Source organism: Myxine glutinosa, chromosome 14 (assembly GCF_964187855.1).
Source record: "Myxine glutinosa chromosome 14, kmMyxGlut1.1, whole genome shotgun sequence".
Lineage (NCBI taxonomy): Eukaryota > Metazoa > Chordata > Myxini > Myxiniformes > Myxinidae > Myxine > Myxine glutinosa.
This window is the reverse complement of record NC_136274.1, coordinates 11978401-12105985: the sequence shown is the minus strand read 5'-3', so window position 1 is coordinate 12105985 and position 127585 is coordinate 11978401. Positions and strand designations below refer to the sequence as shown.

Sequence of the window (127585 nt, the reverse complement as noted above, 5' to 3'; positions counted from 1 at the left end):
CCGTTACGATCAGCATCCCCCGGCGCAGTCCGTACACAATTGATGGCTCCCTGCGCAGTCCGTCAAAGGGCTTGGCGCTTGCGCTTATATCACGCGCTTGGAAAATCAAGCCGCCTTCATAGGGCTACGCCCATTAATGAGCTCACCTCAGCCCTGGTTGGTCAGCAAGGGCTCACTGGCTCCACCCTCGACGGCTAGTGGGCGAGGCCACACCTCCGAGCCGACCGTATGTTCAATGGAGTTTGGAGCGAGCGCTAAGGCAGCGACGACGGCAATAAGATTATGTGACAGCATTAGGAAGGACAAGCCCCGCCTGTAGGTGCTACTGGCACTTTGGAGAGAGAGAGAGAGATTGGGGGTAATTGAAGGGGCCTAGGTTATTTGATTAATACAACGCAGAGTCAAACTATTGGGAACAGATCCTTAACTAGAACACATACTAATGAGATAACTAAAGAAGAAGCCTATGGTGTCCTACGTGTTGCAATATGACCTAACTAGGGTGCGACCTTTGACCTTTACACCAAAAATGGGAGTATTTACAGGGGATTATTTATAAGGGATTATTACAGATATTTACAAAGTGGAGGGTTCTAAAAACCGCAACAATATAATAACAACAAAGGCGGATGTGACGAATCCGTAAGAATACAGAGAAACCGTCCCATAAAAAAGGGGTGATTTATGCTACCCTTAAAATATATATATATATTTTTTTTTTTTTTTTTTTTTTTTTTAAGGGTATGATCATTAATATATATATATTTTAAGGGTAGCATAAATTGCCCCCTTTTTATGGGACAGTTTCTCTGTATTCTTACGGATTCGTCACATCCGCCTTTGTTGTTATTATGTTGTTGATTTATGCTACCCTTGATACAGATAAACCATCACATATAAAGTGAGGGCCGCTTTGCGCTTCCCTTGATTTTTATTTTTATGGATATCGCCCCAGACAAGACATACGCCACTCTAGGTAAGGGACTAAGAGAAAGTTAGAAAAATATCAGGATAAACAAAAATAATAATAAATAAATAAATAAATTAAAAAATAACAAAAAAACATCCAAGACATCGAAAGTAGCAGAGGTCGGGTAAGATGCGATTAAACCTCAAAGATGTAGGAAGTATGAATTGACATTCCTCTTAAAGCAGAGTAAATCATAGGATAATGGGAAGCATGTTGCAGGTAGTGAATTCCAGAGCAAAACAGCATGAGGGATAAAACTATCTGCATGGCCTTTCATTCTGCACTTTGGATCAGCTATAGTGTATGGGTGAGCGGAGATGGCAAACCGAGTCTTGCGTCCAAACAATCGTATGGGAGGAACCAAGTTAGAAAGTCCAACAGAACATTTGCCATGAAAATATCTGTAGAACAAACCAAGAGTGGCAATCGACCTATGGTGAGAGAGTGGTTGAAGAGTTGAACCCATCTCCACACCAACCAGGTTGACTATGCATTTATGGAGCCTATCAAGTAAAGATAAGTGGCAGGCTGGTGCTCCAGCCCAAATGTGACAACAGTACTCCATGAGGGGACGTATAGTTGACTTATACAGGTACAAAATGGCATCAGGAGGTAAATACGTCGGCGCTCGATAAAGACAACCAACTCGCTTGGAAGCACTCCTCGCAATACCATAAATGTACCTATCCCAACGGAGATGAGGAATGTCCAGACCAAGAAGCCGAAGCTCTGATGATTCTGTTAAGGTTGAATGAAGCCATTTTCCATGATGAAGGAAACACTGAAGCAGACAAGCACATGTTGAATAGCTTGGCAAGAATCGGTGACAGTTCGGGACAACACATCTTCAATACAATCACAAGGATTCCATCAGGAACAGTCGCTTTTGAGGCATCTCGGGTACAAATAATTCTGGCAACCTTCTTAGGAGTGATAAATGGAACAAGAATACCAGAGTCTGTACGAGATGGAAAATCAGGAAGAGGGTGTCCCTGATCATTAAGTGTTGAATTAGAAACAAAGCGATTTGAAACGAGGTTAGCCTTATCCAGAGGTGAAGTAGCAACCTCTCGTCCATGAAAAAGAGGAGGTATAGAAGATTATTGCGTTTGAGTACGCTGTTGGCAATCCGCAAAAGTCCCGAGAGCCAAGCCCCTGATTCGCAATGTTATCGGCTGCAGAAGCAGCATATTGTTGCTTGGCATCCTCAAGAACTCATTTACAGTGGTTACTTGCTTTGCGGAAGAGACATTTGGACTCCAGAGTCCTTGATACAGAGAAACCGTTCCATATAAAGGGAGGGGCGCATTTGCACTTCCCTTGATACAGAGAAACCGTTCCATATAAAGGGAGGGGCACTTTGCACTTCCCTTGATACAGATAAACCGTCCCATATAAAGGAAGGGGCGCTTTGCACTTCCCTTGATACAGAGAAACCGTTCCATATAAAGGGAGGGGCGCATTTGCACTTCCCTTGATACAGAGAAACCGTTCCATATAAAGGGAGGGGCACTTTGCACTTCCCTTGATACAGATAAACCGTCCCATATAAAGGAAGGGGCGCTTTGCACTTCCCTTGACACAGAGAAACCGTCCCATATAAAGGGAGAGGCACTTTTCCCCTCCCTTGATACAGAGAAACCGTCCCATATAAAGGGAGCGGCACTTTGCGCTTCCCTTGATACAGATAAACCGTCCCATATAAAGGGAGGGGAGCTTTGCACTTCCCTTGATACAGAGAAACCGTCCCATATAAAGGGAGAGGCACTTTGCGCCTCCCTTGATACAGAGAAACCGTCCTATATAAAGGGAGAGGCACTTTGCCCCTCCCTTGATACAGAGAAACTGTCGCATATAAAGGGAGGGGCACTTTGCACTTCTCTTGATACAGATAAACCGTCCCATATAAAGGGAGGGGCGCTTTGCACATCCCTTGATACAGAGAACCCGTCCCATATAAAGGGAGAGGCACTTTGCGCCTCCCTTGATACAGAGAAACCGTCCCATACAAAGGGAGAGGCACTTTGCACCTCCCTTGATACAGAGAAACCATCGCATATAAAGGGAGGGGCGCTTTGCGCTTCCCTTGATGCAGAGAAACCGTCGCATATAAAGGGAGGGGTGCTTTGCGCTTCCCTTGATACAGAGAAACTGTCCCATATAAAGGGAGGGGTGCTTTGCGCTTCCCTTGATACAGAGAATCCATCCCATATAAAGGAAGGGGTACTTTGCGCTTCCCTTGATACAGAGAAACCGTCCCATATAAAGGGAGGGGTGCTTTGCGCTTCCCTTGATACAGAGAAACTGTCCCATATAAAGGGAGGGTAGCTTTGCGCTTACCTTGATACAGAGAAACTGTCCCATATAAAGGAAGGGGCACTTTGCGCTTCCCTTGATACAGAGAAACTGTCCCATATAAATGGAGGGGAGCTTTGCACTTCCCTTGATACAAATAGACTGTCCAATATAAAGAGAGGGGAGCTTTGCGCTTACCTTGATACAGAGAAACTGTCCCATATAACGGGAGGGGTGCTTTGTGCTTCCCTTGATACAGAGAAACTGTCCCATATAAAGGGAGGGGCGCTTTGCACTTCCCTTGATACAGAGAAACCGTCCCATATAAAGGGAGAGGCACGTTGCCCCTCCCTTGATACAGAGAAACCGTCCCATATAAAGGGAGAGACACTTTGCGCCTCCCTTGATACAGAGAAACCGTCCCATATAAAGGGAGGGGCACTTTGCGCTTCTCTTGATACAGATAAACCATCCCATATAAAGGGAGGGGCGCTTTGCACTTCCCTTGATACAGAGAAACCGTCCCATATAAAGGGAGAGACACTTTGCCCCTCCCTTGATACAGAGAAACCGTCCCATATAAAGGGAGAGGCACATGGCGCCTCCCTTGATACAGAGAAACTGTCCCATATAAAGGGAGGGGTGCTTTGCGCTTCCCTTGATACAGAGAAACCGTCCCATTTAAAGGGAGGGGCGCTTTGCACTTCCCTTGATACAGAGAAACCGTCGCATATAAAGGGAGGGGTGCTTTGCGCTTCCCTTGATACAGAGAAACCGTCGCATATAAATGGAGGGGTGATTTGCGCTTCCCTTTATACAGAGAAACCATCCCATATAAAGGGAGGGGCGCTTTGCGCTTACCTTGATACAGAGAAACCGTCCCATATAAAGGGAGGGGCACTTTGCGCTTCCCTTGACACAGAGAAACCGTCCCATATAAAGGGAGGGGTGCTTTGTGCTTCCCTTGATACAGAGAAACTGTCCCATATAAAGGGAGGGGAGCTTTGCGCTTACCTTGATACAGAGAAACTGTCCCATATAAAGGAAGGGGCACTTTGCGCTTCCCTTGATACAGAGAAACTGTCCCATATAAAGGGAGGGGAGCTTTGCGCTTCCCTTGATACAGAGAAACTGTCCCATATAAAGAGAGGGGAGCTTTGCGCTTACCTTGATACAGAGAAACTGTCCCATATAAAGAGAGGGGATCTTTGCGCTTACCTTGATACAGAGAAACTGTCCCATATAAAGGGAGGGGTGCTTTGCGCTTCCCTTGATACAGAGAAACTGTCCCATATAAAGGGAGGGGCGCTTTGCGCTTCCCTTGATGCAGAGAAACCATCCCATATAAAGGAAGGGGCACTTTGCGCTTCCCTTGATACAGAGAAACCATCCGATTTAAAGGGAGGGGTGCTTTGCGCTTCCCTTGATACAGAGAAAGCATCCCATATAAAGGGAGGGGCGCTTTGCACTTCCCTTGATACAGAGAAACCGTCCCATATAAAGGGAGGGGCGCTTTGCGCTTCCCTTGATACAGAGAAACCGTCCGATATAAAGGGAGGGGAGCTTTGCGCTTCCCTTGCTGTCACCACCCGTGCCAGACAGATGGTTGTAAATTTGTTTGGCCTTTTCGCAGATGCGAATGAGGAGTCCACTCAAAGGCACATTCTTCTGCGTGTTGTCCTCAAACCAAATACTAAGAGCCTTCTCCATTCTTTCTATGTGGACATCCTGTACATGGGTGACACCCTTCGTACTCAATACAGCGCTCGCTGAAACACTCACAAATCGCCTACTCGTTCTTCCGTATGTAGCAAACGGTGGATTCGTTGACGCCATAATGCCTGCCCACAGATGCCGCATTATCTCCTCTCGGAAATTGGTCCAGCAGCTCCAATTTCGGGCTCAGGCTCATCACTTTCTTCTGCTTCTATGTGGTCGATGCATCTCCGGCACTGGTCTTGCGCTTGGGAGCCATGATCGAAGGATGAGCAGAGCAAGAGTCAAAAACACAGGTCAAAGTAACGGGATGAGAAGAATTGATCGAGACCCAGGACACAGTCTGTATATGTATGAATGTGGGCATTGTGGCTAGCTGCGGGAGGGGTAAATACTCTGCCCATTGTTTGTGGGGGATGTTATCGGATGATGCCGTATTGAGCCTATCTGCTAATTTCAATAATAGATTTAATGAAGCTTTTGCAATCTATAACTCATAGGGTGGAGTTGTTTACGCAGCTGGTGGGTCATCCCAGGAAGCTCTCGATTATAGTGCGGCTAAAATATGTGGCCGCGAAAGCAATGAAAACCCGAAGCACACGGCAGCGAATGTAGAAGCAGGTCATGTTCGCAGCTCTTAGAATGTTTTTTTTTGCGTACGTCTAGCTGCTTTGTGCATGGCTGGTGAACATGGGTTTTATAAATGTGTCAAGCTAGCGTCAGGTGAAGAAAAAAATTTTTTTGTACCCCAGAAAAACCGCAAAATTTGCAGTACATGGCCACATATCCAGGCAGGCCTCCCAAAGCCTTGTTGATCCAACGTTTAAATTCCTCCGATGCAGACTTGATGCCAAATTGCATCCTCAGCCAATGGTGGTGTCCAAATGGCAAGTCGAACGTCATTGCATAAGAACTTGTGTGGTCGGGTTTGACATGCCACAAGCCATTATTGCTACTGAAATCAAATCAAACGAGGCAAATGTACTGAAAACCTTGGCATTGGTCAGATCTGGGAAGATCTCTTCAATTATTGGCATGGGGTAGTGACTATGTCTAATGGCTGCGTTGAGGTCCTTCGGGTCTATGCACAATCTCAATTTACCCATCCTTGGCTTTACAAAACAGTCACCATGCTGTTGACCCATGGTGTTGGCGAAGTAACTGGGGTGATAATGTTGAGATGCTGGGGTCTGTCAAGTTCCTCTCTCAGTGTGACAGGAACTCTACGTTGTGGGTGTACATCTGGTCATATGAGCGGGTCAATCTCTATGCGATAGTCATCTTCAAGCAGCCCTGTGCCTTCAAAGACATCTCCATAATGCTGCATGACATCTTCGAGTGATCGTGGTGCTTGTAGATGCTGCCCAGGTTGACAATTTGGAGAATTGACAATCTGGTGGATATTCTCTGGTTGACTAGCAATCAGCTGCTCAGCTTCCCAGTAGTGGCATACACCCATGATAACATACTCAACATATTGAATGAATCATCGTTTTAAGGCCATTTTCCCCACTGGAGCGGGGGTTAGCCTTGCGGGCCTCATGACAATCATGGTTCCCTGTTTGAGGCAATGTTTTTATGGCCGGATGCCCTTCCTGACGCCAACCCTTAGTCGCCTCTTACGATGCGCAGGGATACGGTGTACCTATTCTAAACCGGGGTACACATATTACAGTCTGCTATTCTTTGGGTTAGTTAGATTCAGTCGACAGCGACCCAACGACTTTGTCTTGGTCTTGTTGTAGAATTACAGAATAGGATCAATTGCCTCACCCTCATAACGTAATCCCCACAGGTGCTTGATTGGTAAAGTGTTGCACATTGTTGGACGACTGCATGCAATGGTGATGTAGGCACGACTTCAATAGCTCTAAACGTTCGTTCGACAATTCTGCAGCACAACATAGCGCAAGCACTTAGCCAAGTCAAGATCTGCCTCTCGGAGTAAACATTCACGCTGCGTAGAATCATTCATGCCACAGATGATGTGATCACAAATTTACGATTCCTGGAGCATTCCAAAATTGCAGGTGGATGCTCGGATTCGCAGTTCTGTCACATATTTGTGAATGTTCTCACCACTCTCTTGAATACCTGGTGAAGAAACGATAGTGGTCAACCATCTCATTGGTACCTGGGTGGCAATGGGCATCAAAAGCTTGCATGAGCTCAGCTGCAGCCGTGTAGAATTGCATCTCCCTACCTTATGTGCCGAACAAGTAGAGAATCGACTTCAACTTCCTCTCTTCTAACTGATCGTTTATTGGAAGGCCCAAGCATAATTCCAACCCCTCCTTCCAGCGTCTTCATGTCTGCAGCAAGTTGGCTGCATGGAAATCAAGTATGCCCGGCGACTGTATGTTCGTAATCATCGACATTGCTGCTGCTGCACTTGTAGCTAATCCATTATTGGTGTCGCCTCCGTAGATCTAGTCTAGTTGCTGTGTATGGTGGTCCCTCAGAATCTTCTGAAAATGACTTTATAGACTTAGAGAGTTCAGAATCAAAACAAGGTCCCAATTAAGGAACAGTCTGAGGAACTCAGGGCAGATCCATGGAGCTGGATGGAACAACCAGCTCATATCCGTGCGCAATCCCCGGCAGCCGGAACTCCATTTCTTACTCTTAATCGTAGGCCTTCTTGTGGGACAGTGGTAACCACGATCGGGAGCGACAACTCTTACCACTAACTTGTGACGTACGATTCGCTCACTTCTGACACCATTGTTCCAATCAGATGTCAACAACAAGGATCGGTTGATCGTTCAGGCTTTGTTGATACACGTTCCAGGGGCGGATCGAGGAATTTCAAGACGACGGGGGGGGGGGCATTAAAACACACGTGTGTTTTGTCTGAAAGAAATGAATTTAATGTAAACATTATCAAAATGTAACAAATTTAATGCGTTTTCAGAGCCAATAAACTCAAACATACACACAAACATCAACACATTAAAACACACATGCACACACACGGGATAAACACACACACACACACACACACACATATATACACACACACACACACACACACACACACACACATATCCACACACACACACACACACACACACACACACACACACATATCCACACACACATATATATACACACACACACACACACACACACACACACACACACACACACACACACACACACACACACACACACACACACATATAAACACACACACACACACACATATAAACACACACACACACACACACACACACACACACAGGCTCTCGGTCAATGCACACATACTGTAAATTAACCTTTTCAGCTTTCTTTTCATCAGTTAACCACATTCAGCAACAGATCCAGGTACAATCAGAATACATGAAACGTAGTCCAGCTGTCAAAATTGCAATATGTGATTTTTTTTTTTTAGCATTTATCTCGACCATTTTGAAGAACGATACAAATTAGAGGTCTTGTGAGGGTTGAGACCCCAATATGAATAGCAACTTCCTGCTTTTTATCTTTACAATCATTAAAACTTTCATTGCATTATGTGGAATTTTTTGAGAACTTTTGTGTTCCCCTGAAGAAAAAAAAATGGCAACACCAAATACAGGGTAAGTGGATATGCTACATGGGCAAGCTATTTCTTAAGATGCATGCACGAATACACAATAAGAGATGCATGCACGAATACACAATAAAAGATGCATGCACGAATACACAATAAAAGATGCATGCACGAATACACAATAAAAGATGCATGCACGAATACACAATAATGCCAAACAGAGACTTCTTCTTTTTGTCCAGCCCTGTTGAATTTACAACATAACCATTCATAAGCATTCTCTAGAAATGATTCCTAATACTAGCTGTCATGTATGCAGTGCAAATGTTCACCGTTGTATCCCTACACCGGGACCGGGTTGTATCCCTAGTCCCTACGCCAGACCTCGGATGGCGCTGCTGTGAATCGGGCCTTGAACGGCAGAGTGAATAAACGCGTACGACAATTGATCGTAGTTTGTCGAGATACTTTACATGGCGACGAGGATAAACATCTAGACCATGACTTCTTTCTCGTCGCCATGTAAAGTATCTCGACAAACTACGATCAATTGTCGTACGCGTTTATTCACTCTGCCGTTCAAGGCCCGATTCACAGCAGCGCCGTCGCCGTCCGAGCTCTGGCGTAGGGATACAACCCGGTCCCGGTGTAGGGATACAACGGTGAACATTTGCACTGCATACATGACAGCTAGCTATTATCAAACTGTTGGCATATTGTGAACTGAACGTTCTTTTTCTAAATAGAAATATAGAAAATACAGTACAATGTACCGTCAAGCAAAGTATCCAATGTTTCCAAACAAAAAAATTAACGGTTTTCACTATGATACAATGACAGCTATTGACTACTTGTTGCGGGAATTACTTGTAGTCTCTATAAGGTGAAAGTTAAATAATTCACTTTACTTTCTGAACGGGACTGAACAGTAACTTGACCTACCTCGCAAAGCTTTGAAGACGAAGCCGGCTTCCAGCCCACACGGCTCACTTTATTCTCCCATATTTTACGTCTATTGGGATCTGAAGGGAATCTGTACATCTTGAAACCCTTGTCATGTCTATTTGTGCATACAAATGCACAACAACCCGGCATTTTCAGTGAACTAAGGCTTCCGTAGGTAGTCGAATCGATTGTACTTGCATAACACGCGCGAACGCGAGAAGTTAAGCGAACGCGAATTTGGCTCCAAAAGGCAAAATGGCTCCCTGAGTCACGTGACCGTATTTTTCCGGATCGTCATGTCGTCATGTTAGGCATTACTCTCTGTATAAAGCACGGAGGTATATAATAAACCTGGAGAGCCAATGATGGCTGTCAGCTGAAGCTAGCGGAAGTTGCTTGGCGGCCATATTGGGAAGCCGATTGTGTCTGCGTCCGTGTTTGATCTCACAATCAGCTGATCTCACAATTTCTGATTCATTTTGGATGCTTACCGACTGTAAGGAGTCTTATTTGTGAACGCGCTGTTTCAAAATGCCACAGTGTGTTGCATTTGACTGCACAAATACCTCAGGGAAGGCCTCCACATGCACATTTCACAAGTAAGTGACAAACCGCGATCGCGGGTGTTCTGCTTTTTCAGTTTTTGGCGTGGTCACGGTGGTGGGGGTAGGTAATTAAGTTTCAATGAAGTTTGAACACTGTGTTTGAATTTGATGATGTTAGACCACGCGCAGGGTGTGCAATACGACACAGATCTCAAATATAACTGTATTGTGTATTCACTAGGGCTATGTGAGTATGTCAGACTGATGTCTGATTGACTCATTCATTGATTCAGATTGAAGTATCGACATTGACTCGTCAGCTCGTGATCATTGTCAAGTGATTTAATTTGTGATGAGCTTCACTTAATTGTCCAGTCTACTACTGTCAGGGTTTCCATGCCCTCCTGTGTCACTCGTGAGCAGAAAGAGCAAATGGGGGTTACTTGTGGAAGGTACGAAAGTCCGACACATGGCAAACATTAGCAGATGAAGTTGTATTTAACTATACATATGAAACTCAAAATATTATTTTGATATGGAGTCGTTTTGACTCGGATGTTTTGACTGCCCTCTGAGGTTTTGACCCGCAACCACATTTTGTGACCACAACGTATTTTGTTTCAAGGTTTCCAAAGGATAAGGACTTGTGCTCCCGATGGACATCTGCCCTGAGAAGGGAGTCCTTCTACCCCACCCCAGGCACCACAGTTCTGTGCAGTGATCACTTCAATGAGAGTGACTTCGACAGGACTGGTCAAACCGTCCGACTGAAGCCGAAGTACTCGAAGTACTCGATGCATGTCACATGCTTAAACTTGCAAGAAACTGTCTTGGATCCATGAAAATGATGGAGGATGGCAACAAAAAAGTCATCGCGTGGAAATACATCCAGGCACTCTTTGATCTGCAGAAGAGGGAAGGCTTGCGTCTGGGAAATAAGCTCTCCCGGAAACACATCGAGTGGAAGAGCAATGTCATGAAGATGGACACAGCACTCAGACATTGAGCACTAGTGTGGCAGATGCAATTCGGTTTTGCAGGGACACTTTGCAACTATCAGAATTTCAGGGCAGTGGGGCTACCTGCCAATACATTGAAACATTGGACAAACTGTTTGACATTCTAAATTCTCGCAATCCATTGGCACGAAACTACAAGGCACCACTCATGACATCACGAGAAGGACTTTTCCTGCCATTCCTGGATACTGCCTACAGTTACTTGTCCAACATCAAAAACATGAATGGTCAAGTTATGACCAATACGCGTTTGAAAACCCCCTTCATTGGTTTCATGATCTGCATAGAGAGTGTCACAATTTTGTATTTCACATATGTCAAACCTGCCTCATCTCCCCTGCGATACCTGCTCACGTACAAAATGAGCCAAGACCACATTGAACTTTTCTTTGGAGCGGTCCGCATTGCATGTGGAAGTGGGAATAACCCAACGGCCCGGCAGTTTGTTGCCGCATATAAGCGCCTCTTGATGCGACATGACATCAAGTCGGCAAGTGGGTTGCCCTTTGTCTGATATGGCGAGTTCACCAACACTTCATGTAAATATTTAAACTGTAAAAGATGTGTTGCATGAGATGTCTATATCTCCGCTCCATTATTCATGTAACAATTACCATGTCCTGCTGAACGTTCCATTGCAACATGTAAGTCTTGTATGTTATGAATAGCAAAAACTTCCGAAACCCAAGAATTGTGTGGGTTAACTACATGACAGCGTTTCATGTCATTTATGTGACTGACTCACTGTTGATGTGTTGCTGACCCATGTCAGTGTAGAATAAACTCTGGTTATCATTATATCTGCGTGGTTTCTAACATCTCGGTAATAGAAACATACACATCTTAGTTACAATATAATGACTGAATTAAGTAACATCATATAACATGACAACAAATCAGATCTTTATATTGAGGAACATTATAGAACAAGCCAAAGAATGGCAAACGACGATGTACCTCAATTTTATAGATTTCTAGAAAGCTTTCGACTCCTTGCCCAGAGAAAGTCTGGGTCATAATGAAGAAATACAGCATACCTGGAAAATTAGTGAACCTTGTAAAAGCCCTTTACCAAGCAAGACTTTCAATGTGCGGTCGTCGACCAAGGTGAAACAACAGAATGGTTCAAGGTGAAGACAGGAGTTAAACAGGGGTGTAACATGTCAGGATTCTTATTCCTACTAGTGGGTGATTGGGTCATGAGAAGGACGATAAAGAACACCGAGCGGTCATTTTGGGCACTTTTTTTTCAAACAAGCTCTAAACCATTGGATTCCCCAGGAAAAATGCGTCTAGAATCAACTTCAAACTTAATGAACACCATTTCCTTAAAGAACGGGATTCTGAGCCCGAATATCAGTTCAAATATTAGTATTCTATATTAATTAAATAGTCGGCGGTCCTAAAATTCGCTCCAGCTGCATCATCAGTGCGCCACGCCTTTGCTTTGACAGGCTTTGTTTACAAAACAATCGGCTTCCCAATATGGCCGCCAGACTATTTCCGGTGGCTTCACGGCGGCTAATGCTGCGAGGTGGCCAATTGGCTCTCCATATTATATACCTCCGTGGTATAAAGGGACTCTACTTGCACCCCCCCCCCCCCCCCTGGATCCGCCCCTGTGTTCTGCCAGCACCCATTCACAAGCATAGACTTTCCCGTCAGTGCGGATCCGCGCATGCGCACCCGCCGAGCGTACTTCACAGCATACGAGTACAGACGTACAGTACAACATACGAGAACTGTAACACCAAGTTCCACGATGTTAGGCGATATATTTTCGACAACGAAAAGAGAGAATTTTATTTAAACGATGATGTAGAATGCTGTTTGTTCGTGGCGGTGCAGCAGCATATTATGCAAGGTGGTGTAAAACCTGGTTCCTTCAGAAACAGTACAAGTACTTTATTATTAATCGATCTGCTTTGATTTCACAAATTTCCCCAACGGGTGATAATATCTAATATAAATCATTAGCTAAGGGAAATTATTTTACATTAAAAGCTGGCAGAAAGCGGCTTTAAGTTTAACCAGGAAGTGTATGTTGCTGCGTTCGGTAGGTGGTGTGATTGCCTCTGCGCAGGCCAAGTACAGATTTGCTTTCACTTCAAATGGGTTATTTTTAATCGGCTTATCATTATTTTTGAAGCAAAACAATCGCATACCTTAAGGTATTTATCTGGTCCTCGATGCCAATGTTCCGTGTGTTATTCGTCGTTGATTTTGCGCACCGTTGGCGTTGCTTTGACCTTGTGTTTATAAATGGCTACATTTTTACCGAGGACAGAAGATGGACTAAGAATGTAACTGTAAGGAGTGAGGTGATGATACTGAACTTTCATATTGGCTTTGCAGTACTGATGCAGAAGCAAATCGTGACGTCACACTTGGCTCCACACTATATATATGTATATATATATATATATATATTATATATATATATATATATATATATATATATATATTTGATCGCCAGGGACGTTTTTTCTTCATTTTAGACATTGTCATTGTATTTAAAGTCTTGTGGCGGACACGAAAGCTCACTGCACTGGCGTGATGACATCATTCCGCGCGCCAAGTGGGCGGCGGCCACGCCCGAAGGGTAGGCGTGGCCGCGGGATATACACCGGGCGCGCAGCCCGGAACGCTCCAGTGTTACAGTGGAGCTCTTGAATAAAGACTCTTACAACTTACCGCGTTGTCCGCTTCCTACTTACTTACAAGCAGCGCGCGTAACACCGCGCTTCATTGGTGACTCCGACGTTCTGGTCAGCCGTCACTGACCACCCGAACCCACCACAGCCATGGCAACCAACGCGGTAGCGATAAAGCTCCCCGAGTTCTGGGAAGCTCAGGCGGAGATCTGGTTCCTGCAGGCCGAAGCCCAGTTCAGGCTTTGAGGCATCACGGCGGACAAGACATGCTACTGCCACGTGGTCGCCTCCCTCGGGGCCGGCACGGCCGCCCGCGTCGTGTCGATCCTGAGGAACCCACCGGCCGACGACAAGTACGAGGCGATCAAGCGTCTTCTCGCCACGTTCGGCCTCACAGTGGATGCACAGGCCGATCGCCTCTTGGACCTCCCCAAGCTCGGTGAAACGCGACCGTCGGTCCGAATGGACCATATGCTGTCACTCATGGGCGACGAAACCCCGAACGCTCTATTCCGGGTGTTATTTCGACGCCAGCTGCCGGCAGGAGTACGCCTCGCGTTGGCCGGTTCTGCGACAACGGAACCCCGAGCGCTCACGGCCGAGGCCGACAAGTTCTACGCGGCTTTGGACACGCAGGCGAGTTTCGGTGTGGCCGTAGCGGCTCCCGAGCCCGAAACTGCTGCGGGTGCCCACCCCGACTACGCGACGCACCGCGTAGCCGCTGAACCTCCTGCGGGTGCCCACCCCTACTCCGAGGGGCGCCTCGTGGCGGCCGCCACGCCCCGCCCACCACCACCGCGGGAACCGCGGCCTCAGGCTTCGCCGCAAACCTGGTGCCATTTCTACGCGAGGTTCGGCCACGAGGCCCGGCAATGTCACCCGCCGTGCTCATTCGGCAGGTCGGGAAACGCCCGGGCCGGCCCTCGGTAGTGGCACTGAGCGCCGGCCGGTTAAACAGCCTCCTGTACATAACGGACACCTTATCCGGGCGCCGTTACTTGTGCGACACGGGAGCGCAGGTGAGTGTCGTTCCCGCCGGTACGTCCGACAAGCAGACCTAGGGCCGGGGTCCCGCTCTGCTTGCTGCCAACGGTACGCCCATTCACACATACGGAAAACGCTGCCTTTCTCTGCGGTTCGGAGGGCAGGTTTTCCGATGGTCGTTCGTGACTGCCGACATGCCTATGGCACGGACTTCCTTTGTGCCAATGGCCTCTTGGTGGACGTAAAGCACAGAAGGCTTGTCCAGGCCGAGACGTTCAGCTCGCTCGCTTGTGCGCTGCCCGCCTCGAGCAGCTCACGGAGCGGCTCATCGAGCGGCGCACGGAGCGGCTCATCGAGCGGCGCACGGAGCGGCTCGCTGAGCGGTTCGGTTCCGGCCAGGTTCATCTGCACGCTTCCGGCAGCGGACAAATTCACCCGCCTCCTCGCCCGTTTCCCGGCCCTCACGAGGCCCACCTTCTCGGCGGGGACCGTCAAGCACGTGGTGGAACATCACATCCCCACCGCCGGGCCACCGGTCTACGCCCGGGTACGCCGCCTCGAGCCGACGAAGCTCGCGGTTGCTAAAGCCGAGTTTGCTACGCTGGAGCGGCTCGGCATCGTGCGGCGCTCCGAGAGTGCTTGGGCGTCGCCGCTCCACATCGTGCCCAAGCCCGGCGGGGGATGGCGACCGTGCGGGGACTACCGCCGTCTCAATGACGCCACCACCCCCGACCGCTACCCCCGTCCCCCATATTCAGGACTTTTCCGCCCTCTTGGCGAATATGTCCTTCTCGAAGGTGGACCTCATACGCGGTTACCACCAGGTCCCCGTCAGGCCGGAGGACATCCCGAAGAGGCTGTCATCACGCCGTTCGGTCTTTTCGAATTTCTTCGGATGCCCTTCGGTTTGAAGAATGCGGCTCAGGCGTTCCAGCGCCTCATGGACAGCGTCTTGCGCGACTTCGATTTCGTCTACGTCTATCTGGATGATATCCTCGTTGCAAGCGCGTCCCGCGAAGAGCACCTCCACCATCTCCGCACGCTCTTCGAACGCCTGGGCCAGCACGGCCTGATCGTGAACCCCGCCAATTGCCGGTTCGGTGTCACTGAAATCGACTTTTTGGGGCACCGCGTCACCAGGCCCGGGGCCGTCCCCCTACCGGCCAAGGTGGAGGCGGTGAAGGGGTTTCCGCGCCCCCGCACGATCAGGGGGCTCCAGGAGTTCCTGGGCATGGTAAACTTTTACCATCAGTTCCTGCCCCGCATCGCCCGGCTCCTGCGCCCCCTGCACGAGGCCTTCCGAGGGAAGCCGGGCAAAGGTGACGTTACCTGGACCGAGCAGATGGACGCGGCGTTCGTGGGCGCGAAGCTCGCCTTGGCTAACGCCACCATGCTTGCGCACACCGGCGCCCGATGCACCGATCGCCCTCACCACCGACGCCTCGGACTATGCGGTGGGCGCGGTGCACGAGCAATGGGTGCGTGGAGCTTGGCAACCGCTGGCGTTCTTCAGCCGGCAGCTTCGCCCGCCCGAACGCCGGTACAGTACCTTTGACCGCGAGTTGCTCGGGCTCCACCTGGCGGTCAGGCACTTCCGCCATCTGCTCGAGGGCCGTGCGTTCACGGCCTTCGTCGACCACAAGCCACTGGTGTTCGCGATGGGCAAGGTCGCCGAGCCGTGGTTGGCCCGGCAGCAGTGTCACCTCTCGGCCGTGTCCGAATACACGACGGACATCCGGCACGTCGTGGGGAAGGACAACCCGGTGGCGGATTGCCTTTCCCGGTCCGTTGCCCACGCGGTCCACCTCGGCATCGACTCTGCCCGGATGGCGGCGGACCAGGCTGCCGACCCCGACGTCCAGGCCTTGCGGACTGCCGTTACGGGCCTCCGCGTCACCAATGTGCCGTTCAACGGCGCGGGCACGGCCCTCTGGTGCGACGTCTCCCTCGGACGGCCTCGCCCCATCGTGCACGTGGGCAGCGCCAGATTTTCGACGCCTTCCACGGCCTGTCCCACCCGGGCACGAGGGCCTCCCAGAGGTTGATCGCCGACAAGTTTGCCTGGCATGGCCTCCGGAAGGCCGTCCGCGTCTGGGCCAGGACGTGCCTCGCGTGCCAGCGCGCGAAGGTGCACCGACACACCCAGGCCCCATTGGCCCCGTTTGCGGTGCCGGAACGTCGGTTTGACCACGTGGACCTGGTGGGACCTCTGCCCCCCTCGCGGGGTTTCACCCACGTCCTGACCATGATGGACCGCACCACCCGGTGGTTGGAGGCCGTGCCTTTGGCGTCAACGACGGCGGCGGACGTCGCGCAGGCGTTCATCGCCACCTGGGTCGCCCGGTTCGGTGCCCCCACGGACATCTCGTCCGACCGCGGCCCCCAGTTCACCTCGGAGCTCTGGGGGGCGGTCGTGTGGGGCTCGCGGTTCAGCTGCACCGCACCACGGCCTTCCACCCCCAGGCTAACGGCCTGGGCGAGCGGTTCCACCGCTCGTTGAAGGCCGCGCTCCCGGCGACCCTCTGCAACGGCGGCTGGGTCGACAGGCTCCCGTGGGTGCTGCTGGGCCTCCGGACGGCGCCCAAGGATGACCTGCGCGCAATCGCGGCGGAGTTGGTCTTCGGGCAACTGCTGCGGGTGCCGGGCGAGTTCCTCCCCGACTCCACGGCACCATGGTCAGCGGCGCAGGAGCGCTCCGCGCTGCAGGAGACCGCCCAGATGTTCGCCCCGGTGCCCACGGCGCACCACGGGCACCCACCTACGCACGTCGCCCCGGAGCTTCGCACCGCGGAGTACGTCTTCGTCAGGCACGACGCCCACCGGACACCACTGCGGCCCCCGTACGACGGGCCTTTTCGCGTGCTGGAGACCAGGGTGAAACATTTCACCTTGGACATCGGCGGCACTCCTGACCGTGTCTCCATAGACCGCCTCAAGCCGGCCCACCTCGACGTGGACCACCCACCGCCGGTGGCTCGGCCCCCGCGTCAGGGCCGCCCCCCGGTGGGCGGACCCCCGGCACTGCCCGGCCCCGCCGGCACGCCGCCCCCCGAGCCTGCACCCATCCCGGGTGCAGCCGGAGGCATCCCAGCTGGCATCCCTGCACCCCGGACGCCGCCAGTCGCCAGAGGGCGCTTCGGCCGGGTCATCCGTTTGCCCCGCAAACTGGCCCTCCAGGTGCACGGGAATTCTGGGGGGGCGCGTGTGGCAGACACGAAAGCTCACTGGCGTGATGACATCATTCCGTGCGCCAAGTGGGCGGTGGCCACGCCCGAGGGGTAGGCGTGGCCGCGGGATATACACCGGGCGCGCAGCCCGGAACGCTCCAGTGTTGCAGTGGAGCTCTTGAATAAAGACTTACAACTTACCGCGTTGTCCGCTTCCTACTTGCTTACAAGCAGCGCGCGTAACACCGCGCTTCAGTCTTACTGATTTGTGTTGACCCAGACCAGGAGGAATGCCAGACTAATGAGTGGCACTAAATAAAGCACACAAGTTGATTGGCCATGTGAGTAGAGGATTTGCTGTCATTGTCAGCATCATGTACAAATGTCGTTTGTGGATGCTTGTTGTTGATCATAGTTGAAATATAACCACAACATCCTCGGGGTGGTCGCGCCATGATCCCACAATGCGGTTGTTTGCTGAGTAGTTTGAGCTGTGAAGGACATTCAATCGTTTAAAATCTCAACACTGTGCTGTCAATTCGTATTTATTTATTTATTTTATACATAGTCAAGGCTCATGGAAGAGCTGTGATATGGAATGGATCGGGACGCAACATAGCAAAAGGAACAGGAGAAGGGGGAAATGACAACAGCAGGGCGGAGGGATAAAATAGACGGAGACGTTCAAAAAAGGGACACGGGTAACGATGAGGGCTCGGGGATAACACAAGGGGCGTCGACCAGATGGAGACAGAAGCAAACGTAGAACGGCACATGGTAAAGGGCAAACCCTCGCCAGGCTGAACAGTTTATGTTTTGTATCCCACTGATAGGCCGGATCTGGATTCGGACCTGAACCAAAATCTATTCGGCTTGTTTTTGTCACCTAACCAACTCTTCCACCAAGGTTAATCATAAGTCATCCATAACTTTTTGAGATATCCTGCTGTAATATCGTTTAAGCACTTTCAATCGATGGTGAAGAATCACTTTAAAATGAAATAATTATCATATCCGGATCTAGATTCGGATCTTCACCAAAATCGAATCGATTTGTCCTTGTCAAACACCCATTCTGTCCACCAAGTTTTGTTTGAATCCGTCCAAAACTTTTTTCAGATATTGTGCTATATATCGCTTTTAGCCCGATCACACAATGGTGATGAATCCCTTAAGTAATTCTAGTATCCAGATCCGGATTTGAATCCTCATCAAAATTGAATCGATTCTTCTTTGGCACATACCAAACCTGTCCACCGAGTTTCGTCCAAATACGTCGTCAACTTTTTGAGATATCCTGTTCACAAACAGACAGGTGAAAACATAACTTCGGCCCACCTTCGGTGGTTGGTTCAACATGAGGGTGGAGGTGGTTTAACGGGTGTATTGAATGATCGTGGTTTTGGTTGGAGGGGGGGGGGGGGTGATCTGAGATGGTGGTGAACAGCTGTCTTAAAGACTTCGAGGGAAGAATGAGATTGAAGTGCAGACGTTGGTTCCACAGGTGGTGAAAAAAGGGGAACAAATGAGTGGATGTGGTCAGTGGTTCTGGATTTTGGGAGTTTTACTCGAAGGGGGTTGATAGTGGACCATGGGATTCCTGCAAAAACCTGGGGGGGACAAAACACTGAGAGAGCAGAGAGTGCAAGACCAGAAAGGAGGCGGAGGAATACAGAGACCACCGAACTGTCAGTGATGGCGAAGTGATAGTCCCATAGACTCGGCTTCAACAACAACAACATCAACATGCATTTTAAGGCCATTTTCCCTGCTGGAGCGGGGGTTAGCCTTGCGGTCCCCATGACAATCTTCTCCATTTTGTCCTATCTTCTGCATCTCCCCCTTGTTTAACCCCCTTGTCCGCATTTCTTCTTCCACCATCTTTAGCCAAGTCTTTCTCGGTCTTCCCCGTCCTCTACTTCCTTCTACATTCATTTCCATCACTCTTCTCAACCAGTCACTTTCATCCTTCCTCGACACATGACCAAACCATCTCAACCTGTTCCTCTTCACAGCATCAATCACAGGCTCTATTCCCATCATCTTTCGCAATTCATCATTTGTCTTCCTTTCTCTCAATGATACTCCACACATCCATCCACCGAACCATTCGCATTTCCACCCTTACCAGCCTTCGTTGCTACTTTACGTTCATTACCCATGTCTCGCTCCCATAAATCATAACACTTCTCACATATGCAGCATACAACTTTCACTTCAGCTTAAACAACAAACCCTCCTCATCAGCACGCCACTCAGTTCCCGAAACTTCTTCCATGCACATCTCACTCCAGCAACCGTTGCTGAATCTGATCCACCTTCTACATTCAGCATGTCTCTGAGGTAGCAAAATGTTTTCACACCTTCCAGCTTCACGCCATCTCCAAGATCCAAATCAACATTTCCTCCATCATCAAATCCCTTGTGTTGGCTTAGCGGTTAGGGTGCCGGCTTCGGATCCCAGGATCCTAGGTTTGAATCTCGGTCGATCGCTGAATTAACGCCAGGCGGGTTGACTCAGCCTGTCATCCTTCCGAGGTCGGTAAATTGAGTACCAGCTTGCTGGGATCAATGATCCCGGTGTGTACCCCGGCTTAGAATAGGTACACCGTATCCCTGCGCATCGTAAGAGGCGACCAAGGGTTGGCGTCAGGAAGGGCATCCGGCCATAAAAACATTGCCTCAAACAGGGAACCATGATTGTCATGGGGCCCGCAAGGCTAACCCCTGCTATAGCGGGGAAAATGGCCTTAAAACGATCATTCATATTCATTCTCCATCTGCAGCTCCCTCTGTGCACACCTTACATTTGAATGTAGCTGCCACACTGGTTAATGACCCTCTCAGACCATTGCATTTTTGATGAACCCACTCAGCGCACTTTGTACATTGAAAGGAGTTCACTGCGACACCCTTCCTGCACACAGCACATGGCCACTTCCCAGTTCTTTCCACCTCACCACATGCTTTACCACTTGCCATCACCTTTGTCTTTCCGATATTCACCTTCAGACTTTTTGTCTCCATACATTCCTTCCACTTGTTCATCTTTTCCTTCAGTCCATCCATACTTTCCGCAATCAACACCAGATCATCTGCATACAACAACTCCCACGGTAAATCCTCCTTCACGTTCTGAGCCAGCACTTCCATCACAGCTACAAATAGTAGTGGACTTAGTACTGACCCCTGATGCACTCCCACCTTCACCTCAAACTCAGCACTGTTCCCGTCCTTCGTCCTTACAGCTGTGCGCGCTCTTTTGCACATTGCCATCACTACTCTGATCAATCATTCCTCCACTCCTAACTTCCTCAATGCCCATGTCAATATTTCACGTGGAACCCTATCGAATGCTTTCTCCAGATCAAAAAAACCCAAGAAACAACTTCTTCCTCCTTTCCATGTACTTCTCCTGCAACTGCCTCACAATAAAGAGCGCGTCTGTCGTTCCTCTTACTGGCGAAAATCCAAACTGCATTTCGTCGATCTTCACCTTCTTCCTTATCCTCCTCTCCAACACCCTTTCCAATACCTTCATTCCATGCTCCAATAGTTTTATCGCTCGGTATGAGTCACACTCCAGAGGGTCACCTTTCCCCTTGTATAGAGGCACGAGGGTACTCAGTTCCCAATCGACTGGAATGCGACCTTCTTTCACCACCAGATTGCAGATCTCTGTCATTCTCTTCACACCCCAATTTCCCGCTGCCTTCAACATATCTCCCACAACTCCTGTCGGCCCTCCCGCTTTTCTACTCTTCATTGCTTTTATCGCTTCCTCAACTTCCTTCTCAGTTATCTTCTCTGCCGGTCCAAAAACTGGGTTACTGTCTATGTTGCCATCCCACTCATTCTCTATTCAACAGCATTTCCATATATCTTTTCCATCTTCCTTTAATTCCATCTGGGTCCACAACGATTTGTCCCACTTCATCCTTCAAGCAACTCACCCCCATCACATCACACCTCTTTCGCTATCTGCTTTGCAATCCTGAATACCACTCTCTGACCCTCTTCCAAAGCCAAGCGTTCGCCGAACATTTTCCTACATGCCTCCTGCGCCTTTGCTACCTCTTTCATTGCAGCCTTCTTGGCTGCCTTATAACTTTCATGCTCTGCTTTTTCTGCTCCCGTACCCTTCGCCTTCTGCCACTCCTTGAACTTCTTCCTCTTCTCGTCAATCCTCTTTCCAACTTCATCATCCCACCACCATGTTTCCGAGTTCCTCGGTGGTCCTTCTGTCCATCCACATACCTCACCAACGGCTCCCAACAGACTATCTTTCATTCACATCCAACCACTTTCAAGCTCAACCACATCATCCTCTACCCGACTCAGCCTCTCTTTTAATGCCTCCCTTACCTTCACCTCTTTCAACCTCCACACCTTCATTCTCGGTTGGTACTTCACCCGCCGAGCTCTCCTCGCACCTTTCACCCTTATGTCGCAGACAACCAAGTGGTGCTGTGAAACAGCCTCCTCCCTCGGGATCACCTTTTTGTCCCGGAGGTACCCCCAATATCGCCGTCGCGCCATCACGTAGTCAACGGTTGTCGTCGACCCACCTGACGTGTATGTAACAAGCTTATTATCCTCTTTCTGGAACTGAGTATTACAAATCAACAAATCAGCTCCATCAGCAAACTCCAAAATCCTTTCACCTTCTCCATTTCTCACACCATATCCGTAACCCCCATGAACTCCCTAAAAACCGTCCATACTCCTTCCCATATGTCCATTTACATCTCCTCCTACCACAACAACTTCCTCATCTTTCACGTTTTCCATCAGCTTCTCTATCGCACAGCAGAACTTGTCCTTCTCTTCATCGCTCCGACCAACCTGCGGAGCATATCCCGAGATGACGTTCACCAAGAGCTTTCCAATGATCATTTTCACCATCAACCTGTCACTCACTCCAGTCACACTCACCACACTGTCTACAAACTCCTCAGAAAACAGGACACCAACACCATTCACACCCTCCGGGCACCTTTGCCACACAAACTTGTATTTCTGTCCCTGCCTACCCTTCACCATTCTCACACCACTTCCCTTCCATCTCGTGTCTTGCACACAACATATGTCCACTCTTCTTCTGATTAATACTAGCACCACTTTTCCTGATCTCCCTGTCATTGTCCCTGCATTTCATGTCCCAATACCTCAGAAACCGATCTCCACTTCGGGCTGTGCCCTGCCCATATCTAGTTGTAATTGTCATGGTTCTCTTTCTTCTTTTTTTGAGGCAATGTTTTTATGGCCGGATGCCCTTCCTGACGCCAACCCTCTTAGTCGCCTCTTACGACACACAGGGATACGGTGTACCTATTCTAAACCAGTGTACACAGCGGGAAACGTTTAAAACATGGAAATTCTGGAGGTGGGGTGGGGGCGGGGGGGCGGCGTCAGCACCACGGCTGCGGGGGCCCGGTCAGCACCACACCATGGCGGTCCGGTCAGTACCACACCACGTCAAAGTATCCATCGAAGGCTCTGTTCCCATCATCTTTCGCAATTCATCATTTGTCTTCCTCTCTCCATGATACTCCACACATCCACTGAACCATTCGCATTTTCACCCTTTCCAGCCTTTGTTGCTGCTCCACATTCATTACCCATGTCTCGCTCCCATAAATCATAACACTTCTCACACATGCAGCATTCACCTTTCCCTTCAGCTTCAATGACACTCCCCTCCTCGTCAGCATGCCACTCAGTTCCCGAAACTTCTTCCATGCACATCTCACTCCAGCAACCGTTGCCGAGTCTGATCCACCTTCTCCATTCAGCATGTCTCCTAGGTAGCAAAATGTTTTCACACCTTCCAGCTTCACTCCGTCTCCAAGATCCAACTCAACATGTCCTCCATCTGCAGGTCCCTCTGTGCACACCTTACACTTGAATGTAGCTGCCACACTGGTTAATGACGCTCTCAAACCACAACATTTTTGATGAACCCACTCAGCGCACATTGTACATAGAATGGAGTTCACACCAACACCCTTCCTGCACACGCCCCACTTCCCAGTTCTTTCCACCTCACCACATGCTTTACCACTTGCCATCACCTTCGTTTTTCCGATATTCCCCTTCAGACCTTTTGTCTCCATACATTCCTTCCACTTGTTAATCTTCTCCGTCAGTCCATCCATACTTTCTGCAATCAACACCAGATAATCTGCATACAACAACTCCCACGGTAAACCCTCCTTTACGTTCCGAACCAGCACCTCCATCACAGCAACAAATAGTAGTGGACTTAATACCGACTCCTGATGCACTCCCACCTTCACTTCAAACTCACCACTGTTCCCGATCTTCGTCCTTCCAGCTGTGCGCGCTCTTTCGTACATTGCCATCACTGCTCTGATCGACCATTCCTCCACTCCTAACTTCCTCGATGCCCATGACACTACTTCGCGTGGAACCCTTTCAAATGCTTTCTCCAGATCAATAAACCCAAGAAACAACTTCTCTCCTCTTCTCCATGTTCTTCTCCTACAACTGCCTTACAATAAAAAGAGCGACTCGTTCCTCTTCCTGGCATGAATCCAAACTGCATTTCGTCGATCCTCACTTTCTTCTTTATCCTCCTCTCCAACACCCTTTCCAATACCTTCATTTCATGCTCCAATAACTTTATCGCTTGATACGAGCCACAGTCCAGAGTGTCACCTTTCCCCTTGTATAGAGGGACGAGGGTACTCGGTTTCCAATCCACTGGAATGCGGCCTTTCACCACCAGATTGCAGATCTCTGTCATTCTCTTCACACTCTAACTTCCTGCTGCCTTCAACATATCTCCCACAACTCACGTCGGCCCTCCCGCTTTTCTACTCTTCATTGCTTTGATCGCTTCCTCAACTTCCTTCTCAGTTAGTTATCTTCTCTGCCGGTCCTAAAACTGGGTTACTTTCTATGTTGCCATCCCATTAATTATCTGCATTCAACAGCATTTCCATATATCTCTTCCATCTTCCTTTTAATTCCATCTGGGTCCACAACGATTTGTCCCCACTTCATCCTTCAAGCAACTCACCCCCATCACATCACACCTCTTTCGCTATCTGCTTTGCAATCCTGAATACCACTCTCTGACCCTCTTCCAAAGCCAAGCGTTCGCCGAACATTTTCCTACATGCCTCCTGCGCCTTTGCTACCTCTTTCTTTGCAGCCTTCTTTTCAGCTTCATCACGAGATATTTCATCGATTTTTAAAATGAGATCCAGCTGACTTTGTGTTAGACCACATACTTCAGTACACGCTTGAGTAGTTACGTGAATCTGTGAAACGACTGGGTTTGGATTTTCTTTTCCAACACACATTTACCCAAAGGATAACATTTGAAGGATGGAGCAATGATTCATGATTGGACAGTCACGTCGAACCTTTCATGAAACTTGTCTTGCTTATCTCGTCTCGGCTCGTCTGCTTTAACTGCTGCTACAGCTCTTCTAGGCTCCCCTGGACCATTTGTTGGTAAACGTGGGTGTCCCTTTGGTAGTTATGAAAGAACCCCTTATGTGCAGATGTACGTGTATGGCAATTTTTGTGGAGATAATTGGTGTGGCCTAAAATCCGTTCAGACAGGTTATATCCAGTCAAACACTTGGCCATCATCACCTCGTAACATTGATTTTTAGAATTTCTTCGCGAATGAACTAATTTTTCCTCTTAACAAGTTCATTCCATCTCAAGTTCAATTTTTCTGTCGATCATCTTGACCCCAGTGCGTTGGTGCACGTGCCTGTCATTGTAAGAAAACAACTTGCATTCTCCTCCTGGAAGGAAAATCCTACTCGTGGCAGCTTGTAGCTCTGAACCATTGTGCCCCATGAAGGGCCCGATATCAGTTTCACCTGCGATCCAAATTCTCAATCTTTTCATCATCCTCCACAACATGGTGCGAGCTGGTCAGGTCTGTCTTGTGAGTGAGTAAGTCACATACAGGGTGAGTCACAAGTCCCAGGACATGGTTTTAGCTGATTTGCTCCCATCTACCACCAGGGTGAGCCATAAGCCCTAAAAGTAATAACATGTTATGTCTGTGCAGGAAGGGCATCCGGCCATAAAAAAAACATTGCCTCAAACAGGGAACCATGATTGTCATGGGGCCCGCAAGGCTAACCCCCGCTCTAGCGGGGAAAAATGGCCTTACAACGATCATTCATTCATTTTTTTATGTCTGTGGGGTCGGCAGTGATATGTAGAGTCAGGCAGATTTGTATAGGTAGGTGCTCCAGATGTCGGGTAAGAACCATCATGTAATGTCTGTTTAGCTGAACGTCGGATAAGTGTATATCTGTCCTTGTTACGAGGGGGCGGGGCATGTTAACCAGCTTAGGGCATAAGGATAAATTATCCATTGTACGTCTTACCCTATGTGATTTACATCCTTTGTCCTTAATGGCACCGCAATAGACACTCGCGCAGGAAGTTCCCATCAAACCACACATAACAATAAAACCAACCGGAAGCCTGGCGTTGGGCACTGGGGCTGACAATCCCGCCTGGCAGGCACACATCGCTCAGGCAGGCCGTGAAGACACGCCCAGAAGGACAGTGATTGGGCAGGAGTTGACCAACAGGAAGGCCGGTGTAAGAAGGGACTCGCTGATTGGCCTGGGCGGAGCAAGAAGGCACTCGTCGATTGGTGAAAGAAGGGCGAGCAATAAGCAGCACCCTGACTGGTGGAGGGCTGGACGAGGTGGTGGTGGCCTGCGGGCATTGGTGGAGAAGCGCTGATGACGTCATGACCCAACGTTAAAAGAACTCTCGGACTGACATTTTCTCTCTTGCCCTCCTTTCTTGCCCTCTGATCCTTGCCTTTGCTTTTGCCTTTCTCTCTCTTGCTCCATTGTCGCTCTTGTCCCTTGTTCTTCTCCCTCGCCCGCGTGTGCTTGGACCACTGTGTCGAAGACACCACCGGGAGACGTGCAGAGGCCACGGAAAGAGCCCGGTTCTCAGAGCAGACGACGCATTGATGGGCGCAGCTTGCCGCTGCAGCGTGACGAGGCCAGGGTGAGCGAGATAACCGGCGAGGCCGAGCAGGGAGCGAGTGTGCGAACTGCGGCCTTCTTCCCGCCAAGAAAACCACCGGGTCTGGACTGTGCACACACAGTTGTGCACACACAGTTGTGTGCACTGTTGTGTGTGTCCTGTTGTGTGTCTGGACTGTGCACACACAGTCTGGACTGTGCACACACAGTCCAGGTGCACACTGGACTGTGCACCTTGACGATTCCTGACGTGACCCCACGAGCTGATCAGAGATAAGTGCACAATTAAACCACACGTTTTTATTTTATTTTCATATTTCCCTTCGTCTGTGTTTATAAGTCTGGTGAGGTAGCTCTCCATAGAGGGAATTTTGTTTTACTGTCGCATTTTTCTTGTTACCGGCATTCCGTAAAATAAACCTGTTTATTTTTGTACATTTTCAATCCGGTTTGTTTGAGTTTATTTTCTGCAGGTTTGGAGACTGCGGTGGGACCACAGGTAAGCTCTTCAGCTTCCTCTTCTTCTTTCATTCTCCCACGCATATATAGTAAAATCTGCATTTGATCATCACCTTCAGAGTTAAAAGCTCGCTATTGGCCATCCGTGACTCTCCTGGTGTTAACTGGGAGGGAATCACATGACAATATTACAGTACTACAACAATTACAATACCTCCTTAGACATCGAGTGTATCTGTATGACGTCCGTTGTTGTCACAGCACAAGATAATTTTTCGCCACGTGCGGTGTGAAAACCGACGCAAAGTACTGTTACGTTTGTGGGGTTAGGGGGGATGAAATACCTTAGTCGAGATAGAATCGTGTAGGTTTAGAATGCTCCGTTTGCGGCAAAGCCATCTCAATGTACATAAGTAGGCCGTCTGTCCAGGTAAGAGTGTTTGCATGTCGCCGTAAGGAGGGTGGTTTTGTGCTACTGAATTATAGGGGCTGTAAGGTTAAATTCCCTTGTTCGTGATTGCCTCCCTGTGATTTTTTTTTAACCTAATGTTCTTATAAAACTCAGCCGGCCAGGCAAATGACTCCATTCGCTCACTACGCCGCCAGGTCGACAAACCCGGCACATATGCCGACCGGCACGTAAATCCCACCTCACGACCGCCGACGTCATCCGAACATTCCTGAACAGCGACTGGACTCCGCCCCCCGACGACTCGTAATGGGGAGGCCACGCCCGACCTTCGTGATTGAGTAGCGCTCGGTGATTGGACTGATTGTGACGTCATCGTGGAAGATTCGAGAGCTGAAGGAAAAGAGAAGCAGTCGCGCCATCTTTCTCTTCTGGTCGTGGCTTTGATAGTGGACCTGGCGATGACAACAGTTCACTACCTGATGGTGCGTAGGCGACATAGGGGGCACCTCCGGGACACAAAGGTGATCCCGGGAAAGAAGGCTGTTTCACAGCATTAATTGGTTGTCTGTGACATAAGGGTGAAAGGTGCGAGGAGAGCTCGGCAGGTGAAGTACCAACCGAGAATGAAGGTGTGGAGGTTGAAAGAGGTGACAGTGAGGGAGGCATTAAAAGAGAGGCTGAGTATGGTAGAGGATGATGTGGTTGAGCTTGAAAGTGGTTGGATGTCAATGAAAGATAGTCTGTTGGGAGCCGTTGGTGAGGTATGTGGATGGACAAATGGACCACCGAGGCACTCTGAAACATGGTGGTGGGAGGATGAAGTTGGAAAGAGGATTGACGAAAAGAAGAAGAAGTTCAAGGAGTGGCAGAAAGCAAAGGGCACGGGGGCAGAAAAAGCAGATCGTGAAAGTTTTATAAGGCAGCCAAGAAGGCTGCATAGAAAGAGGCAGCGAAGGCGCAGGAGGCATGTCGGAAAATGTTCGGAGAACGCTTGGATTCGGAAGAGGGTCAGAGAGCGGTATTCAGGATTGCAAAGCAAATAGCAAAAGAGAGGTGTGATGTGATGGGGGTGAGTTGCTTGAAGGATGAAGTTGGACAAATCGTTGTGTACCCAGATGGAATTAAAGGAAGATGGAAGAGATATATGGAAATGCTGTTGAATGAATGGGACAGCCAGCATAGAGAGTAACCCAGTTTTAAGACCGGCAGAGAAGATAACTGAGAAGGAAGTTGAGGAAGCAATAAAAGCAATGACGAGTAGAAAAGCGGGAGGGCCGACGGGAGTTGTGGGAGATATGTTGAAGGCAGCGGGAAGTTGGGGTGTGAAGAGAATGACAGAGATCTGTAATTTGGTGGTGAAAGAAGGTGGCATTCCAGTGGATTGGAAACTGAGTACCCTCGTCACTTCAAGGGGAAAGGTGACCCTCTGGACTGTGGCTTGTATCGAGCGATAAGGTTATTGGAGCATGGAATGAAGGTATTGGAAAGGGTGTTGGAGAGGAGGATAAGGAAGAAAGTGAAGATCGACGAAATGCAGTTTGGATTTATGCCAGGAAGAGGAACGACAGACACCCTTTTCATTGTGAGGCAGTTGCAGGAGAAGTACATGGAGAAGAGGAAGAAGTTGTTTGTTGGATTTGTGGATCTGGAGAAAGCATTTGATGGAGTTTGACGCGAAGTAGTGACCTTTGGCATTGAGGAAGTTAGGAGTGGAGGAATGGTTGATCAGAGTAGTGATGGCAATGTACGAAAGAGCGTTAACAGCTGTAAGGACGAAGGACGGGAACAGTGGTGAGTTTGAGGTGAAGGTGGGAGTGCATCAGGGGTCGGTACCAAGTCCACTACTTTTTGTAGCTGTGATGGAGGTGCTGGCTCAGAATGTAAAGAAGGGTTTACCGTGTGAGTTGTTGTATGCAGATGATCTGGTGTTGATTGCGGAAAGTATGGATGGACTGAAGGAGAAGATGAACAAGTGGAAGGAATGTATGGAGACAAAAGGTCTGAAGGTTAATATCGATAAAAACGAAGGTGATGGCAAGTGGTAAAGCATGTGGTGAAGTAGAAAACTGGGAAGTGGCCGTGTGCTGTGTGCAGGAAGGGTGTAGGAGCAAACTCCATTCAATGTACAATGTGCGCTGAGTGGTTTCATCAAAAACGTAGTGGTCTGAGAGAATCATGAAGCAGTGTGGCAGCTACATTCAAGTGTAAGGTGTGCACAGAGGAGCTGCAGATGGAGGAAATGTTGAGTTGGATCTTGGAGACGGCGTGAAGCTGGAAGGTGTGAAAACAGTTTGTTACCTAGGATACATGCTGTATGGAGAAGGTGGATCAGACTCCGCAATGGTTGCTGGAACTGAGTGGCGCGCTGACGAGGAGGGGAGTGTCGTTGAAGCTGAAGGGAAAGGTGTATGCTGCATGTGTGAGAAGTGTTATGATTTATGGGAGTGAGACATGGGTGATGAATATAGAGCAGCAACGATGGCTGGAAAGGGTGGAAATGCGAATGGTTTGGTGGATGTGTGGAGTGTCATTGAGAGAGAGGAAGACAAATGATGAATTGCAAAAGATGATGGGAATAGAGCCTGTGATGGATGCTGTGAAGAGAAACAGGTTGAGATGACTTGGTCATGTGTTGAGGAAGGATGAAAGTGACTGGTTGAGAAGAGTGATGGAAATGAATGTAGAAGGAAGTAGGGGACGGGAAGACCGAGAAAGACTTGGCTAAAGGTGGTGGAAGAAGAAATGCGGGCAAGGTTGTTAACAAGGGGAGATGCAGAAAATAGGGCAAAATGGAGAAGATTGTCATGGGGCCCGCAAGGCTAACCCCTGCTCTGGCAGGGAAAATGGCCTTAAAATGCCTGGTGGTTGTTGTTGTTGTTGTTGCTGTATCTGAGAATGGATGTTTTAATGTTTTGAATTCCCAAATCACGTATTTTTGGTCATCCATGCACTTGCTGTCGAGTACACTTCGTCTGAATTTCCTTTTTTCCCCAAAGATGAAGATTTGATTTTGACGGTGCTGGATTTCCAAAACGCTCCTGAAAGTCTTCTTGCACCTGTTTCATTGTCTTGTTTGTGTTTCTCTTCTCGTGGTACCACACCACTGCTACCAGCCTCTCTTCCACTGTAAATTGACTGGTGTCTGACATCTTTGTTTAATGTATTATTTGCACTATCAACGGTACCCGCCCTACGGGCGGGGCTTCAATTGGGAAGTGGAAATGAAAAGGCAAAATATCAGAAATTGAAGGCAGAATTTTTTTATTTTAAACGATTCATATAAACATCCGTCAAATCATATCACACGTAAATCATCAAAATCAAAACGGTATCTTTAGAATTTCAATAAAAGCCAGATCACTTTTCATATCACTGTGAATTGTGATTGTGTTTCATTGTGATTTGTGCGGCGATGGGAGGTGTGTACAAAGGGCAGGGACTTGATCAACGTGAGCTGATGACTGGCGCTTACTGGGAATTCCTCGTTCGTGGGACACTGTCTCAAGCCACAGTCCCCATCACGGATGGGGCTCAGCGGTTTACCCGAGCATGACAGCGAAGGGCAAGGTACACGCTGGCCCGTCCAGTGTAGCGCGCGTGCGGCCCCGGACATCGAAGGGCATTAAACGTTCATTAAACATTAAACGTTCATTAAAGGATTACGAAACGAAAAACATTACGAAATTACGTTCACACCGTCACGTCAAACACTACCGTGAACACATACATCGTCACAATGAGAACATCGTCACAATGAACGTTATGCGAACGCGAATGTTATGCGGGAGTCCAAACCTGAGAATACTGGAGACCAAAGCTGAAATTGGGAAAACGAAATAGCCTATTTTACTCCTGGAGATCCCAGGATTACCCACCCAAAATATCTTTGCGATCGGTGAAGCAGTTTTTACGGTATCTTCGAACAGACAGATGGACATTTGGTGAATTATACAGACTTGGCATTTAATATGGAATTTTTTTTTTGTGGGGGTGAACTTACTTTTCAAGATGTCTTAGAACCAAAAGTTCATTGGAATTATGTTGAAATTATTCTAGATTTTGTTAATGTGACCTTTAAAAGAAACAAAAACCACATTTGACATTTCGAAGCAAATAAATTGATCCTTGAAAGTGATGTAAACTGATATCGAACTCAATTCACGGACAGTACTGTGTTAAACTTCTGTACGTTTTCCAGAAGTATCTCTTTATTTTGCACATTAGCCAAAAAAAATTTCAACAAAAACAAAAGCAAAATTATGCCTGGGATTACAGACAGTAAAATTACAGTTCAGTACTTCCTGTAATCCCCACGAGCATTCAGGAGAGCACGTACACGTCGAGGCATGCTGTTCACGAGATTTGCCAAGGTTTGGACAGGAATCGCTTGCCATGCAGTGACAATAGTCTGCTGAAATTCACGCACAGAGGTCGGCTGCTGGTCCAAGTTGTCCATTTGACGCGTTAATTCTGTCCACAAGTTCTCTATCGGATTCATATCCAGGGACATGGCAGGCCACCTCATATGCACTACACCACGGTCAGCAAGAAAGTGTTGGATCATGCGAGCATGATGAGGCCGTGCATTGTCATCTTGGAAGACAAAGTTTCCTCGAAAGGCTGCACGAGCAAATGGAAGCAATGTTTCTTCCAGAATGACCCTGTACTTGAACTGGTTCAGGTTTCCATTCAGAACAACCAGGTCAGTTTTGCCCACTGCATGAAAAGCAGCCCAAACGGTCACCCCACCACCTCCAGCTTGGACTCTTGGCACTATACAATCTTCGTTGTGGGCTTCATGCAGTTGTCTGCGCACTCAGACGCGGCCATCTTGACAATAGACCAGAAATCTAGACTCGTCACCGAAGGTCACGTGATTCCAGTGTCCTGGCTGCCATTGACGGTGCTCTCTGGCCCACTGCAATCTGTGCTGGCTGTGTTGTCTGGTCAGGCGTGGCTTTCTCAGGGGACGCCTGGCACGATAGCCTGCTTGAACCAGTCGTTGGTTGACCAGCCTTCTGGATACAGGGACATTTGTCAGTTGCTGCCACTCAGCCCTAAGCCGATTAGCTGACTTGGTACGGCCATTGCAGACTAACAGGTGCAGCTGGCGATCATCTCTCCTTGTCGTTCTGCGTGGACGTCCTGGCCTCGGTATTGGAGTAGGGACACCCCTCTGAGCATTTCGTTTCAGGATCTTTGACACCTGACCTTGAGTGATGCCATGCTGCCGAGCAATAGCACGCTGTTTCATGCCAGAATTTCGTAAAGCCACCACTCCATGACAAACAGCATTGTTGAGTTGACGGACCATCTCCAGAGGAAGCGGCAATAACTTTTGTAGATGTGCAGCAGTTGTTTTCCACTAATACAGAACGCAACAACCCTTGTATACCCGATTGTGAAGCCAATCGTCAAATGCACCTGTCCTTACATTTTGTCATGCCACCTGTGATATAATCCTGTTATTGACTTCTTGCTGCGAAAGACAATCGGTGACATGGTTCTTTCAACAAAGACATCACCAAAGGGTAAAATAAACTCACCAGATTGATATACTGAGTTCAGAAATAAACCCAAGTCAAGAAAAAAAAAAAAAATTCCATATTAAATGCCAAGTCTGTCGTAAGATTATCTGAAAAAAAAAATCAGTATAAATACTTGGTATAAACAAATCTTGTATAAGCAGCTCCTGCTAATTGATCTATCCAATCTACTTCTCTGGACAGACACAAGAGAGATGTAGTCCTTCGCACTCCTTGGCCTCACGATCTTGTATAACCTTTTGTGGGAGGATCATCATACCATGGGAGTAGCTAGCATCAAAGGTCAGTCACTGTCTGGGTATTCTGAGCCCCATTGAACCCGTCGTTTACTAGGCTTTCATAAAAGCCTTTCACGTGGAGCTCGATCAGATATGGTTTCCCACTCTGGGCTGGTGCTCTTGCTTCCCACCCTGCTCCTCTTAAAGTGATCGAAAATGAGGTTTTCCGTAACGATGAAATCTCAAGACGGCAGGTGCATTTCCAGTGTCTGTCATTCTCCCACTGGAGGTTGGTGTGCTCTCTCTTTTATACAAGGTTACATGTGGCCTTGCTCCAACTACCCTCTCATAACTCTGCCTTCCTCAAGTCACCCTGGGTCACACATGTTCCTCCAGAAAACCTCACCTGCTCACCCTCCCAAAGTCGAAGCTGGTTGAACATCATTCATTCATCCCTTCATTCTCCCAATTGTGGAATTGTGTTTCTGCATCCATAGTTTCATCCTCACTTTAGTCTCCAATGCACGTCCGTGACACACACTGATTATTTTCCCCATTCTATTATTCTACTGGTTTACTTATTTTTTGTGTTATTCCTCCATTTGCTCCTGCTTGTACCTTCATTTTGGCTATTTGTAAACTTTCTGGCCTTTGCTGTTTCACTCCTCCTTGGACGTAGATCCTTGAATTTAAAAAGAACGCAACTTCTCGCTCAGAAGCAGGAAGCAGGATTTATTTGTACGTGGGGTCCGAATGTCTTTTTATTCCATCGAGCACAGAGTTATCCTTCCATTTGCTGATTGTAGAGGGCATTGCTAGTCTGTGGAACAATGCCAATCTTCCTGGAAAGACTGTTTTATTGAATGTGGTTGTTCTTATCCACAACCACGGTTGTTCTTGGAGTGTTTTTTCCAGTTGTTATTACGAATGAAGATAGACGTGGTCTCCCTCTTTCTCCTCCTTTATTGGTGTTAATTGTGGAGATGTGTTTGGTTTATGCTTCGAGATACAAAGCCAGAGCACGTGACTATGCGTTGTTGCCTTAGGGTTTTATCTTGCGTGGTTTGTGCTTCTAACATTTGGTTGTTTTTTTTTATGCAGGTCCAATCAAAAACTAGTTTTTGCTTCGAAGTTTTGCATTTTGGTTGATTACAGATGTCTGGTTCGTTTGATTCTCTGTTCATATTGAGGCCAGTAGGCCCTGTTTTCAGAGTTTGTTATCAAAACGTTCTCAAATTTTTTACAGTTTGCTTGTTTTGATTAAACATCTGGGCCCATCTCACGAGGCTGAAATTCCCAGGTTCAGAGTGGCCTTCCGAAATTAATTTTTCAGTTTTTTTCTCCATGTGTGTTTGTTTACCTGGCCACACTTTGCAGTGGGTTGAACCGAAGCCAACACTCGGAGGTTTGACCACACGATGGCGCTGCTGCTGGGACATTTGCACTTTGTACCACTCCTGTCATCTCGATCCACAAGGCCTCTGGTTCCTGTGGTGTGCTCGGGGATCCGGCACACTGCCAGCGCAACGCAAGTTAGTGGGGGGATTGTACATGTGTTGATTTAATGGCTGATGCCACAAATGAGTGTCACAAATTGCTTTCCTGTTTGTTTGACTTTGTGGAAAGAGGGGAAGTGGTTTCGAGATGTGATCAATTTGATTGGTTACAAAATAGATTGCTGTGATCCGAACTTGAAATTGATGCTTGAGATGAATTGGTGTACTTGCAGGCCCTGCTTTTTGTCCCCTGTCGCACCGCGGAGCGAAATGGGGACTATGGTTTTCCCCTCCGTCCGTGCGTGCGTGCGTAAGCGAAGGACCGAATTCTAATTTCGTGTGTGGGTGCAACTAGGCATAAGGAAGAACGCTATTGAAAATTGGGTCGCCACGTCAAAATCCAAGATGGCCGCCTTGCGTCTTCCACTTTGTCAACTCGCATCACTTCACCGCCGGGGGACCTAGGCGTAACGCTTGTCCATTTTAATTTGAGATTTAAATGGTGAATCCACATTCCATTCTCACATCGGAGAAGGAAGAGGTGGGAATGTGGGTTCACAATCTTTGGATTTATTTTTCTACATTTTTGCAGATAAATCTCTCCACCAATTAATTGATAATAATTATACCTTTTGCTTGCGTTCCCTCCCTCCCCCCATTTTTTTCTTTATTTTTTTTACACCAACAGGGTGAAGGGACAGGATATTAGGACACTTGGAGGAAAGGGAGGGGAACCAGGACATATGGGGTGAACAAATTGGATACAAGCTCAAGTACAGCAAGAGGAAAAAGGAAAACCAGGGATGAAACAGCATTGAAACTACCCCTCCCCCCCCCCCTCCCCCCCGAGAAAGATAGAGAGGTGGGAGGGACACAAAGGAATGAGTGGACTTGGAGCGGATTAATGAGGGTAGAAAAGACCATGACTATACAAGTATAGGGGATGTTCTGAGGTGGTAGTGTTGAACAGCAATCTTGAAACTCTGGAGGGAAGAATGGGATTTTAGAGACAACGGAAATTGGTTCCACAGGGGAGGGAAAAAAGGAAACAAATGAGTGGAGGTGAGCAGTGAGCCTGGAATTCGGGAGTTTCACCAGAATTGTTTCTAGCAGTAGCAGATTGCATGTGCCCTCCAGAAATGTGGACGGGGGTTCGTTCTGGTTTGTTTCCTCGGGATCAAGAAGCGTGAGGTGGGAGGCGACAGCCAAAAGAGAGGATCAGTACTCCGTCAAGCTGCGGATGAAGACCTTGTATGTGGATAAAAGTTCCAATTTGCTTGGAAAGATTTTGCACGATGTAGGATGGCCAGTCAGCGGCTAGCTTTGGTGGCTAACTTAGAGATGTGGCTTGCCCAAGAGAGATCAGAGCTGATAGTTAAGGGAGGATTCATCAGATAGTTATTTTATGGAGACAAACGAGTGTGAGATTTGTCATGATTTTGAAAGACATATTCCAAGTGTTGGACCAGCTTGTGATTCTAACAAGGTCTGCAGAAAAGGAAAAGACAGGTGCCTGCCAATCTGAAGGATGCGATGTGTCACAGCAGTGGATGGAGTCATTCACAAAGCAGTAAGCAAGATTTTCCAGAGAATAGGAAATATTGTTAATGCAAATGAGGAATAGGACTAGGCCCAAAAACACTGCTTTGGGTCACGCAATCCATGACGGGGTGGGGGACATGACAGGATTTCATCGAGTGACGTATGCTGACTACAAGAGTGTAGGAAGTCAGTAAGCCATGCGCGGAGTTGGCTTTGGATGCTGTCGACAGAGTTTGAGAGCATGGCAGGATGCCAGACTGTGTCAAATTCTAGACGGCCCTGATCCCATCTGAGATTGAGGGCCTCCATCCATTGTTGGGAGAGCAGAAGCAGAATGTCCAAGGTGGACTGACCTGGTCTGAATCTGAAATGATGGTCTGAGATCAGGCCGACAGAGAAAAGGAAGGATTTGATGTCAACTGTGATGATGGATTCCATGACTTTGTTTATAATTGGAAGCTAATAGGCCTGTAGTTAGGGGGGTCTGGTTTTTTTTGCACCATATTTGTGTTGCAGTGAAATATAATAAAGCAGGAGTGTCTATCTGTCTGTCTGCCTGTCCCCGAACTATACACACAGTTTTGCGGCTAGCTCCAACAAACTTTCTGTGGAACCTTCTGGGGTCACAGCAGGTGTCCTAAGGTGGGTGGTAGGTTTCATGAATTGCTAAATACAATTATGATTTTGAGTTTCCATACATATGAAGCTGCTCTCTCTCTCTCTCTCTCTCTCTCTCTCTCTCTCTCTCTCTCTCTCTCTCTCTCTCTCTTCTCTCTTTCTCTCTTTCTCTCTTTCTCTCTTTCTCTCTTTCTCTCTTTCTCTCCACTTTTTGAAAAAGCAGGTGGATATTGTATTTGTGTTTCCGTCAGTCCGTCCATCACGCTGTCTCCTGAACGGTTAAGGCAGACATTCACCAAACTTGGTAGTTATGATCGCCACATGCAACAAAGATGCAAGAGCAGTGTCATTTTGGCCCCGCCCATGCAGAAGGGGGTCATAAGGTCAAATACCTAGAAATGCAATTATGGGGATATTTTTTAACGTTTTTGAATGAAACTTTGTACATGCAATCAACATTGGTTTGTACATGCAATCAACACTGGAGGATGCCTGAAATGTGTAACGATTTTTGAGTTTGTCCCTGGTTCATGCCCTCGGGACTTAGGCTGATGATGGTCAAAAATGGGAATATTTTTTTTAACTCAGAATTTCATATTGGGTCATACCTGGTGGAACGTTTTGCCATCTTTCAACTTTGCGTTAGATGGGAAGCGTGGGGATTTGCGATGGCGAAGCCATCCACTTCACTCTAGTTTTTCTTGTGGTCGGTCATTCTGTCTGCTTCGTTAAAATAATCATTTCATTTTTGTCTTTCCTTTCTTAACCTCTTTGCATTTCTGCTTAACCGTTTCTTTGGCTGAAGTTTGCGGTGTGTTTCACATTTATCATAATTTGCCTCTTTATTTATTTATTTATTTATTTATTTATAAGCCATCTATCTATAATTCCATTAATCTCTGTGTGTATGTGTGTATGTGTGTATGTTTGTCTGTGACCGCTGTTTCTCGACAACTACCGGTCCGATATACTTGAAACTTGCCAGGTATATTGCTGGGGACCCGAGGATGTGCCTTTTCAAGGTTTGAAATTAATCGGACAAGTAGTTACCGAGCTATGGCGATTTCTTTACCAAACACCGCAAGCCGTTCGCTTTGGACCAAACCATTTCATGTAAATAGAGGGGGGGGTTCTGTGGTCGTTGCGAATGGACCAAACCATTCATGTAAATAGAGGGGGGGGTTCTGTGGTCGTTACTGCCACGTGGTTTCAAAGTTTTTTTTTGTTGTTGTTGTTTGCACGCATGTTTTTTTGCACCCACGTACGGGCACGCCCTAGGATGTTTACACACACACACCCCTACACAAATTTTTTTTTTTTTTTTTTTTTTGGCAAGGAACGGGCACCCACGTACGGGCACGTCCTAGCTTATATATAGTACGGGCATGCCCTAGTTATGACAAAGCCATGAAGGCACAAACTGTGTTACGCATTGCTGGTGTTTATGCGAACTCGTGAAAAGCACGTGATCATTGCACACCGTGCCCCTTTTGGTTTGTGGTTCGTGGTAAATACCCAGCCCCAGCCAAAGTATTTCGGACTGTCAGATATGTTTTTTGGGCAATGACATTCCTTTATCTGTCAAATCATTTGTCATGGAACAATACTGAATGTAGTTTATTTTTAAAAAATTTGGCTCGCCGCTTAGTCTACGCTCTACAGTGTCTGAGGAGGGAAAATGAACATGTTCGGAGTTGTAAAGATGTTATATTTGCAAAGAGTTGGTTGTTATAATGCACCATAAGCATTTGCTCTTGTAATGTGTTGTGCATTTTAGGTGCAAAACCCTTGTACAAGGTGCCGTTGGTTTTGTTTTTTGTTGCAGCAACAGCAGCAAAGTAAAAGCAAGTACGGACCGATGAAAGACGACGATAGAATTTTTACCAATCTCTATGGGCGGCACGACTGGAGGTACCCTTTCCTTTGCCCATAAATGTGCACGTCTCCATTTTGTTTGCATTTCCCGCCATTTTCGTTATCTTGACTTAGTGAGGGTGTTTTTGTCATTGTGTTGTTTGTTTACTACCATATCTTTTCGGAAAGATTGTTGAAGTTGGTTAACATTGTCACTTTTAAACTTACTGCAGCGTTTTTAATAAAGTATGTGAGTCTGTTTGTGTTTTTGTACACATTGACGTATGTAGGCACTGCAGTACACACTTTTTTATCGCCACACTATTCAAAAAAAGGAAACAGAGATATTTATAATCCTGTCTGTCTATCTGTCCGTCACACTATCTTCTCCAAAACAGTTGTGCAGAAATTCACCAAACTTGGTAGCTGTGATCACGACCCTTGCTGGGGAGGGGTCAAAAAGGTCAAATACCAAAAAAATGCAATTATGGGCTCATATTCAAACTTTTACTTCATGGAACTTTGTACATGCAATCAACATTGGGGGAAGCATGACATACGTAACGATTTTTTGGGATTTGACCCACGGTTTGACTCTTGCACCAGCGGGTGGGGACTTAGGGTTACAGAGGTCAAAACGGGGAAAAAATTAACTCGAAATTTGATATTGTGTCAGTCCTGGTGGAATTTTGCTTTTGGTGGGAAGCGTGGGGATTTGTGATGGAGTGCCAACAACTTAGCTCTAGTTTTGTGTTGCCAAACATCAGTATATCTCATTCGAAAAATGTATTTTTGACCTCGTCTTCTCCCTCAGGCCCATATACAATTGTGGCCACAAATATTGGCACCCTTGCAGTTTTTTCAAATAATTCACCATTTCTTCCAGAAAATTGTTGAAATAAAAAAATATTTTGGTATCCACATATGTATTTCTTTGGTTTGCAGTGGAACAAAACAAAAAAGCTGAAAGAATTACTAAATCTTACCCGATTCCACACATAAATCCTAAAATGGCCTGGACAATATTATTGGCACCTTTTACAAGTTGTTAGAAATCATTAGATTTCAAGCAGGTGATTCTCCTTTACTTTGGAATTAAACTCACCTTTGGTGAGTTGCAGGTGCCTGCAATATAAAAATCACTCATTCAACCAGTTTGAACAGAGAAAAGGAGTCATTCTGCTGTTTAGTGTCACTGTGTGTACTGCAATGCTCACCTTTACTCTTTCATTCCTCTTTTCTCCCACGTTTGGACCAAACTCCCACACACTCTCCAATCCCACTCCTCCTTCCAGGTCGAAAAAGCAGCTGTTCACCACCCTCTCTTATCTTCCCGCATCCACCTTGATCTTTTATACCCCCGTTAATACACCCCAAATCCACCTTTTTCAAATTCTGACTTCTTTCCTGAAAGTCCTAGTAGTGTCGATTTGTTTTGTACCGTGTACCACCCCCCCGCCCCCTCTGAACCCCCGGCCCTTCCACAGATCTACCGATGTCCCTGTTCTCTACTGTTGCTTGTGTGCTTCCCTCTCTCCCCCCCCCTCTTGTCTCCCACTCCATTTATTATGTTTTATGTGTGTCTGTTTATGTTTTTGTGTTTTAAGTGTTAGCTCTTACACGAGCCTCGACCTTGTATACGAAATGAGCATGGAGAAAAGAAAGAAAACCAGAGAATTGTCTGAGGAGATCAGACACAAGATTGCAGCCAAGCATGGACAATCTCTTGGCTACAAGTCCATCTCCAGAGACCTTGATGTTCCTGTGTCCACCGTACATAATGTTATCAAGAAGTTTAAGACCCATGGCACTGTGGCCAACCTCCCTGGATGTGGTCGCAAGAGAAAACTTGATCGAAGATTGCAGCGAAGGATTGTTCGAATGGTGGAGAAAGCACTTCGATCAACTGCCAAACAGATTCAAGCTGACCTTCAGACACAATGTACGACAGTTTCAGTTTCAACTCGCACCATCCGTCGCCAACTCAATGAAAGGGGGTTCTATCGGAAGAGACCCAGGAGGACCCCACTGCTGACAAAGCCAACTGGAGTTTGCCAAAACACACTTGAACAAGCCAAAATCCTTCTGGGAGAATGTCCTGTGGACAGATGAGACCAAATTCGAGCTTTTTTGTAAAGCACATCATCTCTATGTTTAGAGAAAACAAAATGAAGCCTTCAAAGTAAAGAACACCTTCCCTACAGTCAAACATGGAGGAGGTTCAGTGATGTTTTGGTGTTGCTGTGCTGCCTCTGGCACTGGGTGCGTTGAATGTGTGCATGGCATCATGAAATCAGGAGATTACCAAGGCATTTTGGAGCGCAATGTTCAACCTAGTGTCAGAAAGCTGGGTCTCCATTGAAGGTCATCGGTCTTGCAGCAGGACAATGACCCCAAACACACTTCTAAAAAGCACCCAGGAATGGTTCAAGATAAAACTCTGGACTGTTCTGAAGTGGCCAGCAATGAGTCCAGATCTAAATCCCATTGAACACCTGTGGGGAGATCTGAAAACAGCAGTTGGGAGAAGGCACTCTTCAAATCTGGGAGAACTGGAGCAATTTGCACAAAAAGAGTAGGCCAATCTGCCAGTAGAGAGGTGTAGGAAGCTCATTCATGGCTATAGGAAGTGCTTGACTGCAGTTATTTTGTCCAAAAGCTGTTCTACCAAATATTATGTCTTGGCCTAGGGTGTCAATAATTGTCAAGGCCATTTCTTTTTATTTCCTGATTTAAAAGGATATATTAAGTTCTGAATCAAAAACAAGGGTTCTGTAATATTAACAGTGAAATAAAGAATTGTGGAGACCAAATACTTTTGTCAATTTCATCTTCTATTGAGAGAAAATTGAGTTATTTGAAAAAAGTGCAAGGATGCCAATATTTTTGGCCATGACTATTACTTCTTTCTCTTTCTCTTTCTCTTTCGCTTTCGCTTTCTCTCTCTCTTTTGTGTCAAGCTAATAGACTAAAGATTTATATCCGCTTATGTGCTTTCTGTGCTCTTGTATCGATTTATATTGGTTAATCTAATGTTAAAATCCATAATTTGTGATTAAACGCCAAATGTTGACCTCAGTTTATGTTTTTTTGCAACTTGTTGGGCAAACCACACACCCCCGTTCAGAAATTGTTTTCGAGCATCGCTTCTTGCGTTGCATACATTCGAAAGTAATAAAAAATAAAACGTAGCACACATTGCCCAAGTGGCTTCCTGACAGCTCCAAACCAAGTTGTTGTTTTTAGGCCATTTTGGGGTTTATGACATCACTGGTTGTGTTTGCGATAAAGCTTAGTCGTCTGGGTCTGACACGTTAATGTATCACAAACACATCAGCCCTACAAACTCACCACTTCCTGTCTGATATATAGATGTGGCTTTCCACCAAACTGGCAGTTGCAATCCAGCTTCTCCAATGTTAAATGTGCACGACTCGTTGTGCAAAGACTCAAACTTGTTTGCCATCCAAAACCATTCAAATGCTTTGCCTTCCATTTGTGACCATTGCTGAGTGACATCACCGAGTGTCTTGAATCCCATCAAAGGATATTGATGTCTCGTGTTTTTTCTTCTCAAGCTACATTGATATCACACATTGTCCTTCATTTCATATTCCTGGAAATGTACACGGATTGCTCTTTTTACCTCTGCCACCTAAGGGGAGATGGAGGTTGTGTTTTCAACTCTGTTTGTCTGTTTGTCTGTGAACAAGATATCTTGAAAAGTTGTGGATTGGATTCAGACGAAAATTGGAGGACAGGTTGGATGTGTGACAAGAACTAATCGGTTTGAATTTGGTGAAGATCCGAATACAGATCCGGACACGATAATTTTTAATTGATTCTTCACCAAAACCGTTCAAGATTTAGTTTTCATATTACACATCTATTCCTCATAGCCACAAGGTGGGTGACCGAGAGTATCAGCTTCTTGTTTGTAACTAGTGTCTCACATCAACAAACAGTATATAAAGTCCAATGATGATGAGCAATTTGTTCGACACCACAAAATTGCTTGTAAATCATGTTTTGAAAACCCAAACTACATGATGTGGATACTTTTGCTCATTTTATAAAATAGTCATGGCCAAAAATATTGGCACCCTTACACTTTTTTCAAATAATGCACCATTTCTTCCAGAAAATTGTTGACATAAAAAATCCTTTGAGATTGTCAGGGAATTTGTAGTGGGGGACTCACAGGACTCCAATGACCGGACACAGGTTACAAAAGGTCTAGTTTATTAACTGTATTCACTTCATCCAATTACCAAAATGATACCGCATAATATAATGGATCAGGTTAACTCTTTTCGCTGGTCCTTCTCGTTCATCCGACACTCCCGTTCGGTCAGCGCTTCACGTAGCAAGTCCTGTCGACTCCACGTTTGCTCTAGTTTATATGGACGAACTGGACTTAATCCTCTGTCCGCTGAAACGTTAATCCTTCTTCCGCTGATGCCCCGAGGTCATGTATTGCACCAAGTCCTGGCATCAACTCGCTCCCCTCCTGCTGTGATTTCCATTTACACAGTAGGAGGGTGCTCCAGCCTGGGGCTGTGACCAGGTGGACAAGAGATTACCATGTTCGGGCACATTCCTGACACTCATTTACGAACTCGGCTTTCACAGAGGTTGCAGGTAAAATGTATCTGCTTCGTTACCAGTCTTAATCAATAAGTTACCAGTGCCAATCAATAAGTTACACTGAATTACACTTCCACAATTCCCTCATCTTTTTGTTTTTGTTTATATTAACCATTAATCTAAACATCAATATAAGTAAACAATCAATCACTACAAGTAAACATCATTACAAGTATAAGTAAATAATCAATCACTGCAAGTAAACATCATTACAAGTATAAGTAAATAATCAATCACTGCAAGTAAACATCATTACAAGTATAAGTAAATAATCATAACTTTGGTAATCAAATTCCCTTAGGCATACACCGTCATCCTGCAAGAATCACAAAACATTTCGTTGGTCATTGACTCCTTCCATATTGTTCAATCTATTGCATTTGCATCACAAATATATTTTCAAAACAACACTTCACCATCACCAAGATACAACAATTTCACTTCATTTTCAAGTTTTGTAAAGCATCTGCACCATCTGGCAAAAACGTTTGCCTCCACACAAATGTTGACTTTGTTTGAAAGGAAGGGCTGATCACTTGTGTTTGAATCCAGGTATGAAACATTTTCTCCTAATGTCTTCATAGCTCCTGCACTACTTCGTATAGGATTTCGCTGTTGTGGTAACATTGCGGAGTCATAGACTGACCCTGCTCTCCTTGTAGCATTCTTGCCACTTTTTGCTGTAAACCATAGTAATTCCTGAACAAGGCCTTCACCCAGTTGTAGTCGACTTGCCTCCTCCCTCATTGTGAGTGGGCAGCAAGTATTGGTGTGACGTTGATTGGCCAGCAAGATGTGGAACAGGGATGCCGGATGCATCCACAATGATGTTGGGACCATGGTGTTCAGGTCATTCATGGTCCTTACCAGGAGCAACCAGCAGAATCGTGCACAGCTGTTGTGACAAGGGCACAGCCGTTTTTTTTGCAGCTCCATGCTGGTTCCCCGGACGTTGGTGAAGTAATAACATATGTCCCCGCATTTCACAGAGGTTGCAGGTAAAATGTCGTTGTCCTGCAACTTCTGATGTGGTGAATGTTCGAAGCCTTCGAACAAGAGTAAGTGATCGCCTTTCTTTCATATGTTGCAGTGTGATCCAGGCAAATGGTCACATAAATTTCCTTGGTGAAGGTAAGCATTCATCTCCAAGTTACACGGGAGAATGTCTTCATCATTCTTTGAGAAAGAGGGTGTATGCCACGATTAACTTCATTTTTTAGCCACAAATTTTCTTTCTCGAACTTCTTCCCAATTCCGTTAGCACTCCCTTCAAAATGTGATCTCGTCTTATCCTTATGCTCAGTCACATCTGAATCTGCTTTCCACACACACTGAATCAGATAGGGTACATCTTACCATGAAATCAGCATAATCATGTATATCTTCCGACAGTTTCACATTCAACAATTTGTTGTTTTTCCTTAACACAAAAAGTTATATTCATTTATATGCGTCACACAAATAATATTCAATCAGGTATGTATTTTATTACTAAACTAAGAATAGCATTGTATATGATTACAATCACAAACGGGAATACCTAATTCCCAACAACAATTTTCCCAAACCAACAAATTAAGCATAATGTATTATTACCATAATTCCTCTCCACTTTTTCTTTTCCCTCTTTTTTTCCTAACAGTGTGTCACTCGTGGTGATATGAGTTCATTGATATTGTAATTGACAACTCATAACATTGTCGTTATGCCATTATCTTAATTCTACTGTTTATGTCGCCATAAAAGTCTTCCTTTTCTGGTTCCACATTTCTTTCCTCATTTGTCACTTCATGCGTTATCATCGTGTTGTTGGTTACCTTATTCAAACACACCGTCACTAAGGCTTTCAAGCAAGCCACCACTAAAACAATTGCCAATATAACTACTAAACCAACAAACAAGTCTGCTACTCCTTGTATATATTCATACCTATGACATAGTTATATGTCGATGACATTTAACATTATATACCAAACTAACAAGCTTCCTAAAAGGTAAATAAAGAAAATCCCTTAATATGTAACATAATCAGATTATTTGTCTTACCCTGATCCCCCTATCTCCCGGGGTTGAACTCAATCCCCTGATCATGAGTGTAGTTGTGATACATTTTTCACTCATGCTGTATTAATATCAGCAGGTAATTGTATGTCATGTAGGCAAATAAATGTCACTATTCCAAGTAGGAATATCACATGTTGAAAATGTAATGTTTATCAATGCAAGGGGTGTTAAAATGTAATTCAAATGACTGTAAATCACGACTATCATTTATCTACCACTGAATGTTCTGCTGGGCTGCTAGGTGCAGCCTCATTTTCTGTGGGATCGTCCACCTTAGCCCCATGTGCTTGTTTGCAATGAGGGGCATGAATCCAACTTTCTATTTTGGGTCCATCTTTTTTTCTATTCTTATCAATCTCCTATGGTTTATCATTTCGTTCCAAGATACCGCAACCAAAGGTTTTAACCAAAGCTCTACCAAACTATTTCCAATTTGAACAAAAAATGCCAGTGAAACAATGATTCGAAGAATTAACTTCAAGGGGTCAATAAATTTATTCTATAGCCAGATCTAATTTTCCCATCCAATAGTTTGCCTTGCCACATGTCATATTATAACACCTTAATAAACCTTCGAAAAAATGTTTCCCATCTCAACAAATTTCCTTTTTTACAAATAGCCATGTGTAACTTACGTATTTAACTACAATTTCCTCTCAATTTGTTTGGCCTAACTGGCCGCAAAAGTGGCTGCCAGCATGCAGTACCGTTTTTTATCTACCAAGGAAGTGTTCCACACAAGACCTCTACCAAAATGTTGTTTGTAAAAACAAATCTGGGATTTCTGATTACATGGATGCACACTCTCAGGACATTTTCAGGCTGCTGTTAACAATCCACTACGATGACTTAATTCCTTTACCCACAATCAAATAATTAGTACAAATTGAGGATATTATCCCTATCACATTCTTTTATAGATTCATTATGTTGGATCTAATTTTTCCCAATAATTTTCCACTGCTGTAAGGCGGAACAATAGCTCTCATAAGTCTTAGTAATATCGTACTTAATTTGCCCAGCAGAGAATAATTTATTTACTATCCTTTCTCATCTGTTAACCAGTGACTTTGTTTAAACTCCAGAACTGAAAACCCACAATAGTTCAAACCAGCAAAATTTTCTTTACTCTTTTCCCATATCATCTATGCCTAAAACACATCCATACATACAGCACAATTTATATGCTGATAAAATTCAAGTTTATATATATAAAATCCATGAGCAGAGTATTCTGGGAAGTCAGTGTAAGACCTCTCCCAAATTTGGATGATTTTGTACTTCCTCATTTCCTTTTATGAAGCTCATATCCATAAATAGATGTTATTCTCATATACATTCTATCAAAAATGGAATCCCAAAATTACTCACAATTTTACTATTAATTAATGGCTGCTCATAACCCAGCACATCAAATTTTTATATTCCATTTCCCTTGACAAAAGAGATAATGTTCATAATCAAATTATATTTCTATTTTATTTTACGGATTCTCTGGATATTCAATCCCATCCACATATCCCAATCCCATCCACATATAACTATCCATTTCCAGACAGGCACACTGTCGGTGTCAACAATCTTGTAAGATTGATACACAAAAACACACACACACATGCATTATGCATATTTGTTTGCGTTGGAACCATTATTTACAGATCAGATGGGTGTCAATTTTATTTCAATTTCATAAAATTTGTCAATCAAATTCAAAATGCTTATAGACAAATAAACCAAAAGTCCATTCTTAGAAAACCCTTATGATGTCAAATTGAAATTACCCTTTCTGCCTTCACAATAATCTATCCAAATTTTGACTACACACCCATTTGCATGTCAGTCGACCATTGACCTATCAATCGTGCGGAACAATAGTCCGAAATTCCCACCTGATCATCATGTGACTCTTGTTACTTGGTTTGCCAAAAATTGCAACGCAATTGTTCCAAACTTTGTAAATTTAAAATTGCTGTGCCCAAAATAGAAGATCCAATTTTGGCATTTGATCAATTAATTATTAATTTGTTAACAAGCAAAAAGAAAAAATGAATCATTCTTGCTCTGAAAACTTTTCAGACACAAGAATCATCGACAGTTATTCATGTTTGTCCAGTAATCGAATCTGTTGAGGCCAATCATCATTTGGGATTTGCAGCAATGAAGGCCTAATCATTGTCTGAGGTACCGGTAAGCACTGGTACCCTTGATCTTGGTTTGCCCCATGACCTTGTCTTCCTGTTGACATACGGACATCTTCTTCTCCAATGTCCCATCTTTCCACACTCGAAACACCGGTTTCTGTCGTTGTCTGATCTGTGCACCTGTGCACTTGTATTGCTGGGCTGCATCTCTACATCCCTGAGTTGCCACTGCAATCTCTCGTTATCTCCTGAAACACGAAAAAATTCTCTGTACCGTCCTTTTTGGGGAGACAACTGGAAATCAGATGGGACAACTGTGACTTTCATTCCTAATTTCGAGGGCAGTTGTGCATTTGTCTCCTCCACTGTATCCTGTATCCTTTTTATTTTAAGTTCTAGTTCCGTTATCCGTTCTTGCTGTTCCCGTTGTCTGGATTCACCATCCCAAAGATGGAATGCAAGCCAGTCTACCGTTAGATTCTGTCTCTTCCTGGCTTTCAATCTTTGTTCCAATCTTTCCAATCGACTTCGCTCAAATGTACCATCTCTTGGAAACTCCTCATCATGTCCCTTTGTCCACAAATACCAATTCTCGACCTGCCTTATAGCTTCTGCACCATAACGGTCATACATATGATGTGTACAAGTACCTTTTTGTGGAATCTCTGGTTGTCCTTGTGTATTCTTGCAGGCTCCATTTCCCATTCTGCCTTTTATCAAAGTAGCGTTGGATGTGTTGTAGTTTGTTCCTCTAAAGCTTCACTCGTACCTCCAGGAAGGGTCTCTCCACCTGTTCGCACGGTGATTTCCAGAGAATCTCCCTCAGCCGTGGCTTTTGCACAATCCAATCTCACAGATCAGTATTTGCAGATGAGCCGGAGGGTCAGTATGAAATGGGTGAATCCTCAGGTGTCCGCTCTGTTGACGGGGAAATCACACAATGGTAACCGCACATATATATCTGTATATAAACTCACCACCTTGCTCAATTTTCCCAGGTTGTCTCCACATTGATAATATCTCGCAAAGATATCAAAGCTTCTTTCTTGAGACCGCATTTTCATCAATCAAACAATCAATATATTCAATTCAATTTATTCAGTTCAATTTATGCAATTAAATTCAATCAATTAGATTCAATCAATGAACAATTCAATCAATTATTCAATTTCAATTAATTCATCAATATTCATCAATAAATCAAATTAATCATTTTGAATGACTCCTTGCATAAGCCCTTTCCCCAATGATGTCAGGACAGGTCCATCCATTGACTGAGATCGACTCATCGGTCGTCACCTCTGGTTCGTACCTCATGTCAATTGATGAATCACCGTCCTGTCCTAGGGTCATATCTGACATATTTCCCCATTTTGCCTGGTCTCCACAAATTTTCTTTGCAACCACTAAAGGCAACTCATCCTTCATTCGTGAGACAGCCAAAATGGATGGCAGATATTAAAGTTCATTGGGAAAAATATCTCATCATTTTTCTTTTAATAGTATCCAAAATCTCTTGGCAATATAAATTTCGTAAAACTCCTGAAATAAGACTGTAAAATTTCTTCAATCATGCTAAATTTTGAAACTCCATCGCTTGTAATACCCAATTTATCCCATAGGGCTTGAAAGTTCTTTCCCAAGTTCATGCAGCATTCTGCATTTGAACCCTATGATATCATTCATAATAATCATCATGATTTTATAGTCATGGTCCTATCATAATCATCTATTTAAAACGAACATTTCCTTTATCACCACAGCTATGTGGTATAATCAACAATAGAATAAAACTGTACATAGCAACAGGCTACCTCATGGCCACTTAGTATACCTATTGACAATAAGTCATAACAATATCGAATAATCACTGAACAATTCAAAAATCGCTTCCCCTGCTCCAGCCGCAGCATCCGTGATATTTGTTTGCTCATTCACTATTCCTGATTCGTCATCAAGGATCTCCATCATCACACAGCGTACTTAATTCCGCATTCTAATGAGAATTCAACAGGATTTTACGACTCAAAGGAAAAGAACGAGCAGACCTTTTGCAGGATGATCGTTACAAAAATCGTTACATATATTAAAGTATTTATGATGTCGACAAATCATATCTTAATTCTTACAAGATTTTGGTTCTTTGAATAAATCACAGCACCGGGAGAACCAGCTCCAAAAATGGATCTTTGTGTTTATTCAGCACCCTAGTAATTGGTTCTTTGTGTACTAATTACACAGCACCCAGGCCCCGCTCATATGGATCTTTGTGCAGCGCTACACAGCACCTGAGCAAAAGGGGTTTCATCTACATTTTCCCTATCTGGTGTACCATCCGTGATATTTGTCTGCTCATTCACTATTCCTGATTCGTCATCAAGGATCTCCATCATCACACAGCGTACTTAATTCCGCTTTTTAATGAGAATTCAACAGGAATTTACGACTCAAAGGAAAAGAACGAGCAGACCTTTTGCAGGACGATAACTGGAATTAGTCGTGAAAATATATCCAAATACACAAAAATACACACCCACACAAATAAACAACATTTATTCCATTTACCAGAACAAACATTTCCTCTATCATGACATGCATGTCTTCAAAATTATATGCCCAAGAGAAAAAGTAAAATTAATTAAAACTGCGGGCAGTGATGATCCGGGGACCATACCGCTCCATCCTGATTGGACGAGTGCGTGCTAGAGTCGTTAACAACGACAGTCCAGATCCGATTGTTCAAAATTTCAACTCAATCGATCGAAAAATGAACGCAGGGATGCATTTTAAAGGTGCAGTGGCACTAACTGAGTTGCCACGAATATGGCCACGAAATTGCCAATATGGCCATCGCAAAATATTTTCCTTAATCAATTGGCTCATAGCATAACCAATCTGCAAGTATTTCATCCGAAGATGTATCTCTGAGGAATTTTAATTAAATAAGTCATTTATAAATCAACGAGTTAATTTATTAAATGATTAATCAATAAATCAATATTTTCCTTGACAGCCACATCACTTGGTCAGTGTCATGTCCAAATATCAGCTTCCTTACTCAAAAGGTGCCTGAGTTAATGTAATGTAATTACTGTAATAAGATTACTGCAATTACTGTAATGATTACTGTAATTACTGTAATTACCGGAACTGTAATTACTGTAATTACCTCAGGTAATTACTGTAATGTAATTACTGTAATGTAATAAGAAATGTAATTAATTAAATAAGTACTTCATTAATCGTTAATAATGAAATAATTCCTGATTTCTCATTCGATTCACTTGACATTCGAATGTCCCCAAAACGTTGGAGCAAAACGTTGCAACAACGAAAGTGAAACGTTGTAGCGACGTTGTGGAAACGTCGGCAAAACACAACATTTGAATGTTCCCAAAACGTTGGAGCAAAACGTTGCAACAACGAAAGTGAAACGTTGTAGCGACGTTGTGGAAACGTTAGCACAACCCAACATTTAAATGTTCACAAAACGTTGGAGCAAAACGTTGCCACAACGAAAGTGAAACGTTGTAGCGACGTTGTGGAAACGTTAGCACAACCCAACATTTAAATGTTCACAAAACGTTGGAGCAAAACGTTGCCACAACGAAAGTGAAACGTTGTAGCGACGTTGTGGAAACGTCAGCAAAACACAACATTTGAATGTTCCCAAAACGTTGGAGCAAAACGTTGCAACAACGAAAGTGAAACGTTGTAGCGACGTTGTGGAAACGTTAGCACAACCCAACATTTAAATGTTCACAAAACGTTGGAGCAAAACGTTGCCACAACGAAAGTGAAACGTTGTAGCGACGTTGTGGAAACGTTAGCACAACCCAACATTTAAATGTTCACAAAACGTTGGAGCAAAACGTTGCCACAACGAAAGTGAAACGTTGTAGCGACGTTGTGGAAACGTCAGCAAAACACAACATTTGAATGTTCCCAAAACGTTGGAGCAAAACGTTGCAACAACGAAAGTGAAACGTTGTAGCGACGTTGTGGAAACGTTAGCACAACCCAACATTTAAATGTTCACAAAACGTTGGAGCAAAACGTTGCCACAACGAAAGTGAAACGTTGTAGCGACGTTGTGGAAACGTTAGCACAACCCAACATTTAAATGTTCACAAAACGTTGGAGCAAAACGTTGCCACAACGAAAGTGAAACGTTGTAGCGACGTTGTGGAAACGTCAGCAAAACACAACATTTGAATGTTCCCAAAACGTTGGAGCAAAACGTTGCAACAACGAAAGTGAAACGTTGTAGCGACGTTGTGGAAACGTTAGCACAACCCAACATTTAAATGTTCACAAAACGTTGGAGCAAAACGTTGCCACAACGAAAGTGAAACGTTGTAGCGACGTTGTGGAAACGTTAGCACAACCCAACATTTAAATGTTCACAAAACGTTGGAGCAAAACGTTGCCACAACGAAAGTGAAACGTTGTAGCGACGTTGTGGAAACGTCAGCAAAACACAACATTTGAATGTTCCCAAAACGTTGGAGCAAAACGTTGCAACAACGAAAGTGAAACGTTGTAGCGACGTTGTGGAAACGTTAGCACAACCCAACCTTTGAATGGTCCCAAACGTTTCAACAACAAATGGTCACAAGTCATTATCACATTGCAATGACCTCTAAACATTCCTAAACCAATATCCCATTAAAAAATCCCATTAAAATCCCATATTTTATCACCCTTTGCATTGTTGAAAGCAATTAATTCCATAACTTAATATTACCTCAATTTATATATACTAGGGCGTGCCCGCACGTACGTGCTCGCCCGTACGTGCTTGCAAAAAACATGCGTGCAAACAACAACAACAAAACTTTGAAACCACGTGGCAGTAACGACCACAGAACCCCCCCTTCTATTTACATGCAATGGTTTGGTCCATTCGCAAAGCCAAAGCGAACGACCACAGAACCCCCCTTCTATTTACATGCAATGGTTTGGTCCATTCGCAAAGCCAAAGCGAACGACCACAGAACCCCCCTTCTATTTACATGCAATGGTTCGGTCCATCCGCAGAGCCAAAGCGAACGGCTTGCGAGTACGGTGACCATACCTTGGGACCCCCTTGTCCGATTAATTTCAAACCTTGACAAATTTTCCATTCCTTCCCTTCCTGATCTTTCGATGTAGGGCTGGGTTCTTTTTTTTAGGATCATGTTGCATCGAGCATTATTTTCCAAAACAGTGTGAACATTAACCCACACCAAAACCTCTGACATCCCACCATTAACACCTATTGTAAGCGTGCCGAATCAGTAAGCATCACCCCTTCTATGAGCCTCGACCAGAGGGTGGTTGTCACCCACAAACACTCGTCGCGAGCTGTTCCATTGTCTGTTGATTCCCATTCTGCTGTTTTTGTCTCATAATCAAGATAAATTTGGAACAGTCCTTAAACTAACACCAAGCAGATCAATTTTTTATATTTAAATATAAAATCATTTCCTCATTAATTCATAATCATAAAATCATTTAATCCGTGTCACCCATGCTATTTATCTAGCAAATTTCGTCAAAAAAAAAACAACAGCACTGGTTCCGTGGAAGCGTCCTGCAAAACGCTTTGCTTCTCGCAAAACGTCCGCCAACGGGAAGTAAAGGGAGGGAAAAAGAGCGGGAGGAAGAGACAGGGTGCCGGAATGGACATGAGGGACAATGAGGGACAGTGAGGGAGTGTTGGTATGCAAATTTTTTTTCCCAATCGCCATCTTTCACAGTAATTCTGGACCGGCATGAGGTGGGATTGTCTGTCATGAATTTATTTGTTGATCGAACGAGTTTTAGTTATGGCGGGAAAACTGAAAAAAAATTCTCTATTTAAAACGGGTGTACACGATTGTACACGTGTACGGACCTTACCGAACCGGCAAACAAGTCGCTTCATGCACATCAGTGGTGCGTTTCTTCGTGGCGCGTGTCAGAAGAATTACACAGCGCAGGAAAAATACGTATTTACAGAAATCGTTAAAAAAAACTCGGATAATCGCTAAAATCGTTGTGGCCGGTGTACCATATTGGAAATATATATATATATAAATATAATTCCGTTTCCCGGTTCCCTGTCGCTCGCCGAGCGCCGAGCAAGTCAAGTGCTTCGAACAAGTGCAAAAAAAAAGTAGTACTTTAGACGTGTGCGGGTGGGTAAACGAGTGTACCGGCCTTACACGTCCTGGAAGCAAGCGGTCGCAAGGTGCACACTTGCTCCGCTTGCCTCCAGGTCACAGCAAGGCCCTTTAATAACCAGCGCAAAAATACGTATTTACAGAAATCATTTAGAAAAAAAACGAATAAATTGCTACAGTCGTTTATCGAAATCCCATTCGTGATGGCTCACGCCACCTATATCGCGGCATCGGTGCGCAAAGAAGCCCCAGACCACCTGCTCCCCCATGTATGTACCCATAACTTCCAAGTTCGTAAATCATATTGGACCAAACAAGACACACTCACCTTTTAAAGAAGACTTGTTTGTGTGTACAATTGATGTCAGCGGTGCCTCCAAGATTGTCAGGGAATTTGTAGTGGGGGACTCACAGGACTCCAATGACCGGACACAGGTTACAAAAGGTCTAGTTTATTAACTGTATTCACTTCATCCAATTACCAAAATGATACCGCATAATATAATGGATCAGGTTAACTCTTTTCGCTGGTCCTTCTCGTTCATCCGACACTCCCGTTCGGTCAGCGCTTCACGTAGCAAGTCCTGTCGACTCCACGTTTGCTCTAGTTTATATGGACGAACTGGACTTAATCCTCTGTCCGCTGAAACGTTAATCCTTCTTCCGCTGATGCCCCGAGGTCATGTATTGCACCAAGTCCTGGCATCAACTCGCTCCCCTCCTGCTGTGATTTCCATTTACACAGTAGGAGGGTGCTCCAGCCTGGGGCTGTGACCAGGTGGACAAGAGATTACCATGTTCGGGCACATTCCTGACACTCATTTACGAACTCGGCTTTCACAGAGGTTGCAGGTAAAATGTATCTGCTTCGTTACCAGTCTTAATCAATAAGTTACCAGTGCCAATCAATAAGTTACACTGAATTACACTTCCACAGTATCCACAAATGTATTTCTTTTGTTTGCAGTGGAAAAAAAAAAAAAGCTGAAAAATTACGAAATTTTCGCTTATTCCACACAGAAATCCTAAAATGGTCCAGCCAATATTTTTTGCACCTTTTAGAAGTTGTTAGAAATAATTAGATTTCAAGTAGGTGATTCTATGTTACTTTGGAATTGAACACTCACTCAATGGAGAAGGTGAAAGGATTTTGGGGTTTGCTGATGGAGCTGATTTGTTGATTTGTAATACTCAGTTCCAGAAAGAGGATAATAAGCTTGTTACATACACGTGAGGTGGGTCGACGACAACCGTTGACTACCTGATGGTGCGTAGGCGAGATAGGGGGCACCTCCGGAACACAAAGGTGATTCCGGGGGAGGAGGCTGTTTCACAGCACCACTTGGTTGGTTGTCTGCGACATAAGGGTGAAAGGTGCGAGGAGAGCTCGGCGGGTAAAGTACCAACCGAGAATGAAGGTGTGGTGGTTGAAAGAGGTGACGGTGAGGGAGGCATTAAAAGAGAGGCTCAGTAGGGTAGAGGTTGATGTGGTTGATCTTGAAAGTGGTTGGATGTCAATGAAAGATAGTCTGTTGGGAGCCGTTGGTGAGGTATGTGGATGGACAAAAGGACCACCGAGGCACTCGGAAACATGGTGGTGGGATGATGAAGTTGGAAAGAAGATTGACGAGAAGAGGAAGAAGTTCAAGGAGTGGCAGAAGGCGAAGGGTATGGGGGCAGAAAAGGCAGAGCATGAAAGTTATAAGGCAGCCAAGAAGGCTGCAAAGAAAGAGGTAGCAAAGGCGCAGGAGGCATGTCGGAAAATGTTCGGAGAACGCTTGGATTCGGAAGAGGGTCAGAGAGCGGTATTCAGGATTGCAAAGCAGATAGCAAAAGAGAGGTGTGATGTGATGGGGGTGAGTTGCTTGAAGGATGAAGTAGGACAAATTGTTGTGGACCCAGATGGAATTAAAGGAAGATGGAAGAGATATTTTTTGGAATGCTGTTAAATACAGAGAATGAATGGGATGCCAACATGGAGAGTAACCCAGTTTTAGGACCGGCAGAGAAGATAACCGAGAAGGAAGTTGAGGAAGCGATAAAAGCAATGAAGAGTAGAAAAGCGGGAGGGCCGACGGGAGTTGTGGGAGATATGTTGAAGGCAGCGGGAAATTGGGGTGTGAAGAGAATGACAGAGATCTGCAATCTGGTGGTGAAAGAAGGCCGCATTCCAGTGGATTGGGAACTGAGTACCCTCGTCCCTCGATACAAGGAGAAAGGTGACCCTCTGGACTGTGGCTCGTATCGAGCGATAAAGTTATTGGAGCATGGAATTAAGGTATTGGAAAGGGTGTTGGAGAGGAGGATAAGGAAGAAAGTGAAGATTGACAAAATGCAGTTTGGATTTATGCCAGGAAGAGGAACGACAGATGCGCTTTTTATTGGGAGGCAGTTGCAGGAGAAGTACATGGAGAAGAGGAAGAAGTTGTTTCTTGGGTTTGTTGATCTGGAGAAAGCATTCTATAGGGTTCCACGTGAAGTAGTGATATGGGCATTGAGGAAGTTGGGAGTGGAGGAATGATTGATCAGAGTAGTGATGGCAATGTACGAAAGGGTGTGCACAGCTGTAAGGACGAAGGACAGGAACAGTGGTGAGTTTGAGGTGAAGGTGGGAGTGCATCAGGGGTCGGTACTAAGTCCACTACTATTTGTAGCTGTGATGGAGGTGCTGGCTTGGAACGTAAAGGAGGGTTTACCGTGGGAGTTGTTGTATGCAGATGGTCTGGTGTTGATTGCAGAAAGTATGGATGGACTGAAGGAGAAGATGAACAAGTGGAAGGAATGTATGGAGACAAAAGGTCTGAAGGTGAATATCGGAAAAACGAAGGTGATGGCAAGTGGTAAAGCATGTGGTGAGGTGGAAAGAACTGGGAAGTGGCCGTGTGCTCTGTGCAGGAAGGGTGTCAGAGTGAATTCCATTCAATGTACAATGTGCGCTGAGTGGGTTCATCAAAATTGTAGTGGTTTGAAAGGGTCATTAACCAGTGTGGCAGCTACATTCAAGTGTAAGGTGTGCGCAGAGGGAGCTGCAGATGGAGGAAATGTTGAGTTGGATCTTGGAGACGGCGTGAAGCTGGAAGGTGTGAAAACATTTTGTTACCTCGGAGACATGCTGAATGGAGAAGGTGGATCAGACTCGGCAGCGGTTGCTGGAGTGAGATATGCATGGAAGAAGTTTCGGGAACTGAGTGGCGTGCTGACGTGGATGGGAGTGTCGTTGAAGCTGAAGGGAAAGGTGTGTGCTGCATGTGCGAGAAGTGTTATGATTTATGGGAGCGAGACATGGGTAATGAACGTAGAGCAGCAAAGAAGGCTTGAAAGGGTGGAAATGCGAATGGTTCGGTGGATGTGCGGAGTATCGTTGAGAGAGAGGAAGACAAATGATGAATTGCGAAAGATGATGGGAATGTAGCCTGTGATGGATGCTGTGAAGAGAAACCGTTTGAGATGGTTTGGTCATGCGGTGAGGGAGGAAGAATGAAAGTGACTGGTTGAGAAGAGTGATGGAAATGAATGTAGAAGGAAGTAGAGAACGGGGAAGACCGAGAAAGACTTTGCTAAAGATGGTGGAAGAAGAAATGCAGGCAAGGGGGTTAACAAGGGGAGATGCGGAAAATAGGGCAAAATGGAGAAGATTGTCATGGGGACCGCAAGGCTAACCCCCGCTCTTGCAGGGAAAATGGCCTTAAAATGCCTGTTGTTGTTGTTTGTTTGGAATTGAACACACCTGTGGTGAGTTGCAGGTGCCTGCAATAGAAAAATCATGATTCAACCCGTTTGAATGGAGAAACGGACTCATTCTGCTGTTTTGCGTCACTGTGTGTACCGTAATGGGCATGGAGAAAAGAAAGAAAACCAGATAATTGTCTGAGGAGGTCAGACGTGAGATTGTAACCAAACATGGACAATCGCAAGGCGACAAGTCCATCTCCAGAGATCTTGATGTTCCGTGTCCACCGTACACAATGTTGTCAGGAAGTTTAAGGCCCATGGCACTGTAGCCAACCTCCCTGGACGTGGCCACAAGAGAAAACTTGATCGAAGATTGCAGCGAAGGATTGTTCTTATGGTGGAGAAAGTGGAGAAAGCTGAAAGAAACAGATTCAAGCTGACCTTCAGACACAAGGTACGACAGTTTCAACTCGCACCATCCGTCACCAACTCAATGAAAGGGGGTTCTATGGCAGGAGACCCAGGAGGATCCCACTGCTGTAAGAGACATAAGAAAGCCTGACTGGGGTTTACCAAAACACACCTGAACAAGCCAAAATCCTTCTGGGAGAATGTCCTGTGGACAGATGAAACCAAACTGGAGGTTTTTGGTAAAGCACGTGATCTCTTTGTTTGCAGAAAACAAAATGAAGCCTTTAAAGAAAAGAACACCTTCCCTGCAGTCAAACATGGAGGCGGTTCAGTGATGTTTTGGGGTTGCTGTGCTGCTTCTGGCACTGGGTGCCTTGAATGTGTGCATGGCATCATGCAATCAGGAGATTATCAAGGCATTTTGGAGCGCAATTTTCAACCCAGTATCAGAAAGCTGGGTCTCTGTCGAAGGTCATGGGTCTTGCATCAGGACAATGACCCCAAACACACTTCAAAAAGCACCCAGGAATGGTTCAAGACAAAACGCTGGACTGTTCTGAAGTGGCCAGAAATGAGTCCAGATCTAAATCCCATTGAACACATGTGGGGAGATCTGAAAACAGCAGTTGGGAGAAGATACCCTTCAAATCTGGGAGAACTGGAGCAATTTGAACAAGAAGAGAGGTCCTAACTGTCAGTAGAGAGGTGTAGGAAGTCAAAAATATTGCAGAGAGGTAGAGAGGAGGTGTAGTAGAGAGGAGGTGTAGTAGAGAGGAGGTGTAGTAGAGAGGAGGTGTAGTAGAGAGGAGGTGTAGTAGAGAGGAGGTGTAGTAGAGAGGAGGTGTAGGAGAGAGGAGGTGTAGGAGAGAGGTGTAGGAAGCTCTTTCGGAAATGCTTGACTGCAGTTATTTTGTCCAAAGGCTGTTCTTCCAAATATTAAGTCTTGGGTATTAATAATTTTGTCAATGCCATTTCTTTTTATTTTCTGATTTAAAAGGATATATTAAGTTCTGAATAAAAAACAAAGGTTCTGTAATATTAACAGTGAAATTAAGAATTGTGGGGACCAAATACTTTTGTCAATTTCAACTTATTCTTGGAGACTTGTGAGCTATTTGAAAAAAATTGCAAAGGTGCCAATATTTTTGGCCACGACTGCACCTTGCTGTGAAAGTGTACACACATACACATACAGGGTGTTTCAAGAAAAAAAAGTGGACAATTCGATATTCTGTCGTTTCTAATGCTCTACCCCTCTCACTTGCAGGTTAAGGTGGTGGTGGTGGTATGCCATTTCTAACAAGTAGTCAGTTGGACCCGATGTCAATTCTGGTGTTCGGAGGGTGAAGAATCAAAATAAGGGCAGCAGTGGCCACCCACCAAGTGTTACCAAGGATCAAGGGAACATTGATCTTGTGAGAGATTCTGCTCTCGAAATTCCTCAGAAATCCCAATATCAGCGTTCCCGAGAACTGGCGATCTGTCTCATCTGTGTGGCGCATTTTCACTTCAGATCTCAAGCTTTACCCCTACATCATGTCTGTAAAGCATAAAATAACTCTGAATGACATGGCAAGATGAGTAACAATGTGTGATTGGTTCAGTGACCGAATGGAAAGGTACCCAAATTGGATCAACTCCTTGTGGTTCAGTGATGGAGCACACTTCCATTTGAATGGGCCCATCAACAATCACAACAACATCTTTTGGGGGTGCTGAGCCTCCTGAGGAGGTGTCTGAGATGTCTCTAAAGGGCCCCAAGTTTACTTGTTTTTGTGCATTGAATGTCAGATGGGGTATGCTGGGACCGTATTGGTTTGAGGACGCTCATCGTAAGATGGTGACAGTCAATGGCGAGCGGTACTGTGAGGTCTTGTGCCGATTCCACTTTGATCTTGCTCAACCAGCGTTTCCACACAAACTCAGACTTGCATGGTTCATGCAGGACGGTGCCGCACTGCGCACTGCAGGTGAAACCATCAGCTTGCTCCACAAACTATTTGGAAATGGTGTCATTAGCGTGGGCACAGCGCATGAGTGGGCGTTCCACAGCCCGGATTTGAATCCATTGGATTTTTTTATTTTGGGATGCTGCCAAAGGTCAAGTTTACGCCAACAAACCTGAAACGCTGCTGTCCTGAAGCAGGAGGTGGAGGCCTACCATCAAGCCACCACTCCAGCCACTTACAGACCAGTTGTGGAGAATTTCGGAGTCAGATCAAAGCCTGTTTGAACAGTGGTGGAGGACACATTGAAAATGTCAATTACAAGCAGAATAATGAGCGATTTGAAAATGCCATGGTGGACGCACTTTCCATCAATATATCACTGAACGTGCTACATTTTCTAATTATTCTACAATAAAACGTTCAAATAATCCACTTTTTTGAAACACCCTGTTCACACAAGTTTGTTTGCTTGTTTGGTGCCTTTAAAAGCGTGTGTACGTCTATGACGTATCATTGGAACGTGAGTACGTCTATAAATTGCACACTATTAGAATGCGAGTATGTACTCTTGGAACGTAGTTATCCGGCGCCAGCGAAGCGCAAGTACATACGTGTCTACATTTTAAAAATTCATTCTCTCAGCATTCATTGGTCCGATAGATGCAAAGTTTTCACCATAGTATGCGTCTACTCATGTGGAATGTGATGTTTTGATAATTATGTCATAGGTCACATTGTATGGGCGCTGTAGTGAAATCGTATTCGTACTGAACCCGGGGTGATGCTCGCTGCTCGTTGACACCGCTAGGGGCGTGACTATAAGACCCGCTGCTGCGGACGGTGCTCCGAGACTTCTCCTGTGACACGTTACATCTGGTAGACTCGCTAACGGTACGCCAGCATAGAATATCCAGCTTGCTTGCATTGAATGTTACTAGGGCATGCCCGTACTATATATAAGCTAGGACGTGCCCGTACGTGGGTGCCCGTTCCTTGCCAAAAAAAAAAAAAAAAAAAAAATTTGTGTAGGGGTGTGTGTGTGTAAACATCCTAGGGCGTGCCCGTACGTGGGTGCAAAAAAACATGCGTGCAAACAACAACAACAAAAAAAAACTTTGAAACCACGTGGCAGTAACGACCACAGAACCCCCCCTCTATTTACATGCAATGGTTTGGTCCATTCGCAACGCCAAAGCGAACGGCGAACGGCTAAATCGCCATAGCTCGGTAAGTACTTGTCCGATTAATTTCAAACCTTGAAAAGGCACATCCTCGGGTCCCCAGCAATATACCTGGCAAGTTTAAAGTATATCGGACCCGTGGTTGTCGAGAAACAGCGGTCACAGACAAACATACACACATACACACATACACACATACACACATACACACATACACACAGAGATTAATGGAATTATAGATAGATGAATGGTCCCATGTGATGCCACATCGTATACTTATTGCATTTCCTGCATTACAGGATGATGTCATGATCTAAATGGAATTAAACCACAACTTGGACTAAAGTTGTGTGGACCTGATTGGTTTTCCACAACACTTAATTCCATTTATATCTACCGACATGGCTGGCAACAAGACGCTGGCGGTTGCCGTATTCTGCGCCGACCCGCAAGCCCCGGATGGTGGCTTGCAACTGAAGCACTGGCTCAGAACATTGGAGAATCATTTCGAGGAGCCTGAGACCGCGCCGACGGCTGCCGCGAAGCTAGCAACGCTTCATTCAAAAATCGACTACAAGGTGTACAATTCCATCGCTCAATTCGCGACGTATGACCTCTCGATCGCGGAGCTCAAACGGCTGTACATAAAGGAAAAAAGCCCGGTGTATGCACGATATTTGCTGCTAACGCGACGTCAGCAACCCAACGAGGCGATGGACCACTACGCCCAGGAGCTCCGGCAGCTCTTGCTGGACAGCATCAAGGAGCCACGGACTCCCGCGCAGTCTCAGGATGATCTTCTTTTAGATGCCTTTATTGCAGGGGTCTCCTCCCAGGAACTAAGGCTCAAGCTCCTAGAGATGACCGACCTGACCTTCGCTACGGCACTCGAGCAAGGGAAAGTATACACCGAAGCGCGGATGCAATCGAACACCTATGATCGCACGCGCCTCTTGGCGGGCACTACACTACACGCCCGGCCGGAGAGTGCTACCGCCGAGGACGCGGACCTGCTCGCGGAACTCCGGGATGCTCCGGAGGAAGACCCAGTCCTGACGGCTGCCGCTACGGCAGACCCAAGGCCTTACGCGGGGCCGCATGCTTTTTCTGTGGGGGGCCACGCCATGCCTGGCCCGTGTGTCCGGCACGAGACGCTATATGCCATTTGTGCTCGCAAAAGGGACATTACGCGAAAGTGTGCAGGAAAACGGCACGCGGCTCGCGGCTCATTGAATCGCGCGGTCGCGGTCGCGCGGTCGCGGCGACCTTGAATGGGCTCATTGCGGAGCCTGCGAGCCGAGCCCGAAACCCGGCGCCTTACCCGTCTTCGAAGGGGAGGGCCCCTCTCTGCGGGCCCCTGGGCGCTCAGACGTCCTTGGCGGGCGTCACCGGACAGCCACCACAGTCTCATCCTCAATCGGGCACGAAGTACGTGTCCTTGACCAAACTCCGGGCCACGCAAGGGGCTTTGAAGCCTCGCCAAGCCCCAGCGGAACGTTCTCCTCGTGTCGTCCACGAGCTAACGGTGGCCCTCACCCCGGAAAAGGCGATTTCGAATACTACGGAGGCCTTTTCCTGCCAAAAGTGTCAAAAGGCGTTTTCAAATACTACGGAGGCCTTTTCCCATCAGAATTGTCAGATTTTGAATCGCGAAACACCGGAATGCTTGGGAAAGCCCTCTGATGGCATCAATGGATTCCCCATGGACAGCGCATACTCCGGCCACGACCGCAAAACTGCTGCTGGCATAGGATCCACCCACGAGGCTTGTCCGACCCATTCGGGGGGTTCAGTCCCACTCCCAGCAGCCTCGTCTCGCCTGGCTCAAGCCCTTATTCCCCTCATGGTCGAAGGCCATTGTGTTCGGGCCTTGGTGGATACAGGGTCTACGGATAGTTTTATCGACCAGCGACTTGTGCTCAGGCATGGATGGCGGATCTGGAGGTCTACGAGACGGATCTTCATGGCTTCCCAGGGGCTTCGACTCAGCACGAAGGGGGAATGCCGATTGAAACTCGTGCTAAAGGGACGGGTTTTTCCTGATGTACACCTTATGGTTTTATCCGCTTTATGTGCTGATATTCTGTTAGGACACGATTTTCTTAAGCTGCATGGACGTCTGGTAATGGAGTTTGGTGGGCCTGACACGCTTGTTGTGGGGGTGGACGATGCGCTTGCGGTGTGCGCCCTAGCGAAAATGGACATCCAGCCGCTTTCGCTGTTCCCCAATCTAACCTCCGACTGTACCCCTGTCGCGGTGAAATCACGGCGCTACTCTCGCGCAGACATGCAATTCATTGCGGACGAAACGGCTCAGCTCTTGAAAGACGGCATCATAGAACCTAGCAGGTCGCCGTGGCGCGCCCAGGTCTTGGTGGTGCGCAGCGAGGCCCACCGCAGACGCATGGTAATCGACTATTCCCAAACGATTAACCGCTTTACACAGCTGGATGCCTACCCCCTTCCGGGGATGGACGCGCTGGTGCAACAGGTGTCCCAGTATTCGGTCTATAGCACTCTCGATCTCCGTAGTGCGTACCACCAGATCCCTATCTCTAGGGCGGATCGTATCTATACCGCTTTTGAGTCGGGGCAGCGGTTGTACCAATTTACGCGATTGCCTTTTGGGGTAACGAACGGGGTCGCTTGTTTCCAGAGGGCCATGGATGACCTCATTGCGCGGGAGCACTTAACCGATGTTTTCGTCTCCCTCGATAATCTTACGGTTTGTGGATATGACCAAGGGCACCATGATGCTAATCTGAAGCGCTTCCTTGAGGTCGCGCAGAGGTATCACTTAACTATGAACGAGGATAAGTGCCAATACTCCCTACGCACGATAGATCTTCTGGGGTACACCGTGACCCATGGCTCTGTCGCTCCGGATAAGGAGCGTCTGCGACCTTTGCTCGACATGGCCCCTCCCTGTGATCAGGCGTCCCTGAAGCGCGCCCTCGGGCTATTCGCCCATTACTCCAAATGGGTGCAAAATTTCTCCGCGAAACTTCGCCCCCTCGTGGCCTGCGACACCTTCCCACTGAGTCCGGCCGCATTGGCGGCCTTTGAAGGCCTTAAGGCCGACATCGCCCGAGCCGCCGTGGCGACAATCGACGAGAGCAGATCTTTCGTCCTCGAAAGTGACGCCTCGGATCAGGCCATCGCGGCGACCCTCTCCCAAGGGGGGCGTCCCGTGGCTTTCTTTTCACGGACTCTTACCACCGCTGAGCGCAGACACTCGTCCGTCGAAAAGGAAGCGTATGCGATCGTCGAGTCTATTCGGCGATGGCGCCCGTACTTACTCGGGCGGTGCTTCCAAATCATCACGGACCAGCAAAGCGTTGCGTTCATGTACGACTCCTTACACGCCCAGCGCATTAAGAATGAGAAAATCACTCGCTGGCATATCGAACTCGCCGACTTCTGTTACGCCATCAAATATCGCCCGGGGAAGGATAACCGGGCTGCCGATGCCTTATCACGACCGGCTACATGCGCGGGTATCACCTCTTTGGAGGGCCTACGGGTGCTGCATGCCACTGCGGGCCATCCCGGCGTAACGCGTTTCGCTCATTTTGTGCGGCGTGGCAATCTCCCATACTCGATTGACGATATCCGCCGTATCTGTCGCGACTGCGCTATCTGCGCGGAAATCAAACCGCGTTTCTATAACCCTCCCATGGGGACTCTGGTTAAGGCTACGCGACCGTGGGAACGCTTGGCGATGGATTTCAAGGGCCCATTGCCGGTGTCGAGCGGCTCTCGCTATCTGCTCACTATCGTCGATGAGTACTCGCGATTCCCCTTTGCTTATACGTGCGCGGACATGACTGCTGCCACGGTGATGCAATGCTTACATAACTTGTTCTCAATGTTCGGGTACCCGGCCTATGTCCATACCGACCGGGGTGCGGTCTTCTTGTCTCAGGAGGTGCGCGGCTATCTGCTCCAAAATAACATTGCTTCTAGTTACACCACGCCGTACAGACCCCAGGCTAATGGGCAGATCGAACGCTTCAACGGGATTATCTGGAGGGCCGTCATGCTCAACCTCCGGACCCTCGGCCGGGGCCTCGATAAATGGGCTTGGTCGCTACCTGCGGCGTTGAACTCGATCAGGGCTCTCCTGTGTACGGCAACCAACCAAACTCCCCACGAGCGACTTTTCCACCACCCCAGGAGCACGGGGTGTATACGGTCTTTGCCCAGTTGGCTCGCTGGGCCCGGGCCGGCCTACCTTAAACGGGCGGTTCGCGCGAGCAAGTACGACCCCCTAGTGGACAAAGTGCAGATTCTCCAGGCTAATCCTGAGCATGCTCGTGTGATGACGACTGATGGCCGTGAGACTACTGTCTCCGTCCGTCACCTTGCCCCTTGCGGGGTCGCCGACCTGAGTAGGGAATCGGACGGACCGACCGAACCCATCTATGAGACTATGGCCTCTCCCGACGCTCCCATCGCCGAAAGTCTACTCTGCCCTCGCCGGGTCTACCTGGGCCCGACGACTTGGAGTTACCCCCTTCGTCACCCGACCCTGATGGCGCTTCCGACGCCGGGGACACAGGGATACGTGATGCCGTACCCGGGGAATTTCGGACGCGTGCTGGCAGAGAAATTCGCTGCCCGTCCCGATACGGTTGGGTCGACTGATGTTCCGCTCCCTGTTCGTGCTGACGCTCGCTCGCTTCTAGCCGCACCGCCGTATAATTCTGACGGGGGGGGGGGGGGGGGGGGGGAGAATGTAGTGAAATCGTATTCGGACTGCACCCGGGGTGATGCTCGCTGCTCGTTGACACCGCTAGGGGCGTGACTATAAGACCCGCTGCTGCGGACGGTGCTCCGAGACTTCTCCTGTAACACGTTACATCTGGTAGACTCGCTAACGGTACGCCAGCATAGAATATCCAGCTTGCTTGCATTGAATGTTATGAATGGTCCCATGTGTTGCCACATCGTATACTTATTGCATTTCCTGCATTACAGGATGATGTCATGATCTAAATGGAATTAAACCACAAGTTCGACTAAAGTTGTGTGGACCTGATTGGTTTTCCACAACAGGCGCCATCTTGAAAAACCAAAAAATTTGGACCTCCATATCTCCGTAACTGCTCCATGGAAAAATTGAATCGTGGCTCATTGTCAAGTACTCTCCATCATAGGGAATAAGTGTTAACTATGATGTCATTGGTGCCTTCATTATGACGTCATAATTCAACAAGTACAAAGAAAGCTTAGTTCTTCGATTAGTTTGAAATGTATTGAGCGTGATCTACGCAACAATTGTATTGGAGAATGTAAATTTATGACATTATCGGTCATGTGGCCTGGCAGCCATAATGGATCAAAGAAAAAAAAAAAATGACAAAAAAAAAAACGGAAGACTTGGCTCGCACCAAGTCGACTGTGCGGGGTAAGTATTCTATGAATACCATCTAGTTACCCTCACCAGGGGAAAGGGTATTGCATTTGAGTCCATTTGTGTGGTTGTCTGTCTGTTTGTTTGTCCGCACAGAATAAATATTATTTTCTCTGCAACAGTTGGTTCGATTGACAGGAAATTTTCACCATAGCTGCGCCTCCTCCTGTATAACTTTTATAATGATAATTATGACGTCATAGGTCACGTGGTATGGGCACCATCTTTAAAAAACCGAAAAACTTTGCACCTCTATCTCAGAAAGCGTTGCATCTATCTATAATTCCAGTAATCTCTGTATGTCTGTGTGTATGTCTGTGTGTCTGTGTGTCTGTGACCGCTGTTTCTCGACAACCACGGGTCCGATATACTTTAACCTTGCCAGGTATATTGCTGGGGACCTGAGGATGTGCCTTTTCAAGGTTTCATATTAATCGGACAAGTAGTTACCGAGCTATGTCCAAAAAACGATTCAACCAATCAGAGAGCAGCGAGCTATCACGTGTGCCGAACGTGCCGAACAGACTCTGCCTCGGACGGCACATTTGAGAGCGTATTCATTTATTTCACGTTGGCAAACTATGTTGGCGTTAAACTATGTTTTAAAACTAATTAAAACTAATTTGCGATTCATCGTAACTGCGATATGCGACCTTCCGGACAGTCAAATGAGGACGTCACTTCCGGACTTACGGATAGTCATAGTGACGACGTACTGATGCTGAACGTGGCGAGCAGACGCTGTAAGGTACGATCGATTGTAGTACACGTTTATAATAACTCTGCCGATACAGGCCCGATTAACTGCAGCGCCATCCGAGCTGCGGCGTCGGGACGATACATTCATTGTACGGTCACATCACGCACTTACGGGCACGCCCATGGGCCCATGGGCACGCCCAGACATTTTTTTTTTTTTTTTTGGCAAGGAACGGGCACCCACGTACGGGCACGTCCTAGTAGAAACAATTGAGACATGGCTCATTGTAAAGAACTCTCCATGGGGAATAACATAATATGTTAATGATGTCATAGGTTCCTCCTTTATGACGTCATAATTCGACAAGTACAAATCTTCATCCGATCGAGATGAAATTCTTGAGCACGATCTAGGGATAAATTGGTGGAGAGAAAACTTATGATGTCATCGATCACGTGGTTCGGCCGCCATATTTGTTTTAACACAAAAGCCTTAAAAACCACTAAAAACACATCCTGGCGAGGGTCTGCAATCTCTGATTGCTCTTTCTTGTTATTGTTGTGAAATCGCTCTTGCCACATGCACACGGTGAACCATCGTAGACCCTGGAATTATGGCTGTATTAATTTACTCTGAAGTTATTTAGCCTTGGCAAATATTGTACTCCACTTCAAATTCACCCTCTATCCCCACCTATATGGTGGGTAAATTGGCTGGGTGATATAATGTGATACACAAACAATGAGATGATGGTGATGATAGCTGGTCATGTTTCTTTTTCAATAATGGATTTCCCAAGGTGATAGTGCATGTCCTGATTTTTTTTGACCTCGATAACCGATTCTGCTCTTGCTGTCAAACTGTGAGTGAATCTAAGTGGCACTATGATTGGAGCCAAATGTGCCACAGATTTGATGGCACTAACATTAATTGCCTGCAATGCATCGTGCAGGTTGAAAGGCGCTTTATCCAGGGGGGACTGGTACAAGACCAAGGAAATTCTCCTCAAGGGTCACGAATGGATTCTGCAGGAAGTGAAGTCTTCAGGCCTACGTGGGCGTGGTGGTGCGGGTTTTCCCACTGGTATGAAATGGGGTTTCATGAACAAGCCACCCGATGGCAGGTGAGAGCATTGGCACGGGGGTAATCACAGTATTATATTACTCGCCAGAACTATCATCCCTTGGTCTCAGACTCTCTGTATCCTTGTCTCTGTGATTCAGGCCAAAGTACCTTGTGGTAAATGCTGATGAGGGTGAACCTGGAACATGCAAGGATCGTGAGATCCTCCGCCATGACCCGCACAAGCTCATAGAGGGTTGCCTGGTCGCTGGCAGATCTATGGGTGCTCGTGCAGCATACATCTATATCCGTGGCGAGTTCTACAATGAGGCTTGTAACCTGCAGGTATATTTGATTGGATTTTCACAATGCCTATTTTTGCCTATTTCACAATGCCATTGTACTATTTTTTAACCCAACCCTAACCCTACCATTTTTCCCAGTTCTGAATCTCATGATTATCGCTTTGTGCTTATGTTTCTCTATTGTGATGGCACATGCTTACATCGAGTGCACATGGGTAATTTGCAATGTTTGAAAATGTTCCTCAAGTGTGTGTAGGCCTGAACAGAGCAAACCTTAAAGGTTGGCATGCTTTGTAAAAGGAAATTGAAGATTTATTGGCATCTATGATTCTGGATAAGATTGCTTCTTTGATATTGAATGAAGCAGCTGCATTGTTGGCTCACCCAAAGGGGAAGAATTGTTAGCTCAATGTGTTAAACTTCCTAAAAAAAAATCCACTTTGAAATGTTGTAATCGGTTTATGTGCAAGTCCGCATGCAGCCAACTTTTTTAAAAATTAAAAAAAGATAATATATTATCTGATCTAACCTAATCTGTATCTTCGGGAAAAGCATAGAAAAGACCCCTTTTTGTCAAAGTATGTGTTATGTGGCAAACTACAGAAAAGAAGGGACATTCCATAGCTTGTACAAAATGCCAAACAATAGAGAAGAAGGAACATTCAAAAAAATCTTGTGTGCATGCTGGACTACCTTTGTGTTCTTAGGAGGAACCAAGTAATGCTCTAGAAAAGTTCATATAAAGGGGTGCCAATTTGATTAATGCAGCTACATGAAGAAGTAAATGTATTTTAACCTATATATGTGGGGTGCCCATTATATGTATTTATATTTATATATGTATATATACACTACATGGACCATGGCCAAAAGTATGTGGACATCCGAACATCACACCCGTATGTGTTCGTCAAACATCTCATTCCAAAATCATGGGCATTAATATGGAGATTCCCCCTTTTCTGCTGTAACAGATGTTGAAACATTGCTGCGGGGATTTTCTTCCATTCGGCCACAAGAGCATTAGTGAGGTTGGGCACTGATGTTGGGTGATTAGGCCTGGCTCACAGTCGGCGTTCCAAATCATCCCAAAGGTGTTCGATGGGGTTGAGGTCAAGGCTCAGTGCATGCCAGATGAGTTCTCCCACACCAATCTTGACAAACCATTTCTGTATGGACGTCACTTTGTGTACGGGGCCATTGTCATGCTGAAACGGAAAAGGGCCTTTCCCAAAAAACAGCCCCAGACCATTATTCCTCCTCCACCAAACTTTGCCGTTTTTTTTTTCTTTTTCTTGTGTACAAGATTGAGGCTCGTGTAAGAGTTAACATTAATCACATAAAAACAAACTGACACAAAAAAAACATATGACAAGGGAGCGGGAGACAAGATAGGGAGAGAGCTGAAGCGCACAAGTACAACAGTTGAGAACAGGGACATTAGGAGATCTGTGGAAGGGAGAGGGCTTGGTGGGAGGAGGCTTGGGAAGGGGGGAATGGGGGGGGGGGGGGGGACTATGCATTCGGGCAGGTAGCGTTCTCCTGACATCCGCCACACCCAGATTCGTCCGTCGGACTGCCAAATGGTGAGGTGTGATTCATCACTCCAGAAAATGTGTTTCCACTGCTCCAGAGTTCGATGGCAGTGAGCTTTATATCATTCTATCCGACGCTTTGCATTGTGCATGGTGATCTTAGGCTTGTATGCGGCTGCTCGGCCATGGAAACCCATTTCAGAAAACTCCCGACTAACAGTTGTTGTGCTGATGTTGCTTCCAGAAGCAGTTTGGAACTCGGGAGTGAGTGTTGCAACCGAGGACAGATGATTTTTACGCGCTTCAGCACTCGGTGGTCCTGTTCTGTGAGCTTGTGTGGCCTACCACTTTGCGGCTGAACTGTTGTTGCCCCTAGACGTTTCCACTTCACAATAACAGCACTTGCAGCTAACCGGGGCAGCTCTGGCAGGGCAGAAATTTGACGAACTGACTTGTTGGAAATATGGCATCCTATGACAGTGCCATGTTGAAAGTCACTGAGCTCTTTAGTTTGGCCCATTATACTGCCAATGTTTGTCAATGGGGATTGCATGGCTTTGTGCTTGATTATATATACCTGTCAGCAATGGGTGTGGCTGAAACAGCCGAATCTACAAATTAGAAGGCGTGTCCACATACTTTTGACCATGTAGTGTATGTATAGATATTTAATATTAAAGCAAAAACTATGGCACGATGGTGGAATCTGTTTTGAAAGCCATTAATTACATGTATTGGCTGATTGTATATTCCAAGTTTCAGCTAGTTTCAATGTATATCCTTTGAGATATGAGCGCTAACACATTTTGGGCAGACGGACGGACTAACAGACACCAACGTGAATGTGAGGGTTTTCTTAATATAACTCAAGAATGTGGAAATGGACGTTGCTGAAATTTGGAACATATTACCTCGACGTACGATGTATTTACTTCTGAAATTTGGAGCTGATTTCGTCCAGTAGAAGCCGAGCAACGATTTTTTCAGTCCCTATGTTAAAGTTGCATGCAGAGAAACCGTCCCATAAAAAGGGAGGGGTGCTTTGCGCCTCGATTATATTCTTGTGAAAAATTCCAGGGGCATAAAAAAGGCCCCTTTATATAAGCGTATGTGCCATGTGCAAAAGTATAGAAAAGAAGGGACATTCCATAGCTTGTACAAAATGCCAAACAATACAAAATACGGGGCATTCAAAAAATCTTGTGTGCATGCTGGACTACCCTTGTGTTCTGAGGAGGAACCAAGTAATACTCTAGAAAAGTTCATACAAAGGGGCGCCCTACATATATCGGTTGAAACCCATCAGTACGTAAAGGTTTCTGTGTACCGTGAAAACGAAAACGTATCGGATAATGTGCATGTGTGTGTAATCTAATTTGTTTAAGAAAATAAAGTTTGTTTGTACTATGTACCAACCACTTGCAGACATATTGGGTGTAATGTATTCTTCGGGGCAAGCGTTGGACAAGCGCGATGTGTGTACACATTTATAGGAAACAATTGGATTAGATGAAAGAATTATACACATGTGCAGTGCAGCCTATTTTACTAGTCCCTTTTGGACCAGAATTGCACATGACATAAACTTGCAAGTGTTGACATTGCAGACATATTGGACAAACTTGATATGTACATGATGAATACTGATGATAACTAGATGGCATTCATAGAATACTTACTCTGCGCAGTCAACTTGGTGTGAGCCAACTCATCTGTTTTTGAACCTTTTTTTTTTTTTGATCCAATATGGCTGCCAGACCACGTGAGCAATTGGATCATAAATTTATATTCTCTAATATAATTGTTGCATAGATCATGCTCAATAAATTTCCAACTGATTAGACTAAGCATTGTCGCTGTCAAATTATGAAGTCATAATTATGGCACCAATGACGTCGTTAACAACACCTATTCCCCATATGGAGTTATTTACAATGAGCCACGTTTCAATGTTTTCCATAGAGCGGTTTTGGAGATATAGAGGTGCAACGTTTTTTGGTTTTTCCAAGATGGCGCCTGTAACACATAACCGATGACATCAGGATTATCTTACTAAAATTCACCAAATGTCTGTCTGTCCGTCCGTCCATTCGAAGGTACTGCAAAAACGGCTGAACCGATCGCAACGAAATGTTGGGAGGATAATCCTGGGACCCCCTGGAGTAAAATAGGCTGTATTGTTTTTCCAATTTCAGCTTTGGTCTCCAGCATTTTCAGGTTTGGACTCCCGCATAACGTTATTTTCCCCGTGTACCGCACAAACGGCTGCACCGATCGCAACCTGACGAATGAAAACACACAGTCAAAAATAATGACCTCTGACAAAGACCTTTTATAAGGACATGGGTTGAATCCCTGCTTGAGAGAATGCCAACCCCCCCTCCCACCCCCGCCATCACGGTCGTCTCTCCAACTCACAATCCCACGAGATATGAGGAAAGGACGACTCAAAACCAGTTATCTTCTTTTTTATTCGTATATAAACATCATTAAAAGTAAATAATGACCTCAGCCAAAGTTCAAACGATGTGGGTTTAATCTCTACGTGAGAGAATTCCACATAGCTATTTGGGCGGTGTATAAGCTAACAGATCGCTGTCTCCATCGATCTTGCCAAGGCCGTAACACCTATCGGCTCAAAATCCTTTTAACTGTTGACTTGGTCGTTTTTACAATGAAGGAAACGTTAACAATGTTGTTAAAAGTTTTTTGTTTTTTATATATTAATGCTATTTAATTTGTGATTGGAGTTATGCTGTTTGGAATGAAAAAAGAGATATTGAGTTCAAGTGAATGACAAAATGCCATGATGGTTTCTACTTTCTAAACGTGAAATTCGCGGATCGCCATATGCAGATTCGCCACGGTCCCACGATTGATGTTTCTGTACGTGAACATACCCGTTTGTTTGCGTACGGGTACGTTTTTCATGGAAGTCCTTCACGAACTTGCTGTACATGTCTGGCGTGCGACTGAAGGTGCTGCAGGAATGTGGAATTTATTGGTTTCTTGCTTTAGTGTTCACCGTTTCTGCATTGTCTGTTTGCTTCTGGCCTCCCACCCGTGCATAACACGGGTACCTCACTAGTCATTAAAATACTCTAAAGGAGGAGGGGCTCCTTTGGTGAAAATTTCGTGTCGATCAGAAACGGTTGCTGAAATTTATTTTCATACTAATCGAATCAAGCATTGTACTTGTCTAATTATGACGTCATAATTAAGGTGCTGATGACATCATCAACATATCTTATTTCCTATGGGGAGTACTTGACACTGAGCCATGTTTCAATTTTTTTTTCTATGGAGCAGTTTTGGAGATAAAGAGGTGCAATTTTTTTTCGATTTTTTCCAAGATGGCGCCTGTACCACGTGACCTATGACGTCATAATTATCATTTTCAAAATTCCACAGGAGGAGCCGCTCATATTCTGAAAAATTCTTGCCAATCGGACTAAGTTTCAGAGGATTTTTTTTTTTTCATACTGATCAGATCAAATCTTGTACTTGTCGAATTATGAAGTCATAATTAAGGCACCGATGACCATCATCAACATATCTTATTCCCCACGGGGAGTACTTGATAGTGAGCCATGTTTCTATTTTTTTCCATTGAGCGGTTTGGGAGATATAGAGGTGTAACGTTTTTCCAAGATGCCATCCGTACCATGTGACCTATGACGTCATAATTATGAATCAAAAATTTCTACAGGCGGAGGCGCTCCGATGGTAAAATTTCGTGTCAATCGGACCAACGGTTGCCGAGGAAATGAATTTTTAAAATGCAGATGCAGCACCCTTGTCTGATGCCTTATCCATTAGGCCATTGAGCCAGCACATTATAAAAAAAAATTTAAAAATATTTTAAAGGGGTTGTGTGTGTGTGTGTGTGTGTGTGTGTGTGTGTGTGTGTGTGTGTGTGTGTGTGTGTGTGTGTGTGTGTGTGTGTGTGTGTGTGTGTGTGTGTGTGTGTGTGTGTCTACTGTATATAATATATATATATATAATATTATATATAATATATACTGTATATAATATACCAGAAGAAGTCGCTTCCGAGTTGATTTTTTCCGCTTCTCGGTTCTGCCAGCAAGGTCGTGTTATTCCAAGCTCTCCACGTCATCAAAGAAGTATTTTTCCCGTTTGTGTTTTTGTCAAAACTGTACTGTTTATTTAACTGTGTACGTGTCTATCTACTGTTTGTTTCGAGTAAGATCTCGGTTGTAAATCGTGCATACCTGTGTGATAGTCGTTTTGTTTGTGCCGCATTTGTGGCCTGGTCGCTTGAGGCTTCCTCTCTCCTCTGTGGTCGTTTGTTGTATATTTACTTTCGTTCTCTTACTGTATGTTGCTTTTTTATTTGTCCTTCTTTTCACCCCATACTTCCCCTGAACATCTTACCCTTTGTTGAAAGTCTTGATTTAAAAAAACAAACAAACAAAAAAAAAAACTAATTTCCTTCTCTCCTCGTGGTTCCCCCTCCCCCGACCGCGACCACATGTTTCGCAACCCCCCCCCCCGCCCCCACCAGTTTTTCTCGCCTTCCTTCATATCTCAATCTCTCCAGCCGATACCTTCCAATTCTAGTTTTCACCATACTCCTTCGACCTTTCTCCTTCTTCCTCAGATCCACTTTCACCTAACCTTCAAAAAAAATATTAATGAAGAATTAAAAAGTAGGCTCTCCCATACTAACACAATTGCTTATACACCTCCCCGTTCCTTCTTTCTCTGCTCACCTGGCTGTCAATCCCCTATTCTTCTGTTCCTGATTCTGAACCTGTTCTGGAATCCTTCATCCCATCTCCCCCCCCCCCCCCCCCCCCCCCCCCAAAGCCTCCATGCCCTCACTTCAGGAAATTTCCCAGATAGGTTTCACGGTTTTGCTTTAAAATGTTTAAACTTTCCCCTGCAGTTGTATTCTGTTGTATGTTATAACATGCTTTTCTTCTTCCCCTTTAAATGTTTTCCCCAATTTACTCATCAAATCACTCCATTTCAATAAAAAAAAACAATCTCTTGCAATTCTTCCTTTCTGCATTCCCTAAACTCACCTGCATTCCAGCCCTCTACCATTATCAAATGGATCTCTGACTTGAAAATGACAATAAACTCATTTTGCAATAAATATTCGTTTTGTAGGAGTTGCGGGTAACGGGAGGCGAGACACTCGTAGCTGGTTCGAAGCTCGTTTATTCCGACGGACTGAAAAACCGACCGGAACTCATGCATCATTTATATCAAGCCCAACCCTCTTAAGGGGGCGTGGCTCCAACCACCGAGCACACGCCACGCCCATACCATCAATAGCCCCACTGGTCCTGTGCCCATGGATTGTGTCCCAATGGGGTAACCCCCACATGCGCCCCCCCCCCCCCCCCCCCCCCCCCAGAATTCACGCGCACGGGCAATGTCGGTTTTCGGGGGGCCTTAACCACCCGGCCAAAACGACTGAGGACCCGAGCAGGGACTGTTAGCGGCTTGGCGGTAGGCGGGCCAATCGGGGGCTTACCCGACGTGGGAGACGGCCCCATCATGGGGGTTGAGCCAACCGAGGGGGCTGGTCGCGGTCCAAGTGAGCTGGCTTGAGACGGTCCACCGAAAGGTGGTCCGGTTTGCCGCCGATGTCGACCACGAAGGACTTGTCCCCAGCCTCCAGAATGCGGAAAGGCCCGTCGTAAGGTGGCCGAAGCGGCCCCCGGCGTGCGTCCTGGCGAACGAAGACGTACTCCGCTGCACATAGATCCAGCGGGACGTGGGCCCGAGGCAAACCATGTTGATATGTGGGCACTGGTGCAAACATCTTGGCATTCTCCCGGAGAACCGACCGCTGACGGGCAGCGGACCAGGGGCTTGTGGCGTCAGGCATGAACTCCCCGGGAACCCGCAGCGGCTGGCCATAGACGAGCTCAACGGATGAGGACTGGAGGTCTTCCTTAGGGGCTGTCCTGAGGCCCAACTGTCATCCCGGAGGCTGGTCCCGAGAGCAGCTTTCATAGAGCGATGGAACCTCTCACACAAACCATTAGCCTGGGGATGATATGCAGTGGTGCGATGGAGCTTTACCCCAAGCCCTGGGCCACAGCACCCCAGAGCTCTGAAGTGAACTGGGGGTCCCTGTCTGAAGAGATGTCCAAGGGAGCGCTAAAACGGGCAACCCAAGTGCCGATGAATGCCCGGGCCACATAGGCGGACGTTGTAGATGTGAGCGGACGGCCTCTGGCCACCTGGTGGTCCTATCGATCATCGTGAGGAGGTGGGTGAATCCCCATGAGGGGGGGGGGGGAGGGGTCCTACCAGGCCCACGTGAACATGGTCAAAGCGTCGCTCTGGCACTGGGAATGGCGCCAATGGGGCCTGGGTATGGCGATGCACCTTCGAGCGTTGGCACTCGACGCAGGTGTTGGCCCAGTCGCGCACGTCCTTCTTGAGCCCATGCCAAACGAACTTCGCCGCCACCAACTTTTACGACGCCTTCCTGCCTGGGTGAGAAAGACCGTGGACGGCCTTGAACACCGGCCATCTCCAGCTGGTGGGTACGACAGGGCGAGGCCGTCCCAAAGAGACGTCACACAGTAGCGTGGTGCCCGTGTCCTCGAACTGCACATCAGACAGTAGAAGCCCCGTGACCGCCGTCCTGCAGGCCTGGACATCCGGGTCGGAGATCTGATCGGCCGCTATGCGGGCGTAGTCGATGCCAAGGTGAACTGCGCCAGCTATGGATCGGGAGATACAATCGGCGACCGTATTGTCCTTCCCAGCAACATGTTGGATGTCCGTCGTGAACTCGGAAACGAAGGAGAGCTGGCGTTGTTGACGGGCAGACCACGGCTCTGAGACCTTGGCCATGGCAAAAACCAGAGGCTTATGGTCCACGAACGCCGTGAAAGGGCGGGCTTCCAACAGATAACGGAAGTGTCGGACGGCGAGGTGGAGCTCACGATCGAGGCCCAGGAGCTCACGATCGAAGGTACTGTACTTTCGTTCGTTCGGGCGGAGCTGCCGGCTAAAAAAGGCAAGCGGCTGCCACGCCCCGTTGACCCACTGCTCGTGCACGGTGCCAACCTCGTAGTCCGAAGCGTCCGTGGTGAGAGCAATCGGTGCATCGGGCGACGGATGTGCCAGAATGGTTGCGCTGGCGAGGGCCAGTTTAGCATCCGTGAAGGTCTTGGCCATCTCCTCGGTCCAGTCAATGTCGCATTTGGTAGGCTTGCCTTTGAGGGCCTCATAAAGGGGCCGCATCATCTGGGCCGCCCGGGGCACGAAACGATGGTAAAAGTTCACCATGCCCAAAAACTTCTGCAAGACCTTGACGGTGAGGGGGCGCGGAAAACCCTTCACAGCCTCCACTTTAGACGGCAGTGGGACGGCCCTCTCCTTCATGATGCGGTGGCCGAGAGTCAATTGAGGCCACCCCGAACAAGCACTTGGCCGGGTTAATGATCAGGCCGTGCTGACTGAGGCGTTCAAAGAGTGCTCGGAGGTGAAGCATGTGCTCTGACCTGGAAGCGCTGGCGATGAGGATATCGTCCAGGTAGACGAACAGGAACGGCAAATCCCGCAACACGCTGTCCATCAGGCGCTGGAAAGCCTGGGCTGCGTTTTTGAGCCCAAAAGGCATACGGAGGAATTAGAAAAGCCCGAACGGTGTAATCACCGTGGTCTTAGGAATGTCCTGCGGCCGGACGGGGACCTGGTGGTAACCACGAACGAGGTCCACTTTAGAAAAAAAACTTTACCGGCCAAGCGGGCAGAATAATCCTGGATGTGCTGGATTGGGTAGCGGTCAGGGGTGGCGTCAAAGCGGCGATAATCCCCGCACGGGCGCCAACCACCACCCGGCTTCGGCGCAATGTGGAGAGGCGAGGCCCACGGGCTCTCGGACCGTCGCACGATGCCAAGACGCTCCCACGTGTCGAACTCCGCCTTTGCGATAGCGAGTTTCGCCGGGTCGAGGCATCGAGCCCTGGCGTAGACAGGCGGGCCGGTGGTCGGAATGTGATGCTCCACCCCGTGCTTGACGGCAACGGCCGAAAAGGTTGGCCGTGTAAGGGCTGGGAACTCGGTGAGGAGACGGGCGAACTCATCAGAGGTCGAGAGCGTGCACGCAAGCCTCGTCGAGGCGGACCCGCTCAGCGAGCATGGAAGTGAACTGAATGTCTCCGCATTAATGAGGCGCCGATTTTTCACATCCACCAATAGGCTGTTGGCGCAGAGGAAATCGGCGCCCAGCAAGTGGTTGGACACCTTCACCGTAACAAAATCCCATGTAAACCGCTGCCCGCCAAAGCACAGTGCCACGGTCCATTTGCCAAAGGTCTGAATAGCACTGCCGTTGGCGGCTTCCAGGGCGGGGCCATGCCTTCCGGCCGCCCAGTCCAATGCCGACGCAGGTAGAACGCTCACCTGGGCACCTGTGTCGCAGAGGAAACGACGTCCGGAGTCGGTGTCCGAAATGAACAGCAAACTGCCCGAACGGCCGACGCTCATAGCAGTTAACGAGCGCCGGCCACCCCGTTTCCCGACTCGCTGAAGCTGCAGGGAGGTCAGCATGACTTGGCCTTGGGCCCAAACCTTGCGTGGTAATAGCACAAGCTTGGGGCCTTCCGCCGCTGGGCCGTAATGGCGGCCGCCATGGTGTCAGCCTGCTCGACGGGGCCGGGGTCCCATGCAGCCGCACTACATTGCTGCCTGGCGGAGAAAAACTTGTCTGCCTCCCTGGCCAGGGCGTGGAAATCCGTAATGGGCGAGTTGGCCAAGGCTGACCGTATCTGTCCTGGCAGCTGCTGCACGAACAGCTCCCTGAAGAGGAAACATGGCCGGTGGCTGCCCAGGAGAGAACATGTGGTCCATCATCTCCGACGGCTTTGAGTCGCCCAGCCCGGGTAGAGAAAGAATCTGGCGGGCGCGCTTGGCCTCAGTGAGTTTGAAGGTTTTGAGCAGAAGCGCTTTTAGCGTCTCGTACTTGCCGCCCTCCGGAGGATTCTGGAGAAGGCTCACCACCCTGGTTGCCGTGGAGCCGCTGAGCGCAGACACGACATGATAATATTTCGTGTTGTCGGCAGAAATCTTCCTAATGGCGAACTGGGCCTCAGCTTGCGCGAACCAAACGGCGTCTTGTCGTTCCCTAAACTCCGGCAGCTTAATTGAAACTGCGCTTGTCGCCATGTTCGTTCGGGGTCACCAATGTAGGAGTTGCGGGTAACGGGGAGGCGAGACACTCGTAGCTGGTTCGAAGCTCGTTTATTCCGACGGACTGAAAAACCGACCGGAACTCGTGCATCATTTATATCAAGCCCAACCCTCTTAAGGAGGCGTGGCTCCAACCACCGAGCACACGCCACGCCCATACCATCAATAGCCCCACTGGTCCCGTGTCCGTGGATTGTGTCCCAACGGGGTAACCCCCACAGTTTTCCATTAATCGTCCAACTGTCTTCTACCGACTCCTCTCCGGCCTTGCTCCCCCAGCTCTCTCTGTGCTCTGTCCCCCCAATATTCCTTCAGGTCGCACAAGATCTGCCTGCAACCCTCTTATGGTTAAACTGCCAAAGTCTAGGCTCTCTGCTCACCTTCACTCTTTCATTCTCCTTTTCTCCCGCCTCTGGAACAAACTTCCCCACTCCCTTCAATCCCACTCCTCCCTCCAGGTCTTTAAAACAGCTGTTCACCACCATCTCTTATCTTCCCCCATCGAAAACCTTGATCTTTTCTACCCCCGGTAATTCACCCCAGAGTCCTTGCTGTGTTCATATGTTTTATTCCTCTCCCACCTCCCCCCAAGTCCTCCCGATGTCCCTGCTCTCAAATGTTGTGTTTGTGTCCTTCCCCCTCTCTCCCCATCTTGTCTGCCGCTCCCCTTGTTTTTTGTGTTTTGTGTGTCGGTTTGTCTTTTTGTGTGATTAATGTTAGCTCTTTCACGAGCCTCGATCTTGTATACAAAAAAAAAAAAAAAAACTTTCTAACCTCCCCCCTCACCCCTCCCCTCCTAAACTCCTCCCTCACCCCTCCCCTTCAAATCTCCCTCCTCACCCCTCTCCCAAACTCCCCCCTCACCCCTCCCTCTCAAATCCCCCCTTCACCCCACCCCTACCCTCCTAAACCCCCCCTCACCCCTCCCCTTCAAATCTCCCCCTCTTCCCTCTCCTCCCAAACTCCCCCCTTGCCCCTCCCCTCCTAAATTCTCCCCTTACCCCTCCCCTACTAAACTCACCCGTCCCCTTCAAATCTCCACACCCTCCATTTTCCTCCAATTCTCCCCTCACTCCTCCTCCTCAAAGTGGCTTCCTCTCCCTTCCAACTCATACCTCCACCTCCTCCAACCCTCTTCCTCGCTCTGCCCAACCTCAAACAACACCTCACCGTCCCTCTTTCAATCACCATCAAATATTTTGTCCTCCTCATCCTTCCCTTTCTCCTAGCTCTTCTGAAATCTTTCTGGTTCTCTTTTCTGAAATCTCTTTCAAATATGTTTCTGGTGTTTGTTCCCCTTCCATGCCCTCCCTTACCTCAAACGGCTACACAGCTGACACTGCATGTGAAAAAGCTGAATGCCTCAACTCTGTGTTTGCCTCAAAAGATTGTGTCCCAAACCCATCTCTCTCTGTTTTTTTTTTTTTTTTTTTTTTTTTTTTTGTATACAAGATCGAGGCTCGTGAAAGAGCGAACATTAATCACACAGAAAGACAAACCGACACATAAAACATATAAAATCGGGAGCGGTAGACAAGATGGGGAGAGAGGGGGAAGGACACAAACACAACATTTGAGAGCAGGGACCGAGAGACATGGAGACATCGAGAGATCTGAGAGAGGGCGAGGGCTTTGGGGGGGGGGGGGGGGGCATGGGAAGGGGGCGGTGGGAGAGGTATAAAACATATGGACACTGCCAGGACTTCCAGGAAAGAAGTTGGAATTTCAAACAAGGTGGATCTGGGGTGAATTAGCGGGGGTAGAAAAGATCAAGGTTTTGGATGGGGGAAGATAAGAGATGGTGGTGAACAGCTGTTTTAAAGACCTGGAGGGAGGAGTGGGATTGAAGGGAGTGAGGGAGTTTGTTCCAGAGGCGGGAGAAAAGAGGAATGAAAGAGTGAAGGTGAGCAGAGAGCCGAGATTTCGGCAGTTTAACCATCAGAGGGTTGCTGGCAGATCTTGTGCGACCTGTAGGAATATTTGGGGGACAGAGCACAGAGAGAGCTGGGGGTGCAAGGCCGGAGAGGAGTCGGTAGAAGACAGTCGGTAGAAGGTGTTCCCACCTTACCCAGTCATATGCAGCTGCTCCTGGACTCTGTGTCCTTCTCTCCTGACAAGGTGGAGAAGTTTCTGTCAAACCTCGACTGTGATTCTGCAACTGGACCAGACCAGACCAGACCGCATCAGCTCCCGGGTCATAAAATCCTGCTCTGCCGCTCTCTGTTCTCTTCACCCTCTTTTGCTCAAGGTCATCTGCCATCAGTTAGGAAATCGGCCAACATTACCGCTTTACACAAAAAGGATGTTAAAACAGATCCTTGCAACTACAGACCAATCAGCCTGCTCCCAATCATCAGCAAGGTCATGGAATCCATCATCGCTTCTGACATCAAATCCTTCCTCTTCTCCAATGGCTTCATCTCTGCCCATCAATTTTAATTCGGACCAGGTCACTCTACTCTGGGCATGCTGCTTCTGCTGTCTCAACAATGGATGGAGGTCCTCAACTCATTTGAGGGTTGGGAAATTTGAGGGAAAACCACATTTCCAAGCTGGCCTCCAAAGCCAGTCGCCGACTGGGCATCCTCCGTCGTGCGAAGTCCTTCCTCGGCACACCTGAGCTCCTCACCACATACAAGGCTTTCATCCGCAGCTCAATGGAATACTGTTCTCCCCTATGGGCTGGTGCTCCTGCCTCACACCTGGCTCGGCTTCACGCTGTTGAATCCAAAGCTTTCAAAATCATTGGAATCTCCCGCGATGAAGCTATCTCTGAGGGCCTTTCACTCACTCACCGCAGGCAGGTAGGTGGTCTTTCTGTCTTCTACCGACTCCTCTCCGGCCTTGCTCCCCCAGCTCTCTCTGTGCTCTGTCCCCCAAATATTCCTACAGGTCGCACAAGATCTGCCAGCAACCCTCTGATGGTTAAACTGCCGAAATCTCGGCTCTCTGCTCACCTTCACTCTTTCATTCCTCTTTTCTCCCGCCTGTGGAACAAACTCCCACACTCCCTTCAATCCCTCTCCTCCCTCCAGGTCTTTAAAACAGTTGTTCACCACCATCTCTTATCTTCCCCCATCCATAACCTTGATCTTTTCTACCCCCACTAATTCACCCCAGATCCACCTTGTTTGAAATTCCAACTTATTTCCTGGAAATCCTGGCAGTGTCCATATGTTTATACCTCTCCCACCCCCCCCCCCTTCACATGCCTCCCCCCCTTCACATGCCTCCCCCCCTTCACATGCCTCCCCCCCCTTCACATGCCTCCCCCCCAAAGCCCTCTCCCTCCCACAGATCTCTCCATGTCTCCATGTCTCTCGGTCCCTGCTCTCAAATGTTGTGTTTGTGTCCTTCCCCCTCTCTCCCCATCTTGTCTACCGCTCCCGATGTTATTTGTTTTATGTGTCTGTTTGTCTTTCTGTGTGATTAATGTTCGCTCTTTCACGAGCCTCGATCTTGTATACAAAAAAAAAAAAAAAAAAAAAAAAAAAAAAAAACTCCAAACAGGAAATCAGAGCTGTCTCCCTTGACTTATCACGTGCCTTCGATATGGCCTGGCACCCCGCTCTGCTCACCAAACTTTCCTCCTTTGGTATCCATGGAAACCTCCACACATGGCCTGCGGACTTCCTCTCTGGTGGCAGCCAACTTGTGGCCCTGAATGGAATCCTCTCATCTGCCCTTCCTGTTCAGGCTGAAGTTCCTCAAGGCAGTGTTCTGGGCCCTGTGCTTTTTCTGGTCTTCATTAATGATCTCTCTGACTCTCTGGAAAATCCTCTCTATCTCTTTGCTGATGACTCCACTCTCTGCCACTCCATATCTCAACCCTCAGATCGGCAGTCTGCAGCCTCACTCTCTGCAGACCTGGACAATATCACAAACCGGTCAACCAAGTGGAACATGTCTTTCAATCCTGACAAATCTCACACTCACTTTGTCTCTCTGTCAAGACCGTCTGGACAACCCTCCCATGTACTTTCTGAACAATCCTCTTGAAGTCGTGTCACTCAAGCTTTTGGGTCTCACTATCTGCCATGACCTTTCCTGGGAAAACCACATTTCAAAGTTAGCCTCCAAAGCCAGTCGTCGACTGGGCATCCTCCGTCATGCGAAGTCCTTTCTGGGCACTTCTGAGCTCGTCACCATATGCAAAGCTTTCATCCACAGCTCAATGGAATACTGCTCTCCCCTTTGGGCTGGTGCTCCTGCGTCGCACGTCGCTCGGCTTCACGCTGTTTATGAAGCTGATTCTGAGGGGCCTTTCACCCTCTCACCGCAGGCAGGTTGGTGGTCTTTCTGTCTTCTACCGACTCCTCTCTGGCCTATCTCCCCCTGCTCTGTCTGTGCTCTGTCCTCCAAATTTTCCTGTAGGATGCACAAGATCTGCCAGCAACCCTCTTCTGGTGACTCCACCAAAATCAAGACTCTCTGCTCACCTTCACTCTTTCATTCCTCTTTTCTCCTGCCTCTGGAACAAACTCCCGCATTCTCTTCAATCCCACTCCTCCCTCCAGGTCTTCAAAACTGTTCACCTCAGTTGTTCACCGACTCAAGCTGTTCACCACCATCTCTTATCTTCCCCCATGTCTTATTTTATTTTTTCACCCCCACAATGAAATTGCAACAAACTTGCCAAGTGAAGAATGCACAGATTAAATGCAGCACTTCGCCATCGTCAACAGGTCGGTGGCTTCTGTCTTCTTATGCCTCCTTTCTGGTCTTGCATCCACTGCCCTCTACGTCCTTTTGTTTGACTCCTGCATCCATTTTATCCATCCCCTGCATTTTCCTCTACACCTTTTCCTTCCCCTCTTCCCTTGTATTTCCGTTTTCATTTATTTTGTCCCTCAGCCCTTCTCTTTCTGCTATTCCTTTTGTTGTGTTGCATCCTGATCTGTGTTGTGGTCTAGCTCTTCCACGAATCTTGACCACAGATGAAAAAATGGCTTTCTTCGTCCAAGTGCACGTGTTAGACATGTGTGAGACGAGGGAGACGATGCAACAACCGCTTGGGCGGTGCACCGCCTAAATTTGACCTTTTTGTTTGACTGTTCACACGATTAACTCCTGGCATGTGTAGTTCCCTCCCTTGATCGCTTGCGGTTGTGGGTAAGGCCTGTACACGCAAAAGCATGCACGGCAATACGTCTGATAGTCGAGGATGATAATAAATGCAAACTCTTCTTTTCACCGTGTGCCATCTTTCAGGGTAAATGGCCTATGGACTCTATCTCTGGAGAGTCGTTTCTCATCAGCAGCCATCACTTATTTTGGGTAACCTAAAAATGTCATTATTCACACAGGTAAAAAGGATATTCATCATGTGCAATCATTCATTCCAAAATCATATCCACAGATGGCAATCAGAGAGGCATATGAGAATGGCCTCATTGGCCAGAATTCATGTGGCTCTGGCTATGATTTTGATGTGTTCGTTCATCGTGGAGCCGGTGCCTACATCTGTGGGGAAGAAACCGCCCTGATCGAATCCTTGGAAGGGAAGCAAGGAAAGCCACGACTCAAACCTCCGTTCCCTGCTGACGTGGGTAAGGAAAACGCCTTCCTCCTTTTTGCAGCTGCTCTTTTGTGGCCACATATTTTTCCTGTTCAATCCTCTTCCTATTCCCAATATTTTGTATTCTCACCAACTCTCCTTTCGTGCCTATCCTTGCACTGTTCCACTTTTACCTTGTTTCTCGGCTTTTCCTCTATCTGTACATTTTCCTTGTCCTTTTGTCTTGTCTGTATGTCCCACCTATGCTTTCAGGATGTTTATTCCTTCCTAATTACTCCGTCCTCCCCTGTATGCAAACTTGCTCTGCTCCATTGCTGTGCTAATATGACCCCTCATTTATTCAGCTCTTACGTGAGACACATTATAATCTGTTGAATAAATTGATGGATAAAATGTACATCAAATGCAGATAGCAACCATTTAAAACAAACTGGAGAGTTCATAGAACACCTTACCCCCACACAGTCTTGAGAGAAAAAAGGGTGTGGGCAAGTAGCAAATTTGATTGGTCAAGATTATGTGAATACCCTAATATGTTGTCCAAGTGCTGCTAAACGGAATGGCTTTGAAATTGCCAAAAAGGCGATTTGTGTCCCTCGGTGGTCAAATAAATAATTTGATCGAAATAAAATATGGATTTTAAAGGTCATATAAAAAACATTCCCCCCCCCCTCCCAGGAAGTTTACTGCCGTTGATGCAGTGTCTTCGACACCGCCTTATCTAACATGTTATATTAGTCGGTGCAATATATAAAGAGAGTCTGGCCATCTCTTGTTCTCTCTTTGGAGCGCTGTCATTGGCTTGTCGCAGGTCGTGTGGTTTCAACGCGCCATGTTTGCCAAATGCGCCACGACCACCCCTCCCCCCCCCCCCCCCCCCATTTGAACAACTCTGACTGTGCTCAAGGAATACAAGAAAGGCTGTCTTACCTGTTACCCCATTACTCGGACATAGGAATGAAACTCTTCATCGCTGGAGAGAGCTACTTTAGAGAGGTTGAAGGCCAGCTGAAACGGAAAAACTTATTGGTGAAACTAGTTGAGCAAGCTGATGACTTCACTTGCGATGTTCCTATTCCATCCTGCCATTATGTGAAGGATAAACTGCTCCGAAAGTTCTTCACAATGAGGCTACACATCTTTGCGTGGAAGCAACAAGACATTCGAAAGCGGAGAATACGGCACTCAAAATCTGCAGACTAAGTCGGCACTAAGAGTGTGGTCATCCTTGTCGTGAAAAAAACTCATGATCTGGTTCAACTGCTGACTTTTTGGCTGTGTTCATGTCGAGCACCAGGATTGCGGACCACCATTGTATAAGCATTGTCGGCGCTCAAATGCTAGATATCCGTTCATGGTATCATTATCCGTAACTGACAGGTCGTCATCATGTGATGCTGTTCATCCCCCCTACGATGCCCCGCAAACGTGTACTAGTAATGACAATAACGGTTTGGAAATTCCGATTTTCATTCTCTGTGTTTTGTCGCATGTGTCATGTGTTTTCGTTCATTCTAACTCTTGATTTAAATTGCGGAGTCCCGGATTGTTCCAATAAAATTCTGTCATTTTCTTGATTCTGTCTCGTACAAATACCCTAATCAATCGATCAATCATTCAATCATTTTGGTTTATTGGGAACGTCAAACACTGGACAAGGAAGTCCGAAGACGGTTATTTGTCAAGTTTACAATAATAATAATAATAATAATAATAATAATAATCTTACTATAATTCACCAAATGTCCGTCCGTCCGTTCGAATGTACCGCAAAAACGGCTCAACCGATCGCAACGATATTTTGGGTGAGTATTCCTGGGACCCCTGGGAGTAAAATAGGCTCTATTGTTTCTCCAATTTTTCCAGTTTTTCCAAACACGATGGAATAATATTTACCGATATGAACAGTGATGTGGCTTTTGTTGAAATTCTACAAATACTGTTTATTCTACGTACCAGGAGAGAGTAGATCGACTCCTGACGAACTCTTCCTATATAAACGTGCGGCTCCAAAGTAACACGGCAGCATGTGCAAAGCGACTGAGAAACAGGTGTAGCGGCCGCTTCCATGTTACAGATTCGGCGCGCACTCTTCACACATAAGCGTGCGACTGAGAAAGATGTGTAGCGGCCGCTTCCGTTGTGCAGAATTCAATCTTTTTTTCAAAATGGGCGCCATGTACTGTTTAGATTTTGATGATTTGCGTGTGATATGATTCAACGGATGTTTATATGAATCATTTAAAATTTAAAAAGCGTTCAATTTCTGATATTTTTCCTTTTCATTTGGGCTTCCCAATTGAAGCCCCGCCCATAGGGCGGGTACCGTTGCTAGTAATAATAATAGTGTTTCATAAAACTTAGATATACATATAAATAATATACTCAAATAAAATTACATGAATATGTATATTATGCATCAAAATTAATGTATAGAATAAAAATGCAAATTAGCCAGAAATAAGGAAACATTTTAGATTTCAACGAAAGGTATTGCATAAAGGAACATTGGGAAAAAAAAATCAATAAATAAGTACACAAAAAAGAAAGGGGAATGGACATTTAAGGATACAATATTGTGACTCGTCGTGTAATTATTATAATACATTCAAATCATAGAATTGATCTTGGCAGTTACGGTTGGAATTGTCAATTGTTCATATGTTTCTTCTCCAGAAGGGTCAATATTTGACTGGATGTATTTATATGGATTTAACACTGGATGTATTTATATGGATTTAACACTGGATGTATTTATATGGATTTAACACTGGATGTATTTATATGGATTTGACACTGGATGTATTTATATGGATTTAACACTGGATGTATTTGTATGGATTTGACACTGGATGTATTTATATGGATTTAACACTGGATGTATTTATATGGATTTAACACTGGATGTATTTATATGGATTTGACACTGGATGTATTTATATGGATTTAACACTGGATGTATTTATATGGATTTGACACTGGATGTATTTATATGGATTTAACACTGGATGTATTTATATGGATTTAACACTGGATGTATTTATATGGATTTGACACTGGATGTATTTATATGGATTTAACACTGGATGTATTTATATGGATTTGACACTGGATATATTTATATGGATTTGACACTGGATGTATTTATATGGATTTAACACTGGATGTATTTATATGGATTTAACACTGGATGTATTTATATGGATTTAACACTGGATGTACTTATATGGATTTAACACGATGTATTTATATGGATTTAACACTGGATGTATTTATATGGATTTAACACTGGATGCACTCGACACAAAGACATTGTTCCCTATATTCCTATCCTGGCCTCCAAGCGAACATAACTCTATTACCAGTGGAAACGCGGATTTTCCTCCCTCTTATGTCCAAGCTGGCCATTCGATGTGCTGGAATACGGCCGTAGTACTCTGAATTTAGCCGAAGGCCAAAGCCAGCCGGCATGTACCGAATTCAATCGGTGAATACAGGAAAAGTACTGAAAATATCATCTTTGGATGGTATTCAAAGGGTATAAAATGTCTATTCTTCACATCACCACGTTTCATACTCGTAAATTGCCTAGATCTGCAGCGATATACATATTAGTAGGAGTATCCACATTGGCTCCCGTCTCTCTCGTACTGCGCACTAAATAGGCCGCGACTTGCCAGGGAGCAAAATGGCGCCAATTGTTCAGTTGGCCAGACTCTCTTTATATACGGCACTGATATTAGTTTTGTGTCCTTTGTGACGTCCTTAAAACAGTAGGTTTCCTGTTTGGAATGATTTTCAATTTTGTCTAACTGCGACACAGGTAGACAGTGTAAATGTTTTTATCTCTCTTCTCTCCGCACATGCGTGATCAGAACAACTTCAGAGCCAAAGTACTGCTAAACTACAGGTTCGTTTTCCGATTAATGATCAAAATATTATATTCAATTGAAAGGAAGCTGTTCCTCAATCATAAACTCACGTTTGTGGTCAGACAGACGGGTAAAGTGAAGCATTCGCTTACCCCCGCTTTTCACTTCACATGTTCAGGGTAATGATCCTAAACTCGTATTGATCAACTTGGATCGTACATGTGGAGTAATCAATCGGTCAATCATTTTTAGATGACGTGTGTGCAATTTATTTGCCAATCAACATTTGCTTTTTTCAGTTTGAATGAACATCAACAACAATTTTGTGTTAAACCTCAAACTATTTCCTGCAAACACTACACTGAATCATTTGTGTGCGACATTTGTTCCCTTAAAATGCTGTCAAACTTTCCAAACTTCCTCCTTTGTGAGATCATCGCCATGCCTGACATCTACTTTTCTTCGTTGCATCAAATCCTGCCATTGTTGGCGAGGGCCTGTTGGACCAAGATTCGGCCTGGTGTTTGCATCATTGCTGAGACGGGTCCGTGCCCTTAATGCACTGCCCCCTGCTCATCAAGGCAGGAATTTTTAATTTGTTCAGGGCTGCCGGCGATATTTCATTTTCGGTCATTTCATTGATTTGCTGCACATCGGTCATCGCATAACGTTTGACGATGACGTTTTTTGCCGCATAATGAAAGTTGTACCACAGGCTTTTTCAATGTGTATATTTTTTGTAATTTTGATCTTAACCTCCCAATGACAGGTGCATTGCTACGATAGTCTGTTGTGGTTTTGATTCGACGGTGAGTTGTTCCTCACGTGCGCAGTGTACTGGTGGAAAATTATTAGCTGTTCGCTGAATTGTTGTTTTTCTGTTTTGGGGGTTTTTTAAAATCCTTGATAATATAATAGGATTATGAAAAATTTATTCGTCATGTATTTATGGTGAAAAAGGTAATTTGTGATCCCTGAAAGCTCTTCCATTTCCTCGATGTTCATGCTCACGTGTTTTAGTCTCTGAAATACTTAAATAGACATTGACAACGTCTGGATTTTTTGTGACGTGATGCTTCTTGTGAACACGTTCAGTTCATGAGGGCAATTCGGTTTGCTGCACATAATAAAATGATCATGAGCGATTTCCGAGATGTGGGAAAGTGGGAGTGGGAAAGAAATGTTTTTTTAAAAATATTGGAGCGAAAGTGAAACTGAAGGCGAAAGGAAACTGATGAGGAAAGGCCACTTGACGCGTAATTCCACATATCCGATATCAGTTCCACTACCTCTGCAAAAGATGGACTGTGTGGGGGAGGAAAGGAAAGTCCAGGCTCAAGAAAATGCAGAACAAGCTGCAAATCAACGCACTTGAGTAAAAAAAAAAATAACTCCTTTGTTTTACACTTTCCCATCGTGCTGACGTACCCAAAATTCAGGTGTATTCCCGACATTGTTGATCATTTTGGTGACTTGTCCGTAAAAATGATGTGCAGCCTCCATGCTCCTAATCTTGTAATTTTTTTATTCCAGGGCAAACCAAATATAATATGCTTGTTCTGATCAAAATGGATCGTTGCGGTTCCTCCCAGGCTTATTTGGATGCCCCACGACGGTGGCCAATGTTGAGACCGTCGCCGTGGCTCCGACTATTTGTCGTCGTGGTGGAACGTGGTTCGCCAGCTTTGGTCGCGAGAGGAACTCTGGAACCAAGCTGTTCAACATTTCCGGTCATGTCAACAACCCATGCACGGTGGAGGAGGAAATGTCTATTTCCATGAAAGAGCTCATCGAGAGGCATGCCGGTACAGGAATATACGTTACACTTGCACCAAATATTTGTTTTGTTTATTACAATAACTTTTTGGTTAAGGCTTCTAAGGGTCATTGAAGAGCTAGTTACTTGCACACTTGCACACGGACATATTGGACAACACCAGACATGACCAGACAAACGCAGACAGTGACCTTGGGGAAGTGCCCCAACTTCCAGGTGTCATCTGGGTGCTTGCAACACCAACTTGTGACGTCACTTTTGTCCCCACAGACAGTGGGACGATTAAGGAGAATTCTCCTCCATCCCTCCCTCACCCACCCCACTCACTGCCCTACTAGATGCCAACTCAGGGTTTGTCCGTGCTCTGTTTATTTGGTTTTTAATACTATGTTTTATTAATGGTTTGTATTTTTTTTTTCCCAATGACTTGTGGGGTGTTCTAAATTGGACCAGCTTGGTGAATGCAGCTTGTGGGAACGATGTGATGGTTTGTTGGTACTGTTTGACCTTTTGTTATTATTGGGCCTTTCCCTAGTGCAGCGGAAGATGGGCTTTTGCAATCCCATCTTGTCTGTCTGTCTCCGTCTGTCTGACCAAGCCACAACTTTTTTTACCATTTGAGCTTTTGTCATCAAATTTTCAACAAACCTTTATTATGAGAATACGGAGAAAACTAGAGCAATGTGACTGCGTCACCAATATGCCTCCATGTAGTCCCTGCCCGTTATAATGGGTAGATGCCCTCGTTGACGGTCCAAAAAAAATAAACAAGTTTGATTTAAATCCCTTCAGCTGTTCTAAATGATCACATTTTTACCAGACATGACATGTTTCACATCGACTGATGAAGCGGTTTAGGAGAAGAGAGTGTTTTAAATATCGGCTTTCAAGCAAATATGGCTGCCAAAGCACGTGACATATGACATCAAAAATGTACACTCTGCATATGTTTTTTGTATATACATGGACTAAGGCTTGTAATTTAGCACACACACACACACACACACACACACACACACGATACTCGGTACCAGCGACGTCATGACAATGGCGCCGCTTTTCTCACTGTACTCAGCGGGGCATTTCCTCAAGAGGAATTTCCTCTTCCCCATGGATGCCAACCGATGGGGATTGTCTGTGCTCTATCATGTACCATTTTAAAAGTCTTTGGTATGACTCGAACTGGTCCAAACCGGATGGGTGTTTTTTAGGAGACACCATCTCCTTACTTGGATGATCCCTACGGGAGTGCATCCGCCCTTGGCCAGTTGATTGTTTTGGTCCTGGCAGGGTGTCAGTCACCCACTAGTAAAGCCAGTGAGGGGTGTCTGTTTAGTCGCCAACAACTCGACCATGCGGCAGGTAGCACTGGGTTACATGTTACCAGTGGCCGTCCCAAAAGACAGACCTGAAATATGGGTAGGGGATCACGTTTGTGAAGTTTAGTGTTGATTGGATAAGGTTCATTTTTCTATCCAAGATAGCTGCTGAACCACATGACCTACAACGTCATCATTTTCAAACTATATGCAGCAATGGTGTTGTTTGACATCTGTAAAGTTTTGCATTGATAGGATAAGCGGTTTCTGAGATATAATTATTTAATATTTTCCTTCAATCCAATATGGCTGCCATATCATGTGACCGATGACGTTTTCGTGATCAACTTTTAATCGCCATGACTCGTTGATGACGCATGTAAAGATTCGAGTCGATCACTTTGGTGGTTTGGGGGATGTTTTTTTAAGATTTAAGGTTAAATCCAATATGGCTGCCAAACCATGTGTCCTTTGATGTCTTACATTTAATATTTCAATACAAATGGGTCACAGATCATGTGGATGCAATTTCAGATTTTTAGGATAAGGCATTCGATTAAAACATTTATGGCTGGTATACCACTTCACCAATGATGTCATCATTAACATGTTTTTTGTTCCCCATCCGGAATACTTGACAATGTGCCAAGTTTCAAATTTTTCCATTCAGCGGTTTCCGTGAAATATTTGTTTAATTACTTGCGTGATGTGCAAGCCAGCGCATTCACTGCCGGTCTCAAGTGCGGATTAAAGGAGTAGGGTTGGCATCAGGAAAGGCATTCGGCTGTAAAACCTATTTTCTGAAACGTATGGAATATGGATCCTGAAGAATGTGGAGCATGGTGGGGTGTACTCCATATACGACGCACAGAAACATCACCCGATTGCTGCGAGAAATCGGCAAGGGCAACCGCATCAACAGTGGATGCGGTGGAACAAGCAAGTACGAGCGAGAAGGTGTGGGTAGCCACATCGAATGTGGGAAGTATGACTGGAAGAGGCAGAGAGATTGCTGATGTGATGGAGAGGAGGAGGGTACTGATTTTGCGTGTGCAGGAAACAAGGCCAGAGACATAGGGGGCGGCTTCAAAGTTTTCTACAGTGGTGGAGATGGGAGCAGAAAGGGTGTTGGTATCATATTGGATTACAACTTTAAGGAAAAAGTGGTGGGGGTGGAGAGAGTCCAGAAGGAGGAGGTAGGGAGAGCATTAGTGAGAATGAAGAATGGTAAGGCAGTTGGGCCAGATAGGATACCTGTTGAAGTGTGGAAGGTGTTGGGTAAAGAGGGTGTCCACAACGTTGGTGAGGCCTGCGGTGTTGTAAGGCGCATTGACAAGGCCGATGGATGATAAGAAGGTTGGAGCAAAGATTTGATCTGACTGAGATGAGGATGCTGAGATTGTTGTGGTGTAACCATGTGAGGAACTAGTAGATTGACATGGTATGGGCACATGATGAGAATGGATGAGGCATATGTGGGTAGAAGGATGATAAGAATGATCCCACATGGAAAGAGACGGTGGGAAAGAACGAAGAGGAGATGGAGTGATTTATTGTGTGGAAGTGGACGTGAAGGAGAAAGGTGTGGATAAAGAACAGGTATATACGATTGACCCAAATGGTGGAGCGGAATTCATGTTAGGACCCCCACTTGAAGTGGGCTAATAATGCTAGGGAAGAAGAAGAGCTTCAGTATGTCTGTCCAGGCCATAACACTTTTACCAATTGAGCTTTTGTTGGCTTAAGTACAAAGCGGACGTGGACGGGCTTTGTATTTTGAGATGCTTTCTGGTTTTATAATTATGACGTTAATGATTTTTTTTTTTTCATGTTTTCTTTTTTTTGTATACTGAATCGAGGCTCGTGAAAGAGCTAACATTTATTTCACAGACAAATCAACCAGACAAACAAAATATACAAAAAGAGGGAGCGGAAGACAAGATGGGGAGAGAAGGGGAAGCACACAACCACAACATTTGAGAGCAGGGAGAAGTGTCTTCGTTTGCTCTTGTTTATTTTATCAGAAGTAGAAATGCTTTGTTTCTAGTTTTGGGTAAATTATTTTCTCAGCCAGCCACAATGCTTTCAAACAGCCAAGTGATTGCTACCAATTTTATTTAAGACTTGTTAGTGATATGAGCCATTGTTTGATTGGACCTTTTAATGCGGGCTCGCAAACGCACATGGGTGGCTGGTAAGGTCCTGTAAGTGAAACGAATCGGATGGCTCATAAGCCTTCGCTGTTCATGCAGGAGGTGTACGTGGGGGCTGGGACAACCTCCTAGCCGTAATTCCAGGCGGCTCGTCGACACCTATTCTTCCCAAGTCCGTTTGCGAGACTGTCATAATGGACTTTGATGCTCTGGTTGAGGTGAACTCTGCCCTCGGAACTGCGGCACTCATCGTCATGGACAAGTCGGTAAGCTCGGTGTGACATATTGCTCGTCATTTCTTTACCACCATTAACCGTTCGGATTTGACAAGAGAATGCTTTGCAGTATTTCTGCTGCAGTCGACGAGCAGGTTGTTTTTTGTGTGGACGATTGAGGATGACCGTGACATTGATGTATTGACTTTTGCTGCAGACGGATGTTATTCGAGCAATTGCCCGTCTCATCGAGTTCTACAAGCATGAGAGTTGTGGGCAGTGCACTCCGTGCCGAGAAGGTAAATGTGTGCCGATGATGTGTAAACTACTTCGATTGTTTAGCGCTGTCACAACTCCTATGTAAGCAAGAAAGAGCAATCGGAGATTGCAGACCCTCACCAGGACGTGTTTTCATGGTTTTTAAGGCTTTTTATGTTAAAACAAATATGGCGGCCGAACCACGTGACCGATGATGTCAACATGTTTTTTTATTCACCAATTTATCCATAGATGACACTCAAGAAATTTCATCTTGATCGGATGAAGTTTTGTACTTGTCGAATTATGACGTCAGAACAGAGGAACCTCATCATTAACGTGTTATTCCCCATGGAGAGTTCTCTACAATAAGCCATGTCTCAATTTTGTCTACGCTCCCCTTTCAGAGATATAGAGGTGCAAAGTTTTTCAGTTTTTCCAAGATGGCGCCTGTGCCACGTGACCTATGACGTCATAATTATCATTTAAAAATTCTACAGGAGTTGCACCTGTGGTGAAAATTTCCTGTGAATCGGACCAACGGTTGCAGATAAAATCGTATTTCTTTTGTGCGGGCAAACAAACAGAGACAGACACAGACAGACAGAATTTTTTTTTTTTTTTTTTTTTTTTTTTTTTAAGAATAACTTAAGACCAACCAATACACTTGAAAAATCTTCGATTTTCGCAAGTAACAGACAGACAAATGGACTCGAAGGCAATACCCTCTCCTCTGGCGAGGGTAATAACAGCAATGGGAAAATGAATGAAAAGATTATTTGTTCCTCGAAAGTCCAGAGGTAATCTTGTGATGACTGCACGAGCAATATGTTCTGTGCGAATTTGAATCAAGGTGTTAATAATCCATTTATTTTTTGCACACTGTCATTATTCCTTCCCATCTCATTTTCACCTCTCATTCTTTGGCTCATTTATCAAGCTCATCAACACAGTATGATTTTTTTTTTTTTTTTTGCTCGAGTTCGGTGTCAGCCTCGCTGGGCGTTTGTAGTTTGGGCCCTGTCTGACTGCCCGTCTTCCCGTTCGTCTCTCCGTAGTCTCTACTTGAAAATGACTGGACGCATGTCTCATATTTGGCACATTTATGCAATAATATCTGGCCATGAGGGCTGGAGAAAGCATTCGATAGGGTTCCACGCAAAGTATTGACATGGGCATTGAGGAAGTTAGGAGTGGAGGAATGGTTGATCAGAGTAGTGATGGCATTGTACAAAAGAGCACGCACAGCTGTAAGGACGAAGGACGGGAACAGTGGTGAGTTTGAGGTGAAGGTGGGAGTGCATCAGGGGTCGGTACTAAGTCCACTACTATTTGTAGCTGTGATGGATGTGCTGGCTCAGAACGTAAAGGAGGGTTTACCGTGGGAGTTGTTGTATGCAGATGATCTGGTGTTGATTGCGGAAAGTATGGATGGACTGAAGGAAAAGATGAACAAGTGGAAGGAATGTATGGAGACAAAAGGTCTGAAGGTGAATATTGGAAAGACGAAGGTGATGGCAAGTGGTAAAGCATGTGGTGAGGTGGAAAGAACTGGGAAGTGGCCGTGTGCTATGTGCAGGAAGGGTGTCGGAGTGAACTCCATTCAATGTACAATGTGCGCTGAGTGGGTTCATCAAAAATGTCGTGGTCTGAGAGGGTCATTTACCAGTGTGGCAGCTACATTCAAATGTAAGGTGTGCACAGATGGAGGAAATGTTGAGTTGGATCTTGGAGACGGCGTGAAGCTGGAAGGTGTGATAACATTTTGCTACCTCGGAGACATGCTGAATGGAGAAGGTGGATCAGACTCGGCAACGGTTGCTCGAGTGAGATGTGCATGGAAGAAGTTTCGGGAACTGAGTGGCATGCTGATTAGGAGGAGAGTGTCGCTGAAGCTGAAGGGAAAGGTGTATGCTGCATGTGTGAGAAGTGTTATGATTTATGGGAGCGAGACATGGGTAATGAACGTAGAGCAGCAACGAAGGCTGGAAAGGGTGGAAATGCGAATGGTTCGATGGATGTGCGTAGTATCGTTGAGAGAGAGGAAGACAAATGATGGATTGCGAAAGATGATGGGAATATTGCCTGTGATTGATGCTGTGAAGAGGAACAGGTTGAGATGGTTTGGTCATGTGTTGAGGAAGGATGAAAGCGACTGGTTGAGAAGAGTGATGGAAGTTAATGTAGAAGGAAGTAGAGGACGGGGAAGACCGAGAAAGACTTGGCTAAAGATGGTGGAAGAATAAATGCGGGCAAGGGGGTTAACAAGGAGAGATGCAGAAAATAGGGCAAAATGGAGAAGATTGTCATGGGGACCGCAAGGCTAACCCCCGCTCTAGCAGGGAAAATGGCCTTAAAATGCATGTTGTGTTGTCATGAGGCATGTCAAATGATTTTGTGATTGCATCCATTTATGTACACTTTACCATCACCATGACTGATACCGACATACCTCCACGAATTATTTATTTATTTTTTACACTTTATCATCACCTACCAACATACCACCTTGAATCATTTATTTATGAATGTACTGTATCATTGTACAACCTATGTAACACCTTGAATTATTTATTTGTATGCACTTCACCATCACCGCTACCTACCTATGTACCACCTTCAATTTACTATCCCCACACTTTTTGGAAAAAAAAAAAACGAAAAGGGAATGGCCCAACCAATGATTTTAATCGTCTCCGTCCGTCTGTGTCTGGCCATCCGCCACGCAATCTCCTCCTAAACGTTTGGGCTGAAATTCAGCCAAACTTGGTAGTTATGATCACCCTATGGTACAAAGGTGTAAGAGCAGTATAATTTTGGCTTAAGGTGGGTTTAAAAGGTCAAATACCAAAAAATGTAATTGCAGGCACATTTTAATCAAAATAAAGACCAATTACTGCACTGTTGTCCAAAGAAGGAAACAGACATAATAATACACACACACACACACACACACACACACACACACACACACACACACACACACACACACACACACACACACACACTATAAATATGTACTTCTAAAAGCTATTTTATATTTGAAGTTATAACCTTAACTTATAAGCAATTGACTGATGTTCCATCTGCCCGGATCATCAGCTGGGCACAGCTTTTCATCGAAGTTTCAATCCTTTCAGCCCAGAATCTCTCCAAATGGCAGGTCCACAACCCTGACTGTAGGTCCACATCAGTAGATTACTCAACATCAATGGACCCACAACCTCAAAGTTGTGTCCAGACAGTTGGTCAACACAGCAATACAATATCCCTATTCAAACTTATCGAATTACTACTTTTATTTAAAGTATTGTTACGTTTGTGGGGGTAAATGGAGGAATCCCATAGTACAGATAGGATTGTATAGGTATAGCATGGACCGTGCACTCGTAGGAGACATCTCAATGTATTTAAGTAGGGAAACCGGAGCTTAAGATCGTTTGTGTCTTCGTACAAGGGGTGAAGCTGTGGTAACTAGATCGGGATTAAGGTTATTTTCCCCCAGTATGTGATTGCACCCTATGGCTTTTCCCTACATTTTTACAACTACAACAAGGCCAGCCATGCAGGGCTTCCATTGGACCGCCACGTACGCTGACAGTACCCGAACATTGCCGATCGGCAGGTGCGCCACACCTTAATGACGCTCACGCCAAGCAAAGCCGGCAGGCCTCGCCCCAAAGTTCGTCATTGGTCGAGCATGACCATGGGGTGATTCATTGGGGATCGGCAATTGGCCAGTGTGACATCGGAGTGAGAAAGTTCTAGGGAAAAAGGACAGTTGAAAGAAGAATCGCTCTCTTGGGTTTTTGTGCTGAAGGTGGAGGTTCAGCCTTTGTTGTGCAGGCTGGTGAGGAGAGCTTTGTTGAAGCTAGTGGAACGTTGGCAATTTTAACAACAAGGAGGAGGTCTTGGCAGCGGTTTGTGGGGCTCTTGGCGCTTGGGACAGGGCGGAGAGCGGAGAGCGAAAGAGGGCTGTCTCTGCTGCTTGCTTACGCCTGGGCGTTTTTGACGCGCGGTTTCAGCGCCATTTTTGGAGAGCTTCCAGCGCAATTGGCTACACCGGCTGCAACGACCACCAAGCCCCTGAAAGACATTTTGTCCAGACCAAAGAGGGTGCCGGCCGATTAAATGGGAAACTTTTTATTTTACTTTATTATTTCCCTGTGTGTTTGTATTCGTGTCTGAATGGAGGATCCTCAAAGTCGGAATTGAAATTGGTTTACTTCAACATTTATTACCTCCGCCACCAATGGTGGATGGAGGTTATGTTTTCACCTCTGTCTGCCTGTCTGTTTGTTTGTCTGTGAAAAATTAAATCTCAAAAGGTTGTGGACGGATTCGAACGAAATTTAGCAGAGATGTAGCGTATGTGACAAGAGCAAAATGATTACAATTTGGTGAAGATCCGGATTCGGATCCGCGTATGAGAATTTTTTAAGTGATTCTTCACCATTGGGAGATGGGGACAAAAACGATACATAGCAGGATATCTCAAAAAGTTATGGATGGAGTTGGACGAAACTTGTTGGACAGGTTGTGTGTGTGACGAGGAAGAATCGATTCAGTTTTGGTGAAGATCTGGATCCAGATCCAGCTAGTCGAATTTTTAAAGTGATTCTTCACCATTGAGTGATATGGCCAACCAGGCGGAGGTATGCTCTCTACCGAGTGCCGTTCTCGTTTCGTCTTGCATTTATTTTTATTAAATCATTATTGTGGCATTTTTAATTTGTTGTGGCTTCGGGAATAAACCTGTGTGCTTCCGTTCAGGTAAGTGCTTGTTGTTTCCTTCAACCCGCGCACGACGGACCAAACACCAATTTCAGTTACGCGCTTCGGAATTGAGGACCGTTCCGGTTATCCGTCATCCAGCAGTCTTAATCGCTGGTGACAGGACAGTATTATCACAAACTAAAAACTTAAATCATACATCCCTTTATATGATAACACATTGAGCAACAAACACTTTACCTGACAGACATGTCCATTACACAGCACTTCCACCTAACCATCAACTCAAACTTGAATTCACTTCCGAAAAAGTTGTTTTTTCCCCACAACCTATAAACATTTTCAAATGAAACTTTGTATATGCAATCAACACTGGGGGATTCATGGAATATGTCATAAGTTTTTGGATTTGATCTTTGGTTCATGCCCAGCAGTTGGGGACTTGGAGTTACAGGGGTCAATATTGGGCCTTTCCAGGGGTGAAAATGGCCTTTAGAGGCCATTTTTCCCTGCAGAGTGGGGGTTGGCCTTTTTGGGGCACCGTGGTCCCCTTCTTGAAGCAATGTTTTATGGCCGGATGCCCTTCCTGCCGCCAACCCTGTTTGTCGCCTCTTGTGACACACAGGGAATTACCAGTGAACTGGTACTCAATTTGCCGACCTCGGAAGAATGACAGGCTGAGTCAACCCCGCTGGCATTAATTCAGCGATCGACTGAGATTCAAAACCAGGATCCTAGGATCCCAAGCCGACACCCTAACCGCTAAGCCAACACCAGGTCAATATGGGGAAAAACAATTTAACTCAAAATTTGATATCGGGTTATCCCTGATGGAACTTTGATTTAGGTGGGAAGAATGGGGATTTTCAATTAAATTGGTTGGTCGCGTGTATTATTGTCTGTCTGTATGTCTGTCTGTATGTCTGCCTGTATGTCAATCACCTACAGGTCACAATTTTTAACCGATCTTCGTGAAACTTCACCAAACGGTAGAGTTGGTCATAAGCAAGAAGCCGATTGATTTTGAGGTCAAAATTGGCCAAAAGTCAACAGCTTTGCCAAATTTCTAAAATCGTCAATTTTCATCTGATTGACTTGAAATTTGAACATTTGCAGATCAGGTCACTGAATTCAACCGCCAAATATTTTTAAGGTGAAATTTGTTTGTGATTTAGCAAGTATCATGTTCTGTACGACGTCTTGTTTGTTTAGTTATTTAAATGTAAAATCTACACGTCCCTTTTTGGAGGTATTTTGGGGCTGTGTCTCTGATGAGAACTTGCAATCTTGTTGAGTTTAATTTTTTCATCGTGTGTTTAGAAATGGTCTTTGCCTGGTTTCACAAATCTGGTTCCTCGATACGCCATATCATCAGACTTGTTCTGCTTTGACTGCCCACATACAAATGTTTTTTTTGTACAGAAATGCCCACAAGGCCTTTCTCTGCAGAGTGGGTCAAGCTTGGGTCACACAGGCTGCCTTTTTGATGCCACTACTTCCTCAAAGTCCCAACACTGCCGCAATTGACGAAGGGCGTTTTGAGGGTTTTAGTGTGAATAATGTACCACCTTATTTCTCTTCTTCCTCTTCTTCCTCTTCTTCCTCTTCTTCCTCTTCTTCTTTATTATTATTATTTATTCATCTATTACACCATTGCCGCAAAGTAAAAAGCAGAGTTCAGCAGTTGAGTCATTTTGCCTGTCTGTAAACTTCATTTTATGATTGAGGAACAACTTTATTTCAATTGAGTGTTATATTTTGACCACGAATCAGACTTCTTGAAATGAAATTAAAGTTCCCAAAAAAGTTTTTTTTTGTTTTTTTTTTTCCTACAACCTATAAAACCTTTATTTTATTTCGATTAATTATATACTTGAACACTGTCGAACACAAATTGCCTTCTTCACACTTTCAAAATCCTTCCGTCTAGCTGTACTTGTTACGGCATTTTAAATCGTCTATCATCTTGACCAATCAAATTTTCCGGTCGCAGACTCAGCCCATGTCATTTTTTTCCTCAAGAATGTGCAGGGTAAGGCGTTTGATGAGCTCTCTCGTTTAAACAGTGATTCGTGGCTTGTTTTTTTCGTTATTGTCGTTTTGCACTTGGCCTTTTTGCAAGCTGGCAGGTTTTGCTTCTTTCAATTGTACTTTATCAAACAAGGCCTGGACGCTTCAATTTATTTTTCTTCTCTGTATGACCTGATGAGTGCTATGGGGGCATATTATAGGTGTTACAAGGATACTTGTAGACAACAAACGTAGCGTGTGGGATGTGAACCTGAGATCCCACAGTATTAGAATCAAACAGCTTGGCCTTTGCAACTTTCCGGACTGTCCCTCGGATGGACCTTCAACATTTTACTCATTTTTCCAGCACGTATGCAAATTCCTCTGCTGTTGTGACAGGTATGGGGTGGATGAACAAAATGATGTGGCGCTTCGTGGAGGGACGTGCTCGTGTCAACGAGATAGATATGCTGTGGGAGATCAGCAAGCAGATCGAGGGCCACACCATCTGTGCGCTTGGTGATGGTGCAGCCTGGCCTGTGCAGGTCGGTACATCAGAGGCTGGTTGGGCTGCTGGGATTGCTGGATTGGTGGATTGTGGTGGCCGAGTGTTAAACACATGAGTCGAGTAGTTTGGATTTCAAAATGTCAGGAACATTTAATTTGCACTCTGATCCCTGGTGTTGGCTTAGCGGTTAGGGTGCCGGCTTGGGATCCTAGGATCCTGGGTTCGAATCCCGGTCGATCGCTGAATTAACGCCAGGGGGGTTGACTCAGCCCGTCATCCTTCGAGGTCGGCCAATTGAGTACCAGCTTGCTGGGATGGATGATCACGGTGTGTACCCCGATTTAGAATAGGTACACCGTATCCCTGCGCATCGTAAGAGGCGACCAAGGGTTGGCGTCAGGAAGGGCATCCGGCCATAAAAACGTTGCCTCAAACAGGGAACCATGATTGTCATGGGGCCCGCAAGGCTAACCCCCGCTCTAGCGGGGAAAATGGCCTTAAAAAGATCATTCATTCATTCATTTCATTTAATTTTTGATGTTCTTTCCTCAGTTTTCTGTGGTAAACACCTAATATCCCTTTTATTCATATAACAGTGTGCTGAGCAACCTCAGGTGTAAAATGCAAACTTGCTCTCCACTGTTCAAATATGGGACTGTGGGCATTTCGTCGGAACTGTATGCTTATGTGATTGTGGCCCTGCCACTGTCAAGAACAAGCTGGGTTGGAATGATGGTTTTCCTTTCAAATGTTAAACTTCCTCAAAATGTATCATCCCTCGACAGACATTGGATAGTTTTGGGGAATTGACAAGTTCATTCGGTTGTTAATTAGTCGCAAAGTCTCGTTGAACCGGTGTGAAGTCATTGCTTTGATTTTTGTCGGATTGCAGGGTCTGATCCGCCATTTCAGGCCGGAGATCGAAGCCAGGATGCAGCAGTTTGATCGAACGAACCAGGAGAAGTTTTCTGCCTCTTAACTTTTCGTGTTCATAGCACCACATGTTATAGCACCACATGTTATAGTTCATAGCACCGCGCGCAATAACACCATGGTGGTTAGAAGTTTCCAGTGCTTGGTCCCTGTGGATGTACACCCACCGAACATACCGTGTGAGTACACGCACAATCTCACGTATCATTGTCAGTGCTGGCGATTCGTGTTCATCTTCGCAAACAAACGGCTACCCACAAAGCATTGGGCCTTTCTTATTTAATCTCTATGACGACATGTTTGGTTCCACAGCTTTTGACTTTGTTCTATGGACAACCGACTTTGCCTGAGGTTGCGGTGAAATAAAATAAGAAAATGTAAAGTCGTTTTTGTTATACTTTCAACTTTACACGTTCATACGGGGAAACCCCCCAAAATGAGCCATTGAGCAGCAAATGCAACTTTGGTCGAATTTCCGAGTAATTATTGTGGAGGAAAAACAATTGCTCCCCATGATTGGCTGCGAAGCACATGTGGGTCACAATTGCATTTTGACCAATCACGGCTGTCTGCCGACACCAATGATTGCAATTACAAGGAAATTCGGCGAAACACCGTGGAAGGCCTTCAAGATCATTGGAATCTCTCGTATTCAAGCTGAATCTATGGGCCTATCACATTCCCATTGCAGACAGGTCGGTGGTCTCTGTCTTCCTCCTCTTTTACGATCTTGCACCCTCCACCCTTTCCAATTCCCCGTGCCCTCCTTCCCCCAAGGTTTTCTCACGTTGAACCCGCTTTGGGTGAAACTCTGCTGAATCCAGAATCGCTGCTCACCTCCACTCATTCATTTATCTTTTTCCACATTCTTTAATCTCATTCTTTCATCCAGGTCTTCAAGGTAGCTGTTCACCACCATTCCAGATCAACCCCATCCAACAACATGACCTTTTATATACAGCCGTCACCTCTTCCTCTACCCTGCCCCCCTCCCCGAGCACCCCCAATCCCTCTTCCTACCAAATTTCTAGTTTTTCCTTCCTTAGTTTCCTTCTGTATCCACCTTGACCACCCCGAGCATCCTCTCATTCCCCTCATTCCTCCCCACACCCGTTATTTGTCGTCCTTCGCCATGTCCAATTTGTTTCCCATTACCAAATGCGTCACCAATCCGTTTCTGTAACCGTTCAGCCAAATGCGTGTTCACCACATTCAGGAAATGAAAGGTTCTCGAGCTGTTTGACATCGTTGCCTTGTTGAAGTTATTGATAAGAGATCCCCTGCTCGATAAATCCGAGGGAAAGTCTTTGTTCTCGCCACACCAGAAGAAAACGACGAGGCCTTCGACAATCACCGTTGGCCGTTGAGTGGTTACCGTTTATCTTTACATTTGATAATGAAGCTCGGAATGCCAAATGTACAACAACTCTCAAATGCAAACGTCAGCTTCAGTTTGGTCACTCAAACGGCTTTTGATTCTGATTGGGCGGTGCTCATGTGGTGGTGCTTTTACTCTTCTTGCATGATTAGAGTTGTTAAAGGTAAGTGTGCATATCTCTTGGCCCACCTGCCAGTTCATTGCTCACTTCAAGCTGTCTGGCCTGGTTTTGAATCTCAGCACAGCTAAAAACTATCATCCTGGTACCTCGCAGCCCGGATGAGGCATCAATGCGTGTGTCGTTCCTCGGATGGACGCCAAGCCCGGTGTCCCACCTGCCTGCATTACTTTGTGAATGTTAAGGATCCCACGGGGTGTCTTTCGTGAAGAGTAGACGAGCTATCTCCGGCACCCTGAACAAATTCCAAATTCCTGCCCTGGCTTCCCATGTCAGAATTGCATCCCGACCAGGATTGTGGCCGAATGACTGCTCGATCGGCAGCAACACGATGATGATTAAAGCGATGAATAGCAAACTTGGTGTTGGCTGGATAAAGATGGAATGAAACCAAGATGCAAAGGAAGCCGGCCTAAGGATTGCCTGAGCAGCCCTGCCGAGATAGCCTGACGCTGAGATGTTATGGCCTTCACTTTCCAAGAGTTTTTGTTGGAAATAACTCGATTAAAAATTAAAAAAAACTTATCTTAGGGTTGAAATGTAAGGGACTTGTCCCAAAAAAAGCACCTGGAATGAAGCAAAAAGAAGCACCTGGAATGAAGCAAAAAGAAGCACCTGGAACGAAGCAAAAAGAAGCACCTGGAATGAAGCAAAAAGAAGCACCTGGAATGAAGCAAAAAGAAGCACCTGGAATGAAGCAAAAAGAGGCACCTGGAATGAAGCAAAAAGAAGCACCTGGAATGAAGCAAAAAGAAGCACCTGGAATGAAGCAAAAAGAAGCACCTGGAATGAAGCAAAAAGAAGCACCTGGAATGAAGCAAAAAGAAGCACCTGGAATGAAGCAAAAAGAGGCACCTGGAATGAAGCAAAAAGAAGCACCTGGAATGAAGCAAAAAGAGGCACCTGGAATGAAGCAAAAAGAAGCACCTGGAATGAAGCAAAAAGAAGCACCTGGAATGAAGCAAAAAGAAGCACCTGGAATGAAGCAAAAAGAAGCACCTGGAACGAAGCAAAAAGAAGCACCTGGAATGAAGCAAAAAGAAGCACCTGGAATGAAGCAAAAAGAAGCACCTGGAATGAAGCAAAAAGAAGCACCTGGAATGAAGCAAAAAGAAGCACCTGGAATGAAGCAAAAAGAGGCACCTGGAATGAAGCAAAAAGAAGCACCTGGAATGAAGCAAAAAGAGGCACCTGGAATGAAGCAAAAAGAAGCACCTGGAATGAAGCAAAAAGAAGCACCTGGAATGAAGCAAAAAGAAGCACCTGGAATGAAGCAAAAAGAAGCACCTGGAACGAAGCAAAAAGAAGCACCTGGAATGAAGCAAAAAGAAGCACCTGGAATGAAGCAAAAAGAAGCACCTGGAATGAAGCAAAAAGAAGCACCTGGAATGAAGCAAAAAGAAGCACCTGGAATGAAGCAAAAAGAAGCACCTGGAATGAAGCAAAAAGAAGCACCTGGAATGAAGCAAAAAGAAGCACCTGGAATGAAGCAAAAAGAAGCACCTGGAATGAAGCAAAAAGAAGCACCTGGAATGAAGCAAAAAGAAGCACCTGGAATGAAGCATAAAGAAGCACCTGGAATGAAACAAAAAGAAGCACCTGGAATGAAGCAAAAAGAAGCACCTGGAATGAAGCAAAAAGAAGCACCTGGAATGAAGCAAAAAGAAGCACCTGGAATGAAGCAAAAAGAAGCACCTGGAATGAAGCAAAAAGAAGCACCTGGAATGAAGCAAAAAGAAGCACCTGGAATGAAGCAAAAAGAAGCACCTGGAATGAAGCAAAAAGAAGCACCTGGAATGAAGCAAAAAGAAGCACCTGGAATGAAGCAAAAAGAAGCACCTGGAATGAAGCAAAAAGAAGCACCTGGAATGAAGCAAAAAGAAGCACCTGGAATGAAGCAAAAAGAAGCACCTGGAATGAAGCATAAAGAAACCTGGAATGAAGCAAAAAGAAGCACCTGGAATGAAGCAAAAAGAAGCACCTGGAATGAAGCAAAAAGAAGCACCTGGAATGAAGCAAAAAGAAGCACCTGGAATGAAGCAAAAAGAAGCACCTGGAATGAAGCAAAAAGAAGCACCTGGAATGAAGCAAAAAGAAGCACCTGGAATGAAGCAAAAAGAAGCACCTGGAATGAAGCAAAAAGAAGCACCTGGAATGAAGCAAAAAGAAGCACCTGGAATGAAGCAAAAAGAAGCACCTGGAATGAAGCAAAAAGAAGCACCTGGAATGAAGCAAAAAGAAGCACCTGGAATGAAGCAAAAAGAAGCACCTGGAATGAAGCAAAAAGAAGCACCTGGAATGAAGCATAAAGAAGCACCTGGAATGAAGCATAAAGAAACCTGGAATGAAGCATAAAGAAACCTGGAATGAAGCAAAAAGAAGCACCTGGAACAAAGCAAAAAGAAGCACCTGGAACAAAGCAAAAAGAGGCACCTGGAACGAAGCAAAAAGAAGCACCTGGAATGAAGCAAAAAGAGGCACCTGGAATGAAGCAAAAAGAAGCACCTGGAATGAAGCAAAAAGAAGCACCTGGAATGAAGCAAAAAGAAGCACCTGGAATGAAGCAAAAAGAAGCACCTGGAATGAAGCAAAAAGAAGCACCTGGAATGAAGCAAAAAGAAGCACCTGGAATGAAGCAAAAAGAAGCACCTGGAATGAAGCAAAAAGAAGCACCTGGAATGAAGCAAAAAGAAGCACCTGGAATGAAGCAAAAAGAAGCACCTGGAATGAAGCAAAAAGAAGCACCTGGAATGAAGCAAAAAGCCCTTGTTAAACTTAACAAAAACTTGTTAAACTTGAACTTCTTAAAGTTGAACTTAAACTTAAACTTGAACATCTCTTGAACTTCTTAAATTTATTAACAAAAACTTATCTTAGGGTTGAAATGTAAGGGACTTGTCCCAGAAGAAGCACCTGGAATGAAGCAAAAAGCCCTTGTTATTGCAGGGGAATTATACGTGTTGTTCATGCGCGACTTCCTGTGATTCAGAAGAACACGTCGGCCATATCAGGAATTTTGGTTGACCGTTGGTTTCATCGGCTGGTGCGGGTTTCTTTGAGGCAGTATTTTTTTTTTTTAAAGTTGGTGGTCAAGTGTGTGCTCTATCAGCTACATCCTGCTCATGCCATATTGAGTGCAAAATAAGTCCCTAAACCTATCGGTACGAGAACACCAACGGTTGCGGTAGATCTACCACCTCCCGAGCAGCATTCGATTCCTCACTTACGCAGCTCCATGGCCCGTGGATCGAGGGTAGTTTGGGAAGACCTCCCAGTGAGATAGCCGAGTCCACTAGTGCGTATTCTACGGGTGCGCTTGTGGAGAAAATGGCAGGAAAAATACCGCAACTGCCATTCTGGTTTTCTTGGAGACCGATACTATCGTGAGCACAGATATAAATTTGGGAATTTTAAGGTTGCAATGCTCCAGGATCAGTATTTTTGACAATAGCAAATGAAAACTAGATATTTGAGAATGTATGAAGATAAACATGTAGGGAATTGCAGGATCAGACATTTATCTTCAAGGGAATACTGTCTGAATACTGCGGAATACTGCGGAGATCAGTTTTTGGCACTTTTTAATTTTGGAATTTAAATGGTAAACACAGAAGTGGAAATTTGGGTCCGTCATGTAAATTCAAGGTCGTGAGGAAGGTCATGGAGTCTTGTTTGTTCTTCATTGAGAGATTTGTTGTGAAGGTGGATTGCTTAAGAGATTGAGGGTAGTTGCGGATGAAGGTAGTCTGCACATTGTCGACCAATGATATCGATACGGCAAATTAACCCCCAAGATGCATCAGGAGGGACATTTTGTTAAAGTTGTATGAAGTCGTGCTGGCATTCTGTCGATGTCTGCTTGAGCCTCATCTAGAATTTCTGGATTCGGTGTTGGTGCCCTCGTTGTGAAAAGACATCACAGATGTCGAAAGAGCTCAGCGTGGGAAGGAGGGAGTGGGTGAGAAATATTGTTCCAAGGCTGGTAAGGAATGAGGATGAGAGATTAGAAAGACCAGGATGAGGAAGCATAGGCCCAGGCCTCCTTTAGAGTGAGTGAAGCTGAGTGCTCCACTATTCCACTTGCACAACAACAAATCTACTAAGTCCCTGTTAATATGCAAAGTTTAAAAATGGTTTGAACATCCGTTTTGTACAGTTTGAACCTGTTCTTCCATGTGTGTATTCCCTGCCACTCCTGATTTGTGTCCCATTGTGGAATATGATCCTGTCTGGATGGGGAGATGACCTTTTCTGCATTTACTTTTCCTTTTTCTGCATTTCCTTTTACTGGGTTCTTCATATTTGGTTTTGTACCTGGGTTCTCCTTGCTTGGCTCTGTACCTGGGTTCTCCTTGCTTGGCTCTGTACCTGGGTTCTCCTTGCTTGGCTCTGTACCTGGGTTCTCCTTGCTTGGCTCTGTACCTGGGTTCTCCTTGCTTGTCTCTGTACCTGGGTTCTCCTTGCTTGGCTCTGTACCTGGGTTCTCCTTGCTTGGCTCTGTGCCTGGGTTCTCCTTGCTTCGCTCTGTACCTGCGTTGTCCTTGCTTGGCTCTGTACCTGGGTTCTCCTTGCTTGGCTCTGTACCTGGGTTCTCCTTGCTTGGCTCTGTACCTGGGTTCTCCTTGCTTGGCTCTGTACCTGGGTTCTCCTTGCTTGGCTCTGTACCTGGGTTCTCCATATTTGGTTTTGTACCTGGGTTCTCCTTGCTTGGCTCTGTACCTGGGTTCTCTTTGCTTGGCTCTGTGCCTGGGTTCTCCTTGCTTCGCTCTGTACCTGCGTTGTCCTTGCTTGGCTCTGTACCTGGGTTCTCCTTGCTTGGCTCTGTACCTGGGTTCTCCTTGCTTGGCTCTGTACCTGGGTTCTCCTTGCTTGGCTCTGTACCTGGGTTCTCCTTGCTTGGCTCTGTACCTGGGTTCTCCTTGCTTGGCTCTGTACCTGGGTTCTCCATATTTGGTTTTGTACTTGGGTTCTCTTTGCTTGGCTCTGTACCTGGGTTCTCCTTGCTTGGCTCTGTACCTGGGTTCTCCTTGCTTGGCTCTGTACCTGGGTTCTCCTTGCTTGGCTCTGTACCTGGGTTCTCCTTGCTTGGCTCTGTACCTGGGTTCTCTATATTTGGTTTTGTACCTGGGTTCTCCTTGCTTGGCTCTGTACCTGGGTTCTCTTTGCTTGGCTCTGTGCCTGGGTTCTCCTTGCTTCGCTCTGTACCTGCGTTGTCCTTGCTTGGCTCTGTACCTGGGTTCTCCTTGCTTGGCTCTGTACCTGGGTTCTCCTTGCTTGGCTCTGTACCTGGGTTCTCCTTGCTTGGCTCTGTACCTGGGTTCTCCTTGCTTGGCTCTGTACCTGGGTTAAAATGTGCTCTTTCAATACTTGCGAATCACGTGACAACCCCCACAGCATATACCAATAATGGACACTCCTATTTTGTTATTATAACATATACCTGCTGCATGAGACGTCTTGTGCTGTTGGTTCAGGCAACAAACCATCCTGGTATGGTCATCCTGGTACTGTCCTGGTGTGGTTGTTGTCTTCGTATGGTGAAGGGGGCAGGGTATGTCTAAAATGGAAGAAGAAGAGTCATGTGGCTCCACACCACTGGTCCCTTCCCTCCCACAAAACAGAGCAGAGTGTAATTTATCTGATTCATTTGCATTTTTTATTAAAATAATTATAAACCAAGTACTGTACAACCAACTCCATGTACACCAATGTCGATACATTTGGGAATCTCGTCTTTGTAATAAAAGTTGAGCTCTCCGCTCAATCCCGGTGTGTACCCCGGTTTAAAATAGGTACACCGTATCCCTGCGCATCGTAAGAGGCGACGAAGGGTTGGCGTCAGGAAGGGCATCCGGCCATAAAAACATTGCCGCAAACAGGGAACCATGATTCTCATGGGGCCCGCAAGGCTAACCCCCACTCTAGCGGGAAAATGGCCTTAAAACGATCATTCATTCATTCATTCATTCATTCTCCGCATTTACTCAAGGAATACCTTTAAAGCACAAATGTACAAATACTTCAATTCTATCTGTACATGAGCCAGTATGGTCCAGCAAGGCCAAATATGATTAGAGTACAGAATATCGCCCTCTTTTTTTTTCTTTCTTCTTCTTCTCGTGTACAGTGTTTTCCAGAAGAAAGTATCACTTTGTGGAGATATCACCACCTTAAATTTCCCACTGCAGGTAGGTCGACGTTAGTACTATACAATGCGGTTAAATGTGCTCCACCAAAGTCTTTGTCGGTCGATCTGGAGAGGGATCATCTCGAGATTGGGACACGGCAGATGTTTCTTGGGTCTGCACGAGGGTCTTCAAGGACTCGCAACGAGTCAAGGCAGCCAGCAGCTTGCGGAACTTGTCGTCGACGCAGGCGTAGAGGATTGGGTTGAGGCAGCTGTTCAGATAACCGAGGCAGACGAAGTAGTTTAGACTTTGATTTATGAAGGTGGACAACCCGCAGGTGTACTCTATTGCATTGAGCATCGCCAGTGAGCGCACGATCTTCACCAAATGGAATGGGAACCAGCAGACAAAGAAGGCCAGGAGCAGGACGATAATCGTCCGGAGGAGTTTCCTCCTTTTCTCGACCTCGTTGCGCACGGTGAAATGTTCGTGGATCTTTTTGAAGATGCAGATGTAGCAGAACGCCATGGCCCCCAACGGCAGCAAGAAGCTTGTGAACGTAACGAAGAGGCCCAAACTTCCGTCCAATTTTGCATGATCCTCCAAAACCGAGCTCACGGAATCGTAGCTTACTGTGCAGTGCACCATCTCATTGTCATCAGGTGTGGTCTTGGTCGTGGTCAGAACAATGGTCGGAAAGGAGAGGATCACCGATACCGTCCAGATCCCGGCGATGCAACGGCGGGCCATGGTCTTGTTGCGGAACCGTTGAGCCTTGAACGAGTGCACCACGGCCACGTAGCGGTCCAGGCTGAGAATGACCAAGCACAAGACGCTGGCATACATGTTGAGGGATATGATGAACCTGCAAGCGGTGCACAGGAGACCTCCGAACGGCCAGTGGTAACCTATTGCGGTGTAGATGCTCCATAGTGGCAGAGTCACAACGAAGACCAAGTCTGCGACGGCCAGGCTCACGATGTACAGGTCCGTGTTGCGCTTCTTCTGCTTGAGGTGCAGCGTGCTCCACACGACCAGCCCGTTACCCAGTACACCGAAGAGGAAGACCAGCCAATAGAAGGTTGGGATGATGGCCAGGTTTGCCTTCGAGTCGACTGTGGCCTCGCAATTCACAAGAGAATAATTGGTAATCAAGCCGTAGTAGTCGTAGTCGTCGTAGCTATAGTTCTGATCATGATTGGCAAACGAAGATGAGTTATCATCAAAAGCGTCATTCTCCATTGTACATACATGTGCTGATAGCTGGAGCTCGTGGTGGAGCGGTCTGAGAGTTGGAACCTCGAGAGCAGCAGATGTTCGTTTTAAAGGGGAAACTGGGGCGTGGCTTGTGGATATCAGAGGATTGTTATATTAATATCTGAGATGGCATGAAGACCGGGTGACGTGGGCAAGACCGCATGTTGACCGTCTAGCTTTCTTCCAGGTATAGTATAACCGCTGCGACCACACTTGTAGGTAAACTTCCATCGGACCGCATTGAGTAGTTTCACGGGTATTAAAATAAACGACGGAATCACTTGATCGAGTTAAGTTTCAAACAAGTTAACTAGCCCTTATCGATCTGTCACTCGAGTGGAGTTTCAGTCAAGCAAATTAACTAACCCTAACCGATCTTTCACTTGAGTAAAGTTTCATTCAAATAAGTTAACTAGCCCTGACCGATATTTCATTCAAATAAGTTAACTAGCCCTAACCGATCTTTCACTTGAGTAAAATTTCATTCAAATAAGTTAACTAGCCCTGACCGATGTTTCATTCAAACAAGTTAACTAGCCCTGACCAATCTTTCTCTTGAGTAAAGTTTCATTCAAACAAGTTAACTAGCCCTGACCGATGTTTCATTCAAAAAGTCAACTAGCCCTGACCGATGTATCATTCAAACAAGTTAACTAGCCCTGACCGATCTTTCTCTTGAGTAAAGTTTCATTCAAACAAGTTAACTAGCCCTGACCGATGTTTCATTCAAACAAGTTAACTAGCCCTGACCGATCTTTCACTCGAGTGGTTTCATTCAAACAAGTTAACTAGCCCTGACCGATGTTTCATTCAAACAAGTTAACTAGCCCTGACCGATGTTTCATTCAAACAAGTTAACTAGCCCTGACCGATGTTTCATTCAAACAAGTTAACTATCCCTGACCGATGTTTCACTCGAGTAAAGTTTCATTAAAACAAGTTAACTAGCCCTGCCCAATCTTTCTCTTGAGTAAAGTTTCATTCAAACAAGTTAACTAGCCCTGACCGATGTTTCATTCAAACAAGTTAACTAGCCCTGCCCAATCTTTCTCTTGAGTAAAGTTTCATTCAAACAAGTTAACTAGCCCTGACCGATGTTTCATTCAAACAAGTTAACTAGCCCTGACCGATGTTTCACTCGAGTAAAGTTTCATTCAAACAAGTTAACTAGCCCTGACCGATGTTTCATTCAAAAAGTCAACTAGCCCTGACCGATGTATCATTCAAACAAGTTAACTAGCCCTAAAAAATCTTTCTCTTGAGTAAAGTTTCATTCAAACAAGTTAACTAGCCCTGACCGATGTTTCATTCAAACAAGTTAACTAGCCCTGACCGATGTTTCATTCAAATAAGTTAACTAGCCCTGACCGATGTTTCATTCAAACAAGTTAACTAGCCCTGACCGATGTTTCACTCGAGTAAAGTTTCATTAAAACAAGTTAACTAGCCCTGCCCAATCTTTCTCTTGAGTAAAGTTTCATTCAAACAAGTTAACTAGCCCTGACCGATGTTTCATTCAAACAAGTTAACTAGCCCTGACCGATGTTTCACTCGAGTAAAGTTTCATTCAAACAAGTTAACTAGCCCTGACCGATGTTTCATTCAAAAAGTCAACTAGCCCTGACCGATGTATCATTCAAACAAGTTAACTAGCCCTGACCAATCTTTCTCTTGAGTAAAGTTTCATTCAAACAAGTTAACTAGCCCTGACCGATGTTTCATTAAAACAAGTTAACTAGCCCTGACAAATCTTTCTCTTGAGTAAAGTTTCATTCAAACAAGTTAACTAGCCCTGACCGATGTTTCATTCAAACAAGTTAACTAGCCCTGACCGATGTTTCACTCGAGTAAAGTTTCATTAAAACAAGTTAACTAGCCCTGCCCAATCTTTCTCTTGAGTAAAGTTTCATTCAAACAAGTTAACTAGCCCTGACCGATGTTTCATTCAAACAAGTTAACTAGCTAGCCCTGACCGATGTTTCACTCGAGTAAAGTTTCATTCAAACAAGTTAACTAGCCCTGACCGATGTTTCATTCAAAAAGTCAACTAGCCCTGACCGATGTATCATTCAAACAAGTTAACTAGCCCTGACCAATCTTTCTCTTGAGTAAAGTTTCATTCAAACAAGTTAACTAGCCCTGACCGATGTTTCATTAAAACAAGTTAACTAGCCCTGACAAATCTTTCTCTTGAGTAAAGTTTCATTCAAACAAGTTAACTAGCCCTGACCGATGTTTCATTCAAACAAGTTAACTAGCCCTGACCGATGTTTCATTCAAATAAGTTAACTAGCCCTGACCGATGTTTCATTCAAACAAGTTAACTAGCCCTGACCGATGTTTCATTCAAACAAGTTAACTAGCCCTGACCGATGTTTCATTCAAACAAGTTAACTAGCCCTGACCGATGTTTCATTCAAACAAGTTAACTAGCCCTGACCGATGTTTCACTCGAGTAAAGTTTCACAGCATCGATTTGATATTTTTACAGAACCATCCGATGACACTTTGATAAATGTGTCAAGATTGATTTTACAAGATTTTTCATTTTACAAGGAAAGTAAAAGACGGGGGTAACTTTGAGCCACCGTTTGGGTTGCACCGCAACTTACCTACCTCCTTCCACCGACCTCGGCTTTCACAGTGACATTTGTGGTGAGGCTCACGTGCAGGATCACAGTGCTGTGGAATCAGGAAGAAATGAGAAAACTATTTTGTCTCCACATTATATACCCCACAAGGGTTGGAGCAAAGGCAACAAGACCAATTGTCTAACAGTGGCGTAGCCAGGTTTATAAAATATTATAACAAAAACACACATGATTAGTTTTTTAAACAGTCGCTAATGGTGTTTATAACATTAGACAAAGAAATTTGGAGGAACCTCGACATCCATGTGGTAAGTTTTACTTGCAGAACTGAGCGAAGATATACTGTAATCTATATACCCCACAAGGGTTGGAGGTGTGCTCATTTACCAAGCAGCTAGCTAGCGCTTGCCAAACCAGCTGTTCCTTAACGGTTTTGAATGATGTGCTTGCTCGAATGTTTAAACCACTTGGCCATCTCTCCACAAGAGCCTTGGTAAATGAACACACCCAATGTTCTTGAGATCCGATCATAGATCGACTGTAATCTACATACCCCAAAGATGAATGACCCTTCCTGCAGCTCCCGTAGTGAGCGGGTGCACTAGAAAATTAAAATGTCGTTTGGTGGAGTCAGCCGTCGTAATGACGTAGCGTGACGGCATATAAATCAAAATGGCGGTGTGTGGAGAGTCAGATTTATTTCATAGGCTAATTAAGTGTGAGTCCGTAAGTGTTAAGACTGGAATGGTAGCGCTTGCAGTGAACCTTGTGGGAGCTGCCGGGGGGGGAGCAGTGTGTTACGTTTATCGGGGGTAGACGATGATTACCTTAGAGACAGGTAGAGTGTATGCATCAGTGCACTCCAACTATCGTGAGGAAGAAGAAACCTCGATGTATCATAAGTAGGAAATTTGTGTGGACTGGATGTGGTGTAAGTGTATCTTCGTCCCCATGAGAGGGGTGGGGTTTGTTAATTAGCGAGGGATTATGGGTAATTAATCCCCTGTATGTAATTGCCTCTGTTAGCTTTTCCTGTGTTCCTTATGACACCGCATTACAGACACCGCACTACAGACATCACGTAAGAAATTGTCCATTAACCACACTAATTAAAAACCAACCGCAAACCAGGCATCAAGCACTATCGCTGATAACACCGACTTGGTGAGCGAGGAGGTACAATAGGTCCGTGAAGCCACGCTTCAAAGAGCAGTGATTGGCAGGGATTTGATTGGCATTTGGCAGAGACTGCTAAGATGAGACTCGCTGATAGGAGTGGAGACAGACGTCGTGTGATGATGTCAGAGCCTCAAATACAAAATAGGTGGAACGGGTTACGGGGACATTTTCCCTTCTCGTTTTGGATTTTGGATCTGGTGGTGAACGGTAGTGTGCCGACATCTTCTGGCTTCTTCTCGTTCTGCATTCCATAGCGAACGGTCGCTATTGCTCTTGCGCATGGAAGGTTCATCACGAACGGTCATGTTCCGACATCTTGATAGTGATCGTGAGGAGGAAGAGCTGCAGACCGAGAACTGCGGTTTCCTGTGCATGGACGACAACGACTAGCGCGGCTGGGCGAACACGGGTGCACGAGGCCAAGTTCACGCCCACGGCAGTGCAGCGAGCGCATTTTCCCGCCAAGGCCTCAGACGATCTTTGATGATTCCTGACGAGACACACCAGCCTATTTGAGCTACGTTCCACAAACTACACGTATTTATTTTCCAGTTATTTTATCCTTTGTCTGTATTCGGCTCTGTATGGGAGCGCTCCATTTAGGAATATTAGTTTACCGTGCATTTTCTTGTTTTCTTGTTCAAAGACGCCCAGTGAATCCGTGCAGGTATTAAGAGCTTGCCTACTCTTCGCTGCCCTCCCCCACGCGTATTAACATCGCCATAGTTGGATTGAATGCCTGGGAGTGTAAAGCTCGATCGGCTATTTGTCCCCAGGGGTTTAACCCCCGCGAACACGCCTATATATATATATTGTAACGGTTTTGAGAAGTGTAACGAATTTGAGAAGTGTAACAGTTTTTGAGAAGTGTAACAATTTTGGAGGAAGTGTAACGAATGTAAAAAGTATGGTTTTGTTATGTGTAACACCCTCGTAATGTAAATAATGGTCGCAGCCGTCCTCCTAGTTAATTCCATGAAACTTACACACAGGCCACGATATATCTTTTTAAATAGTGTATTTCCTTATTCTATGTAGGCTAAATATGTGTTTCCCACTAGATTGACTCTGCATTGTATCAAACGAAATAAGCGTAGGCCCTTCCAATTTCCCCAATCATCTCCGCTCTCCAAAGTTCCTTTCAAAAGCGGTGCGAGTGGTGTTCAATCCCGCAAGCCGCCATTGCCCATGTGCTAATCTCGGAGAAGAAAGGCGTGTCTCCACCCCGTCATAGAGGGGAGGAGTGAGCCAACCCCACTTGGCCAACCAGCACCGCGGTTAGCGACCCGGTAGGTGTGCCCTCGCAGCCGGCGGCGTGATTCCGCCCGGAGTAATAAAAGGGACTGGAAGGGACTGCTTCGAGAGATGACCAGATGAGCGAAGAGGCGACGTACGAGAGGAGCGGTGAGCGGTGAGATGCGAGACGCTCCAAGCCAAAGAGGAGAGGTACTCGGAGAGGAAACCAGCTTTGGAGAGACGCGCTGAAAGGAGGGAGACGGCTCCACCAGAAGGAGAGGAGCAGGTGTGCCCGAGCCAGCGCGTGACGTCTACAGCATCGGCAGCGGATACGCGACGGAGGGTTTTCCCGCCAAAAACGCGAGGAATTGAGAGCTGCTGCCTCCGACCCTGCCTCCCTCTCCAGCAATCCACCTCAAGCCCTACCTGCCTGCAATATCCCCCGTGTAAGTGTGAACGTCGTCTGTCCTACTCGTCCTGGGGTTAAGTAAATTGAATAGGATAAGCTAACGATGCACTGTGTGACTGCTTCTTCCATCCATTGCTGTAAATAATTTTGGTCGCTCTTTCTTTTTGCTTGTGTGTGTATAATAAATCTGTTCTTCCTCCGTACTCTGTCTTCTTCTCTTTTCATTCTCTTTCGGTCGTTTTAGAGGTTTCCCGATTGAATATCTGTGGTGCGATCTGGTCAACGTCGGGTGGAATCGGGCCAATTGGGGATCCTGTAACGGTCGCGGTTGGACCATCCGCTCGGCCCATCATAACATCTAAAAACCGCGTCTGTAACAATTGGTTGTCAGGAGTTGGGATTCGGACCTGGGACTAAATTTGTTAGGCCCAAATTTTAGAACACCAATTGTGTTATTACAGTAACAATTGGTGTCTGGGAGTGGGATTCGAGGCCCGAACCAAATTTTTAAAAGGTGTAGAAAAAAAAAACAAATTTTGGTCAAAATTACGAGCTGCCGAAATTTTGTTGTTTTATAAAACCCGAATTTTGAGATCGCGCCATGGACAATCAAGGCGATCGGATGCCGGTGGGAGAGATAGACGGGGTGGAATCGACCCAGGACCTCGGGGAAATGTATGTGGAGGAAAGGGAGGAGGAGAAAAATGGCAATGTGGTTGCGGAGGTTTCAGACGCACAAAATGGCGCTCTCGCGCACGTGGTTGAGGGGGCCACGGTCGCGGAACCAATGAGCGCGGCCCAAATACAAGCCTTCATGGCCCAATTCATGGTGGAAATGCAGAAAAAAAACGACAGTATGGAACCAATGGAAAGCAGAATGATGGGGGCCCTTATGGGGCAAATGGGGGTAATGAGGGACGAAGTAAGGGGTACCGGTGAGGCGTTAGACAATGGGATAAAAGAGGTAAAGAATGGGTTAGAGGGGTTAGAAAACAGGATGGAAGGCAAATTGCGGGAGATAGGGGAGCAATCCGCCCGAGAAATTAAACAAATGGAAGAGCAGATAGAGGAGGTAAAAATCGGGGTAGAAACCAAATTGGATGCTCAGAGGGATGAATTGGGACAGATGAGGGTAGCATCTACAAAGGAGATGGAGGAGATGAAAGAGGAGATACGACGAGGTGTGGGTGAGGAGGTCTCGGGGCTACGCGAGGAGGTAAAGCGAGGTGAGAAGCGTATGGAGAAAGAGGTGAGAAATAATACGGCTAGGTTACAGGGGGGAATAGAGGGTCTGACGAAGGGAGTAGAACAGCTGACAGTCGGACAAAGGGAACTAGCGGACCAAGTGGAAAAGAACACTGCAATCATCGGGGGTTTAAAAGCGACACAAAAGGACATTAAAAACGAATTAATAGCAACACAAAAGGAATGTCAGATGGTACATGAGGGGTTGACGAAGAAGTTGGAGGAGGTGACAGAAGTAATGGAGACGAAGGACCGAGAGGTGAGGACGCACATAGAAACGGTTAAGGTGGCGTTAGAGGAAGAGATAGAGGGGGCGCACCGGGAGATGAAGGAGGTAAAGGAAAAATTAGAGGAGGTGGAAGAGGGGGTGAGTGAAATTAAGAAGAGACGGAGGGAAACTAAGAGGGAGATAAAGGAGGAAGTCATGGAATATGTACAAGGTCTGTGTTAAAATCATGATGAGGTGCTCACTAACCAAATAAAAAGTTTGCAGGTGGCAGAGGAGGTGCGACGACGAGGTACGGAGGTGAGTGGCAATGTATATGATGTGAGGGGAGAGTCAGTCGGCTTGGGGGGTGGTGTAGACCCGGGTGTTCGTGAGGGACCAATGGTAAGATGTATGACTGGTCCGGAGTGGATGGACAGGGGAGGTGTGCAAGGAGGGGTGGCTATGGGGAGTGAGGGGGTTGCTGGTGAGCAAGGATGTGGGGGTATGGCGTGGGTAGCGGGTTGCGGAGGGGCGACCCAGGCATCGACACCAGGAGGGGTAGTGTTTGGAGGGACGGGGGACGCGCGGGAGCCCCCCGGGAATAGCGTACTGTGGGAGCCCGAACGGGTTGGTCCCGCGTTGATCCCGCAAGGAGTGACGCGCGGGGTCTGACCTTCGGGCGCCCACAAGGTCCCACTCGCGCCGTATGACGGCAAGAGTGATTTGAGGGCGTACCTGGCGCAGTTTGAGTACGTGTGTAAAGGCAACGGTTGGAATCCGGACGAAGGTGGAGTACACCTGGTGGGGGCACTGCGCGGTGCGGCGGCGGAGGTGCTGACGGCTTTACCACCGGGTGCTCTCACCCTGCCAGCTCTCCGTGCGGCATTAATTAATCGGTTCGGCATTGAACAGCAAAGCGAGCTTGTTAAAGCCCAACTTGCACAGCGAAAACGCAAGCCCCAGGAGACCATCGGGGAACTTGCTCACGATATTCGCCGCGCGGTCGGGATTGCACACGCGGACATGGCAGCGAGTTCCCAGGAAAGCCTGGTGCTGGATCACTTTATTCAGGCCCTTCCGGATCTGGAGCTCCGGCAACAGCTCGCCATGTGGCGCCCGCAAACCATGAGTCAGGCGGCCGACGCTGCAGCCCGTTGGGAAGCAGCGAGGCCCCTGGCCCGGGGAGGCGAGCGCCACGCAGTGGCGGTGCGTCAGATGGGGCCCGTGATGGGGGGCGGCCCGCCCCCGACGGGGGCCCTGACCTGGAGAGCATGGTCCGGAGGTTAGTGGATCGGCGCCTGGCGGGACCTGGACCATGGCAGGCGGCCCCAGCGGTGGCACCCGGTAGTCCCCGACAGAGTACCCCAATTCGGACATACAGGGGGGGGGGGGGAATTCGGAATACCGGAGGCAAGCACCTTACCAGGTGAGGTGCTATAATTGTGCTCGGATGGGTCACCGTGCATGGGAGTGTCGAGCTCCGCGCCGGGACGTTTCCCGCCAAACGATGCCCTCAACTCCGCCCAGTATAGATCGGCCTAGCCGACCTCAGACACCCCCCCGCCAGGGCCCGGGAAACTAGAACGTGCCGGGCATGCAGGGCGGTGTTCGGCAGTAGGGGATGGGGAGAAGCCCTCGTTGACGCGACAGGTCATTCATTGTGGCCGAATTGGGACGGGTAGTTTGACAATTCGGTGCAAAATTGCCGGCGTGGGGGTAGACGCCGTGGTGGACACGGGAGACAGCGCCACGATCATCAGCCCCGTGGTCCTTAATTCGAGTGCAGACGGCTGGGGTAAAATCCAGCGTCTGGAAAATCATAGTTTGCAGTTGGCTACCGGGGCAACGGCTCCGATCATAGGGCGTGGTTTTGTGACCCTCAAGTTGGGATCGGTAAAGCAAGAGATAGAGGTTTGGGTGGCGGAGGTGTGCGACCCATGCTTAATAGGGTTGGATTTGTTGACTGCCAGCGGTTGTAAAATCGACTTGAGTCGGGGGATCCTGCGATGGGGAGTGGAAGAGCTACCATTGGAGGGGGTGAGCACGGCCGAGAGGGTGGAGCTGGAGGCTCCTGAGGCCGTGACCATCCCTCCGGGGGCCGAGGCCATAGTGCCGGCCCGATGGTCAGCTCGCCCGACATGGCAGGAATCCTGCGGCCTGGTCGAACCGGTGGCAGCGCTATCCATACCTGGTTTAATCGTGGGCCGTACCCTTGTAAAAACGGACGGGCCGGTGGTGGCCGTCCGAGTAATTAATATTAGCACAGAACCACGCACTATAGTGAGGGGCACGAAGGTAGCTGGCTGCACCCCAGTTAGAGAAGTCGCGTCAGTGAGGGGCGAGAACGTCCAGCCGAGCCGGCCCCAGGGGGAGCCTTCAATAAGTTCTAGGAATTGGCCCGATCCCATTTGCGAGATGGTAAATCGTAGTAGTGTAGAGTTGGGAGGCACCCAGAGGGAGGCCTTACATAAACTGGTTGGGTCCCATTTGGACCTCTTCTCCTTGTCCACCGAGGATATTGGACGTACGGGCCTGGTGAAACATCAGATCCACACCGGTGAGGCCCGGCCTATTCGTCAGGCCGCCCGACGGCTCCCTTGGAGCAAGAGGGCGGAAGCTGACGAGCAGGTTGAAAAAATGCTCGACGCAGGTGTGATCGAGCCCTCGGGAAGTCCTTGGATGTCACCTGTTGTGCTGGTCAAAAAGAAGGATGGGACCACGCGGTTCTGCGTGGACTATCGCCAGCTAAACATCGTGACACTCAAGGACTCGTATCCCCTGCCAAGGATTGATGACACCCTCGATGCCGTTGCGGGCTCAAATTGGTTCTCAACTTTGGACCTCAAGAGTGGGTATTGGCAGGTGGAGATGGATAGGGCAGGGAAGGAGAAAACGGCATTTTCCACAGGTAAGGGACTGTATCAGTTTACTGTGATGCCGTTTGGTTTGTGTAACGCCCCCGCCACCTTTGAAAGATTGATGGAACATGTACTAGGCGGCATGCCATGGCAATCATGCCTGGTGTACCTGGATGACGTCCTAGTACATGCCAAAACATTCCCCCAGGCGGTAGCTAATTTGGACCAGGTGTTCGGGTGCCTCAGACAGGCAGGGTTGAAGCTGAACCCGAGTAAGTGCACTTTGTTTGCAAGAGAGGTGGCCTATCTAGGTCACGTGATCGGCCGCGAGGGGGTAAAAACGGACCCAGACAAAATTAAAGCGGTAGAGGAGTGGCCCGCACCACGTACCATCAAGGAGGTGCGGGGATTTTTGGGACTCTGCTCCTACTACCGGCGCTTTGTGGCGAAATTTGCGGAGTTGGCCCGTCCCCTCCACCGGCTTACGGAGAAGGGGACGCGATTTAATTGGACACGGGAGTGCCACGAGGCCTTCCAAAAATTGAAGGGGTGTCTAACATCCGCACCCCTTCTAGCTTACCCCACTAGTAACGGGGCATTTACCCTGGACACGGATGCGAGCCAGGAAGGATTGGGCGCAGTTTTGTCTCAGACACAGGAGGGCGTGGAGAGAGTGATTGGTTACTATAGTCGGGCCTTAAGTAGGCCCGAGCGAAATTATTGCGTCACTCGCAAAGAGTTATTGGCTATGCTGGCTGCCATGAACCATTTCCACCCGTACCTGTACGGGCGGAAATTTTTGGTTAGAACTGACCATTCCTCCTTGCAATGGCTCCTTCGGTTCAAGGAACCGGAGGGCCAAATTGCAAGGTGGTTGGAAAAGTTGCAGCAGTACGAGTTTTTGATGTGGCCCATAGGGCCGGGAAGGCCCATGGTAATGCGGACGCACTCTCTCGGCGTCCTTGTCTGGGGGAAAACTGCAAATTTTGTGCGAGACACGAGGAGAGGGAGCAATTGGGTGATTCTGCCCCGATTCTCGTCGTCCGGGCAACCCGGGTGAGAGGGCCAATTTTGCCACTAACCGCGGACGAGGAATTTGGAGATTTGGCATGGAGCACGGCCCAGCAGGAGGATCCTGTCCTGGGGCCGGTGTTCAATTGGGTCAAATTGGGGCAAAGACCAAAGGGGGAAGAGGTCACCCCCCTCGGGGCGCAAACAAAGGCGTATTGGGCTCAGTGGCAGACCCTGGAATTGAAAGGCAACATCTTGTATCGCAAGTGGGTGGAGGTTCCCTCTGATAGAACTTCCTGGCTGGTGATAGTCCCTGACAAATTCAAGAACGTCATATTGCAACAGGTGCATGGTACCCGCTCCGGCGGCCATTTGGGCAGGACAAAGACAATATCTCGGGTCCGCCGGAGGTTCTATTGGGTGAATATGGGGCGCGACATACAGGACTGGTGTCGGAGATGCGACGCCTGTTCTGCCAAAAAGGGACCAGCACGGAGGATGAGGGCCCCCCTTCAATTACATCAGGTGGGGGCCCCCCTTGAGCGGGTGGCTATGGATATTCTAGGACCGCTGCCCCGCACCCGCCAAGGTAATAAGTATATCCTCGTTGTAATGGACTATTTCACCAAGTGGCCGGAGGCCTATGCCCTCCCCAACCAAGAAGCAGGGGTGGTAGCACAGGCCTTCGTAGAAGGATTTGTATGTCGGCACGGGATTCCACAGGAGCTGCACACCTATCAGGGTCGAAATTTTGAAAGTCAATTGCTAAAAGATGTGTGCAGACTCCTGTCAATTCGGAAAACCAGGACCACGCCCTTGCGGCCACAATCTGACGGGATGGTGGAAAGGTTCAATCGAACATTGATCCAACAACTGGCATTGTTCACCACCACCCGTCAGGATGACTGGGACGAACATCTCCCGTACCTGTTGATGGCCTACCGAACTAGCCAGCACGGGGCCACCGCATGCAGTCCAGCGTTGCTTATGTATGGGCGGGAGTTACGGGCTCCCGCCGACTTGCTATGCGGTCCCGTGCCAGACACCACGGATACACCGCCGAGGGAGGGTTACGCACGTCACCTGGAGGAAGGCATGGAGCGGGTCCATGCCTTCCCCCGCCGCCAGCTCCATCTGGCGGGGGCCAAGATGAAGCGTAGGTACGACGACCGGAGCCAGGGGAGTCAATACGCTCCGGGGATGAAGATTTGGTTCTTTAATCCCCGGAGGCAGAAGGGCAGGTGCCCAAAACTCACATCCCCCTGGCAAGGCCCGGGAGTCGTCCTGTCGCAAATCTGTGACGTGGTCATTAAAATCAAAATGGGGCCACGGGCCCCCCCTCGGATCGTCCATGCCGACCGGATAAGACCTTATGCCGGCGAGCAGGCGCCCTCATGGATCGCCTCGGCTCTAGATGCCGAGGCAGGACCCAGTACCTCTTGCGACGGGGGCTCGTAGCGTCAGAGGACTGGGGGGGATGATAGGTGGGGCAAATGCGCAATAGATTATGGGGTGATGGCAGTGAAAACTAGCCCGGGTGGGTTAGGATATATCGTGTGTAGGGATCTAGCGAAGATGACATTAGGTAACGTTAAGATTAGTTAGTGACTGATACCTGTAGTGGGGACGCAGGTAGTTTAGTGTGGATGATAATGACGTGGGAGCGCAATAGTTTAATGGGACGACTGGGAAGCGCAAGTTTCAGAGGGGAGTAGTTAGCTTAGATGATGCCGTGTGTGTGAGGATTGAACAGGTGTGATTGCACAGGTGTGCAACTGAACAGGTGTATGGAGCAGTGTATGAGTGAGTGATGATGATGTGTATTGTGATGACCAAATGGTCCAGGAAGAAAGGAGGGTGCAGGTGGCACCAGGTGTGAGGGCACAGGTGTGCAACAGCAGGTATGGAGAATGGTAGTGTGGAATAAATGGAGTATTGGAATGGATGGTCGTGGAGTGAGTATGGTGGAAATTGTGGAGTGGAGTGGATGGTGCGAAGGTGTGAATGGGGGAAGAGTGGACCCCCATCACGGATACCCGGGGCGGGTAGTGTAAGTGTTAGGTAGAGGGTACAGGTAAATTGTGGTTGGATATTGGCATATGTGGTGCGGGTGAAAGAATGGTCTTTGGATGGGTGCATTAGTGTTGTGGAAATGGCTGGGCGTGTAGCCTGTTAGTGTGTGTAGTTGGTTTGGGCACTCCACCACTGTGAGGATGTCGGCCAGGTGAGGCCGCAGGTGGGCTCTGGGAGCCGGTAGAGTTGTTGTGGATGGGGCCCGAGGATCCGGAGGACGGACCCGGGTAGCCCAGTGCCAGAGGGCACCAAGGGGTGACAGAGCCAGGAGGGGCCTTCCCAAATTAGATAGGTTAGGTAAGGAGCGAGGTAAGCTCGGGTGGCAACTACAGTGGTGGAGGTGTGCAGGTGGGTAGACCTGCTGGGAGAGCTACACGTCGCAGCCCAGAAATTGTGCGAGGGCACCGGGAGATGAATCGGGGGAGTGAGACCCCAAATTGAGAAGCACCACAGTTTGGTCAATGGGAATTGGTTATTAGAACCCATAGTGTAAGTTGGCCAATGGATTGGCAGGGAGAGACCCCGGGTAGTGTAAAGTGTGTTAAAATCATTTAGAGGATAGTTAGGATGAAGGATCTCCTCGCACCATCTGCATCCACTCACCTGAGGTGACAGGTACTCCGCACCATGCCATGTTTAATTATTTTTGATGCAAATGTTTTGGATTGTGAGACGCATCATGACGTGGGTGTGACATTGTGCTTTGATGTTCCATCTCTGCCTCCTTATGAGGATTGATGATGAATTTGGTGATGGCAAATTTTGAAGTAGAGGGATTGTGGCGACGAATTTGGTATAGGAGAAATATGGGGAAGACGTGACAGTAGTGACGAATTGGTAATGTGTAGATTTTGTAAATATGGGGTAAGGGCAAGGGTAGTGTAGGTGACAGGGGGGTGACGTACGGTAGGGACGAGCTTTCTCACTTCGCCCTCCGTACGCATTTCGCCTTGCATTGCCTTATTGACGTGTACCCTTGTGACCTTACCCCTCGCTCAATTGTCTTCCCCCCTTTTGTCTCCCACTTGAGGACCTGTGCGCCATTGGGTGCCGAGGGGAGCGTGCGTGAGGTGGCCATTGTGCGCACGAGATTCCCAGAACCAGCATGCATTGCGTTGATGTACCACTTTATGGACCGCTGTTTTGCGGCCAAGTACCACTTGATGGACCCCAGGTTCTGGGGCAGGGCACCTCTGTTGGAGACCGGCCATAGTGGCCAGGGAATCTTGCTTGCGGACCTCGGTAAGGTGGCACCTATGCCAAACAGGTGGACCACCCTTAGTTGGCCCCTGAGGCCCTAAATAAAAAACGAACACAAGCTGTGCTTTTTATTATTTCCAAATAGGCCGCATGAAGCCAGAAGACGTCGGGAAGAACATCGGCCCAGCAGAGAAAGAGAAGACCACCACCAGTTGTTTTGTTGTGTTTATTAAGAACCATGGTGACTGTGCACCGAGTGGTGCTTTTTGGTGCTTTTGGGTGCTTTGGTGGTATTGGTACTGGTGCATCGATGCAATGCGTGCTGTCTCCTCCCTCCCAACAGGAATTTCTTTTTCTTGTTCCCTAAAAAGAAAAAAAAACACAGGTCCTGGGTTGCGTTGTAAATAAGAAATAACGTCATTGTAAATAATGCTCCCCACCGTAAATGTATAGTTTGAGAATAATTCCGTAATTCGGTTAGCTGTGGGCTTGAGTCTGTTAGACAGGGTGCAATGCAATAGGGGGACATACTTATTTGTGTTTTAAGATTGTCACACTCAGGGTCAGGTTAATTGTAGAGGGAATTACACCTACGTGTCACACTAAGTTAAAGTTTTGTAGGCCTGAGGATGGGCCTGAAGAAAGGAGGGTGCAGTGTAACGGTTTTGAGAAGTGTAACGAATTTGAGAAGTGTAACGGTTTTTGAGAAGTGTAACAATTTTGGAGGAAGTGTAACGAATGTAAAAAGTATGGTTTTGTTATGTGTAACACCCTCGTAATGTAAATAATGGTCGCAGCCGTCCTCCTAGTTAATTCCATGAAACTTACACGCAGGCCACGATATATCTTTTTAAATAGTGTATTTCCTTATTCTATGTAGGCTAAATATGTGTTTCCCACTAGATTGACTCTGCATTGTATCAAACGAAATAAGTGTAGGCCCTTCCAATTTCCCCAATCATCTCCGCTCTCCAAAGTTCCTTTCAAAAGCGGTGCGAGTGGTGTTCAATCCCGCAAGCCGCCATTGCCCATGTGCTAATCTCGGAGAAGAAAGGCGTGTCTCCACCTCGTCATAGAGGGGAGGAGTGAGCCAACCCCACTTGGCCAACCAGCACCGCGGTTAGCGACCCGGTAGGCGTGCCCTCGCAGCCGGCGGCTTGATTCCGCCCGGAGTAATAAAAGGGACTGGAAGGGACTGCTTCGAGAGATGACCAGATGAGCGAAGAGGCGACATACGAGAGGAGCGGTGAGCGGTGAGATGCGAGACGCTCCAAGCCAAAGAGGAGAGGTACTCGGAGAGGAAACCAGCTTTGGAGAGACGCGCTGAAAGGAGGGAGACGGCTCCACCAGAAGGAGAGGAGCAGGTGTGCCCGAGCCAGCGCGTGACGTCTACAGCATCGGCAGCGGATACGCGACGGAGGGTTTTCCCGCCAAAAACGCGAGGAATTGAGAGCTGCTGCCTCCGACCCTGCCTCCCTCTCCAGCAATCCACCTCAAGCCCTACCTGCCTGCAATATCCCCCGTGTAAGTGTGAACGTCGTCTGTCCTACTCGTCCTGGGGTTAAGTAAATTGAATAGGATAAGCTAACGATGCACTGTGTGACTGCTTCTTCCATCCATTGCTGTAAATAATTTTGGTCGCTCTTTCTTTTTGCTTGTGTGTGTATAATAAATCTGTTCTTCCTCCGTACTCTGTCTTCTTCTCTTTTCATTCTCTTTCGGTCGTTTTAGAGGTTTCCCGATTGAATATCTGTGGTGCGATCTGGTCAACGTCGGGTGGAATCGGGCCAATTGGGGATCCTGTAACGGTCGCGGTTGGACCATCCGCTCGGCCCATCATAACATCTAAAAACCGCGTCTGTAACAATATATATATATATATATATATATATATATGTATATATATATATATATATATATGTATATATATATATGTATA

General features: G+C 46.5%; 2 protein-coding genes and 2 long non-coding RNA genes across 8 annotated transcripts; 2 read left to right on the top strand and 2 right to left on the bottom strand.

Annotated features, from left to right (window-relative positions):
* Nucleotides 1-9920: 9920 nt before the first annotated feature.
* LOC144888879 (uncharacterized) lies at nucleotides 9921-11823 on the top strand. Its single transcript, XR_013621443.1, has 2 exons — nucleotides 9921-10060; nucleotides 10632-11823. It is a non-coding gene; the product is annotated as an uncharacterized LOC144888879 (long non-coding RNA).
* Nucleotides 11824-13031: 1208 nt separating this feature from the next.
* Nucleotides 13032-103077, top strand: NDUFV1 (NADH:ubiquinone oxidoreductase core subunit V1). Of its 5 annotated transcripts, none has more exons than XM_068135193.2 (11): nucleotides 13032-13081; nucleotides 34848-35002; nucleotides 38952-39037; nucleotides 68260-68430; nucleotides 68531-68714; nucleotides 84758-84947; nucleotides 90381-90593; nucleotides 94137-94303; nucleotides 94470-94551; nucleotides 101654-101799; nucleotides 102655-103077. In XM_068135193.2, exons 2-11 carry the CDS (start codon nucleotides 34889-34891, stop codon nucleotides 102739-102741), a joined length of 1440 nt encoding a protein of 479 aa, XP_067991294.2. In that variant the 5' UTR covers nucleotides 13032-13081; nucleotides 34848-34888; the 3' UTR covers nucleotides 102742-103077. The 5 variants fall into 5 exon arrangements, with proteins under 5 accessions (XP_067991294.2, XP_067991293.2, XP_067991295.2 ...); XM_068135192.2 differs by having other exon boundaries at nucleotides 13032-13196; XM_068135194.2 differs by having other exon boundaries at nucleotides 13080-13113.
* Nucleotides 103078-109690: 6613 nt separating this feature from the next.
* LOC137439437 (uncharacterized) lies at nucleotides 109691-114307 on the bottom strand. Its single transcript, XR_010986930.2, has 2 exons — nucleotides 114249-114307; nucleotides 109691-109808 (listed from the first exon to the last, which is right to left on the bottom strand). It is a non-coding gene; the product is annotated as an uncharacterized LOC137439437 (long non-coding RNA).
* On the bottom strand, nucleotides 109885-111686 carry LOC137439436 (apelin receptor). Its single transcript, XM_068135190.2, has one exon. The coding sequence runs from the start codon at nucleotides 111619-111621 to the stop codon at nucleotides 110470-110472; it is 1152 nt and encodes a 383-aa protein (XP_067991291.2). The 5' UTR covers nucleotides 111622-111686; the 3' UTR covers nucleotides 109885-110469.
* Nucleotides 114308-127585: the final 13278 nt, after the last annotated feature.

Excerpts from the sequence above, each read along its gene's own strand:
- NDUFV1 (XM_068135193.2), top strand. The coding sequence starts at position 34,889 with ATGGCGCTGCTGCTGGGACATTTGCACTTTGTACCACTCCTGTCATCT. Across the intron at positions 35,003-38,951 it reads ACACTGCCAGCGCAACGCAA|CAACAGCAGCAAAGTAAAAG; the intron begins GTTAGTGGGGGG and ends TTTTTGTTGCAG. Across the intron at positions 39,038-68,259 it reads TATGGGCGGCACGACTGGAG|GTTGAAAGGCGCTTTATCCA; the intron begins GTACCCTTTCCT and ends TGCATCGTGCAG.
- LOC137439436 (XM_068135190.2), bottom strand. The coding sequence starts at position 111,621 with ATGGAGAATGACGCTTTTGATGATAACTCATCTTCGTTTGCCAATCAT.